This window comes from Mesoplodon densirostris, chromosome 3 (genome assembly GCF_025265405.1).
Source record: "Mesoplodon densirostris isolate mMesDen1 chromosome 3, mMesDen1 primary haplotype, whole genome shotgun sequence".
NCBI lineage: Eukaryota > Metazoa > Chordata > Mammalia > Artiodactyla > Ziphiidae > Mesoplodon > Mesoplodon densirostris.
Genome location: NC_082663.1, coordinates 124,233,882 through 124,378,060, shown reverse-complemented (window position 1 = coordinate 124,378,060; position 144,179 = coordinate 124,233,882). Strand labels below are relative to the sequence as shown.

Sequence of the window (144,179 nt, the reverse complement as noted above, 5' to 3'; positions counted from 1 at the left end):
GTGTGAGATGTGTGTGTGTGTGTGTGTGTGTGTGTGTGTATCAGATAAATAAATATATATATCAGCAATGTGTGTGTGTGTGTATATATATATATACACACACACACACATTGACATATGTTGCAATTCCAAAAGACAATGTTATAATTTTTGCTTTAAAAAATTATACAAAGTATTTAAAAGGAAAAATTATTTTTATATTTATTCATTTCTCAGATATTTACCACCTCTGTTCATTCTATATTTGTAAAAATTCAAGTTTTCCCTTTAGCATGATGAACTTACTTCAGCATTTCTTTCAGAGGGTTGACAACACGTCTGTTAACTTTTCATCATCTGAGATGATCTTTCTTTTGCCTTCATTCCTGGAGAATCTGTTTGGTGGATATAGAATTCTGTATTGATAGTTCTTTTATTTAAGTACTTCAAAGATGTTTTCCACTATCTTCTTGTCTCTGTGATTTCTGTTCATCAAAGACATCATGAAAAACAATGAATAGGCAGGCTACATACTGAGAGAAAATATTCATAATACTTATTTCTGAAAATGGACTTGTATCCAGGTTATATAAAGAACTTAACAACTCGATGTAAATACAAATGACTCAATAAAATTTGGTGAAAAGTCTTGAATAAAATCTTTACAAAGGAATATTACAAATAAGCGTTAAGCATGTGAAAACTGTTCAACATTATTAGTCAGTAACAAGATGCAAATTAAAACCACAACAGGATTCCACTTCATACACAGTAGAATTGCTAAGACTGACAAAAGAAAATACTGAAAAAAGTGTGGAACATGAGAAGTTTTATACTTTGCTGATGGAATTATAAAGTGGTATATCTGCTTTGGAAATTGTTAGTTTCTTTTAAAGTTAAATACACATCTGTCTAATGACTCTTCAGCTTCACTGAGAGAAATAAAAACATATGCCCACATGTAGACCGGGATAAGAGTACCCTTGGTAGTTTTCTTGATAAAAGCCACAAGCTGGAAACCAACCAAATGCTCATCAGCAAGAAAATGATTAAACAAATTATGGTATATTAATAAAATGGAAAATTATTCAGCTGTTTATACACACAATAACAATATTCTCAAACATATATTGCTGAGCATTCTTTGGCTCACATAAAAAAACATATATTGTCCATAATTTTGTTTGTATAAAGTTCTAGATCAGGCTAAGCTATGGTGATAGATATATGGTGATACATGTTAGAAGTTTTGTTGCCTCTGAGGGGAGACTCAGGAAAGGCAGGAAACTTTGATGTTAGTGTAGGTTACATAGTTGTCTGTATTTGTCAAAATTAGTGAACTGTATACTTTAGATCTGTACATGTTACTTTATTTAAATTATACCTCAATTTTTTTAAAGAATAAGGCATGAACAAAAGTGATCAGAGACTATACAAAAAAGGAAGTTTTAAAAGTTGACGAGCTTTAATTCAACAATATCTGAGGTTAATTTGAAAGAAGACATTCTGAACATAAACCTCTCACTTGAAAATCCAAAATATCCACATGATGCAGTTACTCCAGATAAGTCATAATGAGCTGGGTTCCTAGAGTCATGGTATGTTGAAGTTCCCTTGACAAAATAACCCAAGCAGTCATCATTCTACTCACAAAAATACCACAATATCTGCTGGAAGAGAGCTTCTAGTTTTGGATTTGTAAGTACAGAAAAAATAGAGGCTATAAAAGAGAAAGTGGTTTTTCACCAGGCTGCTAACCTTCCACTGATGAAAATCCTTCAAAATGTCACTTAATAAGTAGAGTATAGATATAGAAGAAATATACCAATTTTTTTGTAATTCTGGGTCCAAACTGGTTGATTAATATCTATCTATCTATTCTACACACACATATACATTTATTACAATCTTGCATGTTCAAAGAGAATGAGGGAGACAGTGGGTTAATACAATAATAGTAATATATAGACAGGCTATTATATACATTATCTCAATTAATAGTCTTCTATTTTCTTCCCATGCCCTATTTCCTAGTCAGTTTCAACACAATATCTCATGTCCATTTCAATCTGCCATCTGCCTCAGCCACACCATGGGAATGGCTCTCATGAAGGTCACCAATGATATATACTTGGCTAATACAGTTTATACTCTTCAGTTTCTAGTGATGACAACCTCTCTATTAAAGTACCTTAGTGTTTCATAATTTCCCCTCTCCATTTCAGGATGCTTTTTGTAACTCCTTTTTGGGCTCATCTGCCTCTACCTAACCATTAAAACTTGGCATTGTTCAAGCCTAGGTCCCACATTCTGTGTTCTTCTCAGTCTATAATCTCTTTATGAGAAATATCAAACATCTATAGCTTCATTCTTCTCAAGTTCATACTTCCTTCTGGATTATTTTTTTTTCCTGAAGGTCATACCTGCATATCTAACTCCCTAGAGAAATGTCAATTTGGATGGATCAAGATGCCTCATTCTTTTTTTTTTAACTTTGTCAAATCTTCTTTTAAATTTAATTTAATTTTTTTATAGAGCAGATTCTCATTAGTTATCTATTTTATACATATTAGTGTATACATGTCAATCCCAATCTCCCAGTTCATCACACCACCATCACCTCCACCCCACTTTCCCCCATTGGTGTCCATACATTTGTTCTCTACATCTGTGTCTATATTTCTGCCTTGAAAACCAGTTCATCTGTACCAATTTTCTAGATTCCACATCAATGTGTTAACATATGATATTTCTTTTTCTCTTTCTGACTTACTTCACTCTTTATGACAGTCTCTAGGTCCATCCATGTCTCCACAAATGACCCAATTTCATTCCTTTTTATGGCTGAGTAATATTCCATTGTATATACATACATATTCTTTATCCATTCATTGGTTGATGGGCATTTAGGTTGCTTCCATGACCTGGCTATTGTAAATAGTGTTGCAATGAACATTGGGGTGCATGTGTCTTTTTGAGTTGTGGTTTTCTCTGGGTATAAGCCCAGTAGTGGGATTTGCTGAGTCATATGGTAATACTATTTTTAGTTTTTTAAGGAACCTCCATACTGTTCTCCATAGTGGCTGTATCAATTTACATTCCCACCAACAGTGCAAGAGGGTTCCCTTTTCTCCACACCCTCTCCAGCATCTGTTGTTTGTAGATTTTCTGATGATGCCCATTCTAACCAGTGTGAAGTGATATGTCATTGTAGTTTTGATTTGCATTTCACTAATAATTAGTGATGTTGAACAGCTTTTTATGTGCCTCTTGGCCATCTGTATGTCTTCTTTGGAGAAATGTCTATTTAGGTTTTCTGCCCATTTTTCGATTGGGTTGTTTGTTTTTTTAATATTGAGCTTCATGAGCTGTTATATATTCTGGAGACTAATCCTTTGTCCTTTGATTCATTTGCAAATATATTCTACTCTGAGCATTGTTTTTTCATCTTGATTATAGTTTCCTTTGCTGTGCAAAAGCTTTTAAGTTTCATTAGGTCACATTTGTTGATTTTTGTTTTTATTTCCATTACTCTAGGAGAAGGATCAAAAAATATCTTCCTGTGATTTATGTCACAGAATATTCTTCCTATGTTTTCCTCTAAGAGATTTATAGTGTCTGGCCTTACATTTAGGTCTTTAATCCATTTCGAGTTTACTTTTGTGTATGGTGTTAGGGAGTGTTCTAATTTCATTCTTTTACATGTAGTTGTCCAGTTTTCCCAGCACCACTTATTGAAGAGACTGTCTTCTCTCCACTGTATATCCTTGCCTCCTTTGTCATAGATTAGTTGACCATAGGTGCGTGGGTTGATGTCTGGGCTTGCTATCCTGTTCCATTGATCTATATTTCTGTTTTTGTGCCACTACCATATTGTCTTGATTACTGTAGCTTTGAAGTATAGTCTGAAGTCAGGGAGCCTGATTCCTGAAGCTCTGTTTTTTTCCCTTAAGATTGCTTTGGCTATTTGGGTCTTTTGTGTCTCCATACACATTTTAAGATTTTTTTGTTTTAGTTCTGTAAAAAATGCCATTGGTAATTTGATAGGGATTGCACTGAATCTGTAGATTGTTTTGGGTAGTATAGGCATTTTCACAATATCAATTCTTCCAATGCAAGAATATGGTATATCTCTCCAACTGTTTGTGTCACCTTTCTTTTCTTTCATCGGTGTCTTATAGTTTTCTGAGTACAGGTCATTTACCTCCTTAAGTAGGTTTATTCCTAGGTATTTTATTGTTTTTCTTGCAATGGTGAATGGGACTGTTTCCTTAATTTCTCTTTCTGATTTTTTGTTGTTAGTGTGTAGGAATGTAAGAGATTTCTGTGCATTAATTTTGTATCCTGCAACTTTACCAAATTCATTGATTAGCTCTAGTAGTTTTCTGCTGGCATCTTTAGGATTCTCTATGTATAGAATCATGTCATCTGCAAAGAGTGACAGTTTTACTTCTTCTTTTCCAAATTGCATTCCTTTTATTTCTTTTTCTTCTCTGATTGCTATGGCTAGGACTTCCAAAACTATGGTGAATAATAGCGGTGAGAGTGGACATCCTTGTCTTGTTCCTGAGCTTAGAAGAAATGCTTTCATTTTCTCACCATTGAGAATGATGTTTGCTGTGGGTTTATATATGACCTTATAAAAGGTCATATATATATGACCTTATATATGGCCTTCTTTATGTTGAGGTAAGTTCCCTCTATGCCCACTTTCTGAAGCATTTCTATCATAAATCGGTGTTGAATTTTGTCAAAAGCTTTTTCTGTATCTATTGAGATGATCATATGGGTTTTATTCTTCAATTTGTTAATATGGTGTATCACATTGATTGATATGCATATATTGAAGAATCCTTGCATCCCTGGGATAAATCCCATTTGATCATGGTATATGATCCTTTTAATGTGTTGTTGGATTCTGTTTGCTAGTATTTTGTTGAGGATTTTTGCATCTATATTCATCAATGATATTGGTAATTTTCTTTTTGTGTAGTATCTTTGTCTGGTTTTGGTATCAGGGTGATGGTGGCCTCATAGAATGAGTTTGGAAGAGTTCCTTCCTCTGCAATTTTTTGGAAGAGTTTGAGAAGGATGGGTGTTAGCTCTTCTCTAAATGTTTGATAGAATTCACCTGTGAAGCCATCGGGTCCTGGATTTTTGTTTGTTGGAAGATTTTTAATCACAGTTTCAATTTCATTACTTGTGATTGGTCTGTTCATATTTTCTATTTCTTCCTGGTTCAGTCTTGGAAGATTATACTTTTCTAAGAATTTTTTTCCAGGTTGTCCATTTTATTGGCATACAGTTGCTTGTAGTAGTCACTTGGGATGCTCTGTATTTCTGTGGTGTCTGCTGTAACTTCTCCTTTTTCATTTCTAATATTATTGATTTGAGTCCTCTCCCTCTTTTCCTTGATGAGTCTGGCTAATGGCTTATCCATTTTGTTTATCTTCTCAAAGAACCAGCTTTATTTTTATTGAGCTTTGCTATTGTTTTCTTTGTTTCTATTTCGGCTCTTATCTTTATGATTTATTTCCTTCTACTAACTTTGGGTTTTGATTGTTCTTCTTTCTCTAGGTCCTTTAGGTGTAAGACTAGATTGTTTATTTGAGATTTTCTTGTTACTTCAGATAGGATGGTATTGCTATAAAATGCCTCATTCTTTTTTTTTTTAACATCTTTATTGGAGTATAATTGCTTTAAAATGCTGTGTTAGTTTCTGCTTTATAACAAAGTGAATCAGTTTACATATACACATGTTCCCATATCTCTTCCCTCTTGCGTCTCCCTCCCTCCCACCGTTCCTATCCCACCCCTCTAGGTGGTCACAAAGCACCGAGCTGATCTCCCTGTGCTATGCAGCTGCTTCCCACTAGCTATCTATTTTATGTTTGGTAGTGTATATATGTCCATGCCACTCTCTCACTTTGTCACAGATTACCCTACCCCCTCCCCATAATCTCAAGTCCATTCTCTAGTAGGTATGTGTCTTTATTCCTGTCTTACCCCTAGGTTCTTCTTGACATTTGTTTTCTTAAATCCCATATATATGTGTTAGCATATGGTATTTGTCTTTCTCTTTCTGACTTACTTCACTCTGTATGACAGACTCTAGGTCCATCCACCTCTTTACAAATAGCTCAATTACATTTCTTTTTATGGCTGAGTAATATTCCATAGTATATATGTGCCACATCTTCTTTATCCATTCATCCGATGATGGACACTTAGGTTGTTTCTACCTCCTGACTACTGTAAATAGAGCTGAAATGAACATTTTGGTACATGACTCTTTTTGAATTATGGTTTTCTCAGGGTATATGCCCAGTAGTGGGATTGCTGGGTCGTATGATAGTTCTATTTGTAGTTTTTTAAGGAACCTCATCCTGTTCTCCATAGTGGCTGTACCAATTCACATTCCCACCAGCAGTGCAAGAGTGTTCCCTTTTCTCCACACCCTCTCCAGCATTTATTGTTTCTAGATTTTTTGATGATGGCCATTCTGACTGGTGTGAGATGATATCTCATTGTAGTTTTGATTTGCATTTCTCTAATGAGTAAAGATGTTGAGCATCCTTTCATGTGTTTGTTGGCAGTCTGTATATCTTCTGTGGAGAAATGTCTATTTAGGTCTTCTGCCCATTTTTGGATTGGGTTGTTTGTTTTTTTGTTATTGAGCTGCATGAGCTGCTTATAAATTTTGGAGATTCATCCTTTGTCAGTTGCTTCATTTTCAAATATTTTCTCCCATTCTGAGGGTTGTCTTTTGGTCTTGTCTATGGTTTCCTTTGCTGTGCAAAAGATTTGAAATTTCATTAGGTCCCAATTGTTTATATTTGTTTTTATTTCCATTTCTCTAGGAGGTGGGTCCAAAAGGATCTTGCTGTGATTTATGTCATAGAGTGTTCTGCCTATGTTTTCCTCTAAGAGTTTGATAGTTTCTGACCTTACATTTAGATCTTTATTCCATTTTGAGCTTATTTTTGTGTATGGTGTTAGGGAGTGATCTAATCTCATACTTTTACATGTACCTGTCCAGTTTTCCCAGCACCACTTATTGAAGAGGCTGTCCTTTCTCAACTGTACATTCCTGCCTCCTTTATCAAAGATAAGGTGACTATATGTGTGTGGGTTTATCTCTGGGCTTTCTATCCTGTTCCATTGATCTATATTTCTCTTTTTGTGCCAGTACCATACTGTCTTGATTACTGTAGCTTTGTAGTATAGTCTGAAGTCAGGGAGCCTGATTCCTGCAGCTCCGTTTTTTGTTCTCAAGATTACTTTGGCTATTCGGGGTCTTTTGTGTTTCCATACAAATTGTGAAATTTTTTGTTCTAGTTCTCTGAAAAATGCCATTGGTAGTTTGATAGGTATTGCATTGAACCTGTAGATTGCTTTGGGTAGTAGAGTCATTTTCACAATGTTTATTCTTCCAATCCAAGAACATGGTATATCTCTCCATCTATTTGTATCATGTTTAGTTTCTTTCATTAGTGTCTTATAATTTTCTGCATACAGGTCTTTTGTCTCCTTAGGTAGGTTTATTCCTAGATATTTTATTCTTTTTGTTGCAATGGTAAATGGGAGGGTTTTCTTGATTTCACTTTCAGATTTTTCATCATTAGTATATAGGAATGCCAGAGATGTCTGTGCATTAAGTTTGTATCCTGCTACTTTACCAAATTCATTGATTAGCTCTAGTAGTTTTCTGGTAGCATGTTTAGGATTCTCTATTAAAATGCCTCATTCTTATTAACAACTAAGCTCATCATCTTTGTGCTCGCAATACCTCAACTTACTCCTTCTCCTGATCTCAATATCATATCTACATAAGTTATCCAAAACTCTCCTCTCTCACCGCACTGCCCATATGCCTCATAATTCCTCTGGCATCATTTCGTTCAATGTATTATCATCTCCTTCCAGACTATTGCAGTAATCCCTACGTGTTCACCAACCCATTCTCTACATAGCAACAAGAGTGATCTTTCAAAGACAATCTGATCTTGTCACGCATGCCTGAAATTTTCCCCCTCCTTATGCCCCCTAATCCCATATTCAAGTTTATTTATTCTTAATTTGTATTGTGTAATCCTTCAAAACTTAAATAAAATGCCAAAATTTCTTTTCTGACCGCTCAGTATGGCTCTTTTCCTTGATCACCTTTAGAAGACTCTACCCCCTCTTCATGCCTCTTATCACAATTATTGTGGAATAATTAATTTTGAAATTATTTGTATGTCCCTCTCCCCAACTAGAATATCAGTTTAATGAAGAGAAGAATCATGTCTATTTACATGCTTGTTCTATTTACATCTCTTAGCCCAGTACTTGGCACATGGCATACACCAGTAAATGTTATTAAATTACTTTGCTGTTCCCTCCAGTTAGCATCCTCTTCTATCCTTTGCCCTGGTGCCCTTCACTTAGCCAATCCTTCTAGTCTTTTAGCTCTCCTCTCAGACATCACTCGTTCAGAAAACCATCCCTGTTCTCCCCAGACACCACCATCTCTGCTCCTATGGCTCCCTGTATATTTCTATTCTATAAACATCATATTATCATATAAGTTTCTTTTTTCTGAGTATCTATATCCCTCACCTGTGAAATTTTTTATGAGAGGAATTCTGTCTTTCATGTACATATACCCAAGAATTGGCCATAGAAATGACTCAATAAATATTTATTAAATGAATAAATGAGTAAGCAATTTGGGATGATACTTCATTTTTAGGTAAAGAAACTGAGGTTCAAGGAAGTTAGATAGTTTTTAGAATATGTGATGTTAGAATCCAACATTTTTTCACTTTTTACTGGAACTCATTCTTCTTCTTGGCCCTAAGCAGTGAAATTCTTGGTAATTCCAAGTCTCCTAGCTCAAAGAATCTTCCCTGTTCAACATGTTAGATGGTCACAGGCAATAAAATTAATCAGATTCAACTTTTGCCCACTTTCTTCTATTTTCCCACTTTGAAAAGAGGTTCTAATACTATTTTTAGAACTGAAAGTGGTATGAAAAAGGAGAAGAGTAAAAAATAGTCTTGCCAAATTTGCTGATTGTATAAACAAGTCCTGCATTATTGAGCAGAGCCTGGCTTTTAAAATGCTTCAGATCTCCATGAATCAGGAGGCATTTGCACTTGCATGAGTGAAAATGTCAGGGAATGATTTTGAAAGGCCCCATTTGAGGGTGAAATGTTTCTGTGTCTGAAATCCATTTTACTGAGCAAACTACAGTAGTCATAAAGGCTAAGAGGTTTTCGTTTCCATAATTTCATCAATTCTTTTCAGAAAGAAGTAGAAAAATCCAAAATTATAAATTTAGACCTTCACAGCTCAGCCAGAAATACATTTTAAATAATTAGTTCTGACTGGTTTGACAAAGAAAATTCACAACTTTGTGTGAGATGTCTCATAAAGCTTTGTCCAGCCTCTTTGTTGGATAATTCCAATACCTTTGGATTTATGTCATGTTGTATTGTAGTAAGCATGTTGTAACTTTGTAGTAAGCTACTTTTGCTTTCTGAATTCCTGAGAACAGCAAAAGATCCAGTTCACTCACTGAATTCAGTAAACCTTTATTGAAAATCTTCTACGTGTTAAGGAATTTTTGAGAATTAGATAAACAACAATGAACAAACCATACAAATTCTTTGCTTTCATGGAGTCAACATTCTGGTGGAGGAAGACTGACAATAAACTAGTAATTAAGAAATAAAGAATATCCAATTTATAAGTAGAGAAAAGTAAAACAGGGGATTGTGGTAGAAAGAGAGGAAACTGAGTTACATTTTTTAAACTAAAATGTTCAGAAAAGACTTCACTGAGCTATTATTTGAGCTGAGATCTGAAGGAAGTGAAATAGTGTGCAATATATGAAATATGAATTTGCTACTAGATATGCAGACTAGATTTGCACACTAGATATTTCATATTTCATATTTAGTATGCATACTCGAGGACACTTTGCAAAATAACTAGGCAGTACTTTCAGAGTCTCAAAATATTGAAAGACATGGAAATACTAAGGAATTGTCACAGGTTGGAGGAGACTAAGGAGACATGTCACCCAAATGCTATCTGGTAACCTGGATTGAATCCTGGAATTGAAAACAAGGACTTAGTGAACAGACTGGTGAAATCCAAATAAAGTCTGCAGTTCAGTTACAGCATTATACCCATATTAATTTCTTAGTTTTGATAATTGTACCACAGTTATGTAAGATATTAATGTTAAGGGAAGGTGGATGAAGGGTACATGGAACTCTGTACTATTTCCTCAACTCTTCTCTAAGTCTATAATTATCTCACCAAAAGAAGTAAAAACTAAGTGCACATACTATGGAAAGAGTCTTCTGAGGAGAGGGAATAGCTTAGTGAAAGGTTTCTAACCTGTTAGAAAAGGATCAAAGACACAGTGTGGATGAGCTGAGTGAGTGGTTGAGGAGAGAAGCAGAATGTGTAACACGGGCAGGAGTGTACTTGGCTTTTCAGGCCATTATAAGAGCTTTACCTTTTACTTTCAGTTACATGGAAGCTAGCAGAACTTTTTGAGCAAAGAAATATCATGATCTGACTGAGATTTTTATGAGACTCATTCAGGCTGCTGTGTGAATGGGCTAATGGAGCAAGTCAAGGGAGAAATGATGGTGGCTTGGACTAGGATGTAGCAGTGGAGGTGAATTACTGAAGTGATAGACTATCAATTCTGTCTATCAAACTTAAAAGTAAAGCAAATAGTTCTTAGTAAAAGTTTTAAATCTGTGATTTTTTTCTCCTCTCTGGCTTCCCACTTCTATGTTCTTCCATCTTAGCCATGTATGATTCATTTTCAATTTCTCCCTTTATAAAATGGGGAAGGGAGTTGATTTAGATGATCATCCTCTAGATTTCTTCTAGTTCTAAGGAAGTAGGGCTTTACTATTCATAATCTTCTTTCTCTCTTATAATGCAGAAAATTAATATGATTGATTCATTCAGTTTAAGGTAAAGAACTTGATAGGTCCCCCTTCCTAGGAAATGTTGAAAAGGCTACCAGGAAGATAGAACTATGTATTTATATATATTCAAAGGAATAAATAACTAATTTTGGACTGATACCTCAGAAGGAGAAAGAGATTTGGGCATGAGTCTTTCATGGTACCTCTCCTTTTCCCCCCCGTTGCACAGGATCTCCATGAATTTAGTCAATGCACATCCACAGAGTACACCACTAGGCTACCCTTTTTAAAGATCTGTAATAACCTCAGGATCCACCCTAGCTGCTGAATGAAAGACTTGCTCTTCTCAGACAACCCGAGCAAGGACTGCATAAGGTGGGTTACCAAGGCCTGGCCATTTCTGATCAAAATGAGACTCCTCCAGAGGGTCATAATGACCAAGGAGCTCTCCTTTTTGTTGGTTGTAGTCCTATCTGCTCATGGTCTGAGGCAATCCTGGCTCAATCTTATTTCCTCTTCTGTTTCCTAAATATCACACCCATGTTTTTGTCTGAAAGCTAACATTTAAACCTCCCCTTTCATCTTTCACTCCTAACTGTTGCAGTGCCTTCTTTCTGGAAGATCTGTCTAAAGTACTGAACTTATCTGTAAAATCAATCCTATCTTCTGTCTACCTTGTATGTCTTTTTTCATTATTTCATGCTCAGCATTGTATATAATTTCTGACACATACAGAAACTCAGTAAATGTTTGTGTAATAGAATCCAGGGAATTTGGATCCTAGTTCTGCCTTTCCACAAGTATTCTGTGTTACTGGACAGTTACTATTCCCCTCCTGGATTTTTTGTCTCACCCTATAATGAGGTGGAAGTAGAACTTCTACATATCTCATCCTCCTGAAAACACCAGGTCCTGAGGGAAGAGCACATCTCTGTATGCACCTACACTTCTTTCTGGCAGAGACCAAGACTAGCACCTCCAGAAGCATTATCTGGTTTGACAACAGCTTGAACCCACTAACCATGGTGTTCAGTTGCTTTCCTCCAGAGGACAAATTTGGCATCAGAGGTATTGCTGGCAGAATCACCAAAAATTAGTCTCAGTTGAGGTGGGTGGTGATCAAAAACAAAAGTCACAGCCAAACCTTCTAGGGCAGGGGTCAGCAGACTTTTTCTGAAAAGGGCCACACAGTAAATATTTTAGGCATTTTGGGCCACACACAGTTTCTGTTACATATACTTTGTTAATTTTTACAACACTTTCAAAATATAAAATCCATTCTTAAGCTTGAGGGCCATATGAAAACAGACACGGACTCTATTTGGCCAACCTCTATTTAGATGACTGTCTTTGTGGCTACAAAATACTTTGGGTAAATAAAAATGAATGAGTGTGGTGTCCTCTCTACACTTAATGCAGACTCATGGCTCTGCCTGCTCTGTGCCCTGGGCTGACATGTTTCTCTGGTATGTGGTTCTTGTCCCCAAGATTACTGCACCTTACTGGTTTCTAGACTAGCTCCTTAGGAACTTCCGAGAAGTGCCTTAGTGATCCTCAGGGAGGAATCAGGTAAGGACCAATCCACTCCCCTAACCCATACACATCCAGAGAACTGCTCTACACATTTACTCTAGTAGTTTTCCTTTCCACAGAAACTATTTTCCTCCCTCCCTCCCTTCCTTATTTCCCTCTCTTCATCCTTCCTTCTTTCCTTCCATAAAGTTTCTTTTGAATCAAAAGAATACTCTATTTTTTCACTTATATGTGGAATCTAAAAAAATAAAGCAAATAAACAAATGTAACAAAAAAGAAACAGACTCACAGATACAGAGAACAAACTAGTGGTTACCAGTAGGGAGTGGAATAGAGGTAGAGGCAAGAAGAGGGGAAGGGGATTAAGAGGTACAGACTACTAGGTATAAAATAAGTAAGACACAAGGACATAACGTACAGCACAGGGAATATAGCCAGTATTTTATATTAATTTTACAAGGAGTATAATTTATAAAATTTTTGAATCACTATGATGTATGCTTGAAACTAATATAATAGTATAAGGCAACTATACTTCAACTAAAAAAAGATTAAAAAAAAGAGTTTTTCTTGACTCAAAAGTGTGAGAGAGGAACAATTCCCTGAGGTAGGCTTGATTAGAGAAAAGCAAAATAGGGCAAGTGGGTGGGCCCTGAAATCAAGCCCACCTGGCTTCTAATTCAGACCATGTCCTTTTAACAACTATAACAATTGACTTACTTTTCCCCAGGCTCAGTTTCCTCATCTCCTTTTGGGGATTGTTACTCTTCCCTCACAACCTCTCCATGAGGATTAAGCAAGTCAATTCATGTAAAAGAGCTTATTTGAGTGCTTGGCATATAGTGGGTACTTCTGTATCCCTTTGGTGACCTGTATGGTGTCCAGAAAAGGTCCACTCCCCAACTTACCACTACAAGATATGTATTTTATATTCAGAGGCAAACACAAGAGGTGAGGCAAAATGATTTCAAATTCTGCAAAGCTTCATCATCTCCACATATTTCCCCACAACTCCCATAGATCCATATTTTCATGATTAGAAACACTTGCAGTTACCTGCTGCTTGCTGGAGGGATAGGAACACAAAGCTCTGCACTTTCAGTCTTCTCTCACCTCCCCTGCAGTGTATCTATGAAACATGCCCAGATGAAGGCATTAGGCCCTTCAAGGCCCCCAGATAAGTATGAATAACCTAATACTAATATAATAGCAGAAACATTCATTCCTGAGAGCCACTGCTATATTTGCAGAGTTTTGCTCTTTGAATAATTCTATGGGCTTCATTTTTTCCTTTTCTGATAAAGATGATAAAATTCCTCAATCTCTGGCTTTAAATATTTGTCTGACAAATCTAAAGGATACACAGGGCTAACCAGTCTTGGCTGAACTTGGACATCTGTCTGGAAGCTTGGAGAATGCAATCTGTTTGGTATACTATGCTAATCAAATGGAAGTATAAACAAGAGGGACATGAGTGTAACTGACTCCTAAAAGCATAGAATGGTTTGTAGTAGGCAAGAAGGAAGAGGAACTTAGGATCAACTGAAGCTTTAGGTTTTTAACTCAGGGGATCTTTCAGTTCAGCAAAAATTATACAAACTAGCAGAGGGATGTTGGAGTGTGTGCCCTAGGAAGTCTCAAAGGGATAAGACTCCTTCCTCATGGAGTCACTTAGAACCCAATGGATGTTCAGTCTCTACGTATGGACACTGAAAGGATTCTCCACCATCTGGTTTCACTTTAGTCCATGTGGCCTTGAGTGGTAATAAATGAACCAGCATCCTTAACCAAAGAAACTGTTTTCTAGCAACAAATGTGGCACCATTTGTTACATCATCCAAAAAAATAACAAAGGTTCCACTTGACAGAAGGAACCAATATGATTTCCCTGATTACCTACTTCACTCTTAGGGGACAGAGAAGAAAACAGAAGATCTAGGGCAGGAAGCCCAGAAGCAGGGACTGAGTCCATGGAGAATGGACTTCTGGAGAATAGTCAGGGGTCAATCCCAAGTCCACCCTATTCCCTTTTATCCTACATTTACAAATGACCCCAATTCACTACAACATATTTAAGTACTCCAGAAATGTTCATCATGTTCATTAGAAACCTACAAGTATAGGAGAGAGAGTGAGTGCTCATATGAATTATCAATGGTGAGAGGTGAATCTAAGATTTCTCAGTTTGAGCCCAAGGTAACTAGAATTCCATGAATTCCCTGAATATTCTGGATGATTGAAGTTCTGCTGCACAGTGAATGGGGAGCATGATGGTTGGGGCTGTTCCTCTACCATAACTCCTTTTTAGTCCTTCAATCGGAGTTTTTGAAGACAGTATGAGATCATTTATGTAAAGTGCTTAATCCAGGACTGAACTCAACTAGGCACTTAAGAATTGGTCATTATTATTTTTATTTTTCTCAAATTCTTCCACTGCCACAATATTTTTGTCATTATTATTTTTATTTTTCTCAAATTCTTCCACTGCCACAATATTTTTGTCATTATTATTTTTATTTTTCTCAAATTCTTCCACTGCCACAAGATCTTGGTCACTCACAGTATCTAACAAAAAATGTCAGCATCTATATGAAGAACCACGATGACTACCCCCCAAATAATCTAGAATATCATGAGCAGTGAGCTTGTAAAGACTAAACACATTTTGTACTTAAGATGTTTCTCTTAAATATGTTAGTATTTTAGTGCCATTTAGGTATGAACATAACTGTTACATAAAAAACAAAATAAAATTGCAGAATGCCAAACTTTCACAACTCTATAAATGTACATTCCATGGGATGAATACTCTGATAAATTTCAGTGGAAAGATATGATTAGTATTTGTTGCTTAAAGACACTATTTTAGGCAAGGAAGAGCCACGGGGATCAGACAGGTTACCAGCAGCCCCTGGGAATTTAGTAACTTCTTGCTGACTGATGGAACATTTCTGTGCTTATTTACCATTTAAGAATTTTCTAAGTATATTTTCCTACCCATATCCTTGTATTTAATGTTTAATTTGAGCCATTAAACCCCTGGGTCAGAGGATGAATCTTAAATAGTGCCTTTTAAACACCCTGTCCCATCTTTTCATGGTTAATTTTTCATTGCTGCTGGCGGTTCATTTGGGCTCTTCCTGAGAATAGCATGACTTTAATGGTACTAATAACAACCAGGTATTATTCTGGTATAGCTGCTTCCTTATAGAATTCTGATAGATTTGTTCTATCAGAATTGACCTTTTTGTTGTTTCTTTTGCCCAAAATGCTCCCTACAAAATGGCTTGTTTGCCTTTGCAGCCTTCATGTACAGCCTCTCAGCAATATGTCAATTCTGCCTCCCTGTATCATGATAAGTTGATGACCAAGGCATTTTCTTGGACAAGTGTAATGAAACAGGGTCAAGAGACCCAGATCCATGTGCAAGGCTGAGCTGATACTAATGAATTTAATTTGCCTACTTTATCTACTTGTCACCTAGAGATCTAGGTAATGTTTCTGAAGGGAGACCTTTCTTATCAAAAATTCAAAAATAAAGCCTAAAAGCTATTGGAATCTCTTCTGCTTAACCAGAATCTAACCCAACCTGAGATGAATTTTTTTATCTACTTCAAGTTAAAAAAATGACACAATAATGTATGTTAATGTTACCTATTTAGAACTATAATGATGTTTCATATGTACAACACAACTTTCTTATCTAAATAAATGGCAACCGGGCCTCCCTGGTGGCGCAGTGGTTGAGAGTCTGCCTGCCGATGCAGGGGATGCGGGTTCGTGCCCCGGTCTGGGAGGATCCCATATGCCACGGAGCGGCTGGGCCCGTGAGCCATGGCCGCTGGGCCTGCGCGTCCGGAGCCTGTGCTCCGCAACGGGAGAGGCCACAACAGTGAGAGGCCCGCATACCGCAAAAAAGAAAAAAAAAAAGAAAAAAAAAAAAGGCAACCAATTTCCAACTGTCATTTTTTCCCTTCACTTCTCATCACTCCTCCAAAACAGCTCCAATTCTGCTCCCAACCAGATTGGGTCTCGCTCTAAAATACATTGCATTATCAATATAGTTCTCTTCATATTCACTGCTACCCTCATAGTCTAAACTACCATTGGCCCTTACATAGAATATTAAAATAACCTCTAACATTTCTCCCTTCTTCCTCTCTTGCCCCTACAATCAATTTTCCATAGAACAGCCGACGTAATATCCTAAAAATATAACTTATGTCAGTATTTTCCTCTGCTTAAAATACTCCACTGGTCCCCCCGGTTATAATTTGAATAAAATTCATTATTATGTGGACTATAGGATTCTCAGTGATTTCACCTCTGCCTACATCTGTAATGCCTTCTGTAACACGCTTTCTCTTGCTCATCATGCTTCAACCACTCTTACCTCTTCTCATCAATTGGCAACTCTATACTAGAAATGTTCTCCAGTTATCTCTTGACATGGCCACCTCTTCTGCTTCATTCATATCTCACCTCAAAAATCTCTTAGCCTAAATACTCAGTCTAAAGTAACACCCTTCACTCCAATCATTCAACTCTGTGGGATAAACTGAATTATTGGCCCCAGTTATTCATCTTCCCTGCATCTTTTTCTTTCTATAGCTTCATCTTCGGGCAAATTATATATCTTTGCTCCTTAACTTTTGGTTTGTCCATATGATTTCCTTTCACCAGTGGTATATGAGTATAAGTGATAGCTTGCTGGTTTCAAACCCATAACCTTAAAAGACCTCCCTTGTTTTTGTTTGCTTCCTTACACATTTGGCATTTTGTTGCAGGGGACATGTTTAGATAGCCCTCTGATTTAAAGAAGATAAGAAATCCATAGACCAGATCCACCCCAGCTGCCCCAGAGACAGGCAGTCATGCCAGCCCCTGCAGCCTGGAGCCAAGCCACCTATCTGAGCCTAGTCTGAATGAGTTGAATGCAACAACACCCCCAGATGAAGGTAATTTCTCTGCAAGCCACTGAGCTTTGGATTGATTTGTTGCACATCTTTATTGTTGCAACAGATTACTAAGATGCTATATTTTTATAGCACTTAACATAAAGTTACTTTTTTTTAATGTAATTATGTGTCTTTACCATTACTAGAATGTAAGTTTTCTAGGAGCAGGAATTTTATCTGTCTTGTTTTCTCTGAACCTGTAATAAATAGTGTCTGGCACACCAGTCACATGCTAGATGTTCAATAAATCTTTGCCAAAAGAAGCAACAAACTGTTAAACTGTTTTACCAAAGGGCCTAATTAGCAATGTAGAATTGAGGGAAAACTGAAAAAAATTCACATAGCCATGGTAGAGAGAATAATTGGAAAATAATATTCTGAGAAAAGGTTGAAATCTATTGATCCCAATTTTCCTATTAACAGTTAGGCTTAGAATATCAAAGATATGAGGATATGCAGAGGCAAAAGGTACAAAGTTAGTAAAATGTAGAGCTGACGTTCAGGTGTTTGTAACGTGGTATTTTGTGATAAAAATCCTCAAAGCTAAACTTGAACAAAATTGAACTCTCAAGAAATAAATCTCTTAATCTAAGTGCTCCCAGTATCACCACAACTCCCAAGTGATGTATTTACTGCGTGCTTTGTATAAGAACATATATCAGTTCCCAACTCAAACAGGTCTAAACGACAGAGAAAATGGAATTGTTCACATTTTAAAAATATCTAAAAGAAGAGTAAATTTTCAGAAGAGTAGGATTTAGCAATTCAGGAATAACACTGAGGGCCTGTTTCCTTTTTTCCTCTCTAGCCTCTCCCTTCTATGGTCAGTGTCATCCTAAGGCCGACTTACTCTCTTGTCACCGGGTAACTGCCCACAGCTCCCAACACTACCTGATTCATGCTTCTTGGTCCATGTCAAACTTCTTCTCTTTTCTCCAACCTTTGAACATAAATCCTGGCTTCCACTTCAACTTAGCATCTTAGTCATATGACTACTCCCAAACCAGTCATCACAGCCAAGGGAATCCCATGTACTAACTGGCCTACTTTTGGTGGTGGTATCCTTCCTGGAGATAGAGATAAATTAATCTCACTCAAACATATAGGCTTTAGGCAGTGTTTGTGGTGGGAGGACAGAGTCACAGGGAGCTCCCAAGGTGCTATCATCCCTCTTTCTCCTTGCATCTCCTTTTCTGTTAACCTGACCTGTTGCCTGACCCTACCTGGAGCTCTACTTAGCCAACTTTAGCTCCCCTCCTAGCAGTTCCAGAAAGTACCCTGTCTGCCTATGACTCTTATGTTTATAAATATGACTTTGATAGCTAAGCTACCTTTTTCCTTTTGATAGAAGCTAAAGTAAACAGAATAATGGCCTCCCCAAAGATGTTCATGTCCAAGTCCCCAGAAACTATGAACTGTTAGTGCGGCAAAGGTGAATTAAGGCTGCAGATAGAATGATCTTGCTAATCAACTGACCCTGAGATAGGGAGATTACTCTGGAGTATCCAGGTGGGCCCAAAGTAATCACAAGAGTCCATATAAGTAGAAGAGGGAGACAGAAGACTTAGAGAGAGATGTGAAGATGCTATGCTGCTAGCTTTGGAAGCTGAAGAATGGAGTGGCCTCTAGAAGCTGGAAAAAGCAAGGAGAGGGAATCTCCCCTAGAGTCTCTGGGAGGAATCAAAGCCCTGATGACACCTTGCTTTTGGTTCACTGACACCCATTCTAGACTTGTGGCCTTTGGAATTGTAAAATAATAAATTTCTGTTGTTTTAAGCCACTAACTTTGTGGAAATTTGTTACAGAAGCAATAGGAAACTAATACAGAAACATACTTTAATGTATTTTTTTTCCTTTGTCCTTTTAAAAAAACATGATTCCTACAAGGAAGATGACTACAACAAAAATGAAAAGGAAACCATCTAAAATGAAGGTTCAGCATTGGACTTTTCTTGTGAACCTAACCCCACACCTTGCCAGCAAGTTACCACAAGCATCTCAGCCAGTCAGAAACTGGCTCTCTGAACCCAATCTTCTGCTTTTTTTCTCCTGCTTCTAAGCTGCACTCGCTGCGAATAATGGGCCTTCTCTGCCCAGCATGAGCTCTTGTCAGACAACTTGGTTCCAAATCATGGCCTTGCCTCTTGTGAGCTGAGTGTCCTTGATCTTCTGGCCTCAGTTTCTTCATCTCAAAAAGGCAACTAATGACATTGCTTACATCATGGAGGCTGTGTCAGTTTGCTAGAGCTGCCAAAACAGACTACCTACCAAAGACTGGATGGTTTAATTAATGGAAATTAATTTTCTCATAGATCTGAAAGCTAAAAGTCCCAGATCAAGGTGTCATCAGGTTTGGTTTCCTTTGAGACCTTTCTGTCTGGCATGCAGGGTGGCCATCTTCTCTATGTCTTCTGATAGTCTTTCCTCTGTGTGCATGCATCCCCAGTATCTCTCTGTATGTGCAAAATTTTCATCTTATAAGGACACCAGTCATATTGGGTTAGGGCCCACTCTAAAGACCTCATGTTAAATTAATCATGTCTTCAGAGATCTCTCCAAATACAGTCACGTTCTGACGTACTGTGGGTCAGGACTTCAACATGTGAATTTTTCAGGGATCGGGGGACACAAGCAGCTCATAACAAGGGAGTTTTGAGACTAAGGAGATATGACCAATCAGAAGCCCTTTAGCAGAGTCCCTGGTTCACCATAAATCTTAGCTTTTCAATGATTATCTTTACTTTATGACAAGACCTGAATTTTTGTTAACCAACACAGATAGCTGCTATAATCTAGGAAAGGGGAAAATCACATATTAAAGCTAGGACTGAACCTCTTAGCAACTGAGAGCTGGAGAAGATCAGAAGGGACCCAGGTTGGTGGTCAATAGGCTGGGACATAACGTACCTGGTTCTGCAATCCAATTTCACTGTCTGAAAAACACAGCTAGTTTTCTAGCTGGCTTATACAAAAGACATATATGTTCTACAAACCCAACTCATTTATTGCACAGAGAGAAATGCCCTTCAGAAGCAGGTGCAGCTAAATATAGCTCAGCTGCATTGAAGGTGCAGGTCCCAGTTTCACAATTCTCTCCCAGGCCTGAGAGACTCCCTAGATTTCAAGGTAGCCAAGCTAAAAGTCGACCCACTCAGCTTTTGGTAAAGACTAATATCATGCATTTGCGCTGATGTCTTAGGATTTGATTCAGTTAACATTTAAGGAATTTAAATTTTTAAAACTATTAATGATGATAACAGTAATAATAGCACACAATCATTTGTAGTAGTCATACAGTATCTAGACATTGTGTGTAGTGATTTATGCACATTATTTTATTTGCTTATCCAATATATATTTATTGAGTGCCTACTTTGTGCCAAACTCTGCTCTGGTTTCTAGAGATACTGCAGTAAATCAGACATACAAAATTCATTCCATCATGGAGTTTACATATTAGTGGGAAATAAAAGACAGTAAATTTATACATATATGTGTGTGTATATATATGTATGTACATACATATACACGCATATAATATATGTCAACTGATGGAAAGCATTGTGGAGAAAAATAAAGCAGAGAAAATGAGTAGAGGGATGCTGCAATTCTTTAGGGGTTGAGGGGAGGGATGCTCACTGAGAAGGTAACCTTGAACAAAGACTTACAGGAGGGGAGGAGAAGGTATGAGTCACAAGGAAGAGAACATTACAGGAAGAAGGGAGAGCATTTCAAGAAGCTGAGGTGCTAATGCACCTACTGTGCTCAATTGTGAGGACACATATGGTATCTGAAAGGAAGTGAGAGGATGGGGAAACATACAGACAATGTCATCAGAAGTAATGGGAACATACTGATTAGGTAGGGTATTACCAGATCTTATGGGAACTTCTTACTTTATTTTGTGGAGATGGGGAGCCAAAGGAGAATTCTGAACAGAGGAAAGACATGATCTGACTTATGTTATAAAAATATCACTCTAGTGTTCTATTGAGACTCTAGAGGGGCAGACAAGGTATTCAAATCCAACCTGCCTAACTCCAAAGCCGGGATCCTACACGTTTCATTTTTATAATTTATGTTGTTTTCACAATGCTCTCTGTGCTGTGGAAACAATGAGAATGAATAAGTATCCTTTATTCAGATGCTCACAATGCCAACCTCCTCTCTCGGATCTGTCTTTTAATTATTCTCCCCAAAAGTTGTTGAGTACAAGAGTTCAGACTTACCTTCTACTCTCAACCTGGGACTGAGCCTTCTCTTCCTTCATACATAAAGTAACTGTACCAAGTGTTTGAGAAAGACAAAGGAGGACAGCCAGCACCTACCACCAAAATCTGACAATTATTCTTCATAGATACATAATCTTGCACTATTTGTACTTGTATAGATTTTGTCTACAAACTTGACAATAATGAGAATTGGACTGTAAAACTGCCTTGTGGACTTCTAATTTCACTGGCCCCTTCCTACAAGTCACTGTGGCTCGTTCCTCCTTTTCTTCCTTAATTCTAAGTATTATGGTGACACAGGACTCCCTTCTCTATATACCCTCTCTAGGGAATCTTATCCCATACAAAGGTTTTAAATATCACGAGGACTCAGTAATTCCCAAATGTAAATCTCCAACCCCAACCCCACTTAAGTAACAGACTCATGCCTGATTCAGATCACTTCTCTGAACTTCAATTTGTATAACCATCTAATTACTTGACATTTTGTCTTATACATTTAAAAGACATCTTGAACATAGCATCCTAAAAGAGACTTTATTTCCCATCTCAAAATCTATTCTTCCATCTGTGGATCCCATTTATTTCATTGCCCCACATTCCTCTTCTTCCCTCACAGATAATGTCCAAATCCTCAGCAACTCCTTTTACCCTACCTTCAAATTATCTCCTGAAATTGATGTTTCTTACCATCCCTGGCATGGCCATCTTCATTCACACCACTATCATCTTTCACCTTGACTACTGCAATAGTCCTCCTAACCACTTTTTGTCTTCCATTCTTCCCTAATACAGTCAGCTTCCAATCAGCTACCAGAGTGATGTGTTAAAAACAAATATGAAGGCAAAAAAAAAAAAAAAAAAAAAAGGACAGAACCATGGTGGGTCAAGATGTAAAGCAATTCCACTCATACATTGTTAATGAGAATGCAAAATGGTACAGGTACTTTGGAAAACACTTTGGCAGTTTCTCCTACATTTATACATATCCTCATCATATGACCTAGTAATCCTACTTCTCAGTATTTACCCAAGTAAAATGAAAACAGGTGTTCATACAAAAACCTATATGTGGATGTTTACAACAGATTACCTTTTAAATGGGGAAAAAACAGGGGAAAAACTAGGGAACAGGTAAATTATGGTACATCCATTCAATAGCATTCTATTCAGTAATAAAAAGGTACAAACTACTGATACACTCAACAATGTGGAGGAATCCCAAATACCTTATGCTAAGTGAAAGAATGAAAGGCTATTTACTATATGATTCCATTTATAAGATATTCTGAAAAGGCAAAACTATAGTGATAGTAAAAAGGTTTAGTGAGGGTGAAGGTTACTACAAAGGGAGATTGGCAATTCTTTTGAGTGATGGAACTGTTGTATATATTGATTGTGGTGATAAATGCATGATTGTAAGTGTATGCCAAAATTAGCAGAACTTGCACACGTTTCAAAAAAGTAAATTTTACTGTATGTAAATTATACCTTAATAATTAATATAGAAAAAATAATCTGGTATATTTGCTAGAACACGTAGATAGCTAGATATGAGCAGAGAAAGGGGGGGTGTGGGCCAGATGGCAGGAAACCATACATCTTGTAAACAACCAGGGTCCTTGGGCAAAGAAGAGCAGGGACCTTCAGACTGACAGGAAACCACATATTTTGGGGTGACAAGGGTCCTAGAGGCAGACAAAGAAAGGTGGGAAAAGGCAGGAATCTCTGGAGTTGGGATGTAACATTTTGCTCATTATGCTCTCATTACAATAAAATTAGCCTTGCAAATAAGAAATGCCCATCACGCACCAATGCCATGACACTTCTGATCAGGACTAAATATGGACAAAAATCCCTCCAGGTGGAGCTGGAATGAAAATCAGAAAATACGACCCCAAACCACCTCCCTCCTCAGTGAATATTCCACCCATTCATTTTCACACCTCACATAACTGGCTTGCCAAAGAAGCTCAGGGCAGCCACTAACCTGAGTCTGCCCACTTTCCCCATGAGAGAGTAGTGTTGCTTAATAAATCCTCACTTTGCTTTCTTAACCTCCATGTCTCATCTCTGAATTCTTTCAGTGACAAGAACCTACTCTCCAGTAACATATTCAATTTCCTGTTTAAAACACTGCAGTGACTTCCCATTAGCTCAGACTAAAATCCAAATTCCTAATATGCATACCCTGGCTCCAGCCTACTCTCTGACCTCATCTTGTTGTTTGGAGAAGACACTGAAGCTAGTTCTCCTTTCAGGGCCTTTGCATTTTCTTTCCCCTACTGTGAAAGCACTTCCCTAGATCTTTGCATAGCTTACCACTTTTTAAATGCAGATTTTCTGCTCAAATGTCCTCTCTGGTTTCTCAAGCCAAACAACATTGTCTATCTTCTTACTCTATTTTTCTTTGTAGTATTTAACACAATTTAATGTTTTTGCTAATTAATTTCTTTACCTGACTGGAATGTAAGTCCCACTAAGGAAGGGACTTAGTATGATTTGGTCACTGCTATTTTCTAGCACTTAGGATGGTAGCCCAAAAAAGAAGTATAATTAGTATGTAATGTTGAACATATGTTGACTAAACTGATGACTGGAGACTCTATGATAGCACCAGAATATTTGTTCAGATACCTGTAAAATAACTGCTGAATTGATATGCATTATCTTGTCTGGTTCTCATGGTGCTGCCAGAGAATCAAACCAGGTAGAAAACAATTCTGTACTTACTACACATGAGCTGACTGATTATTTAGGAATATAGGAAGAGTTATGTGGAAAGTCTGGTGGTTAAGATCTCAGCACTTTAGTGCTGATTCTGTGCCCATCTTCCTGTGTGAATTCCAGGACCACACAAAAAAAGAGAAGCAACCCATCTCATAGAATTATAGAGATGCCTAATAAATTAGACTTTTTTTTTTTCAAAAATGAAGCTCTACTTCAGTTTTTTTCCCTTCATTCTTTGATTTCTCTGATTCTATAATTAGGTTTCTCAGATTCAGTGATTATGGTATAATTAGGCTGTGGTTAATAATGACTGTCATGTGCACATAAGCGTGCAGTTGAAGAGTGTAAGCATTGCTGAGATGTGTAAGAAAGTTATTTATCTATATAATACACTTACAACTAGCATATAGAGAGTAATTCTTACACAATATTGAATTCACAACCTTGGTAACACCCAGTTTTAAAATTTTTATTTTTTTAGTTCCAGATTTCACAAATTCTAGACAAATGTAGAAAGCCAACCTAGAAAACACACATATAATTAAGTTAAAATTGGTATAGAAAAAAAGAATACTCTGTAATTGGCAATTCATATTGTTGGTATATAAATGATGCTACTAATATAAATTAGGATGCTAAATATAAATTTAAATTAGATTAAATTCTTCCTTTTTACCCGAGACAATTAAATTACTAGAAACTGTTTATTCACCAAGGGAGCAAAAACAAACTTCAGCTAATATGAATGATCCAAATCTCTGAATTAAAAGAACAACTCCAATAATTAGATTTTATTGAGGATGAAGTCAATAATTGGGCATTGGTGCTCTGCCCCTTTCTTTCAATCTGGGAGGAGAGAAAAAGGGGTGGGGGTAGTTGGTTGAGCTCAATTAACTCCTGGGAGAATCCCTAGGACACTGGAGAATAAAAAGGATTCCATGAGTAGTTGCAGAAAAGTGTTATTTCCAAACTCAGTGCTTACCTAACATCCAATTAACTGGCAGGGTTTTAGATTTCCAGGCATCCCCTTAGGATCAAGGGGAGAAAAAGGAGAAAAACTGACTTCATTTCTTTCTAATCTTTATTCATTGCTCTAGCCAGGAATGTATTCATTTCTAAATAGGGTTATAGTGTGCTTGATGCCAAACATCTGAACAAAACCAGAAAAGTGCATCCAAAATCTCCTTTATTTTTTATGACAGATTGTAGATGCACATACCATTTCTTGATAATTGAGGGCTACTTGAGCTTCTGGGTGTTATCCAATCTGAGTCTTTCCACTGGGGAGTAGTAAGTTTAAACTTGCTTTATCATTGTTCTTATCTGCACATCTACCACCTTGGTTAGTGGAACCAAAAACAAGTACCCCTTTCAGTCCAGGTCAGACTCTGTCCTAATTCAAATCAACCTTATTTCCTCTTTGTGTCTGCTTTGAAATTCCTGTAGGGGAGATTTTTTTTTTTAATTAATTGACCTCTTTCATATGCCAAGAACTATGGTAATCACTTTACAGCCAATATCTCATTTAATCTTAACACTGCAGAGTGGAAATTATTTGAAAATAGGAAAACTGAGCATTAGAGAGTTGTAGTATTTTCAGGATAATACAGCCAAAGAGAAACAGAGAAAGGATTCAAATGCACTTCTTCCCAAAGCATTTCATCCCTTCATATCATGCCTTGATAATGCCAAATCTCAACTCAATCAACAAACTAATGAACCAGTACTTAAGGTGCTCCAGTCTCTGGTTTAAGTAAAAATTTTGAAGGACTGGCTCTTTGAATTCATTCAATTCTGCCTAATTCCATTTTTATTCACATGCTCACCCATGGTTAATAAAAACTATTCAAGAAGTTATCAAGCCATGAAGCCGACAGGATTGGCTGTTAATAATGTTGAAGAAATGAAAGGCGGTTGTTTTGGGGTTTTTTTTAAACATCTTTATTGGAGTATAATTGATTTACAATGGTGTGTTAGTTTCTGCTTTATAACAAAGTGAATAATCTATACATATACATATATCCCCATATCGCCTATCTCTTGCATCTCCCTCCCACCATCCCTATCCCACCCCTCTAAGTGATCACAAAGCACCAAGCTGATCTCCCTGTGCTATGCAGCTGCTTCCCACTAGCTATCTATTTTACATTTGGTAGTGGATATGTATAACTGCCACTCTCACACTTCGTCCCAGCTTACTCTTCCCCTTCCATGTATCCTCAAGTCCATTCTCTATGTCTGCATCTTCATTCCTGTCCTGCCCCTAGGTTCTTCAGAACCATTTTCTGGATTTTTTTTTTTTTTAGATTCCATATATATGTGTTAGCATACGGTATTTGTTTTTCTCTTTCTGACTTACTTCACTTTGTATGACAGACTCTAGGTTCATCCACCTCACTACAAATAACTCAATTTCATTTATTTTTATGGCTAATATTCCATTGTATACATGTGCCATATCTTCTTTATCATTCATCTATTAACGGACACTTAGGTTGTTTCCATGTCCTGGCTATTGTAAAAAGAGCTGCAATGAACATTGTGGTACATGACTCTTTCTGAATTATGATTTCCTCAGGGTATATGCCCAGTAGTGGGATTGCAGAGTTGTATGGTAGTTCTATTTTTAGTTTCTTAAGGAACCTCTATAATGTTCTCCATAGTGGTTATATCAATTTACATTCCCACCAACAGTGCAAGAGGGTTCCCTTTTCTCCACACCCTCTCCAGCATTTATTGTTCGTAGATTTTTTTTAATGATGGCCATTCTGACTGGTGTGAGGTGATACCTCATTGTAGTTTTGATTTGCATTTCTCTAATGATTAGTGATGTTGAGCATCCTTTCATGTGTTTGTTGGCAAGCTGTATATCTTCTGCCCATTTTTGAATTGGGTTGTTTGGTTTTTTGATATTGAGTTTCATGAGCTGCTTGTATATTTTGGAGATTAATCCTTTGTCAGTTGCTTAACTTGCAAATATTTTCTCCCATTCTGAGGGTTGTCTTTTCATCTTTATGGTTTCCTTTGCTGTGCAAAAGTTTTAACTTTCATTAGGTCCCAATTGTTTCTTTTTGTTTTTATTTCCATTTCTCTAGGAGGTGGGTCAAAAAGGGTCTTACTGTGATTTATCTCATACACTGTTCTGCCTAGGTTTTCCTTATGAGTTTTATAGTGTCTGACCTTATATTTAGGTCTTTAATCCATTTTCAGTTTATTTTTGTGTATGGCATTAGGGAGTGCTCTAATTTCATTATTTTACATGTAGCTGTCAGTTTTCCCAGCACCACTTATTGAAGAGGCTGTCTTTTCTCCACTGTATATTCTTGCCTCCTTTATCAAAAATAAGGTGACTATATGTGCATGGGTTTATGTCTGGGCTTTCTATCCTGTTCCATTGATCTATATTTCTGTTTATGTGCCAGTACCATACTGTTTTGATTACTGCAGTTGTGTAGTATAGTCTAAAGCTAGGGAGGCTGATTCCTCCAGCTCCGGTTTGCTTTCTTAAGATTGCTTTGGCTATTCAGGGTCATTTGTGTTTCCATACAAACTGTAAAATTTTTGTTCTAATTCTGTGAAAAATGCCATTGGTAGTTTGATAGGGATTGCACTGCATCTGTAAATTGCTTTGGGTAGTAGAGTCACTTTCACATGTTGATTCTTCCAATCCAAGAACAGGGTATATCTCTCTCCATCTCTTTGTATCATCTTTAATTTCTTTCATCAGTGTTTTATAGTTTTCTGCATACAGGTCTTTTGTCTCCATAGGTAGGTTTATTCCTAGGTATTTTATTCTTTTTGTTGCAATGGTAAATGGGAGTGTTTCCTTAATTTCATTTTCAGAATTTTTATCATTAGTGTATAGGAATGCAAGAGATTTCTGTACAGTAATTCTGTATTGTGCTACTTTACCAAATTCATTGATTAGCTCTAGTAGTTTTCTGGTGGCATCTTTAGGATTCTCTATGTATTGTATCATCTCAACTGCAAAGAGTGACAGCTTTACTTCCTCTTTACGATTTGCATTCCTTTTATTTCTTTTTCTTCTCTGATTGCTGTGGCTAAAACTTCCAAATCTATGTTGAATAATAATGGTGAGAGTGGACACCCTCGTCTTGTTCCTGATCTTAGAGGAAATGGTTTCAATTTTTTTACCATTGAGAACAATATTGGCTAAGGGTTTTTCATATATGGCCTTTATTATTTTGAGGTAAGTTCCCTCTATGCCTACTTTCTGTAGGGCTTTTACCATAAATGGATGTTGAATTTTGTCAAAAGCTTTTTCTGCATCTACTGAGATTATCAAATGGGTTTTATCATTCAATTTGTTAATATGGTTTATCACATTGATTGATTTGCATATATTGAAGAATCCTTGCATTCCTGGGATAAATCCCACATGATTATGGTGTATGATCTTTTTAATGTGCTGTTGGATTCTGTTTGCTAGTATTTTGTTGAGGATTTTTGCATCTATGTTCATCAGTGATATTGGCCTGTAGTTTTCTTTCTTTGTGACATCTTTGTCCGTTTTGGTATCAGGTGGACTGTGGCCTCATTGAATGAGATTGGGAGTGTTCGTCCTTCTGCTACATTTTCGAAGAGTGTGAGAAGGATAGGTGTTATGTCTTCTCTAGATGTTTGATAAAATTCGCCTGTGAAGCTATCTGTTCTCAGGCTTTTGTTTTATAGAAGATTTTTAATCACAGTTTCAATTTCAGTGGTGGTGACTGGTCTCTATATTTTCTATTTCTTCCTGGTTCAGTCTTGGAAGGTTGTGTTTTTTAAGAATTTGTCCATTTCTTCCAGGTTGTCCATTTTATTGGCATATATTTGCTTGTAGTAATCTCTCATGATCATTTGTATTTCTGCAGTGTCAGTTGTTACTTCTCCCTTTTCATTTCCAGTTCTATTGATTTGAGTATTTTCCCTGTTTTTCTTGATGAGTCTGGCTAATGGTTTATCAATTCTGTTTATCTTCTCAAGAAAAACAGCTTTTAGTTTTATTGATCTTTGCTACTGTTTCCTTCATTACTTTTTCATTTATTTCTGATTGATCTTTATGATTTCTTTCCTTCTGCTAAATTCCGGGTTTTTTGTTCTTCTTTCTCTAATTGCTTTAATTGTAAGGTTAGGTTGTTTATTTGATCTGTTTCTTGTTTCTTGAGGTAGGCTTGTATTGCTATAAACTTCCCTCTTAGAACTGCTTTTGCTGGATCTCATAGGTTTTGGGTGGTCGTGTTTTCATTATCATTTGTTTCTAGGTATTTTTTTATTTTGTCTTTGATTTCTTCAGTGATCTCTTCATTATTTAGTAATGTATGATTTAGCCTCCATGTCTTTGTATTTTTTTACAGATTTTTTCCTGTAATTGATATCTAGTCTCATAGCATTGTGTTTGGAAAAGATACTTGATAAGATTTCAATTTTCTTAAACTTACCAAGGCTTGAACTGCGACCCAAGATATAATCTATCCTGGAAAATGTTCCAAGAGTGCTTGAGAAGAAAGTGTATTCTGTTGTTTTTTGATGGAATGTCCTTTAAATATCAATTAAGTCCATCTTGTTTAATGTATCATCTAAAGCTTGTGTTTCCTTACTTACTTTCATTTTGGATGAACTGTCCAATAGTGAAAGTGCAGTGTTAAAGTTCCCTAGTAATATTGTGTTACTGTCCATTTCCTCTTTCATGTCTGTTAGCATTTGCCTTATGTATTGAGTTGCTCCTATGTTGGGTTCATAAATATAAACAATTGTTCTATCATCTTCTTGGATTGATCCCTTGATCGTTATGTATTGTCCTGCTTTGTCTCTTGTAATAGTCTTTATATTAAAGTCTATTTTGTCTGATATGAGAATTGTTACTCCTGCTTTCTTTGGATTTCCATCTACATGGAATATCTTTTTTCATTCCCTCATTTTCAGTCAGTATGTGTTCCTAGGTCATGTGAGCCTTCAGTGGCAAAGGCCAGTGTGATGTTGCAACAGCCTGAGGTGTGTTGTGTGTTCTCCCGGGGAAGTTGTCCCTGGATCATGGGACCCTGGCAGTGGTGGGCTGCACAGGGTCTTGGGAGGGGAGGTGTGGATACTGACCTGTGCTTGCACACAGGATTCTTGGTGGCTGCAGCAGCAGCCTTAGCATTTCATGCTCATCTCTGGTGTCCACACTGATAGCTGCAGCTCGAGCCCATCTCTGGAGCTCATTTAGGCAGTGCTCTGAATCCCCTCTCCTTGCACACCCCAAAACAATGGTCTCTTGCCTCTTAGGCAGTTCCAGACATTTTTCTGGACTCCCTCCTGGCTAGCTGTGGCACACTAACCCCCTTCAGGCTGTGTTCACGCAACCAACTCCAGTCCTCTCCCTGGGATCTGACATCCAAAGGTGGAGCCTCAGCTCCCAGCCCGTACCCGCCCTGGCAGGTGAGCAGGCAAGCCTCTCAGGCTGGTGAGTGCTGGTGGGCACCAATCCTCTGTGTGGGAATCTCTCCGTTTTGCCCTCCGCACCACTGTTGCTGTGCTCTTCTCTGTGGCTCTGATGCTTCCCCCCCACTCACCCACCATCTCCGCCAGTGAAGGGGCTTCCTAGTGTGTGGAAACTTTTCCTCCTTCACAGCTCCCTCCCCAAGGTGCAGTTCCCCTCCCTATTCTTTTGTCTCTGTTTTTTTCTTTTTTCTATTTCCCTACCCAGGAACGTGGGGAGTTTCTTGCCTTTTGGGAAGTCTGAGGTCTTCTGCCAGCATTTGGTAGGTGTTCTGTAGGAGTTGTTCCACATGTAAATGTATTTCTGATGTATTTGTGGGGAAGAAGGTCATCTCCATGTCTTACTCATTTGCCATCTTGAAGGTCTCCCCTCAAGGCAGTTGTTTTAACTGCATTACTGAGGTTCCAATCTTTACCTTTCTTTGTCAGACAAGTTGTTAGATTACAACATAGGTGTTGAATTTCACTCACTTTGTATTAACCTCAAAGGTCAACCATATAGTTTTATCCTAATTAGAGTTTCAGGGAGTTGGTTGACATTCTACCTCTGTAAAAATTCTAACTCAGGTAAAAGCCAAAAGTTCCTCCAAGAACTAAGGAAAAAAATCATATCAAGGGGATTCAATGATAAGTAAAAGTAAATGCATTTATCTTTTCTTTACTGGATTTTGCCCTTATATTCTTAAAATATTTTGTCCTTAAATTCTTAAAGTTGGAAAAGAAATTTGACACAATCTAATCTAAACACCTCATTTGACAGAGTGTAAAACAGGATCTGAGTTCATGGATATGCTGTAGAACCATTATTGTTCTTATTTCACGCAGTTTACATGGCTAGTAAAAGACTCAAAAACAGGTATATATGGCACTATTGCACATTCCAACATGTCTGAAATTGTCCTATTTTATAAAATTTTAAGTTAAAAAATGAAAATGGGTTATTTTAATAATAATGGTTTAATCAAGAAAAAAATAACTATTAATTAAAAAGTTCCTTTTCTCACTTCCTATTTCATGTTATCTTTACCTAGACCAGCACCTCAGCTGATCACGACTATCTTATATGGGGTGATTGGAATGTTTATTCCTCAAGGGTCTCACCCCATAGAAATCATGTTCTGGTAGAAATCATGATCTTTTATTAACATTTACCACTCTACATTGAAGTAGACGTTGATAATCCTTTAGATTCTGGATATATTCAAACGTAACTCCTTGTGTGGCAAGAATCTATTTTCCCTTGTTAATTGGGATTCTTCACTACAGCCTATTCCTTGCCTATTGATTTAGTGGCATAGTGAACCCAAAATATCCAGGTCGCATTCTCAATTCCTGGTTTATTGGAACCACTTTGTATTTCCTGGTGAAAAGAGACTTTTTTGTTTTGTTTTGTTTTACCTTCGGAAGCAAGACCTTACAGAGCCCAAAGGTATAGAAACATGCAGGAATGAAATGCAAAATTTTGTGAATGGGCCATTAGGCAAAATAGTGAGAGTAGTTACTCTTATTCCCACCCCTAGTTAGATGGAAAAGACAGTAGACACTGGTCGCTGTGTCATCACAATTTAAAGGGTCAGCTTTCCAATGCTCCTAAGTGTTGTCATCTATGCAGCACTACAACTCAGCCCTTCGTAGCCTTTCCACATTTCCTTCAGGTCTGTTGCTTCTGGATGATGGAGTACACTGAGAAGCACATCACAAAGGGTTAAGCTATTTGCCTGATTTCTGTTTGCTCTAAAGTGAGTTCTTTTGTCAGAAGCAATATGTGTATGAGATCATGATGGTGAATAAAGCATTAATAAATCCATAGATGGGGTGCTGGGAGAAGTACTGTGAGCAGTGAAGGGGAATTCATGCCCTACGTATTATTTTCAGTTGGGACAAATCATGATGAAAGGGTCCTATTTGAGCAATTTGACACCAGATAAATGATGATATATCAGTACTGGTCTCTCTTGTTCTCAGCACTTGTAGCCAGATCATTCTTGGTGAAGGAAATCCCAGGCAATGTTTCTGTTTGCATAGACCTAGCTACTTTATTCATAAACCCTTTGATTAAGCACTAAGTGGTTGGGAAAACTGTGTATCACAGCCACAGGATGGGCCATGTTGAACATCTGATTATTGAGATTCTTCCATGAAGGGGATGGCCTTTAATGAACATTCAGGGGAGATGTAAATATTCTCACCCTCTATGCCCATTCCAAGAGGTCTATTCACAAACTACTCTCCAATCTTGTTGCTCACAAGTCCATGACAATCTCATCAAACTGTTATCCACTGATCATAAATCATTATAGAATGCATTTCTGGCCCTCTATCTTCCTAGAAAAAGTACTCGACAATATGCACTGCTCCATATTCTGCTTGCTGGGAGGTTTCCTTCCATACTGTAATTTAGGGCGACCTCTGAGAAGGGTTTTAATACTTCAGCTGACAGCTTAGCTAATGTCAGCATATTATGTAATACATTCAGCATTGAGGCCCCAATCTTTTCTTTATCATTAATGTAGTCAAGGAAAATCTCTATGAGGAATGTGGATGGATGGAGAGGTAGCAGTGCAGTAGGAGTTAATGCTTTCGTGAAAGTCAGAGTCAATAGCTCATGTAACTCACTTGCACCTTAAGGACATACTGGAGCCTCTCCTCAAACATACTGCTTCTATTTCATGAGAAACAGCTTCTCTGCAAGCCTGAATTTATGACCTGTAAACACTCAGTTAATGATTGGAAGTTTAGGTTGCAGAATTGGTTGCAAGCATTATCTGGCGATAAAAGATTTGTTTCTACCAGTGCCAATGACTAAACAGAAAATATTTCTCAATAGAATAATAGCATTGTGATGTTTTCCTTCAACTGCCAGGTATCTGTGTTGTGATTTTCCTATCAGAGTTTACCAGAAGCTCAGCCAGGCATCTTGATAAGTAGACACTTGAGCATCGTAAGTCAGGCTACTGGCCCAGAAAGAAAAACAGCTTGAAATCCAGCCTGCACCAATTACAGACCTTTTTCTTTCTCTGGACTTCACTGAAAACAGCCAATCACATAGATCATTTTGTAAATGGGTTGAAGAAACACTTTCAAATATGGTGTCTATTAAGCTAGACTCTAAAGATGCCCTCCAAGTACTGTGACTCTTTTCTACTAAAGGAAGTAAAAAATGCAACAGCTTGTCTTTCAGGTAGGAGGGAATATGTAGCTATGCCCTAGATTCAGTAGATCTCTAACAATCTCAGTGATGTCATAGCCCCTGGATATTTTTAGATTTTTATCTCTTACTCTCTGGTACACATGTATCTTACCACATCACTCTGCTGAACAGATCTGACTGGCATTATAACATCCATTTATAGATCAGTATGATGCCATGTGGGATGGCAAGGTGATGAAGATTACTGCAATGCCAGATTTTGACAGAGAACCAGAAAATTGTCAAGACTGAGGTAAGACAGTGAAGTAAACTGCTTTATCTGTAAGGTGTAAGAAAACTGTATCTGGTGGACTTTGCTAATTGGTATAAAAAAAGAAATTTGCCAGATTAATAGCTGCAAACTAGATGCTACAGCCTCTGCTGATCTGCTCTAATAAAAAGACAATATTTGGAACAGCAGCTAAAGTTGGAGTCACTACCTAATTAAATACATGAAAATCCAATCTAATTCTCTAAGACATGTCTTCTGCATAGTCCAAAGAAGTAAGTTTTATGTTGTAGGCACTGCTACTCCATATTTCACATCTTTGATACTGCCAATAATCTCTGCAATTTCTCCTGGAACACAGTGGTATTTTGGGCCTACTATTTGGTGATTATATGTTTGCGTGTTTTGGGAGGTGGTGAGGACAGTAATAAAGTCTTTCAATTCATCCTTCTTCCCATAATAGGTTTCACCCCATAGGTCAGGAAGTGAAAGTAAGGATTCATCCAACAAATAAGTATATCTGTTCTTATTATACATTCCAAAAGTGAGAAATGACCACTGTGTGGGTTCTTAAACTCATCTGGTCTACTGTGAGATGAATATTAAAAAAAAATCTTTATTATCAACCCTGATAGGACTCTCCCTGGTGAACCACAGTGGAGTTTTAATTCCTGAAGGATTAGTGTAGTCTCCAAGCCTACATGTAATCATCCTTTAAATGTTTGAGTATTCCCCTTTCCCTTGGAAATGGCAGCAGGTACCTATGAGGAAGGATGGATGAAAGATTTGGGATGCTGAGTCCATCAAAGGGACTTGGACTCCCTTTTATTCAAGGGATTCTGAATTTGTGAACTGGCTTGGGTCTGAGAATTGGGTGAGGGATTATATGGTAGATTACATTATTTTCAAAGTCCCACTTCCACAAGTGGACCAGAATGCTTGAGTTAGCTTAAATAGCTCAATTTTTCCCCTATTGGCAAGTTACATGGGGAGCCAAATGATCAAAAGATTCATTGGGGAGGATGGAGTCAGAAGAGCTTAATGTTAAAGTATCTTATAATTACAGTATCTAGTAGCCCACTCATTCAGTACAATTACTATAAGAACAACCTTCACAAAACAGCTGTATATATAAATTTATCTGCCCTAGACTAATATTTTCATAGACAGGGTTTATATGGGTATTGACACAAGATTTCTTTATATTCTCTCATGTCTGGCTGCTCATCTCTTTGATCTCATTTATTTATTTTTTCCAAACAGGTTACACATGCATTTCATTATTATTATTTTTTTTTGCCTTTACCAAACACCTCCTAGTCCTGAATTTGGAATACTGCAAAATTTTTATTCAAACTATTAGAAACATTCTGCTAATTTTCTCCCACAAATGGATGACAGACCTAATATGATAATTTTATGAGTTTAAAATAAAGAAAGTCACTTATTTCTAATTTAAGGTAGAGAGTGGAGTAGAGGCAACTCACCGTAGCTTTCAATAATGAACAGCAGTCATCATTAGAGGAGGAAATCAAGATGGCAGAGTAGGAGAATGCAGAACTCTCCTACCCCCATGAACACAACAAAAATATATTACATATGGAACCATTGTCACTAGAAACTAATTGGAGACTGGCATAAAAACTCTATACAACCAAGGATGTAAGAAAGAGCTACACAGAATCAGGAAGGAAGGGAAGAAAAGCAAATGGGTCAGTACCTGTGCCCTGGGGAGGGGACTCAGAGATGAAGGGAGATTACATGGGTGGATACCCTACCTGGGGAGTGAGGGGCTCAAGCCACACATGGGGTGTCCCAACCATGGGGTCAAACACCCAGAAGACAAATCCTCTTAGCTGGCTGGAGGATTGATGGGACTAATAGCAGGGCTGTAGGAAGCCATGCTTGCTTGCTCCCAAAAAAGGGTGGAGATGAGACTGTACTGGTAACTGGCCAGTTTCCCCCAGCTGCCCTGGTGTGTGTTTCAGCCTGAGTTGAGTGACTACTCTAGCCCTGCTCACTTCATGACACAGCTCCACACTGAGAAGAGGACCACTGTGACAAAGGAGAGAGCTGGGCTGTTAGACACAGATGTGGCTCAGACTCTAAGTTGGGCAGAAGCAGCATTACTGGTGCTTACACAGGCAGCACACTGGAAGCAGTTCAGGTCTCTGACCTCAGCTGGACCATCACAGCTTGTGCCCCAAGCCATGCTGAGTGCCCACAACAACCCAATTTCCCCAGCACTGTTCATCTTTGCAGCAAAGGAGCCAGTACTGGGAGTGGAGAGAGAACATATTGAAAGGAAAAGAAGCAAGCTCAGACCAGGCCCTCAGTGCTTCTGCTCCAGTAACTTGGGACCTGCCTCAGCCCCCATAGGGTTGTGACATCCTCTGAGCAGAGGAGCAGCCCTGGCTCACACTTGGCTCTGGCTGTAGCCCCTCCATCTCCAGGTGCACCTCACACCAGATGATAGCTGCCAGCATACCCTGAGGAAAGATGTGACTTGTTTTCATGTTAGATCCAGCTCTCCCACAAAAACCACTGGGTATGCTCCAACACAAGGACACCCTTTCAAGACTTCAATAGGAAACTATTTCACCTAATTTCACAGAGACAGGGAAAGTTAAGCAAAATGAGAAGACCAAGGAATTTGTTCCAATTGAAAGAGCAATAGAAAAACCACTGAAAAATGACTAATGAAACAGAAATAAACAATTTAACAGATAAAGAATTCAAAGCATTAGTAATAAAAATACTAAATGAATTAGGAAAAAGAATAGATGAACGGTAAGAATTTTAACAAGGAATTAGAAAATATAAAAAAGAACCAGTCATAACTGAAGAAAACAATAGATGAAATGAAAAACACATTAGAAGTAATTAACAGCAGACAAGGTGATACAGATGAGTACATAAGTGATCTGGAATACAGAATAATAAAAATCACCTAATCAGAACAGCAAAAAGAAAAACAAATTGAAAAAATGGAAACAGTTTAAGGGATCTTTGGGACAACATCATGTGTACCAACATTCGCATTATGGAGGGCCCCAGAATGCAAGAAGAGAGAGAAGGATATCAAAAATGTATTCAATATAATTATGGTGGAAAATTTCCCAAACCTGAAGAAGTAAACAGATATCCAGGTATGGGAAGCACAGAGGGATCTAAACCAGTTGAACCCAAAGAGACCCACATCAAGACATAATCATAATTTAAATGACAAAAGTTAAAGATAGAGAATTAAAGCAGCAAGAGAAAAACAAAAAATCACATACAAGGGAAGCCCCATAATGATATCAGCTGATTTTTCAGCATAAACTTTGCAGGCCAGAAGACAGCAGCATAATATATTTAAAGTACTGAAAGGAGAAAACCTATAACCTAGGATACTCTACCCAGCAAAGTGATCTTTCAGAATTGAAGGAGAGAGAAAGCATTTCTGAGAAAAACAAAAACTCAAAGAATTCATCAATACTAAACCAACACTGTAAGAAGGGCCTTAACTTTAAGTGAAAAAGAAAAGGTTAAAACAAACATAAGAAATTATAGGAAGGGAAAAATCCCACCAGCAAAGGTTGGGATCAAGCACTTAAACTAGTATAAAGATTAAAATTCAAAAAATTGTAAAATCAAGTATAACTACAATAAGTAAAGGGAGAAACATGAAAATGTAAAATGTTACATAAAAACCACAAAACAAAGTGGGTGAGTAAAAATGCAGACCTTAAAAAATGTGTTTGAACTTAAAAGACTAACTGTTCAAAATAAATAGATATAGTTATAGGTCAATATATGAACCCCAAGTAACCACAAATAAAAAAAATCTACAATAGATATCAAAAACTAAAAAGCAAGGAACACAAACATACCAATACAAAATCATCAAAACACAGGGGAAGGAATTAAAGAGGAAGAAAGAACAAGAAGTACTACAAAAACAAACAGAAAACAAGTAACAAAATGGCAAAATAAGTACATACCTATCAATAATTACTTTAAATGTCAATGTACTAAGTGCCTAGGTCAAAAGACATAGGGTGGCTGATTGGATTAAAAAAAAAACAGACCCATCTATATGCTGCTTAGAAGAAACTCACTTCAGAGCTAAAGACATACACAGACCAAAAGTTACGGGATGGAAAAAGATATTTTGTGTAAACGAAAATGACAAGAAAATGGGGTAGAAATACTCATATCAGACAAAATAGACTTTAAAACAAACTCTATTAGAAAAGACAGATAAGGACATTATATTATGAAAAAGGGATCAATAGAAGAAGAGGATATTACATTCGTTAACATATATACACCTAATACAGGAACACCTAAATATATAAAGCAAATATTAATAGACATAAAGGGAGAAATTGAAAATAATACAATAATAGTAGGGGACTTTAACACCCTGCTTCCATAAATGGACAGATCATCCAGACAGAAAATAAATAAGGCAACAGTGTTCTTAAATGACATATTAGACCAGTTGGACTTAATAGATATCAAGAGAACTTTTCATCTAAAAACAGCAGCATACACATTCTTTTCAAGTACACATTGAATGTTCTCTAGGATATGGAGGACACAGAACTAGTCTCAACAAATTTAAGAGGATAGAAATTATATGAAGCAAAATTTCAGACTACAACAGCATGGAACAAGATATAAATTGTAGGAAGAAAAATGGGAAAAGCACAAGCACTAAACAACATGCTACCAAAAAACCAATAACTCAATGATGAAATCAAAGAGAAAATCAGAAAATACCTCAAAACCAATGGAAGTGGAAACACAACTTTCTAAAATCTTTGGGACACAGCAAAAGCAGTTCTAAGAGGGAAGTTTATGGCAATACAGGCCTAACTCAAGAAACAAGACAAATCTCAAGTAAACAACTTAATTTACCACCTAAAGGAATTAGACAAAGAATAAACAAAACCCAAAGTGAGCAGAAGGAAGGGAATTAATACAGATCAAAGAAGAAATAAATAAAATAGAGATCAATAAAAACAACAGAAAAGATCAATGACACCAAGAGTTGCTTTTTTAAAAAGATAAACAAAATTGATAAACCTTTATCCAGACTCACCAAGAAGGAAATAGAGAGGACCCAAATAAACAAAGTAAGAAATGAAAGAGGAGAAATAACTGATATCACAGAGATATGAAAAAATACATAAGAGAATACTGTAAACTGTTATATGCAACAAATTGGACAACCTAGAAGAATATGACAAATTTCTAGAAACATACAACCTTTCAAGTCTGAATCAGGACAGAATAGACCATGTGAACAGACTACTCCCTAGTAGTGAAATTGATTTTTTAGTCAAAAAAAAAAAAAAAAAAAAAACCAGCAGAAGGGAATTCAAGATGACAGAGTAAGAGAATGTGGAACTCACATTCCCCCATAAACACATCAAAAATACAGATAGATATGGAATAATCCTCATGGAAATCTAACTGGAAACTGGCAAAAAGACTCCAACACAACAAAGGCTGTAAGAAAGAGGCACATAATTGGGTAGCACAATATGAAAAACATTGGGTCAGGACCTGTGCCAATGGGAGGGGTCTAGGAGGAAAACGAATATTGCAAGGGTGGACACTTGCCCTGGGGAGTGAGCGGGTCAAGTCACAGACTGGGTTTCCCAATCCTGGAGTGCTCTTCCTAGGAGACAAGAACGCTTGGCTGCTTGGATAGAAAGGCTGGAGAAGCCTAGAATCCACTCATGAGGAGTGTGTGGGTACTGGCATGATCCCAGGAAGGGTGAAGAGTGGTCTGCCTAAGCAGCTGCCACCTCATCGCATTCCAAGTCTGAGCCAGGTGAATGCCCCAGTCATGCTTACTCCATGCCACAGCTTGGAACTGGATCTTGGATGGCCAGGACGTGGGAAAAAATTGATCTAGGGATGCAGAGGTGACCTGGGGATTCAGGGTGAAACCCACCCAAGTGGGGCAGTGGCAGCCACTGTTGGTGCTTACTCAAACAGTGCCCCAGGAGCAGCCTAGACTTCTGACATCCAGAACTCCCACCACCGTCTTGCTGAGCACCCCAGCTAAGCAAATGCTCTGGCCCCGCATGCTCCACACCACAGCCTGGCACAAGATCTAGGGTTGCTACAACAGAAGAAAAAATGTGATTCTCCCATTTAAAATTGCATTAAAAAATCCTCTAGGAATAAACTTAACCAAGGAGGTGAAGACCTATACTCTGAAAACTACAAAACATTGATAAAGGAAACTGAAGTTCATTCAAAGAAGAGGAAAGATATCCCATGTTCATGAGTTGGAAGAATTAATATTGGTAATATGGCCATATTACCCCAAGCAATCTGCAGATTTAATGCAATCTCTACCAAAGTACTCATGGCATTTTTCACAAAATTAAAACAAGTAAGACTAAAATGTATATAGAACTACATAAGACCTCAAACTACTAAAGCAATCTTGAGAAAAAAGAACAAAGCAGGAGGTATCACCCTCCCAGATTTAAGACTATACTACAAAGATACATTAATCAAAACAGCATGGTATTGGCACAAAAACAGACACATGAATGAGTGAACAAAATAGAGAGCCCAGAAATAAACCCACACACTTATGGTCAATTAATTTACCACAAAGGAGGCAAGAATATACAATGGAAAAAAGAGTCTCTTCAATAAGTGGTGCTGGGAAAACCTAATGGCCACATGTAAAACAATGAGATTAAAACATTCCCTCAGACCATATACAAAAATAAACTCAAAATGGATTAAAATCCTAAATGTAAGACCTGAAACCATAAAACTCCTGGAAGAGAACATAGGCAGAACAGTCTTTGACATAAATCATAGCAATAATTATTTGGATGTGTCCCCTAAGGCAAAACAAAACAGAAACCCAAACAAACTAAAGCAAAAATAAACAAATGCTACTTAATTAAACTTAAAAGCTTTTGCCTGGCAAAGGAAATTCAGCAGCAAAACAAAAAGACAACCTATTGAATGGGAAAAAATATTTGCAAATGATGACCAATAAGAGGTTAATATCCAAAATATATAAACAGCCCATACAGCTCAATATTAAAAACAAACAAAAAAACAACAACCTGATTAAAAATGAGTAGAAGATCTGAATAGACATTTTTCCAAAGAAGACACATAGATGGCCAACAGGCACATGAAAATGTACTCAACATCATTTGTCATCAGAGAAATGCAAATCAAAACCACAGTGAGATATCACCTAACACCTATCAGAAAATGTCTATGAATAAGAAATGTTGGTGAGGATGTGGATAAAAGGGAATCCATGTACACTGTTGGTGTGACTGTAAACTGGTGGAGCCACTATGAAAAGTATTATGAAGGTTCCCCAAAAAACTAAAAATAGAACTACCATATAATCCAGCAATTCTACTCCTGGGTATATATCTGAAGAAAAGGAAAACACTACTTTGAAAAGATACATGCATTCCAATATTCATAGCACCACTATTTACAATAGCCAAGATGTGAAACGGACATACTTGTCCATTAACAGATGAATGGATACAGAAGATATAATATATATTGAATACAATGGAAATATTCTGCCATTCACAACAGTGTCGATGGACCTAGAAGGTATTATGCTTAGTGAAATAAATTAGACAGGGAAAGACAAATACTGTATGTTATCACTTATATGTGGAATCTGAAAATAAAACAAATGAATGTATATAACAGAACACAAACATTGTCTATTTCTTATAGAAATAGAGAACAAACTATTTGTTATCAGTGGGAGAGGGAAGTGGGGAGGGCCAAGATAGGAGTATGGGATTAAGAGATACAAACTACTGTGTAAAAAAAAGAGAAGCAACAAGAATATATTTTACTGCACAGAGAATTATAGCCATTATCTTGTAATAATTTTTAATGGAGTATAATCTCTAAAATATTGAATCACTATTTTGTACACCTGAAATTAATATAATATTGCAAATCAACTATACCTCAATTTTAAAAAGTCATAATTAGCTAGATCTAAACAAACAGGTCTCTAATACTGACAGAGCAAAAGATTTTTGAGAATTATAGATCAAAAAAAAATTTTTTTTTCCTTCTATATAGGAGGTGAACTTAATCTCAGGACTTAATAGTCTCAGGATAATTCTTCTCTTTCTCCATGGTCATAGAAGAAAATTTGTCAGACCTAAAAATGGATGAAGGTGGAATGAAATTCACATCTTCAAAGCTATCTATAATAATGGTGATATGCACGTTGTGCAAACCCATTAAAATGAATAATGGTGCACTGATACATCATTCAAGTCATTTTACTATAGGAAATCATTCACCACAAATGCATATAAATCTGGAATTCAATTAATCATCTTATACAATGGGTTAGTCTCTTGCAATTTTTATTCTAATACATTTTTTCTTTGAATAAAATGTAGTTGTCACTGGAAAATATCAAACTAGCACTTCTCAACAAATAAATATGGATTTGTAATTAAACCCAATAAAATTTATGATGGAATATAAAATGTAGAAAGCCAAAATCCAATTAAAATTGTGATGGGAAACAGTACTGTGTTACTTTTGGGCAGAGTACAACACATTTTGATTTTTAACAAAATGCATTATTAGGGGTTTTAATAATGAAAGTTAACATGAGATTTAATGGTGCACTCAGTGAATAGCTGATGGCACAAAAAGTGTAGCAGACATTAAAAAATTCCAATGGTGATCTAATACATTTTATTAAAATAGTCAGGCATGCTACATGTTGACTTTAAAAATAATATGAAAAAGAGTAGAGATTGCGACTGGAAAAATATATGCTATATTGATGCTGGGAATATACAGCTAGACAATTAGAAACAAACAGAAATAATTATCAAGGTTTTTTTTTTTCCTTTTTTTGCAAATGGTCAAATGTTACTGCTAAATGAATAACTGATTTAACATTTTAGTGAGTTGGAGAAATCTAGCAGTGACATTTTATTTTCCCTATTTTTTCTATTAATGTAACCCTGATGCCAGATGAATTCATTGAACTATCCAATTAATTTACAAACAAATAGCACACTGACCTCAAGTACAATTGATAAGAAATTCTGACAATGCTACTGTTTGCTTCAATCCTCCTCTTGATCTCCCTAGAATGAACCTAATTCAAATTTCTCTTTTAAAACTGTTCATATAAACAAAAAGAAAAATATGAATTCCTCATCTCACAATGCTATTCTTACAATTATCTAGTGCCTTTGATGCACTTGTGGAGATCTGAATTAACTAGGCAATACTACTGACACTATGGGAAGTAAGAATTACAACATACATAAGTTTGTATGTTAAATGGCAGGTAGTTATTTCAGTTTCATGTCTTGCTCCAGAAGGACATACTCTGATGCAAGCTCTTGTTTTAAATACCACTCCCGATGAGCCCAGAGAAAGAAGGTATTTAAATTGACTCTGTTCTAAGTATACCAGGTCACAAATAAGAGTTACATTCATCCATATCCATTTTTGTCTTCTTCTCAAATTTGTACCTATTATATGAGAAAAGCTGATGTATATTGTATTAGTTTCTTATTGCTACTGTTAACAGATTATCACAAATTTAGTGGCTTAAAAAGACACACACTTATTATCTCATAATTCCAGAAGTCAGAAGTCCTAAAATCAAGGTGTAGGTAGGGCTTCATTATATCTGGAGGCTCCAGGGGAAAAGGCATTACCCTGCCTTCTCCAGCTTCTAGAGGCTGCCTGAATTCCTTGGCTCATCCCTTTCCTCCATCTTCCAAACCCAGTAGCGTCGTATCTTCCAATACCTCTCTCCCTCTCTCCCTCCCTCTCTCTCTCTCTCTCTCTCCTGCTTCCATTGGCACATCTTCTCTGACTCTTCTCTGTCATCATATTGTCTTCTTTGACTTTGACCCTCCTGCCTCTCTCTTATAAATATTCTCAGGCCCACCAGAATAATCCGGGATCATTTCCCCATATGAAGATCACTAATTTAATCACAGCTGCAACGTCCCATTTGCTATAGAAGATAACATATTCACAGGTTCTAGGGATTAGGATATGGACATTTTGGGGGTGGGGGGATTATTCAGCCTACCATAGGCAAATTTGAGATATCCATTTGTTTTGTTTTCACTTTCCTTTTACTTGGAAAAATCTGCTCAAATATTCATTCATTTAGTTTTAGTATCTTCTGGGCAATATCAATACTGCCTTGCCAGAGTGATCCATTAATTAAACAAAATCATATTGGCACTCATGTGTGATAAACACTGTGATGAATATGGCAGACAGATCCATGCTCTCAAGGAGTTTATAGTATTTTGAGAAAAAGACCCAAGTAAACAGGCAATTGTGTCATAGTTTACTACACCCTTTCGGATCGACAAGGGCAGATGCCTAACACGACTTAAGAAACCAGGGAAGCCTGCATGGAAGAGGTGCCATCAAGGTTGAAACCTGAAAGATAAGTACAAAAGGGGGATTGTGGGAAGCATTCCAGGCAGAGGGCACAGCATGTGCAGATGTATAGAGGCAAGAGAGAGCAGAGTGCCTTTGAAGATGCACAGCTGGTTCTGGAATGTAGCTAGTGAGGGAGGGAGTGAGAGGAGAGATGGATACGGAGTAGCCAGTGGCCAGCAATGGGGGCCATTAAGAGGTTAAAGGGAGGCCCTGTGTAACTAGGTTTTTACTTTATGAAGAATATTCTGGTTACAGTATGGGAAAACATATTGTAGAAACAAAACAAGATTGGAGGAGGAGAGAAAGCAAATTCAAGAGACTTTCTTGCTGGAATAAATTACTTCCCATAAATGTCTGCAAATTAGTTTTTAGATTATTTCTCCAGTTCTATCTTGAACCACTCTCCTACTCAATATTTACATGACTTTCTTTCTTTCTGTACAGGGCCAACATCCTTCCCGCTTCAGGTCCCTGATGCAAGTTCTTCCCTCTGCTTAGAATACTTTTCTCCCTCTCTTAACTTGGGCAACCTAACCGATCCTTGAGGCTCATCCTTAGAAATCACTCTTTCAAATAAGTCCACGGGGAAGTCCCAAATACAGGGAGGTCTTCCATTATCTACTCCCATAATGTCTGGCACCTCTTCTTTGTGGTATTTATTACACTTGCAATTAATTTTTATTGTCTTTCAGCCTCATAGACTGAACATCACATGAGGCCAAGGTGAGTGAAGTCTTGTTGATGGCAATTTCCAGGGTCTAAATAAGTACCTTACACTCCATATGCACCCAAAAAGTATTTGTGGAATAAATAAAGAATTTAAAAAATCAGTGAATGAAATGGAACAAACTGGACCACAGACCAATATTGCTTCAGTTAAAATTATGAAATTTGAAGCATAATAAAGTAATATGTGGCGTCTACTGTTAAAATTATTAAATTAAAATTTTAAAATGTTTATTAAAGTACAATGTGTAAACATAAAATGCACATATCATAAATGTGTCTCCTGATTGGAGTTTTGTAAATTGAATAGACTTATGTAACCAGCATTTAAATTAAAAAATTAAGAATATTTTCAGTTTTCCTGTAACATCCTTCCTACTTCCCTACACTACACCTACAAGAGCAACCACTATCCTGACTTTTAACAATATACCTTAGCCTTGCCTGTTTTCTTACTTCTCCTTTTTTCCTGTAAAAGGAATTATTCTCTCTGTATTTTTTAATATGTCTGGCTGTTCCCCCCAACATCATCATTATTTTGCAATTTAACCACACAACCATAGTTTATTTTACATTTTTAAAAACTTTACTGAGTCATAATTCACACACTCTACAATTCAATGGTTTAAAGTATATAATTCAATTATTTTAATAAGTTCACAGGATTGTGTAGCCATCATCACAATCTACTTTTTGAACATACTTGTCCCTTCAAGACGAAACTCCATTAGCAGTTGCTCCCAAATCCCACTCTGGTTCCAGGCAATCACTAATATACTTTATGCCTTTATTGAAACAAGTTCTTTGCCCGTTATGGACTTTCATATAAATGGAATCAACACTATATGGTCCTTTGTAACTGTCTACTTTAGCATCCCTTTTTATTGCCAAATATTCTACTGTGTGGAAATTCCACGATTTATCCATTCATTATTTGGTGAATATCTGGGTTGTTTCTCTTCCTGCTCTCCCTGTTCCTGTGTGAGTGCAGCCCTGATAGCCTCCCTGACCCCTAAAGTTTGCGGCGATCCCATGAGAGTTATTCTTAGCTTTATATTTCCCTGGTACTCTCTGTTAAACTTCTGGATGCCCAGCTGTTTTGCTTGTGTCAAGGAGCCAACATCCTCTTAATTACTTTCTGCCAAGACTACAATGTTTTTGGATGACACGTTTAGTCATAGAGTTCTCAACACTCCACTACAGGTCGAGTCAGCCCTCTCAGGTAGAAATGTGGAGCTCTTATTCCTTATGGCCCGACTTTTATTCTGGGAATAAACCCAGTACCCCTGCATCAGAGCTGGGAGCGGGGACTTGCTTTCCAGAAGTGACACCCACTTTTCCTGGAGGTGAACACCGTGGGTGATGGAAGCCCCTGGATGTCTCAGCTTTACCTCCCACTGTGGAAGTTTTACCCTCTAAGAAAGTCAGGATGGGGCAATCAGGGCCCATTATTCTTGGCCTAATGTACCGGGACAGAGCTTCTGTCTTACAAGTGTGAGCTGGGTTGGGGAAAGTAGACCTGATCACCTCTGCCATGCCTTCTGGAAATAAACCTTCTGCAACATAGCACTGGGTGGGGATCAGGGAGGGTGGCAGCCTTCCTTGCCCTCCCAGGTTGAAACTGTAGCCTCACACTGGGACAGGGAGGAGAGTGAGCTCAGGTCTTCTTGGCTTGACCTGCCTGGAATAGAGTACCTGGGGTGAGGTTTCCAAAACACTACCGGGGGAGCATAAGGAAATGGCTCAAATGCCATGGAATGATTGTTGTGAGATTTAATAGATTTTCATGAGTGAATTTTATTTTTCATTTGCTGTGTGCCCTTAGTATATTTTACTGAGAACTTAAATGATTTTTTTAAAAATAAGTTTTATCAATAAAATTGTTGTTTTGTTGGGAGAGGGCCCATCCATCTCCTTCATCATTCTGAAATTCCTGCTCTATCCATGTCCTCTATAGTTTGCTTATACTCACTGTTGTTTACTCAGTGTTATCTAGTAACTTGTTATTCCACTGGGTATTTGTAGAAAATTTATTTATGCATTTTATGTTGATAGACATTTAGGTAAGCTTCCCGTCTATGGTATTGTAAACACACTGCTGTTACAGTGTACTCATGTCTCTTGGTGAAAACACAGACACATTTCTGTTGGATATTTACAGAGAAGTGGAATTGCTTGTCTTATGTTATGTGCACGTTTAGCATTAGCATATACTGCTGAATAGTTTTCCAGAGTCCTTACACCAGTTTACACTCCTACTAGAAGTTTCTGAAAACTCTGGATGCTTCCTGTCATCACTAATACTTTTTATTGTTTTGCTATTTTTGCCTATTCAATTTAGTGTGTGTGTAGTCAAGTATCACACTGTGGCTTTAATTTATACTCCTCTGATGACTACTAACAAAGTTGATCACATCTTCATATTTTCATTGAAAATTTGAATTGTTCTCTTCGTGAATTATCTGTATGAGATTTTTTTAACCTAATTTTCTATTGGGTTGTCTGTCTTGCTAATTGATTTGTACAAGCTCTTTACATATTATGAATGCCCTATTATTTGTAAAAAGAAGAGGAAATGCATGAACAATGAGTTTGATAGATGTATTTTGAGATATTGTTAAGAAAATCTCACTTTGTCCCAGCTTACCTTTCCCCCTCCCTGTGTCCTCAAGTCCATTCTCTAGTAGGTCTGCGTCTTTATTCCCATCCTGCTCCTAGGTTCTTCATGACCATTTTTTTTCTTTTAGATTCCATATATATGTGTTAGCATATGGTATTTGTTTTTCTCTTATATACACTACCAAATGTAAAACCGATAGCTAGTGGGAAGCAGCCGCATAGCACAAGGAGATCAGCTTGGTGCTTTGTGACCACCGAGGGGTGGGATAGGGAGGGTTGGAAGGAGGGAGATGCAAGAGGGAAGACATATGGGGATATATGTATATGTATAGCTGATTCACTTTGTTATAAAGCAGAAACTAACACATCATTGTAAAGCAATTATACTCCAATAAAGATGTTAAAAAAAAATCTCAAATCTAAGAGGTGATTAAAAAAAAAAAAAGAGTTGGTAGATGGGGTTAAAAAAATAAGTGAGGGGATTCCCTGGTGGCGCAGTGGTTGAGATTCTGCCTGCCGATGCAGGGGACGTGGGTTTGTGCCCCCGTCCGGGAGGGTCCCGCATGCCACGGAGCGGCTGGGCCTGTGAGCCATGGCCGCTGGGCCTGCGCATCCGGAGCCTGTGCTCCGCGGCGTGAGAGGCCACAGCGGTGAGAGGCCCGTGTACCGCAAAAAACAAACCAACAAACAAACAAACAAGTGAGGCATTTTAGACGTTGAAAAATACTCTCAAGTTAAATGGTTGTTATTTATAGGCATTTAGGGACTCAGATACTACTGAAGATTGGATGAATCTCTACTCTAAAACTCCTGTAACAATAAGCCATAATTTTCAATGAGTTCTAGGCACTATGCTAAATGCTTTGCATTCATCACATTTAATGCTTCCAATCCTGTAGGGAAGATTTTATTAAGTCCATTCTAAAGGGAAGAAAGCGAGGCAAATTTGTCCAAGATCACACACTGGGACTAAGGACTGTTGACACCATAATCTGAGTAATACCAAACTATAGAAAAAGACAAATCAGTATTCCAAATATACAGAACCATTGATGAACAAAAGATATTTAAGAGATAGAAAATAGGTCTTAAAAGAAAATGTTAAATAAAATTAGTGTAATTTATCTTGAAGAATAAAGTTTTGTCTAAAATAATGCTTTTAAGAACTAAAAAGATGTTTTATTGAAAAAGGCCTTGGAAACTATAAGATATGGAAAAAAGATGCATACATATTGAAGCATGCAGGATTTCAATTATTAACAATAATAATTTCCCTGGTAATCGTTGATAGCAATTCAAAAATTACTGAGGACCACATTCAAAGCTTAACCTCATTACCTTGTTGCTCAATATTCCTTTCAGCCCCTTACAACTGTCCAACAAATTGCTAGGTCCCAGATACATTTTCGTGTCTCTCTGACTTTTTGTATACACAGAATGTTTTAACTCATCTTCTTAATTTGATGTCTTACTTCTACAAGATCTTATTTAAATACCACCTGCTCTGTGAAGCCCTCCCTATAGTGCTTTGCCTCCATATCCAGGAAAAAGTCTAATATCCCTTTAAATAAGTTTTAATGGGAGTACGTATCCTGTGCTGTAACTGAATGAATTATTTATATATTTATCTCTCCCACAGGATTGACAGCTTCATGGAGGGAAGGATCTTTCCATCATTATCTGTAGTTGGCATATGGTAATTACTTAATATTATCTAATAAATGTTAGTGCCACAAATGTGTCAGAAGTTGGGTACAGTAAGTCACCTACATACGAACCTTCAAGTTTCGAACTTTCAAGGATGTGAACGTGCATTCTCATGTCCAATCATGTAAATTAGTTCACGTGTCTGGTGTACATTGCCACGTTTGTGCATCCTCTACAATTGGTTGTGCTTTTGTGTACTTTACTGTACAGCACTATATAGAGTACAGTAGTACAGTACCTTTATTTCAAGGCCAGGATGTCTGGAAGCAAGTGTAAAAGCAGTGGTGATGTAGCTGGTACTGCTAAGATGTAGCAGCAGTGATGTAGCTGGTATCTCCTATTGCTGACAATCCTTCAGCTCTACCATCTCCCACCTCCTCTCCCTCCTCCAGTCAGTAACTCTTCTCGCCTGTTCACTGGATGCCAGCCCCTGTATGCCAGCTACTATACTCTTCAACTGTACTTTCAAGGTACTGTACTGCAAGATTAATAATGTTTTCTTCATTTTTTGTTTTTTATGTATTATTTGTGTGAAAATTATTATAAACCTATTACAGTACAGTACTATATAGCCGATTGTGTTAGTTGGGTCCCTAGGCTAACTTTGCTGGACTTACGAACGCACTCTCGGAATGGAACTTGTTAATGAATGTAGGGGACTTACTGTATATTGGAAGACAAAATATATATATATATATATATCTCCTGGCACTATGAGATATAGCAGCTGACACTTGGCCTCAGTATTGAGGGACAAGAAGGAGGGCAAGGACCCCAGAGAAAGGAGAGTATCTACCCAAGTTAAATGGAACCCACTCTTGAGTTCTGGGCAGTTGTTACTAAGTTAGAATGCAGACCCCATATTGACAAATAGTAAGTTAAATCAAGAGAAGCTGAATTCCAAATCTGTCCATCCATCCATCCATCCATCCATCCATATATGTGTGTCTACGTGTTTGTGTGAAACCTCCTGATGTTTACATCTTGCCAAGTAATTTTTAAAAATCACTTTGCATGCCAAAAAACAACAACAAAATATATCTATAGGTAAGATTGGGCTAGTATGTCTCCAATTTGTAATTATGGGCACAAAGGACTATTTCTAAACATCTAGTAAAGGATTTTGCTACCTCTGCTTCCCAGAAACTTAGGAAAACATTTGAAAGATCTCTAATAAAACTCAGGATACTATAGCCTGAAATGGCCTGGAGTGGACTACTTGTCAATCTGTTGTTAGATAACTTAGTCATTAACTTCAAGTCATCTTAAAGGAGACCATCTTGTAGGACCCCTCCCACTCTAGGATCTGACATTCTGTGAGATAACTCACTAGGGAAAATACTCGGTGGGCTAAAATATGACCCTGTATTTGCACTTTCTGTTTCATAAAGCATATCAGATTCTACCAGGGCCTTACATAAGCACTGTGTGTACTCATGAGATTTTTGGATGGCCCTGAGGGTTGACAGATCATGGATAGTGAACTGGCCTACTAAGCACATAGTTAGCTGGTTTTTCTAACCTTACAAAAATCAGACAAAGCAAACAGACAGACAACAACCAAAACTCAATGTCATCCTTCTGAACACATCTCGTGAATACCAATCAGTAGTTTAGTTTGACTAAGCTTTCAGTGATGAAATCAAAGAGTTTCCAACTTTTGCCTAAATGTGTTTAATCATACAAAAACAAAAAGACCAACTCTTATGAGGAATAGACCTATAACTCTTGATATCATTAAGATTCATTCATTAACCAGCCTCATGGAGTTTTTATAAAGATTAAGTGGGATTCCATAAAACTTAACATTGCATCTTGGAACATAGTAGTGGCTTGATAACTATTGATAATTCTTTTACTTTTATTATTTAGCAAGCTACCCAAACATAAAAAAATACATAATTTAAAAATAAATGGTTATTATGTGGTTATTTTTAAGGATGATTGTAGGAAATTTCTCATGCCAAAGTTGATAGGATGCCATTCCAGGATAGTTAATTGGAAGCCATCAGAAATAGCAAAGCAGGGTGCAGGGATGAACAGGCTTACCTGCAGGATTTCTCATTCCCATTTGAGCTCCCCAATCATTGTGCTCTAATCCCCTGATGATTCAGATCATACACTCCCCACGACCCAAGGGAATATGGGATTTACTAAACTGCTTGGAGAGAATCGGAATCTATTTCACATATTCACAGGCTTCAAGTGGAGAATTTCAGACACTATGTCTGGATGAGTGTCCGTTACATTTATAGGACCATAGGATTTATAATGAAATATAAATTAATGTTTTAAAAATAAATCCTGAACTTTTGAGTGGAGAATAGTACAAAAATATTGAGTTATAATTATCAGGATTAAACTTTTAAATGTAAATGTTAAAAATATATTAAAATTTTTGAAACTCTATTTTGGGATTTCTTCATTTTTAACATACCAGATTCCTTAAGTAAGTGAGGTGACCTGGGCCTCTCTTCATCTTTGAGATGGTCTGTGATCCTACAGCCCTTTTCATAGAGTAGATTTGTTAGGTGGTAAGCTCCTTTAGGTTAAATGTCTATTTCCAGGATAGAGACATTTTTCTTCATTTATTTATTACCTCGTCTTTTGCACACAAACATTTCTCTGTAGCCACTCCAAGAACAAATAATACAACTTCCTTGAAGGTTGCTGAATTGCTCTGTTGGTTACACTGCCTTAGTTTAACAATGTTAGCAGAAGCAGTAGAGAAAGTTACTTTTCTTTCTAGCAATTTTGGTGATATTTTTGATACACAAGTGATGTTAGAGGTAGAAACTATGCAATCGTTTGGAAAAAATGAAGCCATTTCAATGAAGTGAAAAGCGTTTCTGATACTCGTATGTAGCATGACCGGTATATGAAACATTCTGATATTATGCTTTATTCCTCTTGTTCTCTCTACATATATACTCACATACACACATATCCACACATCTTACGGAAAAGATGAGTCGCTGGAAAGAAAAATGCCTTCAGGGTTGTCTGAGATGAGCAGTGGGTGCAGTAAGGTTGCCAGATAAAACACAGGATGCCCAGTTAAATTCAGATAAACAACAAGTAATTGCCTTAGAATAAGTGTATAGTATATATTTAGTGTAAATATAATTCACATAATGTTGGCAACTCTACGTAGATTGGCAGCTCTAACTTGGAGATAAAGAAGAGAACCACCCTATTTGAAGCAGCCGTGTGAAGAGTGGGTGAGAGAATTCACACAGAAGTGACACTCATGCTATATCTGACACATAGTAGGTGCTCAGTAAATGACAGCTTTGAACATTCTCCAGGTGGATAGGGTAAGTGGGAAATCCTCCTTTCAGATACTCTTGAAGGAGAAGAGAAGCTTGGAAACTCCCAAAACAAAGTTACCTCACTCTGGCTTATTTTAACTATTTATATTTAACAAATGAACACAGCAGCACCATTAAAACCCTGAGGTGATATATTATTTATAATTATGAGATTTTTTTCAATATTAATTCACTAGGCTTGAGGCACTGTGTGGTCCAGTGGTGGTTAGAAGTTTAAAATTGCCTGACAGCTTCTACCTTCCACCTTCCACATTGCCAGTTCATCATTTTGACTGTTAAAATCACTTGGCCCTTGGTGACTACAGGGTCTGGGTTGCTGAAAGGCTCTATTTTCATCTGGCAAATAAGGAAACTGAGTTCTAAAAATGTAATGTGCAGCCCAGGCTCAGAAAGCCAGAAATGATGAGACAGGGGTGAGAACACAGGGTCAGCACTTGCTTCATTGGCTGAGACCTGCACAGTCACACAGGGCCCCCTGTTCAGAAGGGCCTTGGGCTTGCGCTTTAGTGCTTTGCAGTCACGGTCTTGAAATTCTTAGTAATTCTGTCTTTGAATTTGTGTTTCGTACATCAATGGGACAATGGGCCTTGCCCTGGGGCTTAGAGCCTCAGCTCTTACGCAGTCTTCCTTCCTACCATCTCCTCAGAAGGGGTTCTTGGCTGCTTCCTCCTCTAACCCCTGCACCCCCTCACCCCATCCACTGTCACTATCTTCCTCTGGCAGGGACTTGGCTGCCACAAGAGTATCTCACCAGGTGAGCACAGTGCCTGGTGTCTCAGAGTGGGGCATGGTGGCAGCTGTCTCCAGCCTGGGCTGGCAGAATCATAGCACAGCTGGTGGGTGGCTGGCCAGAGGTCACATCTGTGCAAATACAAGCCTCTCCCTTGTCCATGATCCAGGTAACAAGCAGTCCTGGCATGGAGGATGATACCTCTGAGAGTCACTTCTCCCTGTTGTTTGGTGGCAATGGGTCTGAGGGAAGGGACATGACCGGTTCAACTTCCCTAGATGCTGCCCCACTGGGACACTACATGTCAGTCTGGTGGCTGCAAAAGGGGGAAGCCAGCAGCCTTCAGGCCTGAACAAGGCCACATGTGCCCACTGTGGGCAGTGGAGACCCTGGGCACTTGAAGGGTCTTACTCAGTGCATGAGTAACCCTGTGGCATAGGGACCACTCCCTTGGGCCCTCTCCATGCCTGGGTCAGAAAGACTTCTCTTCCTCCTTCCAAGGTTCCTGAGCCTCACCTATGTTTGTCTCTTCTGCTCCTTCAAGACATCCTTCAGGGAAATATAAGTTGTGTGATTTCCATGGTTTTGAACATGAGTTAAATATTCTGATGTTTGTATTTAAAGTTGGTATTCCATGGGCTTCCCTGGTGGTGCAGTGGTTGAGAGTCCGCCTGCCGATGCAGGGGACATGGGTTCGTGCCCCAGTTTGGTAAGATCCCACATGCCGCGGAGCGGCCGGGCCCGTGAGCCATGGCCGCTGAGCCTGCGCGTCCGGAGCCTGTGCTCCGCAACGGGAGGGGCCACAACAGTGAGAGGCCCGCGTACCGCAAACAAACAAACAAACAACAACAACAAAAAACCCATCTATATGAGAGGCAAATCTCACTGAAAACTAACTGGAAACTGGCAGAAAGACTTCTGTACAACAAAGGCAATAAGAAAGATACGCACTAACTGGGTAGGACAGGAAGAAGAGGGACCAGGCCAGGACCTGTGCCCCAGAGGGAGGACTCAGAGGAAAAGGGAGATTGCAGGGGTGGACACCCACACTGGGGAAAGAGTGGGTTGGGCCACAGAGTGGCCATCCTAGTCGTGGGGTCCTATGTGGAGAAGACAAGCCCCCTTGGCTGCTTGGAAGACCACTGGGAGAGATAGAAAGTCTGGAGAAGCCTGGACTCCACTCAGGAGGAGCACATGTGTACTGGCTTGCTCCCAGGCAGGGAGGAGAGAGGTCTGCTCCAGTGGCTGCCAGGTTTCCCACAGCCACCTTCCCCTGCACCCTAGACTGAGCTGAGTGAATGCTCAGACCTTGCTCACTCCATACCACAGTGCAGCACTGGACCTGGGGCAGCCACGACCAGGGAAAAGACTTGACGGGAGATGCAGAGGTGACCCGATCCTGGGGTGGAGTCCGAGTGGGGCAGTGGTGGCCGGTGCTGGTGTTTTCTCAAGCAGCGCCCTAGAGGCTACCTAGATTTCTGATGATACACACTCTGCCATAGCTCATCCCCGATACACGAATAGAAACTGTTCTGCAGGGGAGGAAGCCCTTCCTCCCCTGCAGAACAGTTTCACAACAGACTGGGAGTTGGCAGAGGCTGGGGATAGTCATGAGCTGTGAAAGACAAAAGGGTCTTGCTCCAGAGGCAGGCCTGAGAGAGGTCGTCTCTAGCGGCTGCCTGGTCTACTCTGACTGGCTCACCATGCGCCCCAGCTAAACCTGAGCAAATGCTCTGGATAGGCTCACTCCATGCCATAGTATAGCAATGGATCCAGGCCAGCCAGGTCCAGGGAAAAGGCTTGACCTTGGGATGCAAACGTAACTCAGTTCCAGGGCAGAGCCCAGCTGGAGCAGCAGTGGCCACTGTTGTCAGTAACTCAAGCAGCGCCCCAGAGGCAGCCCAGATTTCTGATGGCAGCTACTGTGCCACAGGTCACACCCCTCCCTATACACACAGAGAAACCACACAGGACCCACCTTCCCTGAGGAACAATTCCACAACAGGGCAGGAGCTGGCAGAGGCTGGGGGCAGCAATCAGTGGTGAGAGACAAAGGGGTCTTGCCCTCAAGGCAGGACAGAGAGGTCTGCCCTAATAGCTGCTGGGTTTCCCATGACCGCCTCACTGCATGATCTAGCCCAAGCTGAGCGAATGTTCCAGCCTGCTCAGTCCACACTGCAGGGCAGCACTAGATCTGGGGCAGCCATGATCATTGAAAAGACTCAACAGTGGGCTGTGTCTGAGTAGAGCTACAGATGCCTACACAGGCGGCACATCTGATTTCTGTATGCACATGGGCCCACTTGCTTCATCACTCCACTCCTCTGGGGTAAAGTCCTGGTGTGAGGAGCAAAAAAACCACACACTTAAAGGGAACAGAGCCAGCTTGAGTGCAACCCTCAGGGCTTCTGCTTTAACCACTTGGGATCAAACCCCACCCCTGAAAGGGCAGTGATAGCCACTGAGCAGTAAGGAAGTCCTATCTCACACCCATTACTAGCTCTAGCCTCTCCATCTCCAGCCCCACTTCTTGCCAAGGTGATAATTGCTAACACAACCCTGAGGAAAGATGTGGCTAGTGCCTACATCAAATCCAGCCCTCCCACCAAAGGCTGTGTGCATAGAAATGCTCCCTCTTAAGGAGGGATGCTTAAGGATGCTCTGAGACTGTAATAGGTAATTGTTGCACCTAAATCCATTGAGGCAGAGAAAGTTAAGTGGAAAGGCAAAGGTACTACTCCCAATTGAAAGAGCAAGAGAAAATACATGAAAGAATAAATAACGAAACAGAACTAAACAATTGCCAGATAAAGAATTTTTTAAAATTGATAATAAAAATGGTAATTGAACTAGGGAAAATAATTGATCTAAAAACTGAATATTTGGGCCTCCCTGGTGGCGCAAGTGGTTGAGAGTCCGCCTGCCGATGCAGGGGATGCGGGTTCGTGCCCCGGTCTGGGAGGATCCCATATGCTGCGGAGCGGCTGGGCCCGTGAGCCATGGCCGCTGAGCCTGCGCGTCCGGAGCCTGCGCGTCCGGAGCCTGTGCTCCGCAACGGGGGAGGCCACAACAGTGAGAGGCCCGCATACCGCAAAAAAAAAAAAAAAAAAAAAAAAAAAAAATGAATATTTTAACAAGAAACTAGAAGATATTCAAAGACCCAATAAAAAATTAAAAATTCAATATCTAAAATTAAGAGAAAAATATACTAGAAGGGATGGAGAGCAGACTAAGTGATACAGAAGAATGCATAAGTGATCTGGAGATAGAATAATGGAACCCATCCATCAGAATAGCAGACTGAAAGACAAATTAAGAAAAAAAAAAGAAAGTGACATACAAGATCTATGGAACAATATTAAATGTGCCAATATTTGCATTACAGGAGTTCCAGAAGGAGAAGAAAGAGAGAAGGGTATTGAAAATGTATCTGAAGAAATTATGGCCGAAAACTTCCCAAACCTATAGAACAAAACAGATATCCAGGTAGAGGAAGCACAGAGGGATCCCAAAAGATGAACCCAAGCACGCCTATAACAAGACATATCATAATTAAATGGCAAACATTATATATAAAGAGAGAATGTTAAAGGTTGCAAGAGAAAAACAAATAGCCATATGCAAGGGAATCCCCATAAGGCTGTCAGTTGATCTCTCTACAGAAACATTGCATCCCAGAAGGGAGTGACATGCTATATTCAAAGTGCTTAAAGGGAAAAAAAAAAAAACCAAGCTAGGATACTCTACCCAGAAGATTATCATTTAGAAGAGAAGGAGAGGTAAAGAACTTCTCAGGCAAGCAAAAAACTAAAATAACTCATCAATACTAAACCTACCCAAAAATAAATGTTGCAGGATCTTCATTAAATGGAAAAGAAGAATCTACAGGAAAAGAAAAATACAACTAGGAAAGGCAAATATATATTAAAAATTGAGGATCAACCACTTAAATAAGCCAGTACATAGATTATAAAACAAAAATTATAGAAGTAACTATAAGCACAATAAACAGTAAAGGGATAGGCATAAAAATGTAAAACATGACATCAAAAATACAAAATGTGGGGTAGGGGAAAAGAAAGTAGATCACTTAGAATGTGTTTGAACTTAAAATGACTATCAGCTTAAATCACGTAGATATAATTATGCGTCAACATATATGAACCCCATGGTAGCCACAAATCAAAAACCTATACTGGATACACAAAAATCAAAAAGAAAGGAACCCATGCCTACTACTAAAGAAAATCATCAAAACTCAATGGGAGAAACAAAAAGAAGAAGAAATGAACAGAGGAGAGCTTCAAAAACAGCTGGAAACAAGTAATAGAATGTCAATAAGTACATACCTAGCAATAATTACTTTAAATGTCAATGGATTAAATGCTCTGATCAAAAGACACAGGGTAGCTGATTAGATAAAAACAAAAAAACAAACAAAAAAACCCAGACCCTTAAATATGCTGCCTGCAAGAGACTCACTTCAGTGCTAAACACACTAAGACTGAAAGTGAGAGGATGGAAAAAGATATATTATTCAAACAGAAAGGACAAGAAAGTTGGGATGGGGATACTTATATCAGATGTAATAGACTTTAACACAAAGGCTGTAAAAAAAGACAGAGAAGGGGGACTTCGCTGGTGGTGTAGTGGTTAAGAATCCGCCTGCCAATGCAGGGGACACAGGTTCAAGCCCTGGTCCAGGAAGAGCTCACATGCTACGGAGCAACTAAGCCCATGCACCACAACTACTGAGCCTGCGCTCTAGAGTCCGTGTGCCACAACTACTGAAGCCTGCTTGCCTAGAGCCCATGTTTCACAACAAAAGAAGCCATCGCAATGAAACCCATGCACTGCAACGAAGAGTAGCCCCTGCTCGCCACAACTCGAGAAAGCCTGTATGCAGCAACGAAGACCCCAGGCAGCCAAAAATAAATATAATTAATTAATTAATTAATTAATTTTAAAAAAAGACAAAGAAGGGCATTATACAATGATAAAGGGATCCATACAAGAAGAGTATGTTATACTTGTTAACATATATACACCCAATACAGGAACACCTAAATAGATAAAGCAAATACTAACAGACATAATGGGAGAAATTGACAATAATACAATAATAGTAGAAGATTTTAACACTCCACTGGCAGCAATGGAAATATCATCTAGACAGAATATCAATAAGGTAACAGTAGTCTTAAATGATGCAATAGACTGGTTGGACTTAACTGATATCTACAGGACATTACATCCAAAAACAGCAGAATACACATTCTTTTCAAGTGCACATGTAACATTCTCCAGCACAGATCACATCTAGGTCACAAAACAAACCTCAACAAATTCACAGGATAGAAATTATATCAAGCATTTTGTCCGACAACAAGGGTATGAAACTACAAATCAACTACAGGAAGAAAAATGGGAAAAGCACAAACACGTGGAGACTAAATAACATGCTAAAAAACACAAAACAAACAAAAAAATAATGGGTCAATGATGAAATCAAAAAGGAAATCTGAAAACATGCCAAGACAAATCAAAATGGAAACACAAATTTCCAAAAAAAACCTATGGAATGCAGCAAAAGCAGTTATAAGAGGGAAGTTCATAGCAATACAGGCCTTCCTCAAGGAATAAAGAAATTTTCAAATAAACAACTTAACCTACCATCTAAATGAATTAGAAAAAGAAGAACGAACAAAGCCCAAGTTCAGCAAAGCCCAAGAACAGAGAGGAAATAAATAAAAATAGAGATTAAAGAAAAACAATAGAAAAGGTCAATGAAACTAAGAGCTGTTTTTCTTGAAAAGATAAACAAAATTGATAAAATTTTAGCCAGTCTCACCAAGAAGGTAAAAGACAAGATGCAAATAAACAAAACAGGAGATGAAAGAGGAGAAATAACAACAGATCCCATAGAGATACCAAAAAACCATAAGAGAATCCTGTGAACAGTTATGTGCCAAAAAAGTAGATAACTTAGAAGAAATGGGCAAATTTGTAGTAACATACAATCTTCCAAACTGAATAAGAAAGAAACAGAGAATTTAAACAGACCGATCACTAGCAGTGAAGCTGAATGTGTAATTAAAAATCCCCACCAAGCAAAAGTCCAGGAATGGATGGCTTCACAGGGGAATTCTACCAAACATACAAAAAAGAATGAAAACCAATTATTTTCAAACTATTCCAAAAAATTAAAGAAGAGGGAATACTCCCAAATTAAATGGACTAAACCCCATTACCTTGATAACAAAAGCAGACAAACACACTACAAAAAAAGAAAAGTATAGGCTAATATCTTTGATGAATATAGATGTAAAAATCCTCAAAAAAATATTAGCGAACCAAATTCAACAATAAAGGATCATGCACCATGATCAAGCTGGATTTATTTCAGTGTCACAAGGATTGTTCAACATACACAAATCAATCAATGTGATACACCACATTAACAAAAAGAAGGATAAAAGTCACATGATTATTTCAATAAGTGTACAAAAAACATTTGACAAAATTCAAAATCCATTCATGACAAAATCTCTCATCAAAGTGGGTATAGATGGAACATATCTAACATAATAAAGGCCATTTACCAAATGCACAGACAAAATAATACGCAATGGTGACAAGCTAAAAGCCTTCACACTAAACTCAGGAAAAAGGCAAGAATGCCCAGTCTTACTGCTTCTATTTCACATAGTATTGGAAGTCAGAACCACAATAATTAGACAAGGAAAAGAAATAAAATGTATCCAAACTGGAAAGAAAGTGTTATAACTGTCTCTAGGGCTTCCCTGGTGGCGCAGTGGTTGAGAGTCCGCCTGCCGATGCAGGAGACACGGGCTCATGCCCCGGTCCAGGAAGATCCCACATGCCATGGAGTGGCTGGGCACATGAGCCATGACCACTGAGCCTGCGTGTCTGGAGCCTGTGCTCCACAACGGGAGAGGCCACAACAGTGAGAGGCCCGTGTACTGCAAAAAAATTTAAAAAAAAAACAAAAACTGTCTCCATTTGCAGATGACATGACACTCTATATATCCTCAAGTCACCACTGAAAAACTATTAGAACTAATAAAGGAATTCAGCAAGGTTGCAGGATACAAGATTAATATATAGAAATTTGTTGTGTCCCTATACACTAATAATGAATTATCATAAAAAGAAATTAAAAATCATTTACATTTAAAATCAGATAAAAAAATAAAATGCCTATGAATAAACTTTTCCAAGGATTTGAAAAACCTATACTCTAGAAACTATAATACATTGATGAAGGAAACTGATAACAATTCAATGAAATGGAAGGATAGCCCATGCTCTTAGATTAGAAGAATTAATATAGTTAAAATGTCCATCCTACCCAAAGCAATCTATAGATTCAATGCAATCCCTATCAAAATACTCATGATATTTTTAACAGAACTAGAACAAATAATCCTAAAATTCACATGGAACCACAAAAGACCCTGAATTACCAAAGCAATCTTGATAAAAAAGAACAAAGCAGGAGGTAGCATGCTCCCAGATTCAGACAATACTACAAGGCTACAATAATCCAAACAGCATGGTATTGGCACAAAAACAGACACACAGTTCAATGGAACAGAATAAAGAGCCCAGAAATAAACCTGCACACCTATGGTTAATTAATATACCACAAAAGAGGCAAGAATATTCAATGGAGAAAAGACAGTCTCTTCATTAAGTGGTGTTGGCAAAACTGGGCAACTACATGTAAAATAACGAGATTAGAACATTACCTCATACCATATATAAAAATAAACTCAAAATGACTTAAATACCTAATGTAAGACCTGAAATTATAAAACTGGAAGAGAACATATGCAGAGCACTTTTTCACATAAATTGGAGCAATATTTGTTTTAGATATCTTTCTTAAGGCAAAAGAAATAAAAGCAAAAACACACAAATGAGTCCTAATTAAACTTAAGAGCTTTTGCACAGCAAAGGAAACCATCAGGAAAACAAAAAGACAACCTATGGAGTGGGATAAAATATTTGCAAATGGTATGTCCAACAAGGGGTTAATAACCAAGAATATATAAACATCTCATACAACTCCATATCAACAAAACAAAACAAACAAAACAAACAAAAAGTGGGAAGAAGTCCTAAATAGATATTTTTCCAAAGAAGACATACAGATGGCTAACAGGCATATATAAAGATGTTCAACCTCACTAATTATTAGAGGAGTGCAAATCAAAATAATCATGAGATATCACCTCACACCTGTCTTCAGAATGGCTGTCATCAGAAAGTCTACAAGTAGCTGTTTGCAGGAATTTGTGCACTGACTACAGAAAACAATATGGAGGTGCCTCAAACAACTAAAAATAGAGGTACTACATGATCCAGGAATTCCACTCCTGAGTATATATCCAGAAAAAATGAAAACACTAATTTGAAAAGGTACACGTACTCCAATTAGCAGGACTATTTACAATAGCTAAGATATAGAAGCAACCCAAACGCCCATCAACAGACAAATGGATAGAGAAGCTATGGTATATATGTACAATGGAATATTACTCAGACATGAAAAAAAAGAAATTCTGCCATTTACAGCAGTGTGGAGGAACCTAGAGAATGTTATGCTTAGTGAAATAAGTAGACAAAGACACTACTTGTATGTGGAATCTAAAAAATAACACAAATGAGTACATATGCAAAACAGAAACAGATTCATAGATATACAAAACAAACTAGTGGTTACCAAAAGGAAGAGGAAATGGGTTGGTATATTAAGGGTATGGGATTAAGAAATACAAACTACTCTGTATAAAACAGATAAGCAATAAGGATATATTGTACAGCACAGGGAATTATAACCATTATCTTGTAATAACTTTTAATGGAGTATAATCTATAAAAAATACTGAATCACTATGCTGTACATCTGAAACCAACATAATATTGTAAATCAACCAAACTTCAATAAAAACTTGTCACCTGGAATAGGAGAGTCTATAGTTACTCCTGGTCATTTTGCAAGTCAATTCTGATAACACTCAAGGTGGTTGGCATTCAGCAATCTTTTGTTCCCCTAAATAGTGCTTTAACTTATTTTGCCATTTACAAAAATTTATTAAGCATATGCAATGTCATTGTACTTGGTATACATCCATGAACAAAACTAAGATACCTGTTTACATGGAGATTGCAGTCTAGCAAAGTTTTTATTATTGTGCCAATTTAAAAAATACACTAAAGTAAAAGAAATAGTGCAATGATCTCTGATGTACTAAGTACTCATCTTCAATATTTATCAATGCTTGCTAATCTTTTTTTTTTAATGCTTGCTAATCTTAATTCCCATATTCCTCATGGATTTTTTTATACTAAAATATTTTAAAACTAATCTCAGGCATCATTCATTTCATCTGTAAATTTTTCAGTTGCCCAAATACACTATATATATATTATATATATGTATATATACTCATATATATACATATACAAAGTATAACCAAATATACAATAATTCCATAAATCATGATATATTCAGTTCATTTTCAAAATTCCACAAGTGTTCTCAAAAATGCCTTTTTTTAGTCACTGGCTTACTCGATTCAGGTTCTAAACAACTGATATACTTACTGTATCTTATTGTTATGTCCCTTAAGTCTTTCTCACTTTATAATACCTACCTCTCCCTTTTCTAAAGCCATTGATTTGTTGGAGAAACTGTTCTTTGTCCTGTAGTATGTATCATATACTGCATTTGGCCTGGGTTATTAGCTATTGTGGCACCTGCCTGGCATGATGTAGCTTGAGTCCACCTAAAGAGGTCAAAATGTGAAGATGGGAAATCAAATTGTTTCTAATCATCATTATACGTTGATGATTCACAAATCTTATCTCCAGCTCAGACCTCTCCACTGAATTTCAGACCCCTGTATTCTACTGCTTACTAAAATCTCCCCCACTCTTTCATATCTAAAACGGAGCCTGATTTTTCACTTTCTCTTTGAAAGCTCATATTGCAAAGTTCCCCTATTCAGTAAATGCAACTCCATCTTTCCAGTCTTTCAGGCCAAAACCTTACAGTTGACTACTCTCTTTCACCCAAACCCTACATATTTTCCTGAAACAAAACCTGCTTATTCCACCTTCAGATATATACAGAATTTTTTTTTTTTTTTTTTTTTTTTTTTTTGCGGTACGTGGGCCTCTCACTGTTGTGGCCTCTCCCGTTGCGGAGCACAGGCTCTGAACACTCAGGCTCAGCGGCCATGGCTCACGGGCCCAGCCGCTCCACGGCATGTGGGATCTTCCCGGACCGGGGCACAAACCTGTATCCCCTGCATTGGCAGGCGGACTCTCAACCACTGCATCACCAGGGAAGCCCTATACAGAATTTGAGCACATCATTCCATCCCCACTGCCATCAGTGTGATTCAAACCATCACCCTTTATCTCCTGGATTACTGGAATAGTCTCAGCTGGTCTTCTTGCTTCTGCCCTTTCCCCCAAGTTCTAGTCTCAACACAGCTATAAGAATTATCTTGTTAAAATCTAATCAGGTCACTCTGCTCAACACCTTGCATTAGCTTCTCATCTCATTCAACATAAAAGCCAATGTTTTCACTATGAAGTACTAAGAACTACAAGTCTTGTGTTATCTGGCATCCCATTAACTTTCTGACCTTATATCATGTTCTGTTGCCTTTTGTCTATTTTATTTCTTGAGCTACACTGCTTTTCCTGCTGTTCCTTCAACATACCAGGCATGTTCCCTCGTGAACTTGTTATTCCCTATTCCTAGACTGCTATTTCTCAGCTCCTTTACTGGTAATCCTCACTAAAATATCAACCCCTTCATTATTTCATATCTCCCTTCCCTGACTGATTTTTTTTCTCTTTAGCATTATCACTCTATAACTGCTTTAGACTGAATATTTGTGTCCTCCTGAAATTCATATGTTGAAAGCTAATGCCCAATGTGATGGTATTAGAAGGTGGGGCCTTTGGGAGATGCTCAGGTCATGAGGGTGGAGTCTTCATGATGGGATTAGTGCCCTTATAAAAGAGACGTCAGCGAGATCCCTTGTTCATTTTGCCATGTGAAGATACAGTGAGAAGACAGCCATTTGTGAACCAGTATCTCACCAGACACTAAATTCGCCAGTGCCTTGTTCATAAACTTTGCATCCTCCGGAACAGTGAGATATAAATTTCTGTTGTTTATGAGCCACCAGTCTATGGTACTCTTTTATAGCAGCCCAAACAGACTAAGACAATAACTTATCTTGTTTATTATTGCTCCCTCTAGAACGAAAACATCATGAGGGTAGAATTTATTTCTCTGTTTTACTTACTACCATATTCTCAAGCACTAAGAACAGAACGACTCAACAATTCAATAAGCAGTTGTCGAGTAAACGAGCCATAATTGTCATCATGATCATTATCATCTTCAATGTCTTCCATGCATGTGGGTATTTTCCTTTGATTTCTAGCTGTGCAGTGCCTCCCTCCTTATTTATATATCTGCTTTTTTATTTTCCATTTTATCCTTTTCATGAACAGATTGACAAAAATCCTTAAGTGCTTCTGTATCCTCAGTTTTTTCTACCCTCAGTGGTCAGTGGTACCATGGCAGTAGCTCTAATTACCTCACTAGAAAATTATTTCTTTAGTGTGCAGAACTGCTTCTGTTTCTGGTCCTACAGGCACAGAGACATCAGGAAAACAAAGTTAATTGGGCATTTCAGTCTAGACATTCCTTGACAAAATCAAGCCAGAGGATTCCCATTTTACCCTGAAGGTTGGTAGAGTCTGTTTCTGTGAGAAGTGATTCAGAGATGCCCTAGTAGAAAATGATGCTAATCAAGCTATCACTGAAAGGCAATTCAGCCATGAAATGGGTGTTCTGCCCTTTTGTCTAGAGTGAAGGCTGCTAACTTTCTGCTGATGATTCCCTATCTTCCTTATAGAGGACCAGCTCTGCCTTAACCCCAAGGATTTTCTTCTCCCAGTCTTCTGGGCTTTCATTTTGGCAGGAGCTAATAAATGAGAATAATGTACTTTAGAATATGTGTAGAATAGTGGTTCTCAACTGGGGCCAATTTTGTCTCCAAAAGTAAATTTGCCAACGTCTGGAGAATTTCTGGTTGTTGCAACTGGGACCATGTTACTGGCATCTAGTGCATGGTGACCAGGGATATTGCTAAACATCCTACAATGCCCAGGATAAACCTCCACAACAAAAAATTATCTGGTCCGAAATATCAGTTGTGGCTCAGTTGAGAAATGCTGATGTAGAAGAATAAGATCTTAGGTCTACAGGTATTTACTCTTATCATGTGACTTAAAAGCAACATAAAAGAATAAGAATCGCCACTATCTTCACTTGATTTCACTTCCTGCTTGTTCTTTTTCTTCTTTCAGCAAACTTTATGAGGCTTCTTGGCTGTTTCTCCTTATCTTCCAGCCCCCTTAAAGTTGCCATGCCTCAGGGCTCAATTCTGAATCTTTTTGCTCTGTATACTCACTCTCTAGTTGACCTCATCCAGTCTCTGACTTTAAACAGCACTGACATGTTAACGATTCCTAAATTCATACCATTCCAGATCGAGAACTTCAGACTTGTATATCCAACTGCCCACTTGACTTCTCTATCATATGCCTATTAGATATTTCAAACCTAATATGCATAAAATTAAACTTCTAATTCTCTCCTACTTCCCAAATCTGCTCCATCCACTGTCACTCAGTTAATGGTCAGGTCGAAAATATTGCAGTCATATTTTATCTTTCCTTTTCTCATGTCCACATTCCATCTGCCAGCAAAAATTGATGGCTTCAACTTCAAAATATATATAGAATCTGATCAATTCCTGTTATTTCCACTGACCCATTGTCTTAGTCCATTTGAGCTGCTATAACAAGACACTGCAGACTGGGTAGCTAACAAGAAACAGGAATTTATTCCTCTCGGTTCTGGAAGCAAGAATTGTGAGATCAGGGTTCCAGTCTGGTCAGGTGAGTCCCCTCTTCTGGGTTGCACACTTTTCACTGTATCCTCACATGGTGGGAGGGGCTAGGGAGCTCTGTGGTATCTCTTTCATAAAGCCTGAATTCCATTCATGAGGGAGCTACCTCATGATATAATCACCTCTCAAAGGACCCATCTTCTAACACTATCACACTGAGACGCAGGATTTCAAGATGTGGATTTGGATGAAACATAAACATTTAGTTCACAACACCCAGGTTCAAGCCCCCCTCATCTGGTACCAGGCTTACTGAAATAGCCTCCACACTGCTTTGAAACACTGGCTTGTCTATTGAGGTCAGGAGGACTAAATATCTCTCAGTGTTCAAAAATATATGAAAGCATGTTTGTGAACTTACACAAGTAAGTCATATACAAATATGTTTTATACAAATAAGACACAATTACTATGGCTAATTATATTAGTTTTCTTTTACTGTGTGGGCAAGGAATGCTGCCTGCCATTCCAGTAAATAAAAAATGTTGCATGCCATTCCAGTAAACAAGGATCAAGCCATCAGCCACCTCAGCTGCAACCCCACCCTCACCCCAGATAGTGAGCCTTCAGGAAAATTCAGGCTAGAGAAAAATAGGAAGCATTGTGTGCTCTGGATACTGGCCGGAGTTAGCTAAGATGCATATCTAAAGAATAATTTCAGTGAACCTAGACTCTTATCTTCCCGTACATAGAAAAGCACTAAAGTCATTAACTTGAATGTCTGTTTCTGTGATTAGGAGTAATCTTTTGATGTTCAAGTACATTTTTTTTCCAGCAAAAAGCTCCTATATATCCTGGCTTCTCCCTTACCTTTTTGGAACAGTTCCTCAGAGCTATCTGAAAAGCTGCCTTTTGGGCTATATAGTCCTCAGAAAGGTCTCCAAATAAAACTTGAATGACAATTTTAGGTTGCGCATTTTACTTCAGTCAATAACTGGTATAACAAATTCCCACAAACTGAGTGGCTTACACAACACGAATTTACTTTCTTATAACTCTGTAGGTCAGAAGTCCAACACAGACCTCACTGGACTAAAACCAAGGTGTCCACAGAGCTGTATCCCTGTTTGGAGGCTCTAAGGGAGAATTTGTTGCCTGTCCTTTTCCAGATTCTGGAGGCATTCTCCATTCCTCCGTCTGTGGTTTCCTTCCTCCATTTTCAAAGCCAGCAGCAGTGAGTCTAGTCTTTCACACATCCCATTACTCTGACCTCGACTTCTATTTCCTTTCTCTACTTTTCAGGACCCTTGTGATTACATTGGGCCCACCTAGATGACCCAGGAAAAATTCCTTATCAACTGATTAGCAATCTTAACTCCATATGCATCCTTAATTCTTCTCTGCCAATCAAATTTGCATATTCAGTTTCTGGAGATGAGGACATGGATACCTTTGGGGTGAGAGTTGCTGGGGGGAATTATTCTGATTACCACACTAATTAGAGTTTTTCTAGTCCAGCACTGAAGTATTGATACGTATTGCTTGACTCCTCCAATTTAATTTAATTAGAGCTAACACTGGACATTATATATTTATAAAATAAAACAACAAAAGAGAATATTTTATCATAAACAGAACACTGACATTTAAGTCATATAGTCTTTCATGGGAATATGTCTTCATTAAAAAAAAAATCAAGTCAAAGGAAAAAACATTATTTTGAGATGAAATGTCTTCCAAAACCAACTTTTCAGGGTAACGTTAATGTAGAAAAATGAGTAATATATGACCTGACTTCTTCTTTGATCAATTTGTCTGCTTCTCCATATATTCAGTTATTTAGATAGAGGTAATGACAATAATTAGCTGAGTGCCTGCTCTGTGCCAAGCTCAGTTTTAAGTGTTTCAATGTATGATTCATTTAAGTTCACATGGCATTTTGAGAGAGGTGTTATTCCCTTCTTACAAATAATAGAATTGAAGTTTACAGTGACTTGCCTACCATAATAAGAGACAGAGTGGGCATTTGAATGGAAACAGGAAAGCCTGAGAGGTTTAAGTGACTTTCCATTGGGAATTCAGAAAGACACTAGCAGAAACACATCTGGAATTCACAAGTATCAAATTCAATCCAGTCATTTTGTCACTAATCAGGCAAAAGATTGAGATTATGCTGATTAAGCTTTTTTTTTTTTTTTTTTTTTTAAAGAAAGATTTTTCTTTTTTTCTCTTCTGCCTGGGAGAACAAGGAGTTGGGAAAAGCCAATTTCCAGTCGGCATGTTTACCATGTTCTTCATTTGGAGAAAGCATCCAATTCCAGGAATATTTTTGCCAGCAATAAATTCACTTTAACCAGAAAAATTACAGAGGGTTATCTTAAGTGCCTGCGGAGCAGAAATGACAAGTCAGAGGAACTATACATTATGTTCACTGGTAATTGGATACAAAGTGCTGACCCTAAAAGATTGTGCTCCAATAATGCAATTATTTGCCAAAAATCTTAATAAAAAGTACATTTCTTTTCCTTATGCTTCTCAGAGGCAAGCCACTTTAAAAATCCCAAGCAAAGTCAAATGCAACGATCCAGAATACTTGGTTTTGGTTACATACCTGATCTCTGATCTTTCTATGCTAAGATGATGAATATTAACGGTGCTGTCAGGACCAAAACATTGCTAAATGTGACACCATGAATCATTTCCATTAGTAAATGTAGTGTCAGGTTCTCATATATTTCAGTCTATTTTAAATCCACACTCCATTATTTCATGCTATGCTTGAATGAATCCTGGTGGTTTGATATAGGAAGTGGGTCAGCAGTGAAACCAACTTGTCTTGAATGTCTGAACTCCCAAGAGCATCTTGGAGGCTGGACTCCCAGTTTCAGCCTGCATCACCTTACTTGTTTCCCCAACTGCTGGATTGATGGGACCCCCTTCTCTTCCTCCAAAGAAAAATCATTTTATCTTTTAAAACTTATTTTACCACTGGAGGGTGTGAGGATTGGCTAAGACTGCACATGTCTACTTCACCGGTTCTCTACTATCCAGGTAGGGAGGGGCTGGGTGTCCATTTCCACCCCTAAACCAGAATGACAGCATGACCTTTTACTCCAAAAGTTCATTTCTCCTTTAAAGACCCTGATTTACACAACCAAGTTTCCTTGCCTTTTATACTTAAAGGTTGAGATCTATCAGGGGACCCTAACTGTAAACAGCTTCAGGGTTCTCCAGAAATTATATGCAAAATTTTATGTGTATAAGGGGGAAATATGCATTTTTCAGGGAGAAGAATTCAGCAGATTTTAAAAGCCAAGACCAAAACCAAACCAAAATAAAGAAAACAGACAAAAAGTCCTGTGACCCCTAATAGCTTAAAAACAACCTGGAAAGAGGATTGATAAAGTCTTTTCTTTCTCTAAAATTGAAATGTTAATTCTAATGAGCTGATGTTGCAGTTCTTCTTTGACAGGTACTGATGGATATTGGTGCTTGTTCATGTCAGAAACGATGTAAAAGAGGCTATATATAAATAAGTAGATACACAAATAAATAGAAAAGCAAACAAATAGATAAATTAGGTGCTTGTGATGGGCAATTAAGGGGGGAAAAATCCTGTAATTCACACAGTATTATGAAAGCAAAAGGGCTGCCTGCATCTACATCCATGGAGCAGCCTGCATCTACATTTTATTCTGTCAAAGGCCATGCAAAAGCACCACCTGCAAAAGCTTTTGTCATAATTAATCATAGCAGTTTCCTTCCTTCTCTTCTATTTCCTTTTATGTACAGATATCACTGAAAATACAGCAAGATAAGAGCTTCTATCAGGCTAAGCACAGAATGCTTCAAGCAATTACAAGGAGCACCTAACCTAGTTTAAGGAGTGGATGGATGTGGGAAGGCTTTTCAGAGGAGTTGAAATCTAAGTGTCATGCTCAACTGTAAGGTCAGAATTGGCTAGGCAAAGAACAGATGTTACAGCTAGGGAGAAAGAATATTCCCTGGCAAAAAAGAATAGGATATCCCAAAGCCCAGGGACCACACAGAACATGTTATCTTTGACAAACAGAAAGAAGTTCCAAATGGCTGGAAATTAGAATGGTAGGTCTTGGGCCTTCTATGACCACACTGTCCAAGTAGACTGCTCTCAATCACCAGTGAATTTTCATGTCAAATTCCTTTATATCATGTGTTGCCATCTGAAATTCCTTTATTCAGTCATTCACTCAACAAATATCAACTGAGCACCTCCTATGTTAAGGTCCCATTCTTTTTTTTTATTTTATTTTTATTGGAGTATAGTTGATTTATAATGTTGGGTTAGTTTCTGCTGTACAGCAAAGTGAATCAGTTATACATATACATATATCCACTCTTTTTTTAGATTCGTTTCCCATATAGATCATTACAGAATATTGAGCAGAGTTCCCTGTGCTATACAGTAGGTCCTTATTAGTTATCTATTTTATATATGGCAGTGTGTATATGTAAGGCCCCATTTTTTTTGTTGGGGATAGAGCAGGGAACAGGACAGATCATATTCTGCTCACATGGAGCTTAGCATCCACTTTATTTCCTCATTTATCTAGTCATTTGTTTCCCTCAGATCCAATAAACTGTCCATTCTGTGAAGGCAGGGACCTTCCATGCCTTCTATATTATTCTCAGCTCAGTATGTAGGACAGTGCTGAGAATGCAAGAAGTGTTTAAATGTTTTCTGAATGAATTAATTATGAAGGGTAGTGTAGTGAGAGATGAGTTTGGGGAAGTGACTGGAATTCAGCGTGTGAAGCTCCTGATAAGCCTTGGTAGGAAGACTGAATTTTATTTTATATGCAATGTGGATATTTTAAGGAAGAATACATCTTCCAGATATATGCCTTCCAGGCTATGTTAGGAAGACCATTCTGACTATATTACGGAAAATGGGTTGGTATGGGAAGATTATAGACAGAATAACTGTTTTATATCCTTGCTTCCTCCATGAAACACACTGTTCTTTGTATTCCAGGCCATCATTATCACCTGATTTTCCTCCTGAGTTACAAATCCTGTTGCTTTCTCTCCCTGGTCCTCTTAACTTTGAAACCCTCCCACCCCCTGCCTTGGATGGTGTTGGACTTCTCCATCTCACTTCTTACCTAGTTTACCTCATTTCATCCCTTGGTTTTAAACATGATTTATATGCTGACAATTCCAAATATTTATCACCAGAGGGACCTCTTCTTTGAATCCTAGATTTACCTTATGAATTTCACATTAGCTGTTCCTCTGTCTGGAATGTTCCTTCCAGTAAGTTCATATAATTTCTTCTCTCATCTTTTTTAAATCTTGGTTTAAATGCCACTTTCTTGGTGAGATTTTCTCTGATTTCTCAGATTAAAATGGAAACCTCCTCTTCATTACTCCCTATATTTTTACTGCTTTTATTTTTACCCATGTAGTGTATTACCTTCTAAAACACTATATGATATACTTATTTATTTTGTTTATTGTCAACTTCCCCCACCTATAATGTAAGTTCCTGAAGGTAAGGAATTTTTAACTATTTTGCACATACAGACACACATACACGCACATGCTGATGCACACAAACATGCATAGTAATGTTATTAAGTGAGCATTATTCATTAATAATCTGCAACAAAATGAATACCAAAATAATAAAATTGTGGTAGTTATAAATTACTGAGCACTACAGTGTGCCAAGAAAGAAGCCAGACCCTCAAGACGTAAGGATGAATGTCATCACTCTTGATGTAACAGACTTTAATTTGTCTCTGTGTACGTATATACATTCATTCTAACAGCAAATAGTAAAATAGGTGTTTAACAAACATTTCTGACTGACCTATGACTCAAAATATGCTTTTATTATTTTTTGAACTGGACTATACACAAGGAAACTCAGAAAGTAAGTCACTCCAGGTTTTATATAGAAAAAAACTTAAAGGGATAGGGGAGTCTGTGTGTGTGTGTGTGCGTGTGTGTGTGTGTGTAAATGTAAGTATGCAGAATTCCTACATTAAGTGTAGCTTAAAAAAAAAAGAAGCTTTAATTTCACTCCACTTTTTCGATAGTTTAGCATAGTGGTTAAGCATTACAAAGTCTGGGTTTTAGAATGTATATATATGTATAACTGAATCACTTTGCTGTACAGCACAAATTAACACAGCACTGTAAATCAACTACACTTCAATTAAAAAATATTGATAGAAAGTCTAGGTTTCTATTCTAGCTCGACAGCTGTGTGAACTAGGGAAGGTAACGACCTTTCTGAACTTCATATTTTTATTTGTAAAACTGAAATAACATCAGTTACTGGATGTTTTATGGAGGGGGCAGATAGTAAGGACTAAGTGGGATAATATCTGTTAAGCCCTTAGAGTGACTGGTGCCTAGTGAATATTTAGTTTTCTGACATTCAACAAATACTAGATGTGTATCTACTAAATACTTGGCACTATCTTTAATTCTGCATATACAGTGATACAGAACAGATACAGAATTCATGTTCCCTGAATTTATTACTGTTATCAGTGTCATTATGAGCAGGTACAAGCTTCTCATTAACCTCTGACTTTTATCTTTCCTCTCCTTTTCCACTCTGGCAATTCAATCCAACTCAAGAAGTTGAATTTATAGAACAAATCTGCTGTGCTACTCTAGTTGGAAACAAATTCAGTATGGTTTGGCCACAGTCTATATCCATGTTCACTTGGCTGAGAATCATGTCCTAGTGGGACACTGTCAGTGACCTGGAGCCTTCATATGGTGACAACATTACCAGGGTCTCCAAAAAGGAGGATAACATGGGAGCCATTTTTATGAATTGAATTCTGTTTCCTGAAGAATTCTTCCATATTTTACAATCTTGTGAAAGTAAAAGAAGGACAATATTCCAGTCCCCGGGGAGGTACCTTCTTCATCTCTGAGATAACATACTCTGTAATGAAGAGCCTTTGTAAGGGCAGGAGATTATGCTGGGTAGACTTGAAGAAGTTGGAACTCTGCTCTTCTCTCACATCACTGCCAGGCTTAACACTGTTACAATTATGAACTGGCTTGCTGACTAACAGAATCAAAGTGGCTAAAACCAAGCAAACAAATGAACAAAGGCTTTCTGCCAAGTAATAAAATACTGAATTTTAAAACTCGACACTCAAGGAAGGCCTTCAAGATCATATGTCTTTAGTTTAAGATAATAAACTTATGCTTCCTTAATTCCATCCTAGCCTGGGTTATCTCCCTAAGTCCTTCCTAGGAGAAAAATATTGACTATATATATATATATATATATTTATCTGATAGAAGACTTGCATGCAGAATTTATAAATAGCTCTTACAACTCAATAAGACAGACAACCCAATTTTAAAAAATGGACAAAGGATTTGAATAGACACTCCATGACAGAAGATATATGAATGCCCATTAAGCACATGGAAAGATGTTCAACATCCTTACCTAGGAAAGGAATGCAAATTAAAACCTCAATGAGATACCACTGCACACCATTAGAGTAGCTAAATGAGCTAAATGACAGTGATAATAAATGACAAATGATAATACTGAGTGAAGGTGAAGATTTAGAGCAACTGGAATTCTGATACATAGCTGGTAGAAATGTAAAGTGGTCTCATCACTTTGGAAAACTACTTGGCAGCAGTTTTTAACAAAGGTAAATATGAACCTGTCATATGAACTAGCATTTTAATACTTGACATTTCCAGAAGAGAAATACAAATGTATCTGTACATTGGTATCATTGAGAGCTTGTTAGGAATGGAGAATCTCATGCACCATCCCAGACTGACGGAATCCAAAGATACACTTTTAAAATATCATTATGGAGTTTGTGTGCACATTAAAGTTTGAGAAGTACTGTCCTGAAGGGTATTAAACTCTCTCAGGGGAAGATATTTCTTTCACATTCTTCAAGTAAGAATTCTCAAATTTCCATGTTTCAGTCACTCAAATCACCTCTGATAGGTAAATGACATAACTTAAACTAGCGGGCCATGGATGTCATTTAGAATCACAGCCAGAAATCTTTTCAATCCATGTCATTTTGAGGGTTGATAGAAGGAAATTTACTCCATTGTCAGGTACAAAAACTCATGAGCAGAATACTATCAAGACATATATATATATATATATATATATATAGCAATGGTGGTAAGCCTAATAGCAGATTATAATAACAATAAGAAGGTTTACAATTGCTAATAGCATTTTCTATCTGCCTGGCACTGTTGTAAGTGTATGAGTGTATAAGAACACATGTAAAAATTTATATCTGACCACATCCCCTAGGAGATCAAAATTATTATTATTCTCAGTAGCCTGAAAGATGGAATAATTTTCTCTTCTTTTTTTAAAGATTAGTTTTTTTTAACATCTTTATTGGAGTATAATTGCTTTACATTGTTGTGTTAGTTGCTGCTATATAACAAACTGAATCAGCTATATGTATATATATACATATATCTCCATATCCCCTCCCTCTTGCATCTCCCTCCTACCCTCCCTATCCCACTCTTCTGGGTGGTCAAAAAGCACTGAGCTGATCTCCCTATGCTATGCGGCTGCTTCCCACTAGCTATCTATTTTACATTTGGTAGTGTATATATCTCCATGCCACAAACTCACTTCGTCCCAGCTTACCCTTCCCCTCCTCGTGTCCTCAGGTCCATTCTCTCTGTCTGCGTCTTTATTCCCATCCTGTCCCTAGGTTCTTCAGAACTTTTTTTTCAGATTCCATATCTATGTGTTAGCATACGGTATTTGTTTTTCTCTTTCTAACTTACTTTACTCTGGATGACAGATGCTAGGTCCATCCTCCTCACTACAGATAACTCAATTTTGTTTCTTTCTATGGCTGAGTAATATTCCCTTGTGCCACATCTTCTTTATACATTCATCTGTTGATGGACACTTAGGTTGCATCCATGTCCTAGCTATTGTAAATAGTGCTGCAATGAACATTGTGGTACATGAATTATGGTTTTCTCAGGGTTATATGCCCAGCAGTGGGATTGCTGGGTCATATGGTAGTTCTATTTTTAGTTTTTTATGGAACTTACATACTGTTCTCCATAGTGGCTGTATCAACTTACATACCAACCAACAGTGCAAGAGGGTTTCCTTTTCTCCACAGCCTCTCCAGCATTTACTATTTCTAGATTTTTTTATGATGACCATTCTGACTGGTGTGAGGTGATACCTCATTGTAATTTTGATTTGCATTTCTCTAATGATTAGTGTTGTTGAGCATCCTTTCATGTGTTTGTTGGCAGTCTGTATAATTTCTTGGGAGAAATGTCTATTTAGGTCTTCTGCCCATTTTTGGATTGGGTTGTTTGTTTTTTTGATATTGAGCTGCATGAGCTGTTTGTGTATTTTGGGAATTAATCCCTTGTCAGTTGCTTCATTTGCAAATATTTTTTCCCATTCTGACGGTTGTCTTTTCATTTCACTTATGGTTTTCTTTGCTGTGCAAAAGCTTTTAAGTTTAATTAGGTCCCACTTGTTTATTTTTGTTTTTATTTTCATTACTCTAATAGGTGGGTCATAAAAGATCTTGCTATGATTTATGTCAAAGAGTGTTTTTCCTATGTTTTTCTCTAAGAGATTTATAGTATCCAGTCTTACATTTAGGTCTTTAATCCATTTGGAGTTTATTTTTGTGTATGGTGTTAGGGAGTGCTCTAATTTCATTCTTTTACATGTAGCTGTCAGATTTCCCAGCAGCACTTACTGAAGAGGCTGTTTTTTCTCCATTGTAGAGTCGTCCCTCCTTTGTCATTGATTAGGTGACCATAGGTGCATGGGGTTATCTCTGGGCTTTCTATCCTGTTCCATTGATCTATATTTCTGTTTTTGTGCCAGTACCATACTGTCTTGATTACTGTAGCTTTGCAGTATAGTCTGAAGTCTGGGAGCCCGATTCCTCCAGCTCCGTTTTTCTTTCTCAAGATTGCTTTGGCTATTTGGGGTCCTTTATGTTTCCATACAAATTGTGAAATGTTTTGTTCTTGCTCTGTTAAGAATACCATTGGTAGTTTAATAGGGATTGCACTGAATCTGCAGATTGCTTTGGGTAGTCATTTTCACAATGTTGATTCTTCCAATCCAAGAACCTGGTATATCTCTCCATTTATTTGTGTCATCTTTAATTTCTATCATCAGTGTCTTATAATTTTCTGCATACAGGTCTTTTGTCTCCTTAGGTAGGTTTATTTCTAGATATATTATTCTTTTTGGTCCAATGGTAAAAGTGAGTTTTTCCTTAATTTCTCTTTCATATTTTTCATCAACAGTGTATAGGAATGCAAGAGATTTCTGTGCATTAATTTTGTATCCTGCTACTTTACCAAATTCATTGATTAGCTCTAGTAGTTTTCTGGTAGCATCTTCAGGATTCTCTATGTATACTATCATGTCATCTGCAAACATTGACAGTTTTATTTCTTCTTTTACGATTTGGATTCGTTTTATTTCTTTTTCTTCTATGATTGCTGTGACTAAAACTTCCAAAACTACGCTGAATAATAGTGGTGAGAGTGGACAACCTTGTCTTGTTCCTGATCTTAGTGGAAATGGTTTCAGTTTTTCACCATTGAGAATGATGTTGGCTGTGGGTTTTTCATATATGGCCTTTATTATGTTGAGGTAAGTTCCCTCTATGCCTACTTTGTGGAGGGTTTTTATCATAAATGGGTGCTGAATTTTGTTGAAAGCTTTCTCTGTATCTATTGAGATGATCGTATGGTTTTTCTCCTTCTATTTGTTAATATGGTGTATCACATTGATTGATTTGCGTATATTGAAGAATCCTTGCATTCCTGGAATAAACCCCACTTGATCATGGTGTATGATCCTTTTAATGTGCCGTTGGATCCTGTTTGCTAGTATCTTGTTGAGGATTTTTGCATCTATGTTCATCAGTGTTATTGGCCTGTAGTTTTCTTTCTTTGTCTGGTTTTGGTATGAGGGCGATGGTGGCCTTGTAGAATGAGTTTGGGAGTGTTCCTCCCTCTGCTATATTTTGGAAGAGTTTGAAAAGGATAGGTGTTAGCTTTTCTCTAAATGTTTGATAGAATTCGCCTGTGAAGCCATCTGGTCCTGGACTTTTGTTTGCTGGAAGATTTTCAATCACAGTTTCAATTTCAGTGCTTGTGATTGGTCAGTTCATATTTTCTATGTCTTCCTGGTTCAGTCTCAGAAGGTTGTGCATTTCTAAGAATTTGTCCATTTCTTCCAAGTTGTCCACTCTATTAGCATATAGTGGCTTGTAGTAATCTCTCATGATCCTTTGTATTTCTGCAGTGTCAGGTGTTACTTCTCCTTTTTCATTTCTCATTCTACTGATTTCAGCCTTCTCACTTTTTTTCTTTATGAGTGTGGTTAATGTTTATCAATTTTGTTTATCTTCTCAAAGCACCAGCTTTTAGTTTCATTTATCTTTGCTATCATTTCCTTCATTTCTTTTTCATTTATTTCTGCTCTGATCTTAATGATTTCTTTCCTTCTGCTAACTTTGGGGTTTTGTTGGTTCTTCTGTCTCTAACTGCTTTAGGTATAAGGTTAGGTATTTATTTGAAATTTTTCTTGTTTCTTGAGGTAGGCTTGTATTGCTATAAACTTCCCACTTAGAACTGCTTTTGCTTCATCCCGTAGATTTTCGGTCATCGTATTTTCACTGTCATTTTTTTCTAGGTATTTTTTGAGTTCCTCCTTGATTTCCTCAGTGATCTCTAGTTTATGTAGTAATGTATTGTTTAGCCTACATGTGTTTGTATTTTTTACAGATTTTTTCCTATAATTGATATCTAGTCTCATAGGATTGTGGTCAGAAAAGATACTTGATACGATTTCAATTTTTTAAAATTTACCAAGGCTTCATTTGTGACCTAAGATATGATCTGTCCTTGGGAATGTTCCATGAGTGCTTGAGAAGAAAGTGTATTCTGTTGTTTTTGGATGGAATGTCCTATAAATATAAATTAAGTCCATCTTGTTTAATGTGTCATTTAGAACTTGTGTTCCTTATTTATTTTCATTTTGGATGATCTGTCCATTGGTGAAAGTGGGGTATTAAAATCCCCTACTGTTATTGTGTTACTGTGGATTTCCTCTTTTATTGCTGTTAGCATTTGCCTTATGTATTGAGGTGCTCCACTGTTGGGTGCATAAATATTTACAATTGTTATATCTTCTTCTTGGATTGATCCCTTGTTCATTATGTAGTGTCCTTCTTTGTCTCTTCTAATAGACTATTTTAAAACCTATTTTATTTGATATGAGAATTGCTACTCCACTTTCTTTTGATTTCCATTTGCATGGAATATCTTTTTCCATCCCCTCACTTTCAGTCTGTATGAGTCACTAGGTCTGAAGTGGGTATCTTGTAGACAGCATATATACAGGTCTTGTATTTGTATCCATTCAGCCAGTCTGTCTTTTGGTTGGAGCATTTAATCCATTTACATTTAAGGTAATTATTGATATGTGTATTCCTATTTTCATTTTCTTAATTGTTTTGGGATTGTTATTGTAGGTCTTTTCCTTCTCTTGTGTTTCCTGCCTAGAGAAGTTCCTTTAGCATTTCTGAAAAGCTGGTTTGGTGGTGCTGAATTCTCTTATCTTTTGCTTGTCTGTAAAGGTCTCAATTTCTCCATCAAATCTGAAAGAGATCCTTGCTGGTTAGAGTAATCTTGTTTGTAGGTTTTTCCCTTTTGTCACTTTAAATATGTCCTGCCACTCCCTCTGGCTTGCAGAGTTTCTGTTGAAATATCAGCTGTATACCTTATGGGAATTCCCTTGTATGTTATTTGCTGCTTTTCCCTCACTGCTTTTAATATTTTTGCTTTGTATTTAATTTTTGATAGTTTGATTAATATGTGTCTTGGCATGTTTCTCCTTGGATTTATTCTGTATAGGACTCTCTGTACTTCCTGGGTTTGATTGACTATTTCTTGTCCCATGTTAGGGAAGTTTTCAACTATAATCTCTTCAAATATTTTCTCAGTCCCTTTTTGTTATCCTTTTCTTCTGGGACCCCTATAATTCAAATGTTGGTGCATTTAATGTTGTCCCAGAGGTCTCTGAGACTGTCCTCAATTCTTTTCATTCTTTTTTCTTTATTCTGCTCTGTGGTAGTTATTTCCACCATTTTATCTTCCAGGTCACTTATCTGTTCTTCTGCCTCAGTTATTCTGCAATTGATTCCTTCTAGAGAATTTTAAATTTCATTTAGTGTGTTGTTCTTCATTGTTTGTTTGCTCTTTAGTTCTTCTAGATCCTTGTTAAACTTTTCTTGTATTTTCTCCATTCTATTCCCAAGATTTTGTATCATCTTTACTATCATTATTCTGAATTCTTTTTCAGATAGACTGCCTATTTCTCCTTCATTTGTTTGGTTTGGTGGGTTTTTACACTGCTCCTTCATCTGCTGTGTATTTCTCTGTCTTCTCATTCTACTTAACATACTGTGTTTGGGGTCTCCTTTTCTCAGGCTGCTGGTTCATAGTTCCCATTGTTTTTGGTGCCTGCCCCCAGTGGGTTAGGTTTGTTCAGTGGGTTGTGTAGACTTCCTAGTGAGGGGACTTGTGCCTGTGTTCTGGTGGATGAGGCTAGATCTTGTCTTTCTGGTGGGCAGAACTGTGTCCGGTCGTGTGTTTTGGGGTGTCTGTGAACATAGTATGATTTGAGGCAGACTCTCTGCTAATGGGTGGGGTTGTGTTCCTGTCTTGCTAGTTGTTTCGCATGGGGCATCCAGCACTGTAGCTTGCTGGTTGCTGAGTGGAGCTGGGTTTTAATGTTGAGATGGAGATCTCTGGGAGAGCTCTCACCGATTGATATTACATGGGGCCGGGACTTCTCTGGTAGTCAAATATCCTGATCTAGGCTCTCTCACCTCAGAGGCTCAGGCCTGACATGTGGTTGGAGCCCTAAGACCCTGTCAGCCACACTGCTCAGAAGAAAAGGGAGGAAAAAAATTAAAGAAAGAAACTAATAAATTCAAATTTTTTAAATAATCAAACTGTAAACCTTAAAAAGTAAAAAAGAAGAGAGCAACCAAACCAGTAAACAAATCCACCAATGATAAGTGCTAAAAACTAAACTAAGATAAACATAAGTCAGAAACTAGTCAGTCACACACTGCAAACCCCAAGTCTACAGGTGCTCCCAAAGTCCACCGCCTGAATTTTGGGATGATTCGTTGTCTATTCAGGTATTCCACAGATGCATGGTACATCAATTTCACTGTGGAGATTTAATCCACTGCTTCTCAGGCTGCATGGAGAAATTTCCCTTTCTCTTCTTTTTTTGCACAGCTCCTGCTATTCAGGTTTGGATTTCGCCCCTGCCTCTGTTTGTAGGTCAGCCTCTGGCATCTGTTCTTCACCCAGACAGGAGGGGGTTAAAGGAGCAGCTGATTAGGGGTCTCTGGCTCACTCAGGCCAGGGGAAGGGAGGGGTACAGAGTGCGGGGTGAGCCTGTGGTGGCAGAGGCCAGTGTGGCATTGCAACAGCCCGAGGCATGCCGTGTGTTCTCCTGGGGAAGTTGTCCCTGGATCACGGGACACTGGCAGTGGTGGGCTGCACAGGCTCCCGGGTGGGGAGGAGTGGATAGTGAGTTGTGCTTGAACACAGGCTTCTTGGTGGCTGCAGCATCAGCCTTAGCGTTTCATGCCCGTCTCTGGTGTCCGCACTGATAGTCGCAGCTCGCACCCATCTCAGGAGCTCGTTTAGGTGGTGCTTTGAACCTCCTCTCCTCTCATAGCCTGAAACAATGATCTGTTGACTCTTAGGCAGGTCCAGACTTTTTCCTGGACTCCCTCCCAGCTAGCTGCGTTGCACTACCCGCCTTCAGGCTGTGTTCACTCAGCCAAGCCCAGTCCTCGCCCTGGGATCTGACCTCCGAATCCGTGATTCTCAGCTCCCAGCCCCCATCTGCCCCAGCAGGTGAGCAGACATGCCTCTCAGGCTGGTGAGTGCTGGTCGGCACTGATCCTCTGTGTGGGAATCTCTCCGCTTTGCCCTCTGCACCCCTGTTGCTCTGCTCTCCTCGTGGCTCCGAAGCTTCCCCGTCCCCCCATGAAGGGGCTTCCTAGTGTGTGGAAACTTTTCCTCCTTCACAGCTGCCTCCCAGAGGTGTAGGTCCCATCCTTATTCTTTTGTCTCTGTTTTTCCTTTTTTCTTTTGGCCTACCCAGGTATGTGGGGAGCTTCTTGCTTTGGGGGAAGTCTGAGGTCTTCTGCCAGCCTTCAGTAAGTGCTCTGTGGGTGTTGTTCCATATGTAGATGTATTTTTGATGTATTTGTGGGGAGGAAGGTGATCTCCTCATCTTACTCCTCTGCCATCTTGAAGGTCCTCTCGGGAATAATTTTCATAGAATCCATTACCGAGGAAAAAAATAGTTAAACAAAAAAAAGAACTAAAGTATTCTAATTTTTTCTGGACAAGTAGATTAGAATGCAAAAAAGCCTTAACTGTAAATAAAGTAAAATCCAAACCATAAAACTTTCTTGAAAGAAAGGGAGTTTGTTTTACATTTTAACTGATTTGAAGGTAGAAATTCCTGAGTGGGTTCTGATTACCTTTCTGAAGATGCAAGCAATTGGCAACAATCATACCGATTACAAGCCATTTAAGCAACCTCAATTAAATTAGTGGTAATTCTAAACTACTTCATCTTGCATAGAGATTGGTTTAATTTTTATGTAAATTCAAATTCTGGATGTGCAAATCCTAATTGTCTAACAACAAATCAAGCTAGATTATTTTCAATTATCTTTGTGGAAATCTGAAAGCTGCATTCAAAGCTGTGCTAGGAGTACACAGAGACCAATATCATGCCTGCAAGAAAATCTTGTGAAGAAGACTCAAAGATCAAGCCCATTTTATTGACTTAATGTGACAAATAGGCAGGCTGAATGAAATTAGAAAGTGACAGATTAAAGATCAGCAGCATTCAAGGGTACCATAGAAAAGAAAGTGCACTGGACCAGGAGTTTATAGCTCTGACTTAATTCTGATTCTGCCATCTACTTACTGTGTAATCTTGAGAAAGTCTCTTTCTACTAGTTAGCTATTACTGTGTGACAAAAAAAAAAAAGCCACACACTTTCAGTGGATTAAAACAGCAAGCAATTATTTCTTACTTAAGAACCTGCAGGTTGGCTGCGGTTTGGCTGATCTTGGCTGACCTCACCTGGGCTTGGCTCCAAGCTATCATCTGAGTCCAGATCTGCTCCACATGTCACTCATCCTCCTTGGGCAGGCATTACCTAAGGCATGTCCTACCCATGGCCAAAGGCAGGAATGCAAAAGGGCAAGTTCAACCATACAAGTGCATTTCAAGTCCTGGTGTCATGTCTATCTGCCAAATAACTGGCCAAAGCGAAGTAGAAACCAAGCTTAAATTGAAGGGGGAGGGAAGTCTACTTCATCACTCTGAGGCCATGACTAGGTGTGGATGACCAATAACTCAAGCTGTCATATTCTTCCCCTTTTCTTTAGCTTCCATATCCATAAACCAAGAAGGGTGGATTTCATAACTACCAGGACACTTACAGTCCTTAACATCACTCTGCAAATGTAGAAGCAACTCCATGAGATTCTATAGTACTATTTATAAACTACTGTCCTGCAGGCTGGATTCAAACATGGTTCAGCTTGTTTGCAGAGAATTTTAAAATAATCTTAATTGGTTGAAATAATTTTTAAAACCAGCGTATTTCACACAAAAATCCAGAATTCAGATGTTTCTTGTAGGCCTGTAATATTTGGCAATGGTGATACTGACTAGCAGCTGCCTCCTTTCCAAAGGTCATGCCTTTCCAGATCATCACTGCACGCCCACCTGTCCTCTACAGACACACTCCATTGTCATACACCCAGCCCACTCTCTTATTTATATTACTTGCTCTAACTCTATGGTCATTTTGTGTTTCTATCTCAGGATTTCAAGTTCGAGCTCCTGCTCTTCTTCTATCACCAGCTACTCACATGCCTAGATAAGTCATTTAACATACCTGGATTATATTTTTCTCATTTGCAAATAGAGAAGGGGAATTCTGGAAGTAAGACTTAAAGAAGGGGCTTTCCTGCTCTACTATCCTATAATTCTAAACACGAGAGGTCAAGGACTACGATATATGTGAAGATATGTCATGAGGAAAGGAAAATGATTTATTTCTAGAAGTGACTGAGTGGCTTTTCAAACAAAGATATGCAGACTGAGTTCTGGAAATTGAAAGCCAGCAGGGCAATCAGGAGTGGTGCTTTCACTGTGGGTCTCAAAGGAGCCCAAGAGAGAGAAGGGGCAATTAGAGAAAAACAGAAATTGTTGAGTTGGGCTGAATATCAGCAAGGTTTTCCTAATACGCAAGTCTTTAAACTGGCATGCTTTCCCAGGAGAAGTGGCAGAAAGTTATTTAAAATAGGGCTGAACAAAACATTTCAATAACCCACTGTAAACAAAATTCTCACTTAAACCAGGGTTATTGATTCAAGGATAGGTTGTTTCTTTCAGTCATTTTGTAAGTTGATTTAGGCTACAATTGAATAAATAATGAAAAAGATCAAATCCTGGGATGGGGCTGGGAGACTGATAAATCCATTCTACACTCACATACATTCTTCAGACCTATTAGTTTAATGCAGATGGTTAAGACATCTCCAAAATGATGATCTATTTTGCACCAGCAATGTGTTAAATGCACATATACATAGCATGAATGTAGACATATTGTTTTGTACATTGTTATGAATGTAAGGTTTCAGGCTGTCACCCAGTTTCCCCTATAGAAGGCAGAGTTTTTTTTTTTTTTCCTTATCTGCTGCACATATTTTTTGGAGGTATTTTGGGATAGTAGTTCTTGTTATTCAATTATTTAAGACACAGTGTTTGCTGACAACTCAATATTCTATTTTTTCCCTCTCTTCTCTTTGAATAGGAAAGTGCAAAATGGGTAAAGGGAATTAACGGGCTTGGCTTGGGAATGGGTGAAGAAAACAAACAAACAAACTAAAAGCAGGGAAGCAAAGCCCCCGATCCCCACCACCCCTGCCCATCTCATCAGCCAAAGTATTAAGGGTGACCAAGGAAAAAGCTTACAAAAACACTTTGAAGCGCTACCGCAAATACATGCTCTCCTAGAGGATTAAAATAATGAGAGCAAGCAGGACCCTGGAATCAGCTCATTGTCATAAAGGGCAAATTTGATTAGAGGCATATAAAAATGTGACCTGATTACATTTATAATAATCCGTTATCCAAAGCTGTACCATATTCATTTATTGAACAAACATTTACTATGCATCAGAGTTATTCTCTTAAAAACTGAAAAGATAGCAAAGGTTGTTTTCTATACACCCCCACCACTCCCAGTCCGTTTCTAGCACTTTAAATGCACAAAAACCCTTTGGCATTTTTGTGCTGCCAGGTAATCATCTGACATTCATGAAAGTTATCTGATAAATGTGTTAAGGATTAAACAAATTCCACCTTGTGGATCTAGAGAAGGAACTGATTAAAACAATGATGTGAATCATTAATGAGGACTATAATGGAGAGAAGCTAGGTGAGAAGAAGAAGACTATTTCACAGACGGAGAGTACTTCCAAAGTTTCAAGTCTTCTCTACAGAAAGGTTATCAAAGAATCAGTCCAGGGAGTTCATAGAAAAAGGAGACACAAACCACCAAAAAGTGTAAGAAAAGAGGTACACCTCACAAATCTTCAAGAAAGTACAAAATAACAATATACAATTTTAATTTATTTAATTGGAGAAAACACTATGAAGCATATGAGGAGCTGGGAGGAAATACGTCCTACCACACATGCTGGTAGACGGTAGATTAGTTCAGCGCTTCGGAGGCAATTTGGTCACATCTATTATATTGTTAAGTGCCTATCTCCCATGATCTAACAGTTTGACATCCCAGAATCTACTCTAGAGACACTGATTGGTCCTTAATAGAAGCATGATCAAGCACCTTACATTAGCAAAATTTTGGAAGCAACTTTAATATCCATCAATAAGGGAATAGTTCAATTTGGATATTTGTATGTAATCTCCAATTTAAAAAGATTTTAAACTAATTTAAATGTATAACAACAAATAAACATGCATGCATATAATAAGCAAATCACCATACAGATCAAACAAAATGTGGCTGTAGGCAAAATGCAGCCCAAGGACCCCCAATATACAACCTCTGCTTCAATAATCATTCAGACCTTTTATACTCTTTAATTCAAAATGCACCTTTTAAAGTGAGTAATACTAAGTAACAAATATAAATTTTTTGAGTATCTATTAGGTGTAAGTTACTATGTCTAGTGTTTTATATATACATTTTCTTGTCCTTGCAGAAACCATGCACAACAGTTACTTTTCCAATGTTACAGTTGGGGATTGTTTGGGAATTTCTATTCACAAAGGACAAGCTTTGTCACCAGTCTAATCTTGAAATAGTCTCAGCCAGAGTGGGGCTGAGTTTATGTTCCCAGAGAACAGGATCCACTTTAAATAGCTTTACAACTGAGCGAATCCAGAAAGATGCTAAAGCCATGTATGTGGCTTCTTTCGCTGCGCACACGAAGACTGTGCCTGGGGGAAATGTTAGGTGCATTTCTTATTGGTTGACAAAGATGGCCTTAACATTCCCCTCAGCTTCATCAAACTCGGACAGGCTTTTTCTTTTCTTGACTCTAGGCACTGACCTCCCTTTTCTTGAAGAATGTTTTTAAAGAAAAGTTGTAATTAGAAATTCTTTCTCTGCTCCTTCCAGATACAAGTCTTTTTAAAAGCCTCTTGCCACTTGAGAGTGTCTTTCTCAAAGACTTCAGAGGCTTTGAGATGTAAACTTTAAGAGAGATAGCACTCCTGTCTCCTAGTTTGCATGTTAGGGCAGGAGCCTAACTTGGGTGTATCACTTGTTCCAAGTTGTAAAACTACCTCTTGTCATGCAGATACAAAAAAGTTTACTTTTCCTCCTGAGAAGACCAGTTAGCAAAACCAGATGGCCTATAACTAGCCCCATCTCTCCCTCACCCACCACCTTCCCCAGCTCTTAAAAACTCTCTGGTCATTTGCTTCAGTAAAGTTGATTTCAGATTTATTTCTGGCCTCTCTCCCCTACTGTAATCTCCTTCAAAAAAGCTGCCCTCGCCTGTTTAAGTTTGGTGCAGTTTTTTCTTTGACATGATCTATTTTGTATTTTTCAAGTGACTGGGGAAAGCCGAGGGATGTATCAAGGAAAAGCACTTAAGGGAAAAGGATAGAAGAGTTTATTCAATATACAGAAGGCAGCAGTCCCCCGTACCTCTTGTGTCAAGAAAACAAATAAACTTCCCAAACCATATATTAAAGCCAAGTCTGGCAGGTTATATAAAAAACCACCTTACATTTATTTAGCATTTAATATTATTTAGGTACTTTTGCATTTCCCTGGTCTTTGTTTGACTGTCCAAGTATCATCCACTTTATAAAATCTCTCTTCCAGTTAAGACGTGTTCTTTGAAAGTGACAGAAGAGCTAACTCAAATGGGCTTAAGCATAAAAGGAGTTTGTTGTATCAATAATTTAAAAGTGTAGGAGGATTCAGGCTGGTGGGATCTAGGTGCTCAACAATATCTTCAGTGGTTGTTCTCTCTCTTTAGGCCCTGACTTCTTTCCTGCCTCCATTTTAAGCTGGAGCTCCCTTTGAGGCTACAAAGTAGCTGCCAACTTCAGGGTTACAGCATATCCAGTGGAAAAAGAGGACACTTCTCATGTAGTTTCATCCAAAGATTTAGAATTGGCTTATAATTAAACAAACTTGTATCATTTGATCTTCTCTGACCTTGTCAATGAAGAATGCAAATGTTGGAAATGGCCAGACCTGAGTCAAATGCTATTCCACTAAAGTCACAAGCACTGAAAGTGAGGAAGAGTAGGTCTGTGTCTTTATTCCAGGAATAAAGACACAGACCTACTAGAGAATGGATTTGAGGACACGGGGAGGGGGAAGGGTAAGCTGGGACAAAGTGAGAGAGTGGCATGGACATATATACACTACCAAACGTAAAATAGATAGTTAGTGGGAAGCAGCTGCATAGCACAGGGAGATCAGCTTGGTGCTTTGTGACTGCCTAGAGGGGTGGGATAGGGAGGGTGGGAGGGAGGGAGACACAAGAGGGAGGAGATACGGGGATGTATGTATATGTATAGCTGATTCACTTTGTTATAAAGCAGAAACTAACACACTATTGTAAAGCAATTATACTCCAATAAAGATGTTAAAAAATAATAATAAAATAAAATAAAAAGTGAGGAAGAGAATTCTTCCAGAAGAAAAGCAGGGTATTTTGCCCCCAAAAAAGAAATGAAAACAATACTAATCAGGTTACACCAACAAATTTCCACTGCAAATGGCTACAGTCAACTCCACTGATGAACAAAAGGTTCTGCTTCCACTCAATGAACATGATATTTTAACTGTACTTCCTTCAAGACATGTGGCTTCTCTATCTTCATATTACAACTCATTGTGGTTTCCTCAAAACAAAATAAGTTTTATCTTTTTATGCCTAACTCCTGCTACATGTTTGCAGTAGGCAAAGGGTAAAGGGACCTTGATAAGTTTCTTAATCTTCCTAAGGCCCAATATTTTCATCCTCCCTGAGAGCAATCATATTCACTTCTATTCAAACATTGATTTATTCATTCAAAACTATTTATTATTTCTAATAACTAAAACTACAACCATGACACTACTAGCAACTAACATTTATTGAGTGTTTACTATGTGTCAGTCAGGATTTGAATTATTTTCTAGCCCCTCTTCTCTCTCCTACTTTATTGCCTATAATACAAAATTGCCTATAATTTCCCTCTTGCTTTTATACTCTAGCTACATTGGCTTTCTTGTTGTCCCCAGGCAACCCAAGCTCATTCCTATGGCAGAGGCTTACTGAACCCTCTCACCAGAGCATTCTCCCCTCAGTTTTTCACATGGATAGATAGTCCCTTTTTGCTGTTCAAATATCGGCTTGAGGTTTAGGTCTACAGAGAGGCCATGTTGAACACTCAGTGTACATTATCACCTACTTGAATCCACTTACTCTTCACATATTAACCTTTTTCTTCTTCTTCCTCCCCTTTTTCTTTTCAGTTTCACTTACCACTTCTTAACTTCTTTTGTGAACGTGTTTCTTTTTTTCCCCTTTGTTCACCCTCTCCTTGTAATATAAATTTATGAGAGCAAGGATCTCATGTGTCTTGTTTACAGCCATATCCTTGGTACCTAGAAACATGCTTGGCACATAGTGCCAACACACTTTTTTACAAATGCATCTCTTTTAACCCTCATAATGATTCTATAAGGTAGGTACTATTAACCATCCCGACTTTATAGAAGAGAAAACTAAAGCCAGAAAGCTAAGTGCCTTGCCCTAAGTCACACAGCTAGTAAGTGCCAAAGCTAATATTTGAACCAGGGATTTCTGACTCTGGCACTCAGCTTCGAAGCCAGGGTCCTAAACGTCTGTGGCCAGACTCTGTGCAGAGTGCTTAGCATAGAGGGGTGAACAAAGCAGACAATGCCCCGTCATTCATGAACTTACAATCTGGAGGTATCTAGACTTCAACAATTAATCAAACAAATAACTATAAAATTGCAATCGGATAATAAATGGGGGAAGGAAAAGCACAGGATTCAATGAGGAACACATAAAAACAAGACCTAATCTATCAGGGAGTCAGGGAATTTAAGACTTTAAGGGTGAGTAACTTTCAGGCAGGGGAAAGAAAGTGAAAAGGCAGACTACAGATGAATGGAATGGCACTGGGAAATCCCTGAGGCATTTATCTAGTTCCAGGGAGGAGATAAGAACTGGGGATACTGTTTTCACCCTTGAGGTACGTTAGTTGATTACGTGAAAAAAGAAAACAGATGTCAAGAGGTATATGAAGCATGATATTAGGAGGACACTTCAAAAGGCCTTTCAATTTTTTTTTTTTTTTTTTTTTTTTTTTTTTTTTTTTGCGGTACGCGGGTCTCTCACTGTTGTGGCCTCTCTCGTTGTGGAGCACAAGCTCCGGACGCGCAGGCTCAGTGGCCATGGCTCACGGGCCTAGCCGCTCCGCAGCATGTGGGATCTTCCCAGACCGGGGTACGAACCCGTGTCCCCTGCATCGGCAGGCAGACTCTCAACCACTGTGCCACCAGGGAAGCCCGGCCTTTCAATTTTTAAAAGATCAAATAGTCCATAAGTAATTTGAAAATAGAGAAATAAAACAATTACTTAGGTCGATTTATAGTTATATATTGAATTTCTCTAGCTACAAACTCAGAATAGACCCTCTTTTAAGGATCCACTGAATATTTGCAAAACATTGCCTTGTATTATTCCAGAACCATAATTTCAGGCAACAAATCAAGAACCAAGTAATATTACAGTCAACATTCTCCATAATCAATGTCATAAAACTACAAATTAATAACACCAGCATAAACAAATCAATTCAAATAACTTGGAAATTAGAATAATAATAGCTCACATTTACTGAATGTTTACTACATACTTTCAGAGTGTTGAGATTTGCCTTAACCAGCTCATTTAATCTGCACAAAATCTTTATAGATACTGCTATTGTTACCATTTCACAAGTGAATAAGCTTATAACAAGAGAGAGATTATGTAACATGAGCCCAGTTACTCAGCTAGTAACTTACATATGAGGGATTTAAACGTAGCAGCCTAATTACAATGTGTGTGTGTATGTGTGTGTGTGTGTGCTTGTGTGTGTGACCACTTTGCTATTCTGTCTCTCCAAAGTAGTTTTGGGATTAAAGAAGGAATTTGGGGCACAGTAGTATTTAGAGGAGAAAATAATGATAATATATGCAAAGTAAGAAAAGCAAGAATAATTATTTATGAGCAAAACATATTGATAATTCTTTGTTTTTTGCAGTACGCGGGCCTCTCACTGTTGTGGCCTCTCCCGTTGCGGAGCACAGGCTCCGGACGTGCAGGCTCAGCGGCCATGGCTCACGGGCCCAGCCGCTCTGTGGCATGTGGGATCTTCCCAGACCGGGGCACGAGCCCGTGTCCCCTGCATCGGCAGGCGGACTCTCAACCACTGCGCCACCAGGGAAGCCCTGTTAATAATTATTGAAGGCATATAAGGGGTACATAAGGGTTTATTGTGCTGCTTGTCTCTTTATGTATATATTTGAAAGTTTCCATGATATAAAGTTGTAAATAAAAGAGCAGAGATTAATCAACTAAAAAAATTACTCTTAGCACCAACAATACTTCAAGCTCAACTTTTTTACTGTTCACTTTTTATTATGAATATTTTTATCCAAATCTCTCGTGTAAATAGTTACTCTTTATTAAATACTTACTACTAATGATTCCATATATTATTGTATTTAATTCTCATAACAACATTATGGAATACACATTACTGTCTCCATTTCACAAATGATGGAAAGGGGGCTCAAAAAGTTTCAGTTACTTGCCTAAAAGGCCTCAGTTAGGAATGGAAAAATAGAAATTTGAGCCTGAATTTTTTTTTTTAATTCTCAAGTCTTTACTCTGTATACTGTACCACATGACCACAATTATGTAAATATAAACCTTTTGATGGTAGGGCACTTTTAAAACTTTTTTTTTTTTAATTCCTATAGCATCTAGCTGGCTTTTCATGTATACATACTTCATGATAGGAATGAGGGAGACGAAAAATGAAGAAGAACGGAGAGTATCTTACTTTACCTTTATATAAACAGTATCAGTAAAAATTTAATCTTTTTTCCAAGATAAACAATTAATTTGCCCAGAGTTGAACAGTTTATTTTTGATGGTTTAAAACTTTAGTCCCGTTATTTCAAGTTATGTGCAATATCTGGAAGGAACTGTTTCATTCATTGAATGTGACTGCATGCATGATAGCAGCAAAATGACTCTGGTCACAATAGAAAACTCTGTAAGATTTCAAGTTTGTGATTTTTAAAATTTCTATTAATGTTTCATATTAATCTGAAAAGGTTTTGATTCTCTACTCATTTGTCCTCCCTAGTGCTGAGTCATCTGAAAAACATAGAGTTTGCCCAAGTAACTGATAAAAACTTTATAAGGAAAAACCATTAAGGAATGACCTTAGAGACATTCTTCTAAAGAATTTTAAAACACTGGTAATTCACACATCATCTTACCCACAGCCAGAGCAAGAATGACTGTCAAAATTTTTAGCTGATTTTTCTGCTAGACTATGTTGATGAAATTCATATCATTTGCAAGTTTGGAAAAACAACTTGAAAATCAGACTGTTAATAATATATGATTTGTTCAGAGCAGATCTCCATGGGTATCTAATGGGTACTGGTGTCTTTTCTGTACACTCACAAGCCTAGCAGTAAATAAGCTACTTGTGACTTTTTCTTTGTGATCAGAATCAGGTTTGTTGGTTTATAAATTTTGAAATCATGTTTTTTTTAAAAGAAAACTGGCACAATATTAATCTACATTCAAATTCTGAAAACTTGTCTATTTTGTAATATTTCTCATGCATTCTGAAATGTATTTCACTATTTGTGAGAAAAGAAAACAAAGCCACCTATCAAAATAGAATTCATTTTTCCTTGCAACCTTCTCATACCATATTCATCTTATGAGTATCATGAAGACTGATGAGAGTCACGTTTTTGCCTTAAATTCCAAAAATATATGCCTTGAGTGCTTCCATTTTTCCTACATCCACTGTCATGTCTACTTCATCTGATGGTAAATGTCATTGAAATATCTCATTTTGACACATTTCTCTCTTTCAAGATGTATCCTGTAAATATGTGCTTAAACTTTTGCTGTGATGTGGGCAAAGAACACTCTGGCCTTTAAGATATGTACTAGCATTTAAGTGGCTTTAAGATGTTTTAAATGCTATCTGTTCATTATTAATATAAAAAGAATTATAATACCAACCCAGCTAAAAATCCTTTACTAATCCTGTTTAAAGATTAGAAACATTGGCAACTATTCTCTAGCATGTAGCGTCTATTTATTTGTGATTGCTAGAAATTTGAAACAGTCTTAATGTCCAGCATTATAATGTTTAAAATTATAGTTTATTAAAGTAATGGAACACTGTGTAGAATTTAAGAATGAGTTCTCTGTATAAAAACCTCTAGCTCATATTGTTGAACCAAATTGAATCAGGTAAAGATTAAAAATACATATTTACATGCCTGTATCTATATATGTGAGTATACATTTAAATATATCTGAAAGAATAACCCCAAATCATGGGGGTATAAAATTACGAGAAGGGTTTGCTTTCTACCATATTAACTTTTTGTCATTCTACATTTTACCACGAGCATATATTAACCTTATAATTAGAAAACAATATAATTGACTTTTTCTACTTCGGGAAAATGTTATAGATTATTTTTGAATAATTTCACTTCCTACTGAAATTGTTCTATGTTTTCATAGATAATTTGGTATTGTTGACACCACAGAATTATTTTCTTCTCATAGAAGAACTTTACAAGCGTACAATAATGATAATGGCAATGAAAATCAACAATTGTAATACTTGATTGACTTAGTATATGCTAAGCCCTCTGTAAATTATCACGTTCAATCCAAAGCATGTTACTTTAGGGAAAATGTTATTATCCGTATATTACAAGTAGTGCACAGCTGAGATTCAAACCTTAATCTATCTGACGTCAAAGCTCATGGCCTCACCTCTACTATCCTATTAAACCAAGTCCAATATAAAGTTAACAAGTGCCAAACCAAGAAAAATTTTCCAGAATTCAAGTAAATTTCTTTTACTTCTTTTGGATAAACTTGGTAGAGTTACCAAATAGTCAGAATGAGAAGCATGCTTAATAGAGAAGGGATAAGAATTCCTGTTTGTTCAGGTCTGCAGCCGTCAGATCTGTTTTCTTGATGGAAATGATGAAGCTACAGAGAATCCTATCTGCACAAGGCATCCCATTCTCCTCCCAGGGGCCTGTGGATGCTGAACTGTACTGCATTGTCATATTCTCAGACCAGACCACCCTTTGACTTTCACTCTCTTTAGGAATACCGAAGTCCTTAAGGAAGTCCATTTTCTGTAACCGGTTGGGAGCCTCTAAAGAGAGGTTTGATTTTAAGCAGCGAAGTCATGAGTCTTCTCCTTGACCCCCAATTCCAATATAGCTTATTTATGTAGACAATGCCAAGTTTAAAAGGAGTCTGCCTAGGCATACAGTCATTTAAAATGCATGGTGGAGCCCAGGTTAGTTTACAGGGATCTGGAATGTAAGGAAATGTGGATGAGTACCACCTGACAACCTTAGAATGAAGCTCTGCCAGATTGGTCTATTTTAATGTCTAGTATTTCTATAGTAGCTCTTCTTGGTTACTCCTTATACTCCTTTGAGTTGGGAATCACAATATTTGTCAAGTATGAAGACAGAGTCTTTCTAAAGCTTGGCAACATGAGACACAGAGTGTCTAACAGTGCCAAGAATGTGCTGCAATGACAATTGCATTCTGACTCATAGTACTATTCTTTTGCCAATATATTGTTTATAGTAAAGAGAATATCTTCTCCATAAAAGTGGTCCAAAAAATATTTCCCCTGTATAGTTCCTCTCTAAAAACCACATTCCTTGCTACTCTTCTGAATGCGTTCAGCAGAGAGAGAAATGAGAAATTCAGTATCACATAATGCTTTACATCAGAATTTTAAGCTCCTATGATTGGTCACTTTTGGGTTTGCTCTCTGAAACATTGAGTATCTTTGTTACCAACTGAGCATTCCTTATATAAGTGTAGTCTACATAGACTGGTTAGTTTAGATTCAAAGTCAGACTTTACTGGTCTCTTTGTAACTCTCCTTTGGTCATTTTACTGACTATATCCCAAGGATGGTGAGTTAAAATAGAAAACAGTTTAAGAACTTCTTTAAGTTGTCTAGTTAGAAAGATATTCAGTCATAAAAACATGTACATGGAAATTTGCAGAATATCTGCTTATGAAAGCTGTATTCCTTTGTCCACTAATACTCATCATTTCTTTGAAATAAGCTTATTGTTTGTTTTTCAAGTGTGGTATGGCAAAATTCCTTCTATTGGGCCTCAGTGCTCCACTGGTCTAAAAAAGACTAAAGGATTACATGTTTGTACTGAAGAAACACAAGACAATTCTAAATATTTTCCTAGATTAGACACTTGCACATTGATGATTTCTAAGATGCAAACAACAATAATAAAATGGTCTGGCTGACAATGAGACTTTGATTATAAATAACTATTGTTTAAGCTGTCTAGCTTATTCTCAGTCTAACAATTTTGAAAAAGCAAAAATGCATGCGTGGGAAGTTATAAGCTACTCTACACTTCTCAGGAGATAATCTTATAAATACAAGTTTGGTGCACTTCTTTGAAAACTACCCAGAGTGGAAATAAATAGTATAACTTATGTGGCTCTTGAATGCAAATAAGCACATTGGTTTACTTTTTAAAACAAATAAAAGAGATTGAAATTGGATAATGTATCACTGGAAAAGCTGTCTAACCTCTGAGAAGATGTGTATGTGTGTATTTCTTTGTGTGTGTGTGCGTGTGTGTGTGTGCATGCACAGTATATGAGTAAGGGTATGGGTGTACAACAAAAGTGTAGGTGTATATGTGCCTATACACATGTAAGCATCAGAATTATACTTTTGAGAACTTCAACATAAAGACTTTTCCTGTACTTGGACAACTATGCATTAAAGTGTGAGAAGTGTTTTTTAATATTTTTAAAGATCTGAGATTTGCTTATTTTGCAAGTAAGAGTTTGTTTTGATGCATAAAGCTCTTTTAATCCTATGCAAAGTTGATCAATAAAGAAATAACTATTTCTCTTATCACGCTAGTCTCTTAAACAAGTGAAAATTAAGGCAATTAGAAGTTTATTAATTTGCCAGTAGTCAATTTCCAACTAAAGTTTGTTCACCACTCAGATTAGCTGTATAAAAACATTGTATTTAGTCAAATAATTCAGACTGGGGTTTGGTTTGGGGCAGGAGGTGCAGGGAAATGAAGTAGGTAACACTTTAACAAGCTATTGAACTGAAGTGGCTAAATGTCTTCTCTTTAAATCTTAACACTTTCTAGGAATAAAATTGTCAGCTCACAGCTGCCCACCAAGGAGTTATTTCACACTTCTAGTTCTCAGCATCAGGAACTCCCTCCCCAAAGCCTCTGTGGTTCCTAAGGTCTGAGCTGGTTGCCTGACCTGACATTTAAGGTCAGCTCTATGGTACCTTGAAAGCCTTCCAGTGGAGGCTTTCAAGAAAAAGCATTCTGACAGAAACATGTAAGAGGGGACTTTTCACATCTTGCACCTAAGATCAATTTCTCTGAATTCTTTATGTTCATTCCCTTTGGACCCTGGAGATAAATTTATCCATTCTACAGCAGCAAGACATTTCACACCTGCCATATGCTTGACATTTATAGAACATTTACTGGGTGGTTCTGGTTACTCTGCTGCGTAGCAAACAACCCTAAAACTGAATGTCTGAAAACAATAATATATTATTATCTCTCACAGTCCTGAGAGCTGACTAAGCTCAGCTGGTGAGTTCTCACCAAAGGTCTCTCACAAGGTTGCAGTGAGATAGCAGCAGGGGTTGGAGCCACAGCGAGGCTCATCTAGGCTGGGATCCAAGAAGGATTCTTCCCTCACAGATCTGTCCCCCCAGGGTTCCTGTCCTCCTTCCTTCTCTCCACATGGTCTCACCTCTTCTATGGGCCTCTCCACATGGCTTGGTCTTCTGACACCATGGTGGTCTTAGGATAGTCACACTTCTTCCACAGTATTTGACTTCCAAGAGAAAAGAATGAAAACTGCTGGGCCAGTTGAAAGCTCCCCTCAAAACTGGCACAGTGTCGATTTGGCTGTATTCTGTCATTAAAAGGAGCCCCAGGGTCTGCTCAGATTCAAGGGTGCAGAGTGGTAGACTCTGTTTTTTGTGGGGGAGTGACAAAACCACACTGCCGAAGAGCGTTGAGATGGGAGCTATTGCGATTATCTCTGGAAAATGCAATACACCACATTTGGTGTCTCAGGCATGGAGAAAAATGGTCTTACTCTATTCATATTCCAGATTGTGTTTTCAAATCCTTAAAGCCTTTGGGAATGGTGTTTCTTCTCTGTTTCTGCCATTTCCCCTCCCTGTTTCTCTTCCATCAAAATTTATTGAGTTCCACAAAGGGATAGTCTCTCTGTTATAGTCACATCCTTGAATTCAGATAATGGTCTCAGTCACACATTGTAGTACTAAAAAGTTCTATTTTAATGTATTCCTACTCTTTTTTTTTTTTTAGAAAAAGGAGAAAACATTATGGTTAATATGGAAGAGAATAAATAATACAGGAATAACCCAGCCATGTTAAGGAGCTAGTCCCTGCTCCTGGTAATGTTGGCTACATGAATGCTAAGAAGCAACCATTTGTCTATTTATTTATTGATGGCTCTGACACTGCTTAGTACTGGAAACACACTGGGGGACAAAACAGATATGGTACATGTTATAGGTTGAGTTACTTCCCCCCAAAATTTATATGGTGAAGTCCTAATCCTCAGTCCATCAGAACGTGACCTTATTTGGAAATAGGGTCATTGCATATGTAATTAGTTAAGATGAGGTCATAAGGATGAGCCTTAACCCAAGATGACAGGTATCCCTATACTATAAAGAGGAGAAATGTGGACACAGACAGATATGCACAGAGGGAAGATGATGTGAAGAGACACGGAGAAGACGGCCGACCACAAGCCAAGGAGCAAGGCCTGGAAGAGATTCTTCCTTCACAGTCCTCAAAAGGAACCAACCCTGCCAACACCTTGATTTCAGACTTCTAGCCTCCAGAACAGTGAGACAGTACATTTCTGTTGTTTAAGCCACTGATTTTGTGGTACCCTTAGTAAACTAATATAGTCCCTATTCATAGAGCTTATCAGCCAGACATTAATCAAATAATTCCAAATAAGAGGGATATAATTATAAAATTGAACTAAGGAATATGAAGCAAAGCAATACAATTCTGTGAGAGTAGAGGCTAAAGCAATCTTTCCTAGGCTGGTGGGTCACAGAAAGTTTCCATAAGAAAATGATGCTTGAGGTGAGCAATGAAGAGTGATGAGGAGTAAACAGGATGAAAAGGAAGACAAGCACGTCCCAAGTCGGGGGAGGTTGTGGGGTGCGGACAGCATGTGCAAAGGCCTTTGTCAGCTGACACGAAATGCAACTGAGAAACCAAAACAAAGGAAGCGTGCTTTTAGCACAGGGAATGGGAGGGGCAGTAGTGCAAAATAAGGCTGGTAAAATAGGCAGAACAGCCACACTTTTGCAGGCCTTGTTAAAGACATCTTTCAGTATCACGATCACTGAGAATCCCTTAAAGAGTTATAAGTTGCAGATGATATAATCATATTTGAGTTGTAAAAAGACTACTCTCACTCTTTTTGGGAGAACATGTTGGAAAGTGCTCAGACCAGGGGCAGGGGAGGAAGATCTGGACTCAAGGGGACTGAGGGCAAAGGCGTGTAGGTAGCACGCTCAGATAGGTGGGAGAGAAGGCCAGCTGAACCCAGAAAAGGGTCAGGGAAGTAGAAAAGGATACCTGTGAGACATATTTAGGAAGAGAAAAGGGTAAGATTTGCTGATGGGAGGATTAGAGGTGACCGTGGCTATTTCTTTTTGCCTTCACTCAGTTAGGGTAGCTAGAAGAAGATCTGTTTTGAGGGAGATGTTTATGGATTTCAGACTGCTCATGTTTTATGGGCATTGGGGAGCTGCAAGCTGAGAAATCAAGAAGGCAATTGAATGTATAGGGAGCTCAAAAAGTGAAGTCTGAGACATAAATTTGAGGGTCATTAGCAAATACATAAATTTAGAGATATAAATTTGAGGGTCATTAGCAAATAGATGGTGATTAGAGCTTTGCACGTGGTTGAGATTGCTACAAAAAAGGGTACAAAGTAGGGAGAGACAAAGGCCTAGAATGGAGAGCTAATTAATGACATTTATTTGATTTTTTTAATTTTCCTATTATTTTAAAAGGAAATGATACTAGAGGTTGTATCCAATTTCTCCTGACAATCACTTTTTAAAAAATTGAGGCCTCTGAAGCAAACCACACATCTCCAAGTTACAGTACAACCTTGGGCAATTGTTAATCATATGTGTTTTCATTAAAAAAAAAAAAAGCAATTGCAGTTTGATTTTTTCACTTCAGATTACAGAAGGGGAAAATTTTTTTCTTAAGTATTTTAGATAAAAATAAATCAAGAATTGATCTGATTTTCATAGCTTAAAAAAAAAAAGCAGGTTGTTTTGTATCTTTAAAAAAAACCTACTGTCCATAGGGAGAAAGAGGCCTCATCTGATTATGACAATGATTGGATTTTTTTGTACATACTGACATTTGGTACAGGCACTATCTTTGAATCATTCCAATTCTAGCACCATCACGACATGATTTGTACGTTTTTATTGCCTCTGTTAAAATAGAAAGATACATACATGTGCTGTTTCCTTTATAAAGGAAACCCACTGGATTGTGTCATTGTGTTGGCCCTTAGAAATTGTTAAATTATGTTTTTGTTAGTGTGGAGAGAAAATATAAGCATGCTTACTTCACCACCCTCTTATGGTTCTCTTATCAAGCTTTCAGATGTTCATAGCTGTTAACTCTAGCTATGAAATGGGCATAGCTGGAAACAAAATAGGGGACTAGAATAATTTTTCAAAAGAGTAAGCAATGATATCCGATCATTGGGGTGGGTTGTTCAAACATTTAAGTGAAATATGTGCTGCAATTCTGTATCTGTACTCCATTGCTTTTAATAATGATACCAGTGATGGTGAGAGTAGAGGAAAGTGCTGATGCTCTTTAAATTTGATAATAACTCTCTGTAACTTTATTAATATATCATTATAGCTCAAAATTTGCATACAGTTTGATCCAGCAATTTTATTTCTAGAACTTTAAGAAATTAATCAAGAAACTCTGAAAGGTTTAATCCACAAGAATATTAATCTCTATTTGGCTCTGAGAAGCAAAAACTTAGAACCATAGAACACAGGTTAAAAATGGTAAGGTCCATCTATATGATGAAATAACTTGCAGCTATTAAAATCAGGATGTCAAAATATAATGAAATAGAAATAGTCACTATATAAGAACATTTTGTAAATACATATATGGAATACCACTTCTGTGCATGCATGTGAAAATGACTATTAAAAAAGTTTGCAATTGTATGCACTGAATACTTAATAAAACAATTCTTAATTCTGAGTGTTAAATATAACAGGTGATATTTTCATTTTTGTGGCTTTTTTGTATATTCCAAATTTTTCTCAATGAATGTGACTTTTCCATAGATATAGCAAAGAACTAATTTAAAATATGATTACTGTAACCAAAAAGATACCTATTCCTTTGTCCCTCATATACTTGCTAATATTTGGCATCCTAAAACTAGGGATTTATTCTTCTTCAATCCTGCAAAAATATTTCCTTGAGAAGAGAATTTACAAAGCAATAATAGTCATTTACATTTCAGTTTAAATAAGCTCATTGGCTCCTTCCAGAAACCTAAGTTTTATGGGTACAAATGAGGCTGCATCGGGCTTCCCTGGTGGCGCAGTGGTTGAGAATCCGCCTACCAATGCAGGGGACATGGGTTCGAGCCCTGGTCTGCGAAGCTCCCACATGCGGAGCAACTAAGTCCGTGCGCCACAACTACTGAGCCTGCGCGTCTGGAGCCTGTGCTCCACAACAAGAGAGGCCGCGACAGTAAGAGGCCCGCGCACCGCGATGAAGAGTGGCCCCCGCTCGCCGCAACTAGAGAAAGCCCTCGCACAGAAACGAAGACCCAACACAGCCAAAAATAAATAAATAAAATTAAAGGAATCTCACAGATCAACACAACAAAGGTTTAAAAAAAAAAAAATGAGGCTGCATCACAGGACAATAGGACCCCCAAGAGGAAGGTGAGTTCACTCCTGAAGGTTTACCCTACCTGTGGGAACCTGTGCCTTTTCACATTTTACCGATCTAAGGAGAAGTTGATGCAATTTAGTAATCTTAGAACTCTGCTCAAGGTCTTGGAATTTAACACTTTTAACAATGGATAAAAATGTTTGCAGTTTATTATTTGTTTTTAATCGGATTCAGATGGACGCTTTATCTCCTACTACCCTAAATGTGTAATAATAAATACGGATCTAAGATACATTCCTATATTGCCTAGGCTCTGGCATGTTAATTCTGTTTGTCTTCATTATATGTTTAAAATAACTTGGACTATTCTGAATCCCTTCTTCTTAGAGTTTTTCATCATTTATTCATTTCCATTGGGAAAATTCATTTTTGAGTAGGATGTCATTCAAACAACCTAAATATTAGATTTAGGCAGCAGATTAAACTAGAATTAGGCTACATCATTCAAAAACACCCTACTCCTCCTAATACTTTTATTACCACTAATGCTACTATGAAGGAGAAAGCATTTATTGATCTTCTATGATTCAGGTACTTTACCTAATTAGATTACATATTAAATATTTCACATATATTTATATAAATTAATGTAATTATATAAGCAACCCTTTAAGGTCGGTGATTTGTTTTTGTGTGATAGATGAGAAAACTGAAATTTAAAGATTCCAAACAACTTGTCCAACATCACACAGCTAGGAAGTACCAAATTGAATTCAAACCTTGGTCTCATTCAACTCTAAGTTTCCACTTTCATCCAGTGTGCTATGCTAACTACCTAGATTTTTAGAAGAAAAAAATAGCGACCTTCCATACCACTACTAACAATTGGAATCACTACCACTATCACCACCAACTGGAATGTGATGTTTAGGGCCATTTTCAATAATAGGACGCATCACTGTAGCCAAGCTAACTGTTTGCCACTCCCAATACATTTTAATGACAACAGCTTAAAGTCAGTCACAGAGTGTGAGGTTCCTAGAGGATCTGTGCTCTCTAAAGCACTCAGCTAGCCCAAAAGCCACTTGGAATTCTCTGACAGCCACCTCCATTTTTCTTGACATAGCTGTCACATCACACTTCAGTTTATTTCCACTATCTATCCTCAGAATCTTTGCAATCAAGTTATTTTAGACAACTGATGATAAACTACCACTCAAGTCACCATTTTGGATGATTTGAGGCACTTATTTATTTTATCTCTTGGTAGACTTTTTCAGCAGCCTGTAAGCTTATACATATAAATGACAACCTGGGTTGAGTATATTTTCATTGCAATTGACAAGCTCACTGGACCGAAAGACCTCTAGCCCAGGTGGGAATAAGCATGCTGAAAGGTCTAAATTACTTAAACACATTGCCTCTCAATCAGAAATTTGAGTTCTCACCAGGCTTGTTGAATGCAATTGGCCATTTTAGTTAAGGCCCATTGGAAGGAAAGGGAAAATAACATTATAAAGAATAGATGAATAATCTCATTGATATCATACCTGTTCCCTCAGACAGGCATTTTCTATTATAGATTTGGTGGGACTGAGAAAGAAGCAATAAGGAGACTAGGGTATAGCCAAAGAAACAATATAGTTTTATGCACAGTATATTATATATAGCATGTATATATTTACATATACATATTATATTTTTGTATGCATGAGTGTGTGTGTGTATATATATATATATGTATGTATATACAAAATTGGGAAATGACTTAGTTGCTCTCTCAAAATACCAATAATACCACGCACTGCTTAAGGAATATTTAAAAGCATAAAGTATATGACCAGCACATTATTAATAACCACAGCCAACATTTATTAAGCACTTACTATGTACCAGACACACTGTGCTACACAGATGCACACAATTATATGTGTATAACTCTCACAATAGCCCAGTGAGTTCCCATTTCACAGGTAGGGTAACTGACACTCAGAGAGGGCTGAATAATGAACTCATTCAAATGTACATTGTTAGTAAGTGGCAAAGCCGAGATTATACATACAGGTCTTTTGGCTCTGCAGTGATGATGCTAATCTATATACTATACATTCTCCCTAATGATCCCTGACAGATACCAGAATTTTTCAAGTTGTGGCCTTATGCTATCTCTATCAGATTCACCTGGTATGTGCTAAAACACAATTCCTATGCTCTTTTATTCACTTTCCAAATTAGAATCTCTGGAAAGCAGGTCCCAAAGATCTACATTTTTAATTTGCTCCAAGCGTGACTTTTCAGAAATGCCAGTATATGAGATCAAGTGTGGCTAATAGGAGGCTCATGACTGTGAGAATAATACAGTAGAAAGACCGTGGTATCAGAAGTCAGGTGACCTGGGTCTTAATTCCACCCTGCAAGTAATAAGTTCTGTGACTTTGGACACGTTACTTCACCTTTCTGGGCCTGTATTATCCCATCTGTAAAGTGGTGATATTAGATCAGATGCCTACTATAACATTTTGCAAATACTTTAAATAGACCCCCACAATATGGGAAATGTTAGTTCTGTTAGGCTCTGCATTGATCAGTCTACTCATAAGTCCTCTTTGCAGGGCCAGCCACTGTATTTCAGAGACACTTTCACTGTCTGGAGTAGAGTCAAGACTGGCCAGCACCACAGCCAGGCAAGAGCCTGTGGGTCCTTGCCTGGCCTTCAACACTCTTCTAGGTTTAACTAAAGATGGGTGAGTGAGGGCTGCCATTCCAAACATGCCAGGATTGAGGCACAGAAGTAGATTTCTTCTGACCAGCAGCATATTTCCATGGAAAGCAAGTGATATTTTCTATTTGAGAAAGCAGGGACTTTTAGAACTGACAGCAACAGCTCCCTAATCTATTTGAGCTAAGAGGTAATCATTTCCAATCTCCAAAACCATTCCTGCAAACCCAAAAACATGCATGTCATTTGTGGCTCACACAAATGTACTGGCCTTTACGAGAGAAGTAAATATGTCCTCAGTGGCTGCTTTGTATTGGCAATTAACTGATCTGCTGGCAGAATCTGGCATCTGCATATGCAAATGCATGTTTAGCAGCACACCGTAGAATGCAGGGACACATTTCATTTTGCATGCATATTTTGGGAGCCTGGAAGAAAACGTGGTCTTTATTTTACTCTGCAGTGGCTTGTCCAGTGTTTTCCATACAAACATGTTTACTAGATCGGTGTTTGATATTTAGGTCCCCAAATAAACAGTTAATGAATATTCATGTATGTTGAATTCAATCAGAGAAAGAGCCAAGAATAGACTGTCAGAGTGCATACTCCTACACCCCATCTGTAACCATTAGGATAACAGGACTACACTGCCCCTAGCAAGGCACAGAGTTGTTCATTCAACAAACAGCTATCATTGCACATTACGTATGCACCACTGAAATAAACAATGGAGGCTCTTTTTTTTTTAATTTTGAGGAGGAAAAATTACCCAAAAGTAGAGAATAATGGTTTACAAGTGTTTATTCAATAAATATTTATTGAGTACATACTTCATGTGTATGAGATACTGATAGAGGCACTGAAGCTTCAAGCAATGAATTTTTTTTAAAGTGTTAAAAATTATTTCTCTTGCAGAGTTCATGTTTAGTCTGAGGAAGACAGACAAAGATTAAATGAATATGAAGTATGATAGATGGTGATGAGTACTATGAAAGAAAGAAACAAAGAGAGAGAAAAGAAAGAAAGAGAGAAAGAAAGGAAGGAAGGGAGAAGGGAACAGAGGTACTGGTGAAAGGAGATTGACTTAACTAAGATCAGGAAAGTCTAACTGAGAAGATACAATCTGAATGTAGACTTGATGAAGATAAAGAAGTGAGTCATGGGGCTATCAGTGCAAAGAGCGTTGTAGGCAGAGAAAATTTTAAGTGCAATATTTCTGAAGCAGGTGAGTGCCCAGTAAGTTAGAAGAATGGATGGCTAATATAAAGGAAACAGATGTTAAGAAAGGAGTCAGAGAGATAAGAGGTTGCCAGATCATCTAAGCCTTTGTAAACCATAAAACGTTTGATTTTGACTCTGATTGAGATAGGAACCCATTGGGATTTGAGCAGAGGATGACATCACTGAACTTGTATTTTAAAAGAAAGACATTAGTCACTGAGCTGAAAGTAGACTATAGTGGACAAGAGCAGAAGAAGGAAGTCTGGTGGGTTGGGTTTTGCTATTAACAAGGTTATGAATGATGGAGGCATGGATCAGGGTAGTAGTGGTGAAGTGTGTGGTAACCAGTTGGATTTTGAATGTTTGTGGAGCTAATATGATTCCTTGGACCATCTAATTTTCATTTTGAAATATCATATACATGTAGAAAAGTATGAAAAACATCAATGTAAAATTTACCAAGTAATGTAAAGCAAACACCAAGTATCCCCCAGCCAGGTTATGAAATAGAACCCTGCCAGCACTCCAGATACTCCACAAAGTTACCACATTGGAAGAAAGACTGGATGTGCTAAGTAGAAGCATGGAAGATATAAAAAAGACCCAAATCAAACTTATAAAGATGAAAATTACAAGAGCTTAAATAAAAAATTCACTAGATAGGATGAACAGCAGAATAGATATTACAGAATAAAAGATTAATGAACTTTCCAGATTATGTCTTTCATGAAAAGGGATAGAACTACGTTCTTGAGAAATATGATGGACATCTTCCAATAGAAATAAAAGTTCCTCCTGCAGGCTCTGTCATTCTCAGAGGGAGTTTCTCTTCACAGTAGAAAACACAGATTCAGAGTGTTACTTGCTAACAAACTGGATTGAGACTATTCTTGTTCAGTCCTAATATCCAATAACAGTGGTCACAAATGCTAGAGAGCAGAAGAAAATATTGGCCAAATAGTTATTAGAAACTTCCAATAACCTAGATGGTCCTGTATGTAAGTTATGTGATTTTGGCTACAGAGGAGTCTCTTTTTAAGAGACTGCTGGCATTGGAGCCTCTGCTCACTTGGTTAATTTCAAAGGAAAAGACAGAGTAGCAGGAATTGGTTTAATTACAAATACTATGGAGAGGGGACCTTCAAGATGGCACAGGAGTAAGACGTGGAGATCACTATCTTCCCCACAAATACATCAAAATAACATCTACATGGGGAACAACTCCTACAGAACACCTACTGAATGCTGGCAGAAGACCTCAGATTTCCCAAAAAAGCAAGAAACTCCCCACATACCTGGGTAGGGCAAAAGAAAAAAGGAAACACAGAGACAAAAGAATAGGGATGGGACATGCACCTCTGGGAGGGAGCTGTGAAGGAGGAAAAGTTTCCACACACCAGGAAGCCCCTTCACGGGCAGAGATGGGGCTGGGTGGGGTGAGGAAGCTTCAGAGCCGCAGAGTAGAGCGCAGCAAGAGGGGTGCAGAGGGCAAAGCAGAGTATTCCCACCAAGAGGATCAGTGTCAACCAGCACTCACCATCCCGAGAGGATTGTCTGCTCACCCACCGGGGCAGGCGGGGCTGGGAGCTGAGGCTCAGGCTTCAGTCGGATAGCAGGGAGAGGACTGGGGTTGGCGGCGTGAACACAGCCTGAAGGGTTTAGTGCACCACGGCTAGCCGGGAGGGAGTCCGGGGAAAAGTCTGGACCTGCCGAAGAGGCAAGAGACTTTTTCTTCCCTCTTTGTTTCCTGGTGCGTGAGGAGAGGGGATTAAGAGCGCTGCTTAAAGGAGCTCCAGAGATGGGCGCAAGCCGCGGCTATCAGCGCAGACCCCAGAGACAGGCATGGGACGCTAAGGCTGCTGCTGATGCCATCAAGAAACCTGTGTGAAAGCACAGGTCACTATCCACACCTCCCCTCCCAGGAGTCTGTGCAACCTGCCACTGCCAGGGTCCCGTGATCCAGGGACAACTTCCCCGGGAAAACACATGGCGCACCGCAGGCTGCTGCAATGTCATGCCAGCCTCTGCCACTGCAGGCTTGCCTCACATCTGTACTCCTCCCTCCCCCCGGCCTGAGTGAGCCAGAGTCCCCGAATCAGCTGCTCCTTTAACCCCATCCTGTCTGAGCGAAGAACAGACGCCCTCAGGTGACATACACACAGAGGCGGGGCCTAATCCAAAACTGAACTCCGGGAGCTGAAGAGAAAGGGAAATCCCTTCCAGCAGCCTCAAGAGCAGCAGATTAAATCTCCACAATCAACTTGATGTACCCTGCATCTGTAGCATACATGAATACACAATGAATCATCCCAAATTGAGGAGGTGAACTTTGGGAAAAAGACATATTATTTTTTCCTCTTTTTGTGAGTGTGTATGTGTATGCTTCTGTGTGTGATTTTGTCTGTATAGCTTTGCTTTCACCATTTGTCCTAGGGTTCTGTCCGTCCGTGTTATTGTTTTGTTTTGTTTTGTTTTTACTTAAAAAAATTTTCTTCTTAATAATTATTTTTTATTTCAGTAACTTTATTTTATCCTCTTTCTTACTTTCCTTCTATTTTTTCTCCCTTTTATTCTAAGCCATGTGGATGAAAGGCTCTTGGTGCTCCAGCCAGGAGCCAGTGCTGTGCCTCTGAGGTGGGAGAGCCAACTTCAGGACACTTATTGACAAGAGACCTCTCAGCTCAATGTGATATCAAATGGCGAAAATCTCCCAGAGATCTCCATCTCAACACCAAGACCCTGCTTCACTCAACGACCCGCGAGCTACAGTGCTGGACACCCTATGCCAAACAACTAGCAAGACAGGAACCCAACACAACCCATTAGGAGAAAGGCTGCCTAAAATCATAATAAGGCCACAGACACCCCAAAACACACCACCAGACGTGGACCTGCCCACCACAAAGACAAGATCCACCCTCATCCACCAGAACACAGGCACTAGTCCCCTCCACCAGGAAGCCTACACAACCCAGTGAACCAACCTTAGCCACTGGTGACAGACACCAAAAACAACGGGAAATACGAACCTGCAGCCTGCAAAAAGGAGACCAAAAACACAGTAAGATAAGCAAAATGAGAAGACAGAAAAACACACAACAGATGAAGGAGCAAGGTAAAAAACCACCAGACCTAACAAATGAAGAGGAAATAGGTAGTCTATCTGAAAAAGAATTCAGACTAATGAGAGTAAAGTTAATGCAAAATCTTGGAAATAGAATACAGAAAATGCAAGAAACGTTTAACAAGGACCTAGAAGAACTAAAGAGGAAACAAGAAATGATGAACAACACAATAAATGAAATTAAAAATACTCTAGGGCTTCCCTGGTGGTGCAGTGGTTGAGACTCCGCCTGCCAATGCAGGCGACACGGGCTCGTGCCCCAGTCCGCGAAGATCCCAAATGCTGCAGAGCAGCTAGGCCCATGAGCCATGGCCACTGAGCCTGTGCGTCCGGAGCCTGTGCAATGGGAGAGGCCACAACAGTGAGAAGCCCGTGTACTGCAATAAATAAATAAATAAATAAATAACTCTAGAAGGGATCAATAGCAGAATAACTGAGGCAGAAGAACTGATAAGTGACCTGGAAGATAAGATAGTGGAAATAACTACTGCAGAGCAGAATAAAGAAAAAAGAATGAAAACAAATGAGGACAGACTCAGAGACCTCTGGGACAACATTAAATGCACCAACATTTGAATTATAGGGGTCCCAGAAGAAAAAGAGAAAATGAAAGGGACTGAGAAAATATTTGAAGGGATTATAGTTAACAACTTCCCTAATATGGAAAAGGAAATAGCTAATCAAGTCCAGGAAGCACAAAGAGTCCCATACAGGATAAATCTATGGAGAAACATGCCAAGACATATTAATCAAACTATCAAAAATTAAATACAAAGAAAACATATTAAAAGCAGCAAGGGAAAAACAACAAATAAAACACAAGGGAATCCCCATAAAGTTAACAGCTAAACTTTCAGCAGAAACTCTGCAAGCCAGAAGGGAGTAGCAAGACATATTTAAAGTGATAGGAGAAAAACATAAAACCAAGATTACTCTAGCCAGCAAGGATCTCATTCAGATTTGATGGAGAAATTAAAATGTTTACACACAAGCAAAAGCTGAGAGAGTTCAGCACCACCAAACCAACTTTTCAACAAATGCTAAAGGAAATTCTCTAGTCAAGAAACACAAGAAAAGGAAAAGACCTACAATAACAAACCCAAAACAATTAAGAAAATGGGAATAGGGACATAGATATCAATAATTATCTTAAATGTAACTGGATTAAATGCTCCCATCAAAAGACACAGACTGGCTGAATGGATACAAACACAAGACCCACATATATGCTGTCTACAAGAGACTGACTTCAGACATAGGGACACATACAGACTGAAAGTGAGGGGATGGAAAAAGTTATTCCATGCAAATGGAAATCAAAAGAAAGCTGGAGTAGCAATCCTCATATCAGACAAAATAGACTTTAAAATAAAGACTATTACAAGAGACAAAGAAGGACACTACATAATGATCAAGGGATCGATCCAAGAAGAAGATATAACAATTGTAAATATTTATGCACCCAACAGAGGAGCACCTCAATACATAAGGCAAATGCTAACAGCCATAAAAGGGGAAATTGATAGTAACACAATCAGAGCAGGGGGCATTAACATCCCACTTTCACCAATGGACAGATCATCCAAAATGAAAATAACTAAGGAAACACAAGCTTTAAATGATACACTAAACAAGATGGACTTAATTGATATTTATAGGACATTCCATCCAAAAACAACAGAATACACATGTTTCTCAAGTGCTCATGAAACATTCTCCAGGATAGATCATATATTGGGTCACAAATCATGCATTGGTAAATTTAAGAAAATTGAAATCGTATCAAGTATCTTTTCCGACCACAACACTATGACACTAGATATCAATTACAGGAAAAGATCTGTAAAAAATACAAACACATGGAGGCTAAACAATACACTACTTAATAACCAAGTGAACACTGAAGAAATCAAAGAGGAAATCAAAAATATCTAGAAACAAATGACAATTGAGACATGACAACCCAAAAACTATGGGATACAGCAAAAGCAGTTTTACGAGGGAAGTATATAGCAATACAATCCCACCTTAAGAAACAGGAAACATCTCGAATAAACAATCTAACTTTGCACCTAAAGCAATTAGAGAAAGAAGAATAAAAAAAACCCAAAGTTAGTAGAAGGAAAGAAATCATAAAGATCAGATCACAAACAAATGAAAAAGAAATGAAGGAAATGATAGCAAAGATCAATAAAACGAAAAGATGGTTCTTTGAGAAGAAAAACAAAATTGATAAACCATTAGCCAGACTCACCAAGAAAAAATGGGAGAAGACTCAAATCAATAGAATTAAAAATGAAAAAGGAGGAGTAACAACTGACACTGCAGAAATTCAAAGGATCATGAGAGATTACTACAAGCAGCTCTATGCCAATAAAATGGACAACCTGGAAGAAATGGACAAATTCTTAGAAATGCACAACCTGCTGAGACTGAACCAGGAAGAAATAGAAAACGTGAACAGATCAATCACAAGCACTGAAATTGAAACTGTGATTAAAAATCTTCCAACAAACAAAAGCCCAGGACCAGATGGCTTCACAGGCGAATTCTATAAACATTTAGAGAAGAACTGACACCTATCCTTCTCAAACTCTTCCAAAATATAGCAGAGGGAGGAACACTCCCAAACTCTTTCTATGAGGCCACCATCACCCTGGTACCAAAACCGGACAAAGATGTCACAAAGAAAGAAAACTACAGGCCAATATCACTGATGAACATAGATGCAAAAATCCTCAACAAGATACTAGCAAACAGGATCCAACGGCACGTTAAAAGGATCATACACCATGATCAAGTGGGGTTTATTCCAGGAATGCAAGGATTCTTCAATGTATGCAAATCAATCAATGAGATAAACCATATTAACATATTGAAGGAGAAAAACCATATGATCATCTCAATAGATGCAGAAAAAGCTTTTGACAAAATTCAACACATATTTATGATAAAAACCCTGCAGAAAGTAGGCATAGAGGGAATGTATCTCAACATACTAAAGGCCATATATGAAAAACCCACAGCCAACATCGTTCTCAATGGTAAAAAACTGAAACCATTTCCTCTAAGATCAGGAACAAGACAAGGTTGTCCACACTCACCACTATTATTCAACATAATTTTGGAAGTTTTAGCCACAGCCATCATAGAAGAAATAAAAGGAATCCAAATCAGAAAAGAAGAAGTAAAGCTGTCACTGTTTGCAGATGACATGACAGTGTACATAGAGAATCCTAAAGATGCTACCAGAAAACTACTAGAGCTAATCAATGAATTTCGTAAAGTAGCAGGATACAAAATTAATGCACAGAAATCTCTTGCATTTCTATACATTAATGATGAAAAATCTGAAAGAGAAATTAAGGAAACAACCACATTTACCACTGCAACAAAAAGAATAAAATACCTAGAAATATGCCTACCTAAGCAGACAAATGACCTGTATGCAGAAAACTATAAGACACTGATGAAAGAAATTAAAGATGATACTAACAGATGGAGAGATATACCATGTCCTTGGATTCTAAGAAAAATCATTGCAAAAATGCATATACTAACCAAAGCAATCTACAGATTCAATGCAATCCCTATCAAACTACCAATGGCATTTTTCACAGAACAAGAACAAAGAATTCCACAATTTGTATAGAAACACAAAAGACCCCAAATAGCCAAAGCAATCTTGGGAGAGAAAAAATGGAGCTGGAGGAATCAGGCTCCCTGACTTCAGACTATACTACAAAGCTACAGTAATCAAATCAGTACTGTACTGGCACAAACACAGAACTATAGATCAATGGAACAGTACAGAAAGCCCAGAGATAAATCCAGGCACCTATGGTCACCTTATTTTTGATAAAGGGGACAAGAATATACAATGGAGAAAAGGCAGTCTCTTCAATAAATGGTGCTGGGAAAACTGGATAGCTACATGTAAAAGAATGAAATTAGAACACTCCCTAACACCATACACAAAAATAAACTCAATATGGATTAAAGACATAAATGTGAAGGCCAGACACTAAAAAACTCTTAGAGGAAAATGTAGGCAGAACACTGTATGACATAAATCACAGCAAGATCCTTTTTGACCAACCTCCTAGAGAAATGGAAATAAAAACAAAAATAAACAAATGGGACCTAATGAAACTTAAAAGCTTTTGTACAGTAAAGGAAACCATATACAAGAGGAAAACACAACCTACACAATGGAGGAAAATATTTGCAAACAATGCAAGTGACAAGGGATTAATCTCTAAAATTTACAAGGAGCTCATGCAGCTCAATATCAAAAAAGCAAACAACCCAGTCCAAAAATGGGCAGAAGACTTCTTAAATAGACATTTCTCCAAAGAAGATATACAGATTGCCAACAAACACATGAAAGGATGCTCAACATCACTAATCAGTAGAGAAATGTAAATCAGAAATACAATGAGGTATCACTTCACACCAGTCAGTATGGCCATCATCAAAAAATATACAAATAATAAATGCTGGAGGGTGTGGAGAAAAGGGAACCCTCTTGCACTGTTGGTGGGAATGTAAATTGTTACAGGCACTATGAAGAACAGTATGGAGGTGTCTTTAAAAAGTGAAAATAGAACTACCATACAATCCTACTACTGGGCATATACCCTGAGAAAACCGTAATTCAAAAAGAGTCATGTACCAAAATGTTCACTGCAGCTCTATTTACAATAGCCAGCACATGGAAGCAACCTAAGTGTCCATTGACAGATGAAAGGATAAAGAAGATGTGGCATGTATGTACAATGGAATATTACTTAGCCATAAAAAGAAACAAAATTGAGTTATTTGTTTTGAGGTGAATGGACTTAGAGACTGTCATACAGAGTGAAGTTAAGCCAGAAAGAGAAAAACAAATACCGTATGCTAACACACATATACTGAATCTTAAAAACAAAAACAAAAACAAAAACAAAAAAAACGTTCTGAAGAACCTAGAGGCAGGACAGGAATAAGGACACAGACGTAGAGAATGGACTTGAGAACATGGGGAGGGGGAATGCTAAGCTGGGATGAAGTGAGAGAGTGGCATGGACATATATACACCACCAAATGTAAAATAGTCAGCTAGTGGGAAGCAGCTGCATAGCACAGGGAGATTAGCTCAGTGCTTTGTGTCCACCTAGAGGGGTGGGATATGGAGCATGGGAGGGAGAGGCAAGAGGGAGGAGATATGGGGATATATGTATACGTATATCTGATTCACTTTGTTATAAAGCAGAAACTAACACAACATTGTAAAGTAATTATACTCCAATAAAGATGTTTAAAAAGAAAATGCTATGGAACAAAAGATCCTGTTCTAGTCTATTCTGTTCTAGTGGCAGAACACAGTACCATAACAGCTTGAGGTGAAGACCATAAAAAAGATGTTTTTGAACATAAAGAAACAGTTTTTATCAGCGCCTGGATTTGTAGTCTGCAATAACTATAACATTTATAATGTGTGAGAGATAATAGAGGGTAAGGATCTCAGACATTTAATGTTTCCAAAGTGTGCAGAGGCACCACTAATAATCATAGCTGTTTCTTGAAATCTTCTTAATACTGTATTAAAGTCTATGATATTTTAGGTACGAATTTCCCTGCTACTGTGAACTAAATGAGCTGCAAGTTGCTGCCCCCTTACCTTAGAGTTAGTCAAGGGAATGTTGCAGATGTAACACCTTAAAAGAGATTGTGGAAGGTGTGAAGTAAAAAACAAAAATGGAGTGTTGAAAATGTTTCTTTTGGTTCTGGTGGAAGCTTTGCTACAGCAATTAACAAGGCATCTCTTGAACTTTTCTGTCAAGTATAGTCATGTTGTAATTACTGGCCTTGGGATTAATGTCTTTAAGGACTTAGTTGCTGATCCCAACAAAAGGCCCAGGAAGGGCTGATTATCTTTACATAGGATACCAGCAGGGAATTTTGTTGCATTTGAAAAATACCTTGAAGAATAAGGTCATGATTTTCTCCATACAGTCTTCAAGAATGGGATGATGACAAAAAGCTGTTTATTCGATGTAGTAAGAAAAAATGCAAAACTGGATATGGAATGTCTCCAGCTGGATATGGCAGCATCTCAATAGGCTTTGTTTTATGACTGGATATGTGTGTGTGAGTATATACACATGCATGCATGCATAGATCTGTGTATGAGTATGTAATGCACCATGTTTTTCATACAGGCATATGGGGGTTCTTTGTGTTTTATGGTACATTTCAGTGAAATTATTTGCTGGTTTATGAATATACTGCTCTTTCATGTTTTTTTCTTTTTTTCCCCAATGTTTAGGTGATCTCAAAGTAGGCAATATATTTAATCATGTAAAAGATTAATGCTAAAATAAGCTTTTGGGGCCTTTTGCCAGTAGACAGTAATTCAGTCTGGTATTGATCTTTTCACAAGTAACAGAACTGAGAATTTTATATATAACTGAAGATCATAAAATAGATTTGCATAAAATTATCATGATTGCTTCATGTTTATATTTAACTTATATTTTTGTATAAACAAGATTGTATAAGATATATTTAAAGTTTTAATGATTTAACAATCTTTCCAACTTTTCATGATTTTTAGGAATGCAGACTTTGAAGAAAATGAAATTACACTCCTTTTTTGTCCATTAATCAGCAAATAAAATATGGCCTTAACAAAGTTGTTTGTGTCATTATACAGTTGGAAAATTATGTCAGGATATACCCTATAGAAGTACTAACCTCAATGCCCCTTGTAGAGTATACATTCTACATTAAAGAAAATAATGGTTGTTAATGGAATGCCAAGGCACTATACAGTGATTATATATGTTAGTTGTGGTATCATACCAGTGAAATGTCAAATTTGAAAGGCCTGTACTACAATTTTACATGAAAGAAATTACTCGTGGTTCTAATATGCACCTTGAGAGTTTAAGGAGATAATGCTTTTTAGAGAGAAACTCTGCTTCCACTATAGATTATGTACATAAGTATAAACTTTGACAAAAGTGGAAGAAGTGTATTTTAAAGTAATTGCACTTCTGAATTTATTTTTCATATCCTATATTTGATATGACTAAATGAATTACTGGAACGATTAGTAAGTGTACTTAATTTAAATGTTTTGATCCTGTTATACTTTTCATTAAGTTAAAAAAAATTAAATTAGATATAAAATTGTAAAAAAAAATGAGTGAGCTTGAAGGTATAGCAATAGAAATTATTCAAAATAAAATAGAGAAAAAGTACTGGGAAAAAAATGAAAGCATCAGTGGGCAGTGGGACAACTTGATGTGGCTTCATCTATAAACATTTAGAATTACTCTCTCCAGAGGAGAAGAAAGGGGAAAATATACATATACTTTTAAAAATTGGCTGAAAATCTTGCAAGTTCATGACAACTATACATCCACAGATTTGAAAAGCTCAACAAACCCCAAGCATGAGAAACATGAAAGAACTTATCTTTGTTCCCCTGTATATACCATGTCTATTTGCATTGGCTGATTTGAAGATTTTCTTTCTTCACTAGTTTCAAGCAATTTGATTAAAATGTACCTTGGTTTAGGTTCTTTTATATTTCTTGTTTGTTATAAGTATTTCACATTAGTTTTTATTGTGATTGTTATAGGTAAAATTTTGTCCCCCCAGAATAGACACTTTGAAGTCCTAACCCTCAGTAATTCAGAATGTGACCTTATTTGGAAATAAGACCTTTACAGAGGTAATAATTAAAATGAGGTGGGCCCTAATCCAATATGACGGATATCTTTGTAAAGAGGAGAAATTTGGACACAGAGACAAGTATGCACAGAGGAAAGACAATGTGAAGACATACAGGGAGAACACCATGCGATACAGAGGATTGGAGTGATGCATCTACAAGCCAAGGAAAGTCAGAGATGGCCAGAAAACCATCAAAAGGTAGGAAGGGCAAGGAAGGATTCTCCTACATGTTTCAGGGGAAGCACGGCCTTGCTGACACCTCTTCATTCTTAATAGCCTCCAGGCATTTAGAGTTTGAGAGATCCTGTAAGTGCTCTGAAACAAGTGAGACCAAAGATGGTTCTTCAGGCAGCCCCCAGGAAAGTTGGACCATTGGATGTTCTAATTCTTTACCTCTCCAGGGAGAAGCTGGGAACTGAGGCCTTTCACCTATTTTCTCTGTGCTAAACCAGGAGAAGGGCTGCAGTGATGAGCTACATACTAGATCAAACCACTGTCTTTGTTCTTACTAGTTCTCAGGTGGTTAGAATATGCTGGGTTCTGTTAGCACACTGAGACAAACAAGACAAAAGCCAGTCCTTGAGCAGCTCTCCTAAAAGTTGGTGCATTTGCCATGTGGTCCAACTCTCTTTCCCTCCCCAGGGAGAAGCTGAGAGCTGGAGTTTTTCATGCCATCACTTTGTGCTAAGCCAGGAAGAGGGGTTATGCAGAGTGCCAGCCCAAACCACCATCTTGGTTTCCTTCTGGTGTCTAGAGGACCTCAGGTCCCAGAAGTGTTACATGACTGGTAAAACAGAAGCTAGTCCTTTGGGGAGCTCCTGGAAAAGTTGGAACAATGGACTGCAGTCTAAGTCTTTCCTTCTCCAGTGAGAAGCTAGGAGCTGCAGTGTTTCCTTCTGATTGTACGACACTATACCAGAGGTAGGGATTCTGGCAAGAAGGTGTCTTGAATTTCCCTACTGGTTTCAATGTGTCTGGTTTCACACTTGCCCAAGATGTAGGAGCCTCTCAACTAGCTTCTGGATTTCTCACCAAGGGAATTTTTCTCTGAATTGTTGTTGAGTTAGTATGTTTACGGGTGAAGGGGAGTCCAAAGCTTCTTACTTATTCTGCCATCTAGCTGACATCATCCTGCAAGAGCCAACTAGTTCTTAAGCAGGTCTAATTCACCACATAGAGTTTCTAAAAATACTTAAGGAGGGCTTCCCTGCTGGCACAGTGGTTGGGAATCGGCCTGCCAATGCAGGGGACACGGGTTCATGCCCTGGTCCGGGAGAATCCCGCGTGCTGCAGAGCAGCTGGGCCCGTGGACCATGGCCGCTGAGCCTGCGTGTCCAGAGCCTGTGCTCCGCAACGGGAGAGGCCACAGCAGTGAGAGGCCCGCGTACCACAAAAAAAAAAAAAAAAAAAAAAAAAAAAAAAACTTAAGGAGCCTATGCAATGTTCTAAATATCCTGAGGAAGTATTTACAAGAGTATTGGAGTATAGGTTATTATTGCCAGTTTGATTCCATTTATTCTCCCTAAGGAGGAGGCTGTGATGTGCTGATGTGTGTGCATTCTTCCCAGCTTCACTTTCAGTGACATCACATTGATAACTTGAAATCAGTCATGATGTGGGCATTACACCATGGAAATTGGCAAATGCTATAGATCAGGGATTTTTTTCTTTTGGAAAATCAGCTGTTAAAGATTTACCAGTACAACATCTGGAGGATTATGAGTCTAAAACACTATGCACTGTGGATGTTGAGATAGAATTTGGTTTGGGTCCCAGGGAGACAGACTGAGATGAAGATTTTTATGTGGACGTTCTATTAACCATGTCTTTAATTTTTTGTATTTTGATGCTTTGACACCTGGGGCCTTGCCAACACTGGAGGGGCCACCCAATTCTTAAAGAGAGTAAGCAATTTGCTCACTAGTATGCTTTTTAAATGCAAACCTAACAATCCAGAACCCATACCCCAGCCACTTGTACTAACCACCCCAGGGTCAGGCACCAGACAACTAAGGTCAGCCTCTATGCCCCAGAGCCCAGTGGAATTATCACAAGATAGCTAATACTAAGCCTGTAGGTAACAAACTATCTTGCCAATGGCAATCAATTCCTGATTGTTGGCCTTACCATACATAAATCATAATAAAACCTATCTTAAAACAGCAGTTCTTTGGGAGTTCCTTGGTGGCTTAGTGGTTAGGATTCCAGGCTTTCACTGCAGTGGCCCTGGGTTCAATCCCTTGTTGGGGAACTGAGATTCCACAAGCTGCATGGTGCAGCAAAACACACACAAACACACACACACACACACACACACAAACAACAACAAAACAGCAGTTCTTTGAGGAATGCTCTCAAGATAAACACATTTGAAGAAGAGATGGAAATAAAGTTGGGAAGAGAGAAGATTTACCTATGATTTAGTCTCAAGAAAGGCCTCAACCCCACAGAAATGGGAAGAAGTGTGATGACCCTTCCATGTGATTCCATTTGAGTCAAGGGGCCCAGCATTCATAGCCCTGTATTGATCAGGGTAGGGTGTATCCAGACCCTAGATAGGGGGCTTATCCTTGGGCTTTGAAGAAACTTTGGCTGAGAGCATTACCCAGAGAGGGATTCTGCTAAGTGCTGTTAGCCACCAGTATTCTCAGCAGCTGCGGGAAGCTCTTTATTTCTGAGAGAGGGCTGGGGACGTGAACCCCTGCAGGTACTACAAAACAGGAAGATAAACTCAAATACCAAACGCTGTCTACCTTAGATGATTCATGAGCTTTCTGATGGAGTCAACATCATTGAGGAGAATAAATGCTGTAGTTGAAAAGGTGCTAAAAATTCATGTTAAGAGTCAGATATGTCCTTTCAACCTTGGCAGAAAAATAAATGTAAAATAAATTAGCCATTTACAACTTTGCAAAACCTAACATGCTGTGAAGATTTATCAGCTGGACCATGAAAAAAAATGACTCTATTCAACAAAGCAATTAAAAATGAAAACTGCTGCAACTGAAGTACAAATAAAATAAGCTTCAAGAGTAGAAGAAATGTGGAAATAAAAATTTGTTGGATCTCTCTCTCTCTCCCCATCTCCCCTTTATTTGACTTTAGAATTTCGTACAATTTTATAAAGCTGGTGGCTGCCAGGACAGGATAGAGCAATTAGCAAGGGCTGAGAAATCTCCTCACCCCCAAGGACAGTGAACACAAGGGCATGTAGCCAGTGTGGATTCCGAGTGGCAGCCGGGTGATTCTAAGGAAATTTTCTATTTGTTCCTAGTTGTCTTCTTTCTAGTAAGTAGAGAATAAAGATTGTACACTCCACACTTACCATTCTTTCATTATTCTAATAACCGATGATAAAAAATATTTTAAAATGTTAAAAAGTTATCATAGGGCCTCCCTGGTGGCGCAGTGGTTGAGAGTCCGCCTGCCGATGCAGGGGATACGGGTTCGTGCCCCGGTCTGGGAGGATCCCATATGCCGCGGAGCGGCTGGGCCCGTGAGCCATGGCCGCTGGGCCTGCGCATCCGGAGCCTGTGCTCCGCAATGGGAGAGGCCACAACAGTGAGAGGCCCGCATACCGCAAAAAGAAAAAAAAAAAAAAAGTTATCATAGTTGAGCTACAAAGTTCTATGGATTACTCTGTCAAATGAATGGGAAACAAGCAAATGAGAATGGGCTTTATTCAAAGAAAGTTAGCAAATTTATATAGAAAAGGCGAACACCCAGAGATTTCATAAGAGTTCAAAGAAACTACTGCAGAGAAGGAGAGGGAGCCGGTCAAGGGAGCAGCAAGAAGTGAAGACACTTCACCATGAAGAGGTGAGTATGATGTGGAGGTTTCTCTAGGGACACAGCTTCTTTAAAGCATGTTGTTTTAGTACAGTGGCTTAGTTGCTTCTTAATGCTTTCCTTCCATACGATTTCAAATATCTGTATACCTACAGGGTCCCTTACTTGGTTCTGGACAACCCAGCATATATTTATTGTTCTAGTCTTATCCTTGATGCAGGTGAAGATACAAACTTCACTATTAAAAACAGCTAACATATTTTGAGCATTTCCTATAAACTAGACTTTACATAAATCTCTTTAAACACTCACCACAGTGCTTTGATGAGGAGCTTACTAGTATTTCTATTTATGGATGAAAAAGGTGAAGTTCAGGAACATTAAGTGTGCCCAAGGGTATGAGTCTGTAAGCTGGTAAAAAAGATCAGAACCATAGTCAATTTGACTGCAGAGTTTGAACTTTAAATCATTTTGCTGTCTACTGTCTAGCCTACAAGGAGAGATTCACTATAACTAATAGAATCCAGGAGGAAGGAGAAATTGATTTTGTCCTTGAAGAATTAGTTGGAATTAGAGAGTTAAAAATGGTAGTTTTATAGAGGGAGGAATGTTTGTACAAAGATACAGATTCACACTATGGTAAGACATCTTTGGAGAACACAAGTGGATACTGTATCAAGAATTAGTAGAAGATAGGGTTAGAGCAAATTGTTCAAGCTTAAGATAGTCACCCTTCCCTTTGTTTAGTTACTGGATTTTCTAAACAGAGAAAAGCACTTGGTTCGTAGCCCTTAAGCATGTCTCTAAGAGAAGAGTTGTCTCAGAGGAGATAAGAAATAAGGTAAATTATTCCCTTAGAAATTACTAATCCTTAAGGTTATATCTCCTCACCTGAATCTCCCAAATTATTCTCAGGCATGCTGGTGCCACTCTGCAGAGTCAGGAAGCAGTTTCTCTATCACCCTAGCCAATCTCTGACTTAATTACCCACCCAAAGCATACAATGGATAAAAAAGGCTGGGGGTCATTTTGAGTGGGGGTAACTAGCTAGCCTGAGTCATACAAAGGGACTTTTGGAGTCTTGACCAGGGTCAGGAATTAGATCAGTATATCATTCTGCTAGTGGAGATGTAACTTTTTTTTTTTGGCCACGCCCCACAGCTTGTGTGATCTTAGTTCCCCATAAGGGATTGAACCCGGCCCCAGCAGTGAAAGCACTCAGTCCTAACCACTGGACTGCCAGGGAAATCCCAAGATCTGACTTATGATTTCCTTTCTGAGCTGCCTTCTGGAGGGTCACATATCCATAGGAGAACAGACCATGCAGCAGGGAGGGAGAAAAGGGAACCTTTGAGGGAGCTCAAAATTCAGACTAGAAAGTAGCAGAATGAATTTTATTCTATACAGAGCCTCTGCTATACTTTAATCCTCAGAAAAAAATATAAAATAATCAAGACTAATCGCCTCTGTTTCTCTAACAGTTAAAATGTTTAAAATTGTTCTCAGCAAACCATAAAAAGCAACTTAGAGGAGAAGTGAAAAAGACATTTTTTTGGTGCTTCTCCATCATTTATCTCCCCAACAGCACCAGTTTTTGTTTTTGTTTTTAACATCTTAATTGGAGTATAATTCCTTTACAATGATGTGTTAGTTGCTGCTTTATAACAAAGTGAATCAGCTATACATATACATGTATCCCAATATCTCCTCCCTCTTGCATCTCCCTACCACCTTCCCTATCCCACCCCTCTAGGTGGTCACAAAGCACCAAGCTGATCTCCCTGTGCTATGCAGCTACTTCCCACTAGCTATCTACTTTACATTTGGTAGTATATATAAGTCCATGCCACTCTCTCATTTTGTCCCAGCTTACCCTCACCCCTCCCCGTGTCCTCAAGTCCATTCTCTATGTCTGTGTCTTTATTCCTGCCCTGCCCCTAGGTTTGTCAGAACCAATTTTGTTTTGTTTTGTTTGTTTAATTCCATATATATGTGTTAGCATAAGGTATTTGTTTTTCTTTTTCTGACTTACTTCACTCTGTATGACAGACTCTAGGTCCATCCATCTCACTACAAATAACTCAATTTCGTTTCATTTTATGGCTGAGTAATACTCCATTGTATACATGTGCCACACCTTCTTTATCCATTCATCTGTCGATGGACACTTAGGTTGCTTCCATGTCCTGACTATTGTAATTAGAGCTGCAATGAACATTGTGGTACATGACTCTTTTTGAATTATGGTTTTCTCAGTGTATATGACCAGTAGTGGGAGTGCTGGGTCGTATGGTAGTTCTATTTTTAGTTTTTTAAGGAAACTCCATACTGTTCTCCATAGTGACTGTATTGATTTACATTCCCACCAACAGTGCAAGATGGTTCCCTTTTCTCCACACCCTCTCCAATATTTATGTTTTGTAGATTTTTTGATCATGGCCATTCTGACTGGTCTGACGTGATACCTCATTGTAGTTTTGATTTGCATTTCTCTAATGATTAGTGATGTTGAGCATCCTTTCATGTCTTTGTTGGCAATCTGTATATCTTTTTGGACAAATGACTGCTTAGATCTTCTGCCCATTTTTGGATTGGGTTTGTTGTTTTTTGATATTGAGCTGCTTGTAAATTTTGGAGAGTAATCCTTTGTCAGTTGCTTCATTTGCAAATATTTTCTCCTATTCTGTAGGTTGTGTTTTCATCTTGTATATGGTTTCCTTTGTTGTGCAAGGCTTTTAAGTTTCATTACGTCCCATTTGTTTATTTTTCTCTTTATTTCCATTTCTCTAGGAGGTGGCTAAAAAAGGATCTGGCTGTGATTTATGTGATACAGTGTTCTGCCTATGTTTTCCTCTAAGAGTTTGATAGAGTCTGGCCTTCACATTTAGGTCTTTAATCCATTTTGAGTTTATTTTTGTGTAAGGGAGTGTTCTAATTTCATTCTTTTACATGTAGCTGTCCAGTTTTCCCAGCACCACTTATTGAAGAGGCTGTCTTTTCTCCATTGTATTCTTGCTTCCTTTATTAAAAATAAGGTTACCATAGGTGTGTGGGTTTATCTCTGGGCTTTCTATACAGTTCCATTGATCTATATTTCTGTTCTTGTGTCAGTACCATACTGTCTTGATTACTGTGGCTTTGAAGTATACTCTGAAGTCCAGGAGCCTGATTCCTCCAGCTCCGTTTTTCTTTCTCAAGATTGCTTTGGCTATTCGGAGTCTTTTGCGTTCCATACAAATTGTGGAATTTTTTGTTCTAGTTCTGTGAAAAATGCCAGTGGTAGTTTGATAAGGATTGCATTGAATCTGTAGAGTGCTTTGGGTAGTATAGTAATTTTCAAAATGTTGATTCTTCCAATCCAAAAACATGCTTTATCTCTCCATCTGTTTGTATCATCTTTCATTTCCTTCACCAGTGTCTTAGTTTTCTGCATACAGGTCATTTCTCTCCTTCATTAGGTTTATTCCTAGGTATTTTATTCTTTTTGTTGCAGTGGTAAATGGGAGTGTTTCCTTAATTTCTCTTTCAGATTTTCCATCATTAGTGTATAGGAATGCAAGAGATTTCTGTGCATTAGTGTTGTATCGTACTCCTTTACCAATTTTATTGATTAGCTCTAGTAGTTTTCTGGTAGCATCTTTAGGATTCTCTATGTATACTATCATGCCATCTGCAGACAGTGACAGCTTTACTTCTTCTTTTCCGATTTGGATTCCTTTTATTTCTTTTCTTCTCTGATTGCTGTCACTAAAACTTCCAAAACTATGTTGAATAATAGTGGTGAGAGTGGACAACCTTGTCTTGTTCCTGATCTTAGTGGAAATGGTTTCAGTTATTCACCATTGAGGACGATGTTGGCTCTGGGTTTGTCCTATATGGCCTTTATTATGTTGAGGTAAGTTCCCTCTATGCCTACTTTCTGGAGGGTTTTTATCATAAATGGGTGTTGAATTTTGTCAAAAGCTTTTTCTACATCTATTGAGATGATCATATGGTTTTTCTCCTTCAATTTTTTAATATGGTTTATCACATTGATTGATTTGCGTATATTGAAGAATCCCTGCCTTCTGAGATAAACCTCACTTGATCGTGGTGTATGATCCTTTTAATGTGCTGTTGGATTGTGTTTGCTAGTATTTTTTTGAGGATTTTTGCATCTATGTTCATCAGTGATACTGGCCTGTAGTTTTCTTTTGTTGTGGCATCTTTGTCTGGTTTTGTATCGGGGTGATGGTGGCCTCGTAGAATGAGTTTGGGAGTGTTCCTCCCTCTGCTACATTTTGGCAGAGTTTGAGAAGGATAAGTTAGCTCTTCTCTAAACGTTTGATAGAATTCAACTGTGAAGCCATCTGGTCCTGGGCTTTTGTTTGTTGGAAGATTTTTAATCACAGTCTCAATTTCAGTGCTTGTGATTGGTCTATTTATATTTTCTGTTTCTTCCCAGTTCAGTTTCGGAAGGTTGTGTTTTTCTAAGAATTTGTCCATTTCTTCCAGGTTGTCTGTTTTATTGGCATATAGTTGCTTGTAGTAATCTCTCATGATCCTTCGTATTTCTGCAGTGTCAATTGCTACTTCTCCTTTTTCATTCTAATTCTATTGATTTGAATCATCTCCCTTTTTTTCATGATGAATCTGGCTAATGGTTTATCAATTTTGTTTATCTTCTCAAAGAACCAGCTTTAGTTTTATTTTTCTTTGCTGTCATTTCCTTCATTTCCTTTTCAGTTATTTCTGACCTGATCTTTATAAGGTCTTTCCTTCGCTAATTTTGGGGGTTTTTTGCTCTTCTTTCTCTAATTGCTTTGGGTGTAAGTTTAGGTTGTTTATTTGAGATGTTTCTTGTTTCTTGAGGTAGGATTGTCTTCTATAAACTTCCCTCTTAGAACTGCTTTTGCCACATCCCATAGGTTTTGGATTGTCATGTTTTCATTGTCATTTGTTTCTAGGAATTTTTTGATTTCCTCTTTGATTTCTTCAGTGATCTCTTTTTTATTCAGTAATGTACTGTTTAGCCTCCATGTGCTTGTATTTTTTACAGATTTTTTCCTGTAATTGATAACTAGTCTCATAGTGTTGTGGTCAGAAAGGGTACTTGATACAATTTCAATTTTCTTAAATTTACCAAGGCTTGATTTGTGACCCAAGATATGATCTATCCTGGAGAATGTTCCATGAGTGCTTGAGAAGAAAGTGTATTCTGTTGTTTTTGGATGGTATGTCCTATAAATATCAATTAAGTCCATCTTGTTTAGTATGTCATTTAAAGCTTGTGTTTCCTTAGTTATTTTCATTTTGGATGATCTGTCCATTGGTGAAAGTGGGGTGTTAATGTCCCCTGCTATGATTGTGTTACTGTCAATTTCCCCTTTTATGGCTGTTTGCATTTGCCCTATGTATTGAGGTGCTCCTCTGTTGGGTGCATAAATATTTACAATTGTTATATCTTCTTCTTGGATTGATCCCTTGATCATTATGTAGTGTCCTTCTTTGTCTCTTGTAATAGTCTTTATTTTAAAGTCTATTTTCTCTGATATGAGAATTGCTACTCCAGCTGTCTTTTTATTTCCATTTGCAAGGAATATCTTTTTCCATCCCCTCACTTTCAGTTTGTATGTCTCCCTAGGTCTGAAGTGGGTATCTTGTATACAGCATACATATGGGTCTTATTTTTGTATCCATTCAGGCAGTCTATGTCTTTTGGTTGGAGCATTTAATCCATTTACATTAAAGGTAGTTATCAATATGTATGTTGCTATTACCATTTTCTTAATTGTTTTGGGTTTGTTTTTGTAGGTCTTTCCCTTCTCTTTTGTTTCCTGCCTAGAGAAGTTCCTTTAGCATTTGTTGCAAAGCTGGTTTGTTGGTGTGGAATTCTCTTAGCTTTTGCTTGTCTGTAAAGCTTTTAATTTCTGTGTCAAATCTGAATGAGGGTCTTGCTGGGTAGAATAATCTTGGTTGTAGGCTTTTCCCTTTCACCACTTTAAATATGTCCTGCCACTCCCTTCCGTCTTGAAGAGTTTCTGCTGAAAGTTCAGTTGTTAACCTTATGGGGATTCCCTTGTATGTTATTTGTTGTTTTTCCCTTGCTGCTTTTAATATTTTTTCTTTTTATTTAATTTTTGAGAGTTTGATTAATATGTGTCTTGGTGTGTTTCTCCTTGGATTTATGCTGTATGGGACTCTGTGCTTCCTGGACTTGATTGACTATTTCCTTTCCCATATTAGGGAAGTTTGCAACTATAATGTCTTCAAATATTTTCTCAGTCCGTTTCTTTTTCTCTTCCTCTTCTGGAACCCCTATAATTCGAATGTTGGTGCATTTCATGTTGTCCCAGAGGTCTCTAAGCCTGTCCTCAATTCTTTTTTCTTTATTCTGCTCTGTGGTAATTATATTCACTATTTTATCTTCCAGGTCACTTATCTGTTTTTCTGCCTCAGTTATTCTTCTATTGATTCCTTCTAGAGAATTTTTAATTTCATTTATTGTGCTGTTCATCATTGTTTGTTTGCTCTTTATTTCTTCTAGGTCCTTGTTAAACGTTTCTCGTATTTTCTCCATTCTATTTCCAAGAGTTTGGATTACCTTTACTATCATTACTCTGAATTCTTTTTCAGGTAGACTGCCTATTTCCTCTTCATTTGTTTGGTTCGGTGGGTCTTTACCTTGCTCCTTCATCTGCTGTGTGTTTCTCTGTCTTCTTATTTTGCCTAACTTACTGTGTTTGAGGGTATCCTTTTTGCAGATTGAAGGTTTGTAGTTCCGGTTGTTTTGGTGTCTGCCCCCAGTGGCTAAGTTTGGTTCAGTGGGTTGTGTAGGCTTCCTGGTGGAGGGGATTAGTTCCTGTGTTCTGGTGGACGAGGCTGGATCTTGTCTTTCCTGTGGGCTCGACCACGTCCCGTGATGTGTTTTGGGGTGTCTGTGACCTTAGTTTGATCTTAGGCAGTCTCTCTGCTAATGGGTGGGGTTGTGTACCTGTCTGGCTCATTGTTTGGCATAGGGTGTTCAGCACTGTGGCTTGCTGGTTGTTGAGTGGAGCTTGTTCTTGGCATTGCGATGGTGATATCTGAGAGAGCTTTTGCTGTTTGATATTACATGGAGCCGAGAGGTCTCTGGTGTACCAATGTCCTGAACTCAGCTCTCCCTCCTCAGAGGCACAGGCCTGACACCTGGTCAGAGCACCAAGACCCTGTCACCCACATGGCTTTACACGTCAATGTGTTTTCATTTTTTCCTCATGTAAATCCTCCTCTATGCAAGATGAACTTCTGCCAGCAGACAGCTTTTGGACTCTAAACGCAACTTATCCCTGGTTCTCCAGCTTCCCAGCCAGCCTTGCTGAATTTGGATTTACCAAGATTCTGAAATTCCTCTGCCAATTTTTTTTTTTTTTTTTAATAAATCTCTCTCCTCTCTTGTCCTCTCCTCACCTCTGGTCTTCTCTCTCTACTTTTCTCCTCTTTCCACCTCCCCTTGTCCTTCTCACACCACTTTTATAGTTGTTTACTCTTTTCCTGTTTTCAGCCATGGGGCTTGAATGAAATTGACATCATCCTTAAGGCAATCGTTCTATGGCAATCCACTGGTCACACTAATTGTTTAATGGATTAGTATGGAACACCCTCAAAACAATTACCAAAGAAACACTAATTTCTAGTAGAAAACATAGGAAAAAACCTTTTTGACTTAGGTCTTTGTGATGACTTTTTGGATATGACACCAAAAGCAAAAGCAACAAAAGCAAAAATAAAGTGGGACTACATCAAACTAAAAAGCTTCTACCAGCAAAAGAAATAATCAACAAAATGAAAAGGCAATCTACAGAATGAGTGAAAATATTTGCAAATCATATCTCTGATAAGGTTTTAATATCCAAAATATACAAGCAACTTATATAACTCAATATTGAAAAACCAACTAATCTAATAAAAAATGGACAAAGAATCTGAATAGACATTTTTCCAAAGTATACAACTGGCCAACAGGCATATGAGAAGGTACTCAACATCACTAATCATCAGGGAAATGCAACTCAAAACTACAATGAGATACACATCACACATATCAGAATGATTATTATCAAAAAATAAGATCTAATAAATGTTGGTGAGGATGTGGAGAAAAGAAAAACCTTGTGCACTGTTGGTGGGGGTGTAAATTGGTACAACCATTATGGAAATAGAATGGAGTTTCCTCAAAAATTATAAACAGAACTACCGTATGATCCAACAATTCCATTTCTAAGTATATATCCAAAGGAAACGAAATCACTGTCTCAAAGAGATAGCTTTACCCTCATGTTCACTGAAGCATCATTTACAATAGCAAGATATGGAAACAACCTAAGTGTCCATCAACAGATGAATGGGTATGTGATACACACACAGAAATATTCAGCCATAAAAAGAAGAAATTCCTGCTATTTGTGATAATATGAATAAACATGGAGGACATATAATCTCACTTATATGTGGCATCAAAGAAACTGAACTTATAGAAACAGTAGATTGGTGGCTGCCAGGGATGGGAGATGGGGATAGGGTAGAGAAGGAAAACGGGTAAATGTGGTCAAAGCATACAAATTATTAGTTATAAGATGAATAAATTCTTATAAGGTACAGCATGGTGACTATAGTTACTTGACTGCTTGAAAGTTCCTAGGAGAGTAGATCTCAAAAGTTCTCAACACACACACACAAAAGGTAATTATGTGAGATGACAGATGTGTTAACAAACCTTATTATGGTAAATATATCTATATCTCTATATATCACATTGCACATCTTAAACTTACACAGTGTTATACTTCAGATATATCTCAATAAAGCTGAAAAAAACATAATAAAGAAGAAACATTGAGAATTCTGGGAAAGCTAAATTTCTTCTCTATCACTTAGGGGTTACAAAAGACAAGCTTCTCTATATTCCTCAGGGCTTAGTGGAAGAATAATGGAAGGTTTGACACTGCTACTGTTCTTTTCCTACCACATCGATAAAGTCATGTTAGAGAGAACATAGTTGAGATATGGTAGTAAAGTTTGAGTTTGGAATCAAGCAATACCTATAAAACCAGCTTGTAAGTTTTTCAATTAGGTGTGCAAATAAGGACTTTTTAAAAAGCTCATTGGGTACATTTTTCTGTCTTTTGCCATGGTAAGTGACCATGGTAGGCCCCAGCCTGGCCTGCCATATTCAGCCCTTCCCAGGCCTTGTGAGGAATTTATGGCATCTGTTTATGGTCTGTTACAATGTAATTGAATCGATGTCAAAAATATGCTTGTGGCTCCGTATAAAATTTTACCAAGAACCCAACTGTTAGATCTAATTAATATCATGCAAAAGGTGAGTTACAAAATAAGGTAATCATGCCTGAATTTCAGGGATGTGTGACCATGAGTTTAAGAGGCTTGGTAAGTCCCTCTTACAGCCTCCTTTGACCTGGCAACACTTCACCCTAGACTGGCAGAATATCAAGAGCATCTTCCATGAGGAATTAGGAAACTCCAAAAACCTTTCCTACTCATTGCCCTGATGTTCTATGCCATGCTCTGGTGAGAATGTGTCGTCTTAAGTTATCACAATAAACCATAAGTTCTATTTGATTTCTGTATCAGAGGGATCATTTGGAACCAGGGTCTAAAGCACTCAACTGTGAGATGCACTCAAGTGATTCAGGATAGGTAGGTCCAAGATGAAGCCACATAGATTAAAAATACTTCTACTGATTGTTTAACTGTGTTGCCTAAATGTCAACTCAGGTCACAAAGACATAGAACTGCCATACCAGGTAAATTCTCATGGGGAATCAGCTCAACTGTCCTTTTTAAAAATCGGAGCTCCTTAGGCATCAATGGATGTGGTCTGTGTTTTCCCTGGCCTGCTAACTGCACCAGTGAGTATGAGTCCTCTCCTTTGTTCACATGTCACAGAAAAGGGGGATTTGAGGAAAGGGGGATTTGAGGAGATGTGTTCATATTGATTTCTCCCAAGGCAACCCCCTTTCTGACCTGTAGTTCATCACTTGTACCCATGAACCACCCTAATGTCTTCTCACCTTTCCTTTTAACTTCTTGCTCTTATGTAGCCTCTGCTTTTGCTTAGTTCTAGAGCTCAAAAGGATTTCCCTCTCCTCAGGCTCTTCGTAATACCTGGACTATTCTCTACATTTCATACCTTGTTAAATCTTCCTTATTTCTTTTTGTCTCCATTAAAATGACATATCCTCAGCTAGATCAGCTATCCCCACAATAATCAATCATTGCACCCTATAATTTCTATTCAGAAGCCATATCATATTTTGTGTTTATTTATACATACACAGATATAATTGTGTGGTGCCTTGCCTATGACACTAAAGTAAGCTTATCAAGGGCAAGAACTTCATATATTTATTTATTTTTATGTCCCCAATGCTTAACATGGTTCCTGGCATTTAGTATACATTGAGTAAAAGACTTGTTTTCAATGAAATGACTACATATTTCCTATGTTCTGAAATATATGAAATAACTCTCTATATATTCCTTACATACTCTAGAGAAAGGCAGGATTAATAACAATGTGAATATCAACTAGAGCTTTAATAGCCATTGAGTGCATACTTTTCACAGACATTCTGGGTACACCCAGCAGCATCACTTTTTTCCACTTGCATTCTGGCCACCCAGCCTGCAGAGCTCTGAAAGAGGCTGCTGGGGCAGAATGGGAGGATCTACCAACCCATGAGCCCTGCCCTTGGCCTTTCTGCTGTTGCTTTCTGAACCTGACTAATGTGCTCAGGGTAAATGAATTATTCTCCTCCTGTCTGAGCACTTTTGAGAAAGAACAGCTGCAAAGCCTGATGAGTCCTGGAAGATCAAAACAAACCAGGATACTGTTGTCAGCTTGCCAGGCCCCATTGCAGAGCTTCCTAAATGCTGGCAGCTTTGGCATTTGATTACTTTCACACAGCCCCCAAGGAAGCATTATCTCAGATGTTATTTTAAAAACAAATCCTTTAAAAAAAAAAAACTTGCTGGCTTCAGCCCCTCTCTTCCTTGCCTTTCATTATGACTAAATCCAGTCAGTCTTTGGCTAACCTATCCCTCACTGTTCTGGTCAAATGCCACCACTGGTTCCAAAAGAACGACTCTCAAATACTGTTACTGATAGACAAGTCTGAACAGAAACAGCCCTTTTTCTTCTTTCTTCCCTTGGGAGCAATAAATCATCTACTCATCCCAGGTGATTGCCACAGACAGTCCACTTAGAGCAGTATTTCCTGATTTAACAGGTATAATGTTGTTTCAACAGACCATTTCTAACCATTCTCCCTGCATTCCCGGGACAACTCAACTTTTTTTCTTATTTTCAAAGCACCTAAGGGCCCACTGAATAAACGTCTTAGGAATATGGCCTGTGACATGTTGTGGATATTTTCCCCAGTCTCTCCTTTGCAGGAAGAGTAAAGAAAATAGCCACACTGGACGTGAACCAGAACTGTTGACTGAGGCGCAATCTGCAAATGAGACAACTTGTGGTTTTAGGAAGAAATCATGGCTGCTTTCATTTTTTTTGCCCTTTAATTTTCACAATATCTGCTAAGTGAAATTTGACATTAGATTAACAAAGAGGCTTAAATGGATTTGTCCTTGAATCTCAGCTATTAAAAAATATCTTACTATGTCCATTGACTTTAAGGGAAAGTAATTTCTGCAATTTAGCATGAGGGGATTTTACTTTTACTTTTCTAATAAATTACACATACAGCTTAAAGTATGCTAGGGAGGCTTTACATGAGGAGTATACTCAATAGGCATGCACAACAAAATGTATTTTGCTGTTTGCCTAATCTTCTGGTTTTATGTTAAAACCTTTAATTTTCCCATTAATATCCAAAGCTCAACTGTGCACAAAATAACACAGTATTAAGGGTGACTTTTACGGTACTTAAATTCCATTTACACTCCTCTTTTGCCCATTCATATTAAGGAAAAATTTTCAAATTAAGTAAAATACAATATTTAGGCATAAATGAGACAGGAGACCAAAACCAAAGCAGTGTCACCTGTTACAGAGTCCAACATTCTATTAGCACATTGCAATTTCTCCTCACTGATTTTGGAGATGAGGGAATTGAATGTTGAAAAGGAAATTGTCATCACATGTGCCAAAGAAGGCTTCTTCCAATTTATTACATTTGTGCCAGGCTCCCCTTTTGCACTGTCTTAAATTTCATTCTATGAACTAAAAAAATCTTTGTCAGTGTGAAGGTCATTAATTTTAATTAAATGGAAATCATTTTTTACACTTGTAAGAAAATGAGGATTAGTCTCAACAACTTTCATTAAATAAATAGAGCAAATTAAGATTTATAATGTATCTCTAGATGGATCTAAAACGGTCTCATCAAAAGCCTATTAGTTGACAAGGAGGGAAGTGTCTCAGTGGGTTATGGTAACAAATGAACCCAGAATGCAGAAAACAGGATCTGTTTGCTAAACTACTGTCTGCAGTTGATTTTACTTCAACATTATATTACACTTCCATTGTAACATTATAGTAGGGAGGTAAAGATAACATCAAGTTTATAGGCTTTGGTTAAAATAACTAATTTATTGCAATCACAACCTGTATTTCTATAGCTTTTGGCAGCTTATAAAGCACTTTTACATGCTACCTATTTTTGAGTGATTTATTAGAAGTAGTATATGCTTTAAACATAAAAGTGCTGGATCATAATTCTATCTTAAACACTTACTAGATCTCACAACAGGGAAATAACTTCAACTCTCTGAACCTCAGTTGTCTTACCTTTGAAGTGAGGATAATAATTCAAATCTTGCAGGGATATTGTGAGATAGAAATAATATATGGAAAATGTATGAGCCAGAACCTGGCTCATAATAAAGTGCTAAATAAATATAATCAGCAAATATCCTTCCTGTAACTAATTTTCCAGGGCTACCTAGCCTTAAGAGTCTGAGGTCACTCAGTCGATTAATTGGAGAGCTGATGCTGGAATTCTTGTTTATTCCTCTTTTAGTATCCCTTGGCTCCTCCTCGTTCTATACTACTCTTGAATACATACACAAGGAAAACTATTTGACAAATGGGATTTTATTAATTACTGAAACTCTTCTCCCTTTTGCAGAGAATTAGCAGTACTATCACAAACAAAGAAAAAAGCATAATGAACACGTTATTTTACCATAAACATAAAAATTGCTCATTTATAGTTCAGTATTTCTAAAACACTTGATATTTACAGGGCAATAGAGAAGATTCCAGAGTAAGTTATATGAGACTACTGTTTTCTGGTCTAATTTTTCTAAAAGTGAAAAGAAGTCAAGATTTGAAAAGGTTAAGTCACTTACCCAAGACTGTAATGGAAAAATCTGTTTCCAGGTCTATACATATGAAAAGATAGCTTTCTGTATCCAAATTTTTGCTCTGAATTGTTTTAAATGACTACTGTGCAGAATTAAAATAGGGTGAAAATATTACTGAGAATATAAATATCAGAACTAGGTAGGATGAATTTGGTTTGGCAAACTCTTCCTTCCCTTCCCCTCCCTCTCTCCCTCCTCCCTCCCTCCCTCCTTCCTTCTTTCCTATTTTATTCATCATGGGAAACCAATTTTCATGATAGGGCCCACAGACACTGCTGGTTCAGCCTTCTCTCTCAGGGCTTTAAATGTGAACTGTCTTTTGGTCATCTGATCAAAAGGCACATGAAAAAATGCACAACAATGATAATTATTAGAGAAATGCAAATCAAAACAACAATGAGGTATCACTTCACGCCAGTCAGAATGGCCATCATCAAGAAGTCTACAAATAATAAATGGTGGAAAGGGTGTGCAAAAAGGGACCCCCCAATACTGCTGGTAGGAATTTAAGTTGGGGCAGCCACTATGGAGAACACTATGGAGGCTCCTTAAAAAACTAAAAATAGAACTACCATATGATCCAGCAATCCCACTCTTGGGCATATAACTGGAGAAAACCATAATTCAACAAGATAGATGCACCTCAGTGTTCATTGCAGCACTATTTACAATAGCCAAGACATGGAAGCAACCTAAGTATCCATGAGGAATGGATAAAGAAGATATGGTATATTTATACAATAAAATATTAGCCATAAAAAAGGAATGAAATAATTCCATTTGCAGCAACATGGATGGACCTAGAGATTATCATACTAAGTGATGTAAGCCAGTAAGAGAAAGACAAATGTCACATGCTATCATATGTGGAATCAAAAAAAAATACAAATGAACTTATATACAAAACAGAAATAGATCCACAGACATAGAAAACAAACTTATGGTTACAAAAGGGGGAAGGGGCAGGGAGGGATAAATTAGGAGATTGGGAGTAACATATACATACTACTATATATAAAATAGATAACCAATAAGGACCTACTGTATAACACAGGGAACTATACTCAGTATTTTGTAATAACCTATAAGAGAAAAGAATCTGAAAATATATATATATATAAATGCATAATTGAATCACTTTGCTGTACACCTAAAACTAACGCAACATTGTAAGCCAACTATACTTCAATTAAAAAAAAAAGTGGACTGTCTTTAACGCTTTCTCCTGAATTTCTCCTCTTATTACTCCTAATTCTTTTCCTAGGTGTTACCACTCATGAGCTTGGCTTCATTTCTAAGGACATTTTCACATAGATGTCTCCAGAACAGTCCCTTCCTATGGGTTACATCCCATCCATCCAACTTCCTATCCACCATCAGCACTGGGTGTCACCCAGTTACTTCTCCTCCATCACATCTTAACTTGACTTCATGATCGTCCCTCACAAAATTGGTTCCCCTCCTTTCCTAACTCATGAGTACTACTCTGTATTAAAAAAAAAAAATCTGCTCTCATTTGTAATACCAATATTTATAGCTGACTGGGACCACATGCTGTTTATTTCTGGGCCCAGATATATTTCTCAGTAGCTACTAGATTCACCACATCATAATGTTTGAAAGCAGGGAATTTGGGAAATGGAAAAATATCCCATGATTTTGAATTGGAAGAATTAATATTCTTAAAATGGCCATACTACACAAAGCAATCTAAGATTTAATGCAATCCTTATCAAATTAACCATGACATTTTTCACAGAACTAGAACAAATAATCCTAAATTTATATGGAACCATAAAAGACCCAGAATTGACAAAAGAATCCTGAGGAAGAAGAACAAAGCAGGAGGCACAACCCTCCCAGACTTCAGACAATTCTACAAAGCTACAGTAATCAAAACAGCATGTACTGGCACAAAAACAGATATACAGATCAATGGAACAGAATAGAGAGCCCAGAAATAAACCCACACACCTACAGTCAATTAATCTTTGACAAAGGAGGCAAGAATGTACAATGGAGAAAAGACAGTCTCTTCAGCAAGTAGTGTTGGGAAAGCTGAACAGCCACATGTAAGTCAACAAAGTTAGAATACACCCTCACACCATACACAAAAATAAACTCAAAATGGCTTAAAGACAAATATAAGATAAGACACTATAAAACTCCTAGAACAGAACATAGGCAAAACATTCTCTGACATAAAGTGTACCAATGTTTTCTCAGGTCAGTCTCCCAAAGCAATAGAAATAAAAGCAAAAGTAAACAAATGGGACCTAATCAAGCTTTTGCACAGCAAAGGAAACCATAAACAAATCAAAAAGACAACCTACAGACTGGGAGAAAATATTTGCAAATGATGTGACTAATAAGGGCTTAATTTCCAAAATATACAAACAGCTTACACAGTTCAGTAACAAAAAATCAAATAACCAAATTGAAAAATGGGCAGAAGACCCAAATAGACATTTCTCCAAAGAAAACATACAGATGGCAAGAGGCACATGAAAAGGTGCCCATCACCACTAATTATTAGAGAAATGCAAATCAAATCTACAATGAGGTACAACATCACAGTGGTCAGGATGACCATTATTAAAAATTCTACAAATAATAAATGTTGGAGAGGGTGTGGCGAAAAGGGAACCGTCTTACACACTGTTGGTGGGAGTGTAATATTGGTTTAGGCACTATGGAAAACAGTATGAAGGTTCTCAAAAAACTAAAAATAAAGTTGCCATATGATCCAGCAATTCCACTCCTGAGCATATACCCAGACAAAACTATAATTTGAAAAGATACCAAGACATGGAAACAACTTAAATGTCCATCGGCAGATGAATGGATAAAGAAGACATGGTATATTTATACAATTGAATATTACTCAGCAATTAAAAAGAATTAAATTATGCTATTTGCAGCAACATGGCTGGACCTAGAGATTATCATACTAAGTGAAGTCAGAAAGAAAAATACAAATACCATATAATATCACTTATATGTGGAATGTAAAATACCACACAAATGAACATATCTACAAAACATAAACAGACTCACAGACATAGATAACAGACTTGTGGTCGCCAAGGGGGAGGGATAGTTGGGGAGGGAAGTATTGGGAGTTTGAGATTAGCAGATACAAACTATTATATACATATATTATATAATATAATATATATATTAGGACAGATAAACAACAAGGTCCTATTGTATAGCACAGGAACTATAATCAATATCCTGTGCAAACCATAATGGGAAAGAATATGAAAAAGAAAATATACATGTATAATCGAGTCACTCTGCTGTACAGCAGAAATTAACACAACATTGTAAATTAACTATACCTCAATAAAATTTTTAAAAAAAGAAAGAAAGCAGGGACTTTGTCATCTGACTGCCCAAGTTCAAATACCCACTACTGCTTATCAGACATATAAGATTAGGCAAGCTAGTTAATCTCTTTGAGTTTCAGCTTGTAAGAATATAAAACTGGGAGAATAATGCTACTTTTCTTGAGTTATCATAGTGATAACTAAAGAAGTCAATTCATATAAAGCATCTTACCTCTATGCTGAGCACATAATAAGTATTCAGTACATACACCTCTTTACTAATTTCAGAAAGGTGTGGGGCTGGGTCTAGCTTTTCCACTTAGGAGCAGTTAGATGTTGAAAACATTACCTGATCATTCTTTATTCTTTGTTTAAAAAATAGAATTTGAAAAGAGAATCCACCTAATAAGGCTGTTGTGATGACTAAAATGACATCATACTGGAACATGGCAAGGTTTCACCACCTATCAGCATGGTCTTCCACATTTCATTGCTTAAACAAAGCTCAGTTTGTGAGTTTAATGAAAGGAATTAAAATGTTACTAATGAAAGAGCAACGTTAACATTCACAAGTTCAGCTACTATAATCTCTTTTACAAAATATTTGAGGAATATTGAAAATATTCAATAATGAAATAAATAAATGAAAAACTGGATCATGAAATGAATCCAGTACACTATCATATTAAATGATATTTAAGGTAGAAGAGGAAGTGTTTTAAAATTCAATACTCAGGCATAACTGATTTATTAAGTTCTAGTTGAGACCCCAATTATTATTTTTTTTACCATTACTTTTGAAGCTATTAAGCCTGAAGATTTTGGTTTTTAGGCACATTTTGGGTTCATAAAATGAAGTTAAATGTGGCTGAGCTTCTATTTACAACAGCCAGGACATTTACAATAACCAATAGCAACCTAAGTGTCCATCGACAGATGAATGGATAAAGAACATGTGGCACATATATACAATGGAATATTACTCAGCCATGAAAAGAAATGGAATTGAGTTATTTGTAGTGAGGTGGATGGACATAGAGACTGTCATACAGAGTGAAGTAAGTCAAAAAGAGAAAAACAAATACCGTACACTAACACATATATATGGAATCTAAAAAAAAAAAAAAAAGGTTCTGAAGAACCTAGGGGTAGGACAGGAATAAAGACACAGACATAGCGAATGGACTTGAGGACACAGGGAGGGGTAAGGGTAAGCTGGGATGAAGTGAGAGAGTGGCATGGACATATATACACTACCAAATGTAAAATCGATAGCTAGTGGGAAGCAGCCACAAAGCACAGGGAGATCAGCTTGGTGCTATGTGTCCACCTAGAGGGATGGGATAGGAAGGGTGGGAGAGAGACGCAAGAGGGAGGAGATATGGGAATATACGTATATGTACAGCTGATTCACGGTTATAAAGCAGAAATTAACACACCATTATAAGGCAATTATACTCCAATAAAGATGTTAAAAAAAAGTGGCTGAGCTTCAGTGGATGAAAGGGTATTTCATCATAGCATCTTCTATAAAGTGTGTTTTGGAACTTTTGGACCTTTGTAAATATGAAAGTTAAGGAATGACATCTCATTGCAGTTTTAAGTTTCAATTTTATCTCATTGTGTATGAGGCTGAAATGTTTTCTTATGTTTAAAAAACTTATATTTTTTATGTAATTGGCTGATTTGAGGGTCTGTCTCACAAACTCTACAGTAAACACCTTAAGGGAAAGGGCTGTGTTCTATGCATCTCAATTTCCCCAGTGGCTAGCATAATCCCTGGGCATATAATATGTTTAAATGATGTATTAAATAAAGGAACAAGTAAGTGACCGTGGGGAAAAAAAAGTGGCTGAGCTTTATTGATCTTCTTGGTTTGTAAATGTTCATCTCTGGCTTTTACATGTGTAAACTTCAGGTTAGATTTGTTTGGAGTAAAAGCTAACATGAACTGTGATGTGAGATCCAAAAAAGCTAGACATTTTATTTGTTTCTTTACTGCTGAAATCTGTGTCTAGAAATCTGGTATGTAGGAGGTACTTAATAAATATGTGTTAAGTGAAAGGATTTATGGAGTGTATCCTGCCTTCTAGGTCTATAAAACCTATGATCACAGCTTACTATAATAAGGGATTTAAATCTAACCTGAGTCAAACAGGGTCTCTCTATTTGAACACATACATATGCACAAACACATGAGCACACACATACATTATAAAACCATCAAAAGGAGAACAGCTAATGTGGGCTTTTGTGCTATTGCTTTATAACGCAGTCCCAACTTCCTTCTCTCTGTTGAGCAGTGTCTTGCTCAAAGTTGATGCTCACATAGTATTTATTAAACAACTGAAGGAATGAAAACTAGGCATCAAAACTCACTACATCCTAAAGCATTCACCAAGGCCAGAAAGGCAAGGGGACTTTTCTTAGGAACTGTAAAAAGCAGTTCAAACCCTCTCAGAATTTTTAAATTAAAATTTTCACAAGGACACAAGTTGAGAGACAGCGGTACACACTTCATAGGTTTGCTTTAAGACATAACTGCTATTTGATCACTTAACGCCTCTGTTGCTTAATCTTTAGATGGGAGAGCAATACCTACACAGTTCCCAGAAGTGAAATAAATGCTAAGGGACAAAGAAGGGTAAAATAAAGCCTCATGTGTAAATAAGCTTTTAGGAAGAGCTATTTTCTTCTTAAGTAGGACATTTCTCATCTATATTTTAAATAATAAGCTAAAGCCATTAAGTATGTGAGTGTTTCTGTCCCCCCCCCCCCAGATTATAGCATTCAGCAGGCAGAGGACATGGTTCTCTGGTAGTTCTAAGGAGACAATGGTTTTGGAACCTGTGGGTTGGAGAGGTCCTGGGTAAACAACTCAGTTAGTAGAAGGACATGGGCTTCCTGGTTTAGAAAGAACCTAGAGAGGTGACCAATTTCTCCCCAGCATGATACCATATGCATATTCTAAATAAAATAAATAAAATAAAATTCTAATAAATAAAATAAATAAATAAAATAAATCAAATTGTGTCAAATAGATGGACAGTATAAATGATCTAGGTTAGTGACTGGAGTTAGCCCCTCCTCTTTCCTCATGGCTCTGATCTCCCCTTATGTTCAACACTGAAATTTAAAAAACTGGCTTCTGCTCTGATGTGAATTTCCTTTTTTCATCAACATTGCCCCTAACTTCTTTTATGTAGTCAATAAATAATAAAAACAATATGACCACACAATTCAGTTTTCACAATTAAGTATACATTCATGGTGAACTTCTCACACAGTTTTCCAAAATGTGTGTGTGTGTGTGTGTGTGTGTGTGCATGCATGTGTGGGTGTATTAACAGTTTAAATTATTTTAAAAAGTAAATAGAAATTAAGAGTTATTTTGAAGACTTCCCCTTGCCTCTTTTCTTTTGTTTCTATAATGTCAAAAACAAAAATAAAATGAAATATAACCTAGTTTAATCAATTTTGTGAAGAGAAATTGTCTAAGCTGTTGCTTGAATCTGAAATAAAATCCAGTGGTTTTGTTTCTTTTATCAATGTTTGCTTTGGAGTTTTAAATATACAGCTTCTATGTTGGTGAGAAGCAACACAGTATGTTGCCTTGTGGGACAGATAGAAAATTACACTTTAAATAAATAACCTTAGCATCTTGAGTAGCTCACTTTTATGTCAGAAGTTTTCTTTATTACAGCATCTATTTCAGGAAGATGAAAAAGAACCTGTTGTCACCTTTGCTGCATATCACATCACAAGATAATTTTGATTTTATCCCTTTCCTATAGGAGCACTCCTAACTCTGAATTAGAAAGATAGATCAGACACCCTACTGATCAGAAATTTACCTATGAGCAGAGCCAATGAGTGTGATGGTCTCATGGTTTGTGAAGAATTTTTGCTTTACATAATAATGCATATCCCTCTGCTTATACCCTGTGGTATATATGTTGCTAGAAACTGTGTTTCCTTTTCTAATAACATCATTTTCCTGTTAACTTTACATGGAAAGTAATAGTAACAATAAGTTACATTCTAAACACTATATATGTGTGAATTCATTTAGTCCTCATAAAACCCCATGATATGAGTAGAATTATTAGCCTTATGTTAAAGATAAATAAATTAATCCAAGATGTATTAAATAACTTACTGGTGAGACTTGGCTAAGGAATGGCAGAACCATCAGAACCATCATTTAAATCTGGGCTGTCCAGCGTTAGAGACACACATTTTAAATATCATGGTCAGGGAAGACCATATTGGTCAGGGAAGACCATATTGAGAAACTGACTTTTGAACGAAAACTTAAATGATGTAAAAAAGTGAAGCATGCAGATATCTTAGGAAATGGCATTCCAGGCAGAGGGGACAGCAAGTACAAGGACTCTGAGGCATGGGTGTGCTTATGTGAGAGAGAAAGGAGTATGGGACAACTTCAAGTATTTGTGCCTGATAACTGGAAGAGTAGCTCTTATCTAACATGGGGAAGATTTGGGTGATACAGTTTTCGTGGGACAATTAGGAGTTCAGTTTTGAATAGGTTAAGTTTGAAAAGTTTATTAGATTTTCAAGAGGAGATGTCAAATAGCTAGTTAGGTAACCAAGCCTAGGTTCAGAAGAGATAATGAATGTGGGTATGGTCAGGTTTACAGAGGCACTTACATCCATGAGATGCACAGAGAACACCAAAGGAGGAAACGAAGATGAGAAGGTGGTCCAAGAACTAATCCCTCCAACATTTAGAGCCAAAAGATGAGGAGTTACCATGAAAGAAACAGGTGGAATGGCCAGTGATGCCAGAGGAAAACCAGGTGACTGTGGAGTCCTAGAAGCCAAGTAAAAAAAAAGCCTTTCAATGAGGAGGAGGTCATCAGATTTGTCAAACGGTGCAGGTAAGTCAAATAGATGAGGAATGGGAATCGCACATTGAACACATCAATGTGGTTGACATCAGTGATCTTGACAAGAGAATTTCCATTATAATGATCAAAGCAAAAATTTAATTAGAGTGGATTTATGAATGACTAAGAATTTTCCCCAAATCATACAACCAGGATTTGTCAAAGAACAAGTAATTTTTCTTATCCTTACTGATTACCTTAAACAATGTGTGGTTCTATGGAAATAAACAATTTTAATAATGAATAATTTCTGAATACAATATATAATTCAGTTTTTAAAAAAGTGAGGATAGTGAAAAATGTGTAAAGAAATACTGAGTAAAAAGATTTAATAGAGAAGCGCATCTTGAAAGGATGGAATGAATACACGAATATGACTGAGTCACACACTCATATTTGGAAATACTAAACTCACTTCAACACAACCTAGGAAAAAAAGTGGGGGAGATTTGTTGGTTAACATAGCTGAAAAGTTCAGACACAGCTGAGTCAAGGTGCTCCATGCCATAGTCTGAACTCAGTCAAGCTGCATTTCCAGCACTGCTGTCTTTTGTGTTGACTTCGCCTTCAGGCAAGCTCCCCAGTCACGCTGGTCACCAAGGGCTCCAGGCTTACCCTCATTGTCTAGCAATCCCTGTGGAAAGGGCTTCTCTTCCTTATTAGTTCCTCTAAACTGTGTGTATTGGTGTGATTAGCTTGGCTTGTGCTACATACAGGTCAATAACAATTTACCGTGGCCATGGATTAGCTATGTTTAGGTCTCATCTCCATCCCTTGGAGGTGGCTTAGTGAAGTCGGCTATTTCCAAAACAAGGTGTTAGCAATTAAGTAGAGAGTTACCCAGGGGAAAATTAAGGCTCTAATACAATAAAAATGAGGGAATGGATATTGGATGCCTTAAAAAAAGATGTCCATATGGGAGAGAAGGAAGATGATTTGAAAGAAAGAAGAATGGAGACAAGTAGTTATGTAGCATTTACTGTGTACTTTAACTAGGCTTGTTCACATTTTCTCAGGACCACTTCAAGAGGTAAGTGCTTATGTTGGGGAAAGCTGCAAAAAAGGAGAGGATCACTAATAGTTATTTTAGGTAAAACTAAATTTGCCTCTAGTCCTAAAGTAAAAGCTAATATTTCAAACCTTAGAATATTTGTATTCATAACCATACACTGAAAAAACACATGTATGGCTCATCTATTTAGCCTTATAATCAACAGTCATGAAAATAAATGAGTAAGTACAAGTACTAAATGTAATAGAACGGTGTAGTCATACAGTCAGGTACAGGTCTAGAGGTCCTCTGGTTCAATTTCCCCATCCAGTGAAACTCTTAGCATCTGAGGGTGAGCAAAGAGTGGCCACATAGGTGTGAGGAGTGGTGGGTGTTGGGGGAGCCCTAACGTGGGGTGGGCTAGTGGGGCAACTAAATCTTACACAGTTTTCCAAACAGTCCTCTCAATTCAGCCTCACCTCTCTCTATTTACCTTAGAATTACACAACAGTTCCAAATCCTGAACCTTTCTGAGGTTCGGTGGCTAACTCTGGCTAGTTGCTAATTGGCTATTTCACTTTATGCAGGTAAATTTCAGCTTCATTTGCTCTTCTAGTCTGTTGCCATTCTTCCATCCATTTCCTTCCTTTGTATGCTACACTATCTCTCATCTGGGGTCTTCTCCTCTCTCATTCTTTTTCTTTGTAGACTTGTACCTCTATTTTTTTCACTGTCATTTTTTTCCACTGGTGTTTTAGAGAAATAACAAACATAAACATGCACATTCAGTCTACTTCATTGGACCAGAGGTCTTTTCATCCATTTCTATATCATCTATTTACATGTATAATAAGTGATAATGTTATTATTAATAATGCTATTATACCCCTGTCAATAGTCTAAAGTCCCACCTCTCAATTTCAATAAATCTTCTCATACCTAACTTTTGCCATCTTTCAAACCCTATGAACACCCATATATTTGAACACATTCCTTGGTCTAAGCCCAACCCCCACATTTATCTGATAATCCTGTTTTTAGGTTGGTTCCAACTCTGAAGTATCACTATTATCAAACAGAATTTGTATTCTGATCACATTGCAGTTGAGATGGCAGGAAACATGGTGATGTTTAGATTAGTATTTTTAACTGTTGTCACCTATGTTTTCAAGCACTTAGATAATGTGGTTGATCAAAAATCAAGTTCTCGTTCTACCTGGAGTCTTCTAACCTACTATTGCAAAGTTACAACCACAGTTGCCACATCTATGTAAAGCACAAATTAGACATAATGAAAGATCATGAAGGCTGGAAAAAAGTGGTGCTGAGATGAAGATGCCATCATCTCTCCATGAGGCTTTAATATCTCAAGAAGAATATACACTTGGGAAAGAAGAACACTGAATCAGAGAAGCAGAGAAAATTCAGCTCAAAGCAGACTATTTCTTTTATATGTCAGTGAATACTTGGTAGTTGGTTTGCTTTGATTTATAGCTTTCTTTGTCTCTATAAAGTATCTTGACATACTGCCTAAAACCTCTGGCATGTTATCTATTTCATTTTTTTTAGAGTAAGTGAGATGCCATTTTGAAAGGCACTGAGGCATCACTGTTAAATTATACCCACTGTATGTGCCAACAGCCATGGAGGGAGCTCACTCCTACTTACTCATTCAGCTTTAATTTACGTCTAGCTTAGGAGAGCAGTGGTGATCACCATGTATTATACACTTGATATTTAGATACATGAACGTTCTTCCTTATAAGTCTAATTATTACTCCATATCTTACAGGTTAACAGTTTTACTGGGAATTTAAGTATTCTATTCAAATGAAGAATATGCTATAACTTGGAACATAGGTTAACACCTTAGCATGTTGACTGGTATATAGTTGCTCAGTAACTGTCAATTACTTCACCTCATTGAACATTCATTGCCTGTTCTCAAAATAAGACATTTGTCCCAAACACCCTTGTCCAAGATATTAAGGTCAGGGCTCTAGCATCAGCCTACTTGTGCCTTTCTCAGAGAAATTTCCTCTGGTCACTGCCTCTAGAGTTACCCTCTTCCTCTTTCACAGCACCGATTTTATTATTTTTTTGTACTTATCAAGGCTTGATATTTTCTTGATATTAATTTGCTTATATACTAGAAAGAGCTAATTCT

General features: G+C 37.8%; 1 pseudogene; it reads left to right on the top strand.

The window, feature by feature from the left end:
* The first annotated feature begins 55,964 nt into the window (after positions 1-55,964).
* On the top strand, positions 55,965-114,001 carry LOC132486856 (nicotinamide phosphoribosyltransferase-like; annotated as a pseudogene).
* The last annotated feature ends 30,178 nt before the right edge of the window (positions 114,002-144,179 follow it).